The 119,007-nt window shown below is 34.0% G+C and overlaps 2 protein-coding genes across 2 annotated transcripts in view; both read right to left on the bottom strand.

Annotated features, from left to right (window-relative positions):
• LOC143246978 (uncharacterized) overlaps positions 1-28,833 on the bottom strand; it is a 136,852-nt gene extending 108,019 nt beyond the window's left edge. The window contains exon 1 of the mRNA XM_076494252.1: positions 28,565-28,833. The gene's annotated coding sequence lies outside the window, so the exon portion shown is untranslated. The remainder of the gene's footprint in view (positions 1-28,564) is intronic.
• Positions 28,834-42,983: 14,150 nt separating this feature from the next.
• On the bottom strand, positions 42,984-78,273 carry LOC143246976 (ubiquitin carboxyl-terminal hydrolase 2-like). The gene is made up of 12 exons (XM_076494247.1): positions 76,910-78,273; positions 56,469-56,558; positions 55,127-55,253; positions 53,371-53,482; positions 52,649-52,762; positions 50,499-50,563; positions 50,103-50,206; positions 48,682-48,759; positions 47,929-48,007; positions 47,124-47,231; positions 45,303-45,429; positions 42,984-44,216 (listed from the first exon to the last, which is right to left on the bottom strand). Exons 3-12 carry the CDS (start codon positions 55,146-55,148, stop codon positions 44,129-44,131), a joined length of 897 nt encoding a protein of 298 aa, XP_076350362.1. The 5' UTR covers positions 55,149-55,253; positions 56,469-56,558; positions 76,910-78,273; the 3' UTR covers positions 42,984-44,128.
• Between the last annotated feature and the right edge of the window lie 40,734 nt (positions 78,274-119,007).

Genomic DNA, 119,007 nt, shown 5'->3' with positions numbered 1-119,007 from the left:
GTCTCGTCTGTTAACACAAGGTGCAATTGGCACAACCTATGTAAACTTGCTGATAACATTCCGTCTCATGTATTAACACTAGTACAGTAACAACTAAAGTAAACTTGTAACATTCCGTCTCGTGTATTAACACTAGTACAGTAACAACTAAGTAAACTTGTAACATTCCGTCTCATGTATTAACACTAGTACAGTAACAATCTAAAAGGCGATTTCTGTCTCGCAGCGTATTCACACTAGTGCAGTAACAACTAAAAATTGTAACATTCCGTCTCATGTGATTAACACTGGTACAGTAACAGCTAAGTAAACTTGTAACACGTTCCGTCTCGTATGTATTAACACTAGTACAGTAACAACTAAGTAAACTTCTAACATTCCGTCTCATGTATTAACACTAGTACAGGTAACAACTAAGTAAACTTGTAACATTCCGTCTCATGTATTAACACTAGTACGGTAACAACTAAGTAAACTTGTAACATTCCGTCTCATGTAAACACTAGTACAGTAACAACTAAGTAAACTTCTAACATTCCGTCTTGTATGTATCTCAGTAACAACTATTAACACTAGGTACAGTAACAACTAAGTAAACTTGTAACATTCCGTCTCAGGTATTAACACTGGTACAGTAACAACTAAGTAAACTTGTAACATTCCGTCTCGTGTATTAACACTAGTACAGTAACAACTAAGTAACAACTAAGTATTAACACTGGTACAAACAACTAAGTAAACTTGTAACATTCCGTCTCAGTATTAACACTAGTACAGTAACAACTAAGTAAACTTGTAACATTCCGTCTCGGGTATTAACACTAGTACAGTAACAACTAAGTAAACTTGTAACATTCCGTCTCGTGGTATTAACACTGGTACAGTAACAACTAAGTAAACTTGTAACATTCCGTCTCAGGTATTAACACTGGTACAGTAACAACTAAGTAAACTTGTAACATTCCGTCTCATGTATTAACACTGGTACAGTAACAACTAAGTAAACTTGTAACATTCCGTCTCATGTATTAACACTGGTACAGTAACAACTAAGTAAACTTGTAACATTCCGTCTCAGGTATTAACACTGGTACAGTAACAACTAAGTAAACTTGTAAACATTCCGTCTCAGGTATTAACACTAGGTACAGTAACAACTAAGTAAACTTGTAACATTCCGTCTCATGTATTAACACTAGTACAGTAACAACTAAGTAAACTTGTAACATTCTCGTCTCAGTGTATTAACACTAGTACAGTAACAACTAAGTAAACTTGTAACATTCCGTCTCATGTATTAACACTGGTACAGTAACAACTAAGTAAACTTGTAACATTCCGTCTCGTGTATTAACACTAGTACAGTAACAACTAAGTAAACTTGTAACATTCCGTCTCGTGTAAACACTTACAGTAACAACTAAGTAAACTTCAACATTCCGTCTCGGTATTAACACTAGTACAGTAACAACTAAGTAACATTCCGTCTCATGTATTAACACTTGTAACATTCCGTCTCGTAAACTTAACACTGGTATAACAACACTGGTACAGTAACAACTAATTTAACACTGGTGCAGGTAACAACTAAGTGAAGCTTGTAACATTCCGTCTCGTTTATTAACACTGGTACGGTAACAACTAAGTAAACTTCTAACATTCCGTCTCATGTATTAACACTAGTACAGTAACAACTAATAACAACTAAGCTTGTAACATTCCGTCTCATGTATTAACACTAGTACAGTAACAACTAAGTAAACTTGTAACATTCCGTCTCGTGTATTAACACTGTCTCGTGTATTAACACTGGTAAACAACTAAGTAAACTTGTAACATTCCGTCTCGTATGTATTAACACTGGTACAGTAACAACTAAGTAAACTTGTAACATTCCGTCTCATGTGTTAACACTTGCAGTAACACTAAGTGAAGCTTCTAACATTCCGTCTCATTAAACACTGGTACGGTAACAGTAAGTAGGCTTGTAACATTCCGTCTCGTGTATTAACACTGGTACGGTAACAACTAAGTGAAACTTGTAACATTCCGTCTCGTGTGTATTAACACTGGTACGGTAACAACTAAGTAAACTTGTAACATTCCGTCTCGTATGTATTAACACTGGTACAGTAACAACTAAGTAAACTTGTAACATTCCGTCTCGTGTATTAACACTGGTACAGTAACAACTAAGTAAACTTGTAACATTCCGTCTCATGTATTAACACTATTACAGTAACAACTAAGTAAACTTGTAACATTCCGTCTCGTATATTAACACTGGTGCAGTAACAACTAAGTAAACTTGTAACATTCCGTCTCAGGTATTAACACTGGTACAGTAACAACTAAGTAAACTTGTAACATTCCGTCTCGTGTATTAACACTGGTACAGTAACAACTAAGTAAACTTGTAACATTCCGTCTCATGTATTAACACTGGTACAGTAACAACTAAGTAAACTTGTAACATTCCGTCTCATGTATTAACACTGGTACAGTAACAACTAAGTAAACTTGTAACATTCCGTCTCGGGTATTAACACTAGTACGGTAACAACTAAGTAAACTTGTAACATTCCGTCTCATGTATTAACACTAGTACAGTAACAACTAAGTAAACTTGTAACATTCCGTCTCGTGTATTAACACTAGTACAGTAACAACTAAGTAAACTTGTAACATTCCGTCTCATGTATTAACACTAGTACAGTAACACCTAAGTAAACTTGTAACATTCCCTCTGTGGTATTAACACTAGTACAGTAACAACTAAGTAAACTTGTAACATTCCGTCTCGGGTATTAACACTAGTACAGTAACAACTAAGTAAACTTGTAACATTCCGTCTCATGTATTAACACTAGTACAGTAACAACTAAGTAAACTTGTAACATTCCGTCTCATGTATTAACACTAGTACAGTAACAACTAAGTAAACTTGTAACATTCCGTCTCATGTATTAACACTAGTACAGTAACAACTAAGTAAACTTGTAACATTCCGTCTCATGTATTAACACTAGTACAGTAACAACTAAGTAAACTTGTAACATTCCGTCTCATGTATTAACACTAGTACAGTAACAACTAAGTAAACTTGTAACATTCCGTCTCAGGTATTAACACTAAGTACAGTAACAACTAAGTAAACTTCTAACATTCCGTCTCATGTATTAACACTAGTACAGTAACAACTAAGTAAACTTCTAACATTCCGTCTCGGGTATTAACACTGGTACTAACAACTAAGTAAACTTGTAACATTCCGTCTCATTTAACACTAGTACAGTAACAACTAAGTAAACTTGTAACATTCCGTCTCATGTATTAACACTAGTACAGTAACAACTAAGTAAACTTGTAACATTCCGTCTCATGTATTAACACTAGTACAGTAACAACTAAGTAAACATTCCGTCTCGTGTATTAACACTGGTACAGTAACAACTAAGTAAACTTGTAACATTCCGTCTCATGTATTAACACTAGTACAGTAACAACTAAGTAAACTTGTAACATTCCGTCTCAGGTATTAACACTAGTACAGTAACAACTAAGTAAACTTGTAACATTCCGTCTCATGTATTAACACTGGTACAGTAACAACTAAGTAAACTTGTAACATTCCGTCTCAGGTATTAACAATGGTACAGTAACAACTAAGTAAACTTGTAACATTCCGTCTCGTATTAACACTTACAGTAACAACTAAGTAAACTTGTAACATTCCGTCTCGTGTATTAACACTGGTACAGTAACAACTAAGTAAACTTGTAACATTCCGTCTCAGGTATTAACACTGGTTGTACAGTAACAACTAAGTAAACTTGTAACATTCCGTCTCGGGTATTAACACTGGTACAGTAACAACTAAGTAAACTTGTAACATTCCGTCTCGTGTATTAACACTGGTACAGTAACAACTAAGTAAACTTGTAACATTCCGTCTCGTGTATTAACACTGGTACAGTAACAACTAAGTAAACTTGTAACATTCCGTCTCGTGTAAACACTACTAACAACTAAGTAAACTTGTAACATTCCGTCTCATGTATTAACACTGGTACAGTAACAACTAAGTAAACTTGTAACATTCCGTCTCGTGTATTAACACTGGTACAGTAACAACTAAGTAAACTTGTAACATTCCGTCTCATGTATTAACACTGGTACAGTAACAACTAAGTAAACTTGTAACATTCCGTCTCATGTATTAACACTGGTACAGTAACAACTAAGTAAACTTGTAACATTCCGTCTCGTGTATTAACACTGGTACAGTAACAACTAAGTAAACTTGTAACATTCCGTCTCGTGTATTAACACTGGTACAGTAACAACTAAGTAAACTTGTAACATTCCGTCTCGTGTATTAACACTAGTACAGTAACAACTAAGTAAACTTGTAACATTCCGTCTCATGTATTAACACTAGTACAGTAACAACTAAGTAAACTTGTAACATTCCGTCTCATGTATTAACACTAGTACAGTAACAACTAAGTAAACTTGTAACATTCCGTCTCATGTATTAACACTAGTACAGTAACAACTAAGTAAACTTGTAACATTCCGTCTCATGTATTAACACTAGTACAGTAACAACTAAGTAAACTTGTAACATTCCGTCTCATGTATTAACACTAGTACAGTAACAACTAAGTAAAACTTGTAACATTCCGTCTCAGGTATTAACACTAGTACAGTAACAACTAAGTAAACTTGTAACATTCCGTCTCATGTATTAACACTAGTACAGTAACAACTAAGTAAACTTGTAACATTCCGTCTCGTATTAACACTGGTACAGTAACAACTAAGTAAACTTGTAACATTCCGTCTCAGGTATTAACAATGGTACAGTAACAACTAAGTAAACTTGTAACATTCCGTCTCAGGTATTAACACTAGTACAGTAACAACTAAGTAAACTTGTAACATTCCGTCTCAGTGTATTAACACTAGTACAGTAACAACTAAGTAAACTTGTAACATTCCGTCTCATGTATTAACACTAGTACAGTAACAACTAAGTAAACTTGTAACATTCCGTCTCATGTATTAACACTAGTACAGTAACAACTAAGTAAACTTGTAACATTCCGTCTCATGTATTAACACTAGTACAGTAACAACTAAATGAAACTAAACTTGTAACATTCCGTCTCAGGTATTAACACTGGTACAGTAACAACTAAGTAAACTTGTAACATTCCGTCTCTAAGTATTAACACTAGGTACACTAGTACAGTAACAACTAAGTAAACTTGTAACATTCCGTCTCGTGTATTAACACTGGTACAGTAACAACTAAGTAAACTTGTAACATTCCGTCTCATGTATTAACACTAGTACAGTAACAACTAAGTAAACTTGTAACATTCCGTCTCATGTATTAACACTAGTACAGTAACAACTAAGTAAACATTCTGTCTCGTGTATTAACACTAGTACAGTAACAACTAAGTAAACTTGTAACATTCCGTCTCGTGTATTAACACTGGTACAGTAACAACTAAGTAAACTTGTAACATTCCGTCTCGTGTATTAACACTGGTACAGTACAGTAACAACTAACAGTAAACTTGTAACATTCCGTCTCGTGTATTAACACTGGTACAGTAACAACTAAGTAAACTTGTAACATTCCGTCTCATGTATTAACACTGGTACAGTAACAACTAAGTAAACTTGTAACATTCCGTCTCGTGTATTAACACTGGTACAGTAACAACTAAGTAAACTTCCGTCTCGTAACATTCCGTCTCAACTAAGTAAACTTGTAACATTCCGTCGTTAACACTGGTACAGTAACAACTAAACATTCCGTCTCGTGTAAACTTGTAACATTCCGTCTCGTGTATTAACACTGGTACAGTAACAACTAAGTAAACTTGTAACATTCCGTCTCAGGTATTAACACTGGTACAGTAACAACTAAGTAAACTTGTAACATTCCGTCTCGTGTATTAACACTGGTACAGTAACAACTAAGTAAACTTGTAACATTCCGTCTCGTGTATTAACACTAGTACAGTAACAACTAAGTAAACTTGTAACATTCCGTCTCGTGTATTAACACTGGTACAGTAACAACTAAGTAAACTTGTAACATTCCGTCTCATGTATTAACACTGGTACAGTAACAACTAAGTAAACTTGTAACATTCCGTCTCATGTATTAACACTGGTACAGTAACAACTAAGTAAACTTGTAACATTCCGTCTCGGGTATTAACACTGGTACAGTAACAACTAAGTAAACTTGTAACATTCCGTCTCGTATGTATTAACACTAGTACAGTAACAACTAAGTAAACTTGTAACATTCCGTCTCATGTATTAACACTAGTACAGTAACAACTAAGTAAACTTGTAACATTCCGTCTCGTGTATTAACACTAGTACAGTAACAACTAAGTAAACTTGTAACATTCCGTCTCGTGTATTAACACTGGTACAGTAACAACTAAGTAAACTTGTAACATTCCGTCTCATGTATTAACACTGGTACAGTAACAACTAAGTAAACTTGTAACATTCCGTCTCAGGTATTAACACTAGTACAGTAACAACTAAGTCTTGTAACATTCCGTCTCGTGTATTAACACTAGTACAGTAACAACTAAGTAAACTTGTAACATTCCGTCTCATGTATTAACACTAGTACAGTAACAACTAAGTAAACTTGTAACATTCCGTCTCATGTATTAACACTGGTACAGTAACAACTAAGTAAACTTGTAACATTCCGTCTCGTGTATTAACACTGGTACAGTAACAACTAAGTAAACTTGTAACATTCCGTCTCATGTATTAACACTGGTACAGTAACAACTAAGTAAACTTGTAACATTCCGTCTCGGGTATTAACACTGGTACAGTAACAACTAAGTAAACTTGTAACATTCCGTCTCGGGTATTAACACTAGTACAGTAACAACTAAGTAAACTTGTAACATTCCGTCTCGTGTATTAACACTGGTACAGTAACAACTAAGTAAACTTGTAACATTCCGTCTCATGTATTAACACTGGTACAGTAACAACTAAGTAAACTTGTAACATTCCGTCTCATGTATTAACACTGGTACAGTAACAACTAAGTAAACTTGTAACATTCCGTCTCGGGTATTAACACTAGGTACAGTAACAACTAAGTAAACTTGTAACATTCCGTCTCATGTATTAACACTGGTACAGTAACAACTAAGTAAACTTGTAACATTCCGTCTCGGGTATTAACACTGGTACAGTAACAACTAAGTGAAACTTGTAACATTCCGTCTCGTGTATTAACACTGGTACAGTAACAACTAAGTAAACTTGTAACATTCCGTCTCATGTATTAACACTGGTACAGTAACAACTAAGTAAACTTGTAACATTCCGTCTCGTGTAAACACTGGTACAGTAACAACTAAGTAAACTTGTAACATTCCGTCTCGGGTATTAACACTGGTACAGTAACAACTAAGTAAACTTGTAACATTCCGTCTCGTATGTATTAACACTAGTACAGTAACAACTAAGTAAACTTGTAACATTCATTCCGTCTCATGTATTAACACTGGTACAGTAACAACTAAGTAAACTCATTCCGTCTCGTGTATTAACACTAGTACAGTAACAACTAAGTAAACTTGTAACATTCCGTCTCGGGTATTAACACTAGTACAGTAACAACTAAGTAAAGCTTGTAACATTCCGTCTCATTCCGTGTATTAACACTGGTACAGTAACAACTAAGTAAACTTGTAACATTCCGTCTCGTGTATTAACACTAGTACAGTAACAACTAAGTAAACTTGTAACATTCCGTCTCAGGTATTAACACTGGTACAGTAACAACTAAGTAAACTTGTAACATTCCGTCTCGTATTAACACTAGTACAGTAACAACTAAGTAAACTTGTAACATTCCGTCTCATGTATTAACACTAGTACAGTAACAACTAAGTAAACTTGTAACATTCCGTCTCGTGTATTAACACTAAGTAAACTTGTAACATTCCGTCTCAGTAACACTGGTAAGTAACAACTAAGTAAACTTGTAACATTCCGTCTCGGGTATTAACACTAGTACAGTAACAACTAAGTAAACTTCCATTCCGTCTCGGTATTAACACTGGTACAGTAACAACTAAGTAAACTTGTAACATTCCGTCTCGTGTATTAACACTGGTACAGTAACAACTAAGTAAACTTGTAACATTCCGTCTCGTGTATTAACACTGGTACAGTAACAACTAAGTGAAACTTGTAACATTCCGTCTCGTGTATTAACACTGGTACAGTAACAACTAAGTAAACTTGTAACATTCCGTCTCGTATTAACACTGGTACAGTAACAAACAACACTGGTACAGTAACAACTAAGTAAACTTGTAACATTCCGTCTCATGTATTAACACTGGTACAGTAACAACTAAGTAAACTTGTAACATTCCGTCTCATGTATTAACACTAGTACAGTAACAACTAAGTAAACTTGTAACATTCCGTCTCATGTATTAACACTGGTACAGTAACAACTAAGTAAACTTGTAACATTCCGTCTCATGTATTAACACTGGTACAGTAACAACTAAGTAAACTTGTAACATTCCGTCTCATGTATTAACACTGGTACAGTAACAACTAAGTAAACTTGTAACATTCCGTCTCAGGTATTAACACTGGTACAGTAACAACTAAGTAAACTTGTAACATTCCGTCTCGGGTATTAACACTAGTACAGTAACAACTAAGTAAACTTGTAACATTCCGTCTCGGGTATTAACACTAGGTACAGTAACAACTAAGTAAACTTGTAACATTCCGTCTCATGTATTAACACTGGTACAGTAACAACTAAGTAAACTTGTAACATTCCGTCTCATGTATATTAACACTAGTACAGTAACAACTAAGTAAACTTGTAACATTCCGTCTCAGGTATTAACACTGGTACAGTAACAACTAAGTAAACTTGTAACATTCCGTCTCATGTATTAACACTAGTACAGTAACAACTAAGTAAACTTGTAACATTCCGTCTCAGGTATTAACAATGGTACAGTAACAACTAAGTAAACTTGTAACATTCCGTCTCATGTATTAACACTGGTACAGGTAACAACTAAGTAAACTTGTAACATTCCGTCTCATGTATTAACACTAGTACAGTAACAACTAAGTAAACTTGTAACATTCCGTCTCAGGTATTAACACTAGTACAGTAACAACTAAGTAAACTTGTAACATTCCGTCTCAGGTATTAACACTGGTACAGTAACAACTAAGTAAACTTGTAACATTCCGTCTCAGGTATTAACACTGGTACAGTAACAACTAAGTAAACTTGTAACATTCCGTCTCATGTATTAACACTAGTACAGTAACAACTAAGTAAACTTGTAACATTCCGTCTCATGTATTAACACTAGTACAGTAACAACTAAGTAAACTTGTAACATTCCGTCTCATGTATTAACACTGGTACAGTAACAACTAAGTAAACTTGTAACATTCCGTCTCGTGTATTAACACTAGTACAGTAACAACTAAGTAAACTTGTAACATTCCGTCTCGGGTATTAACACTAGTACAGTAACAACTAAGTAAACTTGTAACATTCCGTCTCGTGTATTAACACTGGTACAGTAACAACTAAGTAAAGCTTGTAACATTCCGTCTCATGTATTAACACTAGTACAGTAACAACTAAGTAAACTTGTAACATTCCGTCTCAGGTATTAACACTAGTACAGTAACAACTAAGTAAACTTGTAACATTCCGTCTCAGGTATTAACACTGGTACAGTAACAACTAAGTAAACTTGTAACATTCCGTCTCAGGTATTAACACTAGTACAGTAACAACTAAGTAAACATTGTTTCCGTAACATTCCGTCTCATTCCGTATTAACACTGGTACAGTAACAACTAAGTAAACTTGTAACATTCCGTCTCATGTATTAACACTAGTACAGTAACAACTAAGTAAACTTGTAACATTCCGTCTCATGTATTAACACTAGTACAGTAACAACTAAGTAAACTTGTAACATTCCGTCTCATGTATTAACACTAGTACAGTAACAACTAAGTAAACTTGTAACATTCCGTCTCGTGTATTAACACTAGTACAGTAACAACTAAGTAAACTTGTAACATTCCGTCTCATGTATTAACACTAGTAAGTAACAACTAAGTAAACTTGTAACATTCCGTCTCATGTATTAACACTAGTACAGTAACAACTAAGTAAACTTGTAACATTCCGTCTCAGGTATTAACACTGGTACAGTAACAACTAAGTAAACTTGTAACATTCCGTCTCAGGTATTAACACTAGTACAGTAACAACTAAGTAAACTTGTAACATTCCGTCTCATGTATTAACACTAGTACAGTAACAACTAAGTAAACTTGTAACATTCCGTCTCAGGTATTAACACTAGTACAGTAACAACTAAGTAAACTTGTAACATTCCGTCTCAGGTATTAACACTAGTACAGTAACAACTAAGTAAACTTGTAACATTCCGTCTCAGGTATTAACACTGGTACAGTAACAACTAAGTAAACTTGTAACATTCCGTCTCAGGTATTAACACTAGTACAGTAACAACTAAGTAAACTTCTAACATTCCGTCTCATGTATTAACACTAGTACAGTAACAACTAAGTAAACTTGTAACATTCCGTCTCATGTATTAACACTAGTACAGTAACAACTAAGTAAACTTGTAACATTCCGTCTCAGGTATTAACACTAGTACAGTAACAACTAAGTAAACTTGTAACATTCCGTCTCAGGTATTAACACTAGTACAGTAACAACTAAGTAAACTTGTAACATTCCGTCTCATGTATTAACACTAGTACAGTAACAACTAAGTAAACTTGTAACATTCCGTCTCATGTATTAACACTGGTACAGTAACAACTAAGTAAACTTGTAACATTCCGTCTCATGTATTAACACTGGTACAGTAACAACTAAGTAAACTTGTAACATTCCGTCTCGTGTATTAACACTGGTACAGTAACAACTAAGTAAACTTGTAACATTCCGTCTCAGGTATTAACACTAGTACAGTAACAACTAAGTAAACTTGTAACATTCCGTCTCATGTATTAACACTAGTACAGTAACAACTAAGTAAACTTGTAACATTCCGTCTCATGTATTAACACTAGTACAGTAACAACTAAGTAAACTTGTAACATTCCGTCTCATGTATTAACACTGGTACAGTAACAACTAAGTAAACTTGTAACATTCCGTCTCATGTATTAACACTGGTACAGTAACAACTAAGTAAACTTGTAACATTCCGTCTCGTGTATTAACACTGGTACAGTAACAACTAAGTAAACTTGTAACATTCCGTCTCATGTGTATTAACACTGGTACAGTAACAACTAAGTAAACTTGTAACATTCCGTCTCGGGTATTAACACTGGTACAGTAACAACTAAGTAAACTTGTAACATTCCGTCTCATGTATTAACACTGGTACAGTAACAACTAAGTAAACTTGTAACATTCCGTCTCGTGTATTAACACTGGTACAGTAACAACTAAGTAAACTTGTAACATTCCGTCTCATGTATTAACACTAGTACAGTAACAACTAAGTAAACTTGTAACATTCCGTCTCGTGTATTAACACTGGTACAGTAACAACTAAGTAAACTTGTAACATTCCGTCTCATGTATTAACACTAGTACAGTAACAACTAAGTAAACTTCTAACATTCCGTCTCATGTATTAACACTAGTACAGTAACAACTAAGTAAACATTCCGTCTCATGTATTAACACTAGTACAGTAACAACTAAGTAAACTTGTAACATTCCGTCTCATGTATTAACACTAGTACAGTAACAACTAAGTAAACTTGTAACATTCCGTCTCATGTATTAACACTAGTACAGTAACAACTAAGTAAACTTGTAACATTCCGTCTCATGTATTAACACTAGTACAGTAACAACTAAGTAAACTTGTAACATTCCGTCTCATGTATTAACACTAGGTACAGTAACAACTAAGTAAACTTGTAACATTCCGTCTCAGGTATTAACACTAGTACAGTAACAACTAAGTAAACTTGTAACATTCCGTCTCATGTATTAACACTGGTACAGTAACAACTAAGTAAACTTGTAACATTCCGTCTCATGTATTAACACTGGTACAGTAACAACTAAGTAAACTTGTAACATTCCGTCTCATGTATTAACACTAGTACAGTAACAACTAAGTAAACTTGTAACATTCCGTCTCAGGTATTAACACTAGTACAGTAACAACTAAGTAAACTTGTAACATTCCGTCTCGTGTATTAACACTGGTACAGTAACAACTAAGTAAACTTGTAACATTCCGTCTCATGTATTAACACTGGTACAGTAACAACTAAGTAAACTTGTAACATTCCGTCTCATGTATTAACACTAGTACAGTAACAACTAAGTAAACTTGTAACATTCCGTCTCATGTATTAACACTAGTACAGTAACAACTAAGTAAACTTGTAACATTCCGTCTCATGTATTAACACTAGTACAGTAACAACTAAGTAAACTTGTAACATTCCGTCTCAGGTATTAACACTAGTACAGTAACAACTAAGTAAACTTGTAACATTCCGTCTCATGTATTAACACTAGTACAGTAACAACTAAGTAAACTTGTAACATTCCGTCTCATGTATTAACACTAGTACAGTAACAACTAAGTAAACTTGTAACATTCCGTCTCATGTATTAACACTGGTACAGTAACAACTAAGTAAACTTGTAACATTCCGTCTCATGTATTAACACTAGTACAGTAACAACTAAGTAAACTTGTAACATTCCGTCTCATGTATTAACACTAGTACAGTAACAACTAAGTAAACTTGTAACATTCCGTCTCATGTATTAACACTAGTACAGTAACAACTAAGTAAACTTGTAACATTCCGTCTCATGTATTAACACTAAGTACAGTAACAACTAAGTAAACTTGTAACATTCCGTCTCATGTATTAACACTAAGTACAGTAACAACTAAGTAAACTTCTAACATTCCGTCTCATGTATTAACACTAGTACAGTAACAACTAAGTAAACTTGTAACATTCCGTCTCATGTATTAACACTAGTACAGTAACAACTAAGTAAACTTGTAACATTCCGTCTCTGGTATTAACACTAGTACAGTAACAACTAAGTAAACTTGTAACATTCCGTCTCATGTATTAACACTAGGTACAGTAACAACTAAGTAAACTTGTAACATTCCGTCTCATGTATTAACACTAGTACAGTAACAACTAAGTAAACTTGTAACATTCCGTCTCAGGTATTAACACTAGTACAGTAACAACTAAGTAAACTTGTAACATTCCGTCTCATGTATTAACACTAGTACAGTAACAACTAAGTAAACTTGTAACATTCCGTCTCATGTATTAACACTGGTACAGTAACAACTAAGTAAACTTGTAACATTCCGTCTCAGGTATTAACACTGGTACAGTAACAACTAAGTAAACTTGTAACATTCCGTCTCATGTATTAACACTAGTACAGTAACAACTAAGTAAACTTGTAACATTCCGTCTCAGGTATTAACACTAGTACAGTAACAACTAAGTAAACTTGTAACATTCCGTCTCATGTATTAACACTAGTACAGTAACAACTAAGTAAACTTGTAACATTCCGTCTCTGGTATTAACACTACTACAGTAACAACTAAGTAAACTTGTAACATTCCGTCTCGTGTATTAACACTAGTACAGTAACAACTAAGTAAACTTGTAACATTCCGTCTCAGGTATTAACACCAGTACAGTAAGAACTAAGTAAACATTCCGTCTCATGTATTAACACTAATACAGTAACATCTAAGTAAACATTCCGTCTCATGTATTAACACTAGTACAGTAACAACTAAGTAAAATTGTAACATTCCGTCTCATGTATTAACACTAGTACAGTAACAACTAAGTAAACATTCCGTCTCATGTATTAACACTAGTACAGTAACAACTAAGTAAACTTGTAACATTCCGTCTCATGTATTAACACTAGTACAGTAACAACTAAGTAAACTTGTAACATTCCGTCTCATGTATTAACACTAGTACAGTAACAACTAAGTAAACTTGTAACATTCCGTCTCATGTATTAACACTAGTACAGTAACAACTAAGTAAACTTCTAACATTCCGTCTCATGTATTAACACTAGTACAGTAACAACTAAGTAAACTTGTAACATTCCGTCTCAGGTATTAACACTAGTACAGTAACAACTAAGTAAACTTGTAACATTCCGTCTCGGGTATTAACACTAGTACAGTAACAACTAAGTAAACTTGTAACATTCCGTCTCATGTATTAACACTAGTACAGTAACAACTAAGTAAACTTCTAACATTCCGTCTCATGTATTAACACTAGTACAGTAACAACAAAGTAAACTTCTAACATTCCGTCTCATGTATTAACACTAGTACATTAACAACTAAGTAAACTTCTAACATTCCGTCTCAGGTATTAACACTAGTACAGTAACAACTAAGTAAACTTCTAACATTCCGTCTCATGTATTAACACTAGTACAGTAACAACTAAGTAAACTTGTAACATTCCGTCTCAGGTATTAACACTAGTACAGTAACAACTAAGTAAACTTTTAACATACTGTCTTATGTATTAACACTAGTACAGTAACAAGTAATAAAACTTCTAACTTTCCGTCTCATGTATTAACACTAGTACAGTAACAACTAAGTTAACTTGTAACATTCCGTCTCAGGTATTAACACTACTACAGCAACAACTAAGTAAACATGTAACATTCCGTCTCTGGTATTAAGACTAGTACAGTAACAACTAAGTAAACTTGTAACATTCTGTCTGAGGTATTAACACTAGAACAGTAACAACCAAGTAAACTTGTAACATTCCGTCTCATGTATTAACAGTAGTACAGTAACAATTAAGTAAACTTCTAACATTCAGTCTCCTGTATTAACACTAGTACAGTAACAACAAAGTAAACTTTTAACATTCCCACTCATGTATTAACACTAGTACAGTAACAACTAAGTAAACTTTTAACATTCCGTCTTATGTATAAACAGTAGTACAGTAACAACTAAGTAAACTTCTAACATTCCGTCTCATGTATTAACACTAGTACAGTAACAACTAAGTAAACATTCCGTCTCATGTATTAACACAAGTACAGTAACAACTAAGTAAACATTCCGTCTCATGTATTAACACAAGTACAGTAACAACTATGTAAACTTGTAACATTCCGTCTCAGGTATTAACATTAGTACAGTAACAACTAAGTAAACTTGTAACATTCTTTCTTATGTATTAACACTTGTACAGTAACAACTAAGTATACTTGTAACATTCTGTGTCAGGTATTAACACTAGTACAGTAACAACTAAGTAAACATTCCGTCTCATGTATTAACACTGGTACAGTAACAACTATGTAAACATTCCTTCTCATGTATTAACACTATTACAGTAACAACTAAGTAAACATTCCGTCTCCTGTATTAACACTAGTACAGTAACAACTAAGTAAACTTTCCGTCTCCTGTATTAACACTAGTACAGTAACAACTAATTAAACATTCCGTCTCATGTATTAACACTAGTACAGTAACAACTAAGTAACTTCTAAAATTTCGTCTTATGTATTAACACTAGTACAGTAACAACTAAGTAAACTTCTAACATTCCGTCTCCTGTATTAACACTAGTACAGTAATAACTAAGTAAACTTCTAACATTCCGTCTTATGTATTAACACTAGTACAGTAACAACTAAGTAAACTTGTAACATTCCGTCTCAGGTATTAACACTAGTACAGTAACAACTAAGTAAACTTGTAACATTCCGTCTTATGTATTAACACTAGTACAGTAACAACTAAGTAAGCTTGTAACATTCCGTCTCAGGTATTATCACTAGAACAGTAACAACTAAGTAAACTTGTAACATTCCGTCTCAGGTATTAACACTACTACAGCAACAACTAAGTAAACATGTAACATTCCGTCTCTGGTATTAACACTAGTACAGTAACAACTAAGTAAACTTGTAACATTCTGTCTGAGGTATTAACACTAGTACAGTAACAACTAAGTAAACTTCTAACATTCCGTCTCCTGTATTAACACTAGTACAGTAACAACTAAGTAAACTTCTAACATTCCGTCTCATGTATTAACACTAGTACAGTAACAACTAAGTAAACTTGTAACATTCCGTCTCAGGTATTAACACTAGTACAGTAACAACTAAGTAAACTTGTAACATTCTGTCTGAGGTATTAACACTAGAACAGTAACAACCAAGTAAACTTGTAACATTCCGTCTCATGTATTAACAGTAGTACAGTAACAACTAAGTAAACATTCCCTCTCATGTATTAACACTAGTACAGCAACAACTAAGTAAACATTTCGTCTCATGTATTAACACTAGTACAGTAACAACTAAGTAAACTTGTAACATTCTGTCTCATGTATTAACACTAGTACAGTAACAACTAAGTAAACATTCCGTCTCATGTATTAACAGTAGTACAGTAACAACTAAGTAAACATTCCCTCTCATGTATTAACACTAGTACAGCAACAACTAAGTAAACATTCCGTCTCATGTATTAACACTAGTACAGTAACAACTAAGTAACTTCTAAAATTTCGTCTTATGTATTAACACTAGTACAGTAACAACTAAGTAAACTTGTAACATTCCGTCTCAGGTATTAACACTAGTACAGTAACAACTAAGTAAACTTGTAACATTCCGTCTCATTTATTAACACTAGTACAGTAACAACTAAGTAAACTTGTAACATTTTTTCTTATGTATTAACACTTGTACAGTAACAACTAAGTATACTTGTAACATTCTGTCTCAGGTATTAACACTAGTACAGTAACAACTAAGTAAACATTCCGTCTCCTGTATTAACACTAGTACAGTAACAACTAAGTAAACTTCTAACATTCTGTCTCATGTATTAACACTAGTACAGTAACAACTAAGTAAACTTGTAACATTCCGTCTCATGTATTTACACTAGTACAGTAACAAATAAGTAAACTTGTAACATTCTGTCTGAGGTATTAACACTAGAACAGTAACAACCAAGTAAACTTGTAACATTCCGTCTCATGTATTAACACTAGTACAGTAACAACTAAGTAAACATTCCGTCTCATGTATTAACAGTAGTACAGTAACAACTAAGTAAACATTCCCTCTCATGTATTAACACTAGTACAGCAACAACTAAGTAAACATTCCGTCTCATGTATTAACACTAGTACAGTAACAACAAAGTAAACATTCCGTCTCATGTATTAACACTATTACAGTAAGAACTAAGTAAACATTCCGTGTCATATATTAACGCTAGTACAGTAACAACTAAGTAAACATTCCGTCTCATGTATTAACACTAGTACAGTAACAACTAAGTAAACTTGTAACATTACGTCTCATGTATTTACACTAGTACAGTAACAACTAAGTAAACTTGTAACATTCCGTCTCATGTATTAACACTAGTTCAGTAACAACTAAGTAAACTTCTAACATTCCGTCTTATGTATTAACACTAGTACAGTAACAACTAAGTAAACTTCTAACATTCCGTCTCAGGTATTAACACTACTACAGTAACAACTAAGTAAACTTGTAACATTCCGTCTCAGGTATTAACACTAGTACAGTAATAACTAAGTAAACCTCTAACATTCTGTCTCATGTATTAACACTAGTACAGTGACAACTAAGTAAACTTCTAACATTCCGTCTTATGTATTAACACTAGTACAATAACAACTAATTAAACTTGTAACATTCCGTCTCATGTATTAACACTAGTACAGTAACAACTAAGTAAACTTGTAACATTCCGTCTCAGGTATTAACACTAGTACAGTAACAACTAAGTAAACTTCTAACATTCCGTCTTATGTATTAACACTAGTACAGTAACAACTAAGTAAACTTGTAACATTCCGTCTCAGGTATTAACTCTAGTACAGTAACAACTAAGTAAACTTCTAACATTCCGTCTTATGTATTATGATTAGTACAGTAAGAACTAAGTAAACTTCTAACTTTCCGTCTCATGTATTAACACTAGTACAGTAACAACTAAGTAAACATTCCGTCTCATGTATTAACACAAGTACAGTAACAATTAAGTGAACATTCCGTCTCAGGTATTAACACTAGTACAGTAACAACTAAGTGAACTTGTAACATTCCGTCTCATGTATTAACACTAGTAAAGTAACAACTAAGTAAACATTCCGTCTCATGTATTAACACTGGTACAGTAACAACTAAGTAAACATTCCTTCTCATGTATTAACACTATTACAGTAACAACTAAGTAAACATTCCGTGTCATGTATTAACGCTAATACAGTAACAACTAAATAAACATTCCGTCTCATGTATTAACGCTAGTACAGTAACAACTAAGTAAACTTCTAACATTTCGTCTCATGTATTAACACTAGTTCAGAAACAACTAAGTAAACTTGTAACATTTCTTCTCAGGTATTAACACTAGTACAGTAACAACTAAGTAAACATTCCGTCCTATGTATTAACACTATTACAGTAACAACTAAGTAAACATTACGTGTCATGTATTAACACTAGTACAGTAACAACTAAATAAACTTCTAACATTCCGTTTCATGTATTAACACTAGTACAGTAACAACTAAGTAAACATTCCGTCTCGTGTATTAACACTAGTACAGTAACAACTAAGTAAACTTGTAACATTCCGTCTCAGGTATTAACACTAGTACAGTAACAACTAAGTAAACTTCTAACATTCTGTCTTATGTATTAACACTAGTACAGTAACAACTAAGTAAACTTCTAACATTCCGTCTCATGTATTAACACTAGTACAGTAACAACTAAGTAAACTTGTAACATTTCTTCTCAGGTATTAACACTAGTACAGTAACAACTAAGTAAACATTCCGTCCCATGTATTAACACTATTACAGTAACAACTAAGTAAACTTCTAACATTCCGTCTCATGTATTAACACTAGTACAGTAACAACTAAGTAAACTTGTAACATTCCGTCTCAGGTATTAACACTAGTAGAGTAACAACTAAGTAAACTTCTAACATTCTGTCTCATGTATTAACACTAGTATAGTAACAACTAAGTAAACTTGTAACATTCTGTCTGAGGTATTAACACTAGTACAGTAACAACTAAGTACACTTGTAACATTCCGTCTCATGTATTAACACTAGTACAGTAACAACTAAGTAAACTTGTAACATTCTGTCATAGGTATTAACACTAGTACAGTAACAACTAAGTAAACTTGTAACATTCCGTCTCATGTATTAACACTAGTACAGTAACAATTAAGTAATCTTCTAATATTCCTTACCTGAGATAGTTATAACGTTTAATATTGTGATTGTGCAGTAACTTTGTTTAAGTAAATAAACGAGATATCTTTTTATACGCGGAAAAATTAAATATTTTTATTTCACCCCTAGCGTTCCGGTTTGACACTAAAGCTCGAATATTAACATGATAGAATAATAATTTTTACATTATTTGTTTGTTTTTGTATTTGTTGTTAAGTGCAAAACTGTGTGTTTTCTTTTTGTAACTTTGTTTAAGTAAATAAACGAGATATATTTTTATACGCGGAAAAATTAAATATTTTTATTTCACCCCTTGCGTTCCGGTTTGACACTAAAGCTCGAATATTAACATGATAGAATAATAATTTTTACATTATTTGTTTGTTTTTGTATTTGTTGTTAAGTGCAAAACTGTGTGTTTTCTTTTTGTAAAGCCACATCGGGCTATCTACTGAGCCCAGTGAGGGGAATCGAACCCCTGATTTTGACGTTGTAAATCCGTAGACATATCGCTGTACTAGCGGGAGCAAAGTACAATACTACTCAACACTACGCTGTTATCGAAACCCGATGTTTCGAATTATAAACTCTTTGATTTACCATTGATCCACTGAGAGACAACGTTATTTTTTTCCCAAACCTTTAACCTTAAGATTACTACATTACGGTCCTCTAGTGACACAGTGGTTAAACTGAGAGCTTGTAATGACACACATTTAATTTTAATACATGCGGTGGACAGAAAACGTTTTGTAGCTTTGTTACCTGATGCCTTTGAATCAGTTATGTCCACGTGCTCTAAAATACAGAATATTGAAGGACATCTTAGGATATTAATTTTTAATAAGTTTCCTTTAAAAAATTAAATGGAATTTTCAGCAAAAACACGATAAAATTTAGGGACCGTATGAAGTAAATACAGAACGACATCAATGAAGCCTGGACATAATCCTTTAACAAAATAAAACTAAATATAGTTCGTAATATGGAACTGGCAGGGTTGACTGCTAGTCACTTTATAAAAAAGAAGACATTAGTCTATTCTAAGGTGGGTTCGGCAACGTCAGATGGCGCTCTACTTATAATTTGAGGGTCGCGGATTCGAATCCCTGTCACACCAAACATGCTCGTCCTCTCAACCATGGGAGCGTTTTCATTGATAAAAGAGTAGCCCAAGAGTTGGCGGTGGGTGGTGATGACTGGGTGCCTTTACTCTAATCTTACACTGCTGGGCCCGGCAATGGCCAGGTGGGTTAAGGCGTTTGACTCGTAATCCGAGGGTCGTGGGTTCGAATTCCCGCCGCACCAACATGCTAGTCCTTTCAGCCGTGGGGTCGTTATAAAGTTATGGTCAATCCCACTATTCGTTGGTAAAAGAGTAGCCCAATAGTTGGCGGTGGGTGGTGATGACTATCTGCCTTGCCTAAAGTCTTATACTGCTAAATTAGGGACGGTTAGCGCAGATAACCGTCGAGTAGCTTTGCGCGAAATTCCAAAAAAACAAAGAACAAACCAAACTTACACTGCTACATTAGGGAAAACTAGCGTGGAAGCCCTCGTATAGCTTTTCGCGAAATTCGAAAAACAAACAAACAACCTATTCTTAGCTGTACAAAGTTTGGAGTACGTAATATTAAAATGAGCCGGAATATTCACATTAGCAAGATACACAAAATCAATGCCTAAGTTGAACGGAATGTATCAGTACTACATCGTTTAATCGATTGGCTGTACGTACTGTTGGTAGTTTGATACTATCGTAAAGTAGTTGATTTTGGGAAGAGTATGTAACAAACGTTTCTGACTAAATTTATACATACAGACAGATTATAAACATATGTTTAGATCAGAGATCCAGAATTGATAGATGGTGATGACCCTTGTGGTTAATGATTTTAGAAGATATGGATCAACTTGGGGTAACAGGACTATTAAAAAATGCAACAAGTCGTACATCATAGTAAAACAAAGTGCGGTGTCGTGCAACATAATATAATCTAATGAACAAAAGCCGCCCACGTGGCCTCAGACAACACGAGTTCCATTTACACAAGCTGTTTCCACAATAAATCCAGGAAAGGCAGGCCCAATATAAAACTGTTTGAATGGTACGTAGCTGGAAAAAATGAAACATATGATGTTCGATGTGGCTAAAGTGTGTGTTGATAACTGTAATTGTCTACCAGTCGATTAATAAATTAAACTTCCAAAAGTGGTCCACGAGAATTCGCAAAACGTTTTTTAAATTGATTCATAATAATTGACGAATAATATGCTAGGGCAAAATAGGGCATTAGGAGAATGGACACAAAGGTCAAAGTTTACTTTCAGACCGGTAACAACCTACATTACACCATGTTGTTATTGTGGCTTTTTTCTCAAAAATCATCCAACGTAAATGACTCATTTGTTTACGTCTGGCATTACGCAAGTTTTCTACAATGTATGAGTGTTATGATTTTAATTTTATCTGTGTTTTTTCTTGCATGCTCAGCTGGACTGTAATATTTACCTAGGCCTAATATGTAATATAATAATATTGCCACTAAATTCCTTAAGGAACATAGAGCCGCATACGCTGCGGTTTCTGTAACAGGTCGGTATTTTTTTTTAAATAAGTAGGTTGTTAGCCTACTGCACAACCCCCAATCTGGAGGACGATTTCTCAGCCCACCGAGGGTAATCGAACCCCTAATTTTAGTGTTGTAAATCCGGAGACATACCGCTGTACTAACGGTGGGCTTACCTAGGCCTAATCAAGACTTATTTCTGAAGTCTCTGTAAACAATGGGTTTTACTTAATGCATAAGTCTTATTATGGCAAAAAGGGAGGAACCTAGTTAAAGTAATGATGTAGTTATTTTATTAAGAAACAGTATCTTCTGAATAAAACAGAATTTTAGTTCCAAGGTTTCAGAGCATTCATTTGTGTCGAGACGTTATGCAATGCCTCGTCGTCTGAAGAATTCAAACTCTGACGTAATGAACAGTATTATATATTAAGAGGATTCTGATTTATACCTACTGCTGGGATTCCCACGTGGCGACCAGCACCAGAAGTTCATAAAATAAAGTTAATTTAGGCTTAGTATGATTTATCTACTGTAGATAGGGTTAACTAAAAATTCCGACAGGCGGCGTAAGGAGTAACAGCAATTATTTTGTTAACATTCAAGTTTCTCCATATCCTGATTGTGTCTTATGAACAAATAGACCAGTTGTATGATTTTAACAGCACTAACTTTATGTTTTTTGTCATAGCTGTTGAGAAACAAAGAGTAAATATAAACCACAACAACCTCAACGCTATAAAACAATATTTTCTCTCTTTTGTTCGTAGCAGTAGGTCTTGAGCAAAGTGAAAGTAATCTGATTAGGCGTGACCTAATTTTGAGTGTACTAAACAATTCATTTTGCGACTTTTATGGCAAACACCCGACCCAAACGAAAGAAGTTCAAACCAACTACGATCAGAAAAAAAACAAAGAATTGGCGGTGGGTGCTGTTGATTATCCGACTTTCTCGACTTTGTGCAAATATTCTGAAACAAACACTGTTACGTAAATTTCTTATGCACTGTTGACATTGTTGTTTGTATGTTTGTTTTTCTATATACCAGTAAAACCTGTCTAAGTCGTAAACTCCATGGGGGGAGGACCTGTACAAGCCGAAAATATCAACATTTTGTCGCATTATCTTAAGATTTCTCTTATAAAACGCCCTCTACATGATGGAACCTGCGTAGCTCGGACGGAAAACTATCTTTCACATATCTCATCCACCAAAAAGTAGGATTAGAACCTGAGTAAGGCGGAAAAATGCTATTGATTAAATATTAATTTATTTAATTAATAATTTGTTTAAATATTAATAAATTCTCAGACATTTTGATACAGTAAGTATTAAATATATCGTGTTTTTTTCTGCCGTCATAATTTTTACAGTTAAATTAGATTCATGATTTGTAGAAATATTTGTCTTTTAAGTGTAAAATGTTACTATTTAAATAATTCTCACGAAAAAGATAAATTCCTATCTTTCCGAATTTTAAAATTGAGGGAAAATTTATCATGGGTAATAAGTAAAAGTGAAAATCCGCGCTGTTTTAAAAATGTAAGGAAGAATCAGCTTCCTGTGGAACGGAAAGTGAATAATAAAACATGGATGACAAGTGTTATATTAGAGGAATTTTTGAACAAATTAAACAAAAGAATGGAACAAGAAAATAGGAATACTAACGATCGTATGAACGTGTACTTTAATCGTGGTGTAAGGTATGTCAGTTCAGACATAATGGTTACACAGATCAGTACAATTACATAAAGAAAACACAAAGACTTACACTTTCCGTATAATCGCTGTGATGACGAGAAAACCCACTTGTAGAGAAAAATATATACGTAAAAACGGCTGATATGGACAGAGGAATCACTACGTAGAGGAGCGAACAACGTTTCGACCTTCTTCGGTCATCCGTAAGGTTCACAAAGAAAGAAAGAGGTAACTGACCGATAGCTGACCACATGCTTGAAGGGGTTGTGTAACTGAGTGTAGAAATGTATATATATTCAAACATCTAAGCACGCCCTCTACCGAAATAAGTCGAAACGTTGTTTTTTCGTCATCACGGATTATTATTTCATCACGGCGATTGTACGAGAAATGTAAGTCTTTGAGTTTCTTCATGTAATTGTACTTATCTATGTAACCGTGTGAACTGACATACTTTACACTACTATTAACAGTACACGATTGTACAATCGTTAAGAAACTGAGAAAATAGTGAAATTCTACTTTTCCTAAATAATGCAACTTGTTAACCAAAAGTTCAACTTTCAAATGTTTGTTTACTCTTTCTACCTTCATGTACAACATCAGTTCTACAGGCACTAGAAAATGGAATTATACTGTGCGATTCCGCCTTAGGCAGGTTTTACACATAATACTGTATAACACATGGTCAGGTCTTGTTCAATTTCAATATCACCTCTCGAATTTTCACACACATGCAAGTTTAATTAAAACTTGCAAAGCCTCTCGTGTCTTAAATCGGTAAGCCTAGTTTTGCACTTCATTCATAAATATGATATACCAAGCTTAATGTAACAACGTCAGCGCTTTGGCCATAAATCTGGTATACCTAGATTCATGTAACACCATGTTAAACCTTTGACCATGGATCTCATATATTAGATTGATATTATCCAGTGAGCAATTCAAACATGGATCGGGTATCCCTAAGTTAATATTACCCAGTGCCTAGTTCGACCATGGACATGGTATTTCTAGGTTAGTATAACTAAGGCAGCTCTTTCATTATGATTCTGATATACATTGATTCACATAACCAAGGATCGAACCTCTATATGTTGCCCAGTATGCGCCACACTTTCAGCTGTGAAGGCGTTAAAATGTGACGATTAATCCCACTATTTGTTGGTAAAAGAGTAGCCCAAGAGTTATCGGTGGGTGGTGATGACTAGCTGCCTTCCCTCTAGTCTTACACTGCTAAGTTAGGAACGGCTAACGCAGATAGCCCTCGAGTAGCTTTGCGCGTAATTCATTAACGAACAAACTTACATACGTAATTACGTAATTTATGTTAAAACCAACCTACAAGACTGGCAAGGGTTATTAGTTTTGCTCATTTGTAAGTCAGTGGTCAGTTGTTCTGGGTTCTATTCCGGTAACGGAAGTTATAGAACCGGAAGAAAATTAGTTTGAGTTGTCGACTGTCTTCCATGGAAGTACTGGGAGAATAAAACACTTGTTTAACGTGTGAGAGGTTCGATCCCGAATGGGGAAGGTGCACTGAGTTAGACTGTTATTTTGTTCGCATAAATATCGCAGTAAGCAGTTCTATCCAGTTATGAGTCCTGCATGTTCATAACCTGTGAAGTTTGTTCTTATGTCCCTCCTATTGAAAAACTTAATTATTTCTAAGCTATATATTTGATATAATCAACGCTTAGTTCCAGCTTAAGCAGTGTAAGACTAGAGGGAAGGCAGCTAGTCATCACCACCCACCGCCAACTCTAGGGCTACTCTTTTTATCAACGAATAGTGGGATTGACTGATACATTATAACGCTCCCACGGCTGAAAGGGCGAGCATGTTTGGCGCGACGGGGATTCGAACCCGTGACCCTCAGATTACGAGTCGCACGCCTTAACACGCTTGGCCATGCCGGGCCTTATTTAAAGTGCAATTATAGGCATGATTCAAAACGTGTTGTGAGTTATAAAGCATTCCTCTGTGACGTTTCTTTCTAAGATTTTGACTGATTTTGCAATATTATTTATGTTATTGAAGAATAAAAACATTGTATCGCAAATTGTAACCATTTACACTATATATATATGATCTACATGGGCCTGGCATGGCCAAGCGCGTAAGGCGTGCGACTCGTAATCCGAGGGTCGCGTGTTCGCGCCCGCGTCGCGCCAAACATGCTCGCCCTCCCAGCCGTGGGGGCGTTATAATGTTACGGTCAATCCCACTATTCGTTGGTAAAAGAATAGCCCAAGAGTTGGCGGTGGGTGGTGATGACTAGCTGCCTTTCCTCTAGTCTTACACTGCTAAATTAGGGACGGCTAGCGCAGATAGCCCTCGAGTAGCTTTGTGCGAAATTCAAAAACAAACAAACTATTTCAAATGAATTGAAAAAAAAAGACAAAATCGATTTTTCTAATTTTCTTGAAGACTGACAACAAACAAAAGAACCAAATATATCGAAGTGCCTTGTCTAACCGCGTTTCATATCAATGTTGAAGTTTTATTGTAAATAAAACGTGTCTTATTTGGCGGGTACCCGCTTTTCATACTTTTAGAATGACTGGAGAAAAACAGTTAAAAAATCTATAATCTTCAATTGAAACTGGAAAATTTCCCATGCTAATCTAATAAGCATGGGAATAATAATAATATTAATAATCTAATAATCCGTACTTGTTTGGGCAAGAAACAAAAATGAAGACCAAATACGTCATCGCGTGCTTGAGTTACTACACGTTTCGTTCGTTTCTTCAAAGTAGTAGGTAATTGCAGTACTGGATTTTTATATGACCGTATGTGGTCATACGGTATTACCACAATTGTGAAACAGATTTGGATTAAGGAAAAAAGCCAAAAGAGTCGAGTGTCAGTTCAAGTAGGGCTATTATTAATTCAAAATGTAAAAATTATAGTGCTGTGTTATCTAAATCATTAATAACTTAAGTAATCCGTTTAAGCCCAAAATATAAAAATCAGTGAGCTGTATATCTCATGGAAGATTTGGTGTTCCTTGATTGTTTAGTTATAATTTCACGTAAAGCTACTCGAGGGCTATCTGTGCTAGCCGTCCCTAATTTAGGGTTAAGGTGTTCGATTCGTAATCCGAGGGTCGCGGGGTTCGAATCTCCGTCGCACCAAACATGCACGCCCTATCAGCCGTGGGGGCGTTATAATGTGACGGTCAATCCCAGTATTCTTTGGTAAAAGAGTAGACAAATATTTGTTTGTGGGTGGTGATCACTAGTTGCCTTCCCTCTAGTCCAGTGGCCCTTAGCCTGGGGGTCGTGACCTCCTGAGGGGTCGTTTGGAGTTTCTCGGGGTCACGGAAGGTTTGGAAATTATTGGGGAAATCACGGAGCAGTTCGTAGTTTTTGTGACAAGTGCCTGTAACTACCCACCAATGAGAAACACGCTGAAGTGCGGCACGTGAACCACGTTGAGATGCTTGTTGAGAAACCACCTGTCTAATTTTGAGTAAAGATTTTCATATATTACAACGTTTTGAATTACCTAAATGTTTTAATTATATAATATTAATACATCGAACTTAAAATTTAAATATCAAAGTTTCAATTGTATTTAGTATATTTTCTCATTATATAATATATCAACCCTCACACTGATTGAATCAGTTGGTTTCGTATGATGTTCAGTAATTCCATGGATTTTGTATTTGTTTAGCACTTGTAGCATCTCTCAAGGTCATTTATTTGTAACATTTTCAATAAATTAGGATCTTTGTATAGTTTTGTTTTATTCTATCTTTACGCAAAGTTCACCATTACAAAAATTATTATAGGGATCACGGTAAATACCCTGGAGAGTCTCAGGGGGTAAGACGAAGAAAAGGGTTAAGAACCACTGCTCTAGTCTTACACTGCTAAATTAGGGACGGCTAGCGCAGATAGCTCTCGTGTCGCTTTGGGCGAAATTCAAAACCAAACCATCTAAATGCTACGTCAAACATCACCTATCAGAATCACAATGAAGTGTATATGTGCCTGATTTTAACACTTTTATTTACGTATTGTTCTCCACGGTCGCTAACAAGTCGAGCTAATGTTTGTTGAAACTTGGAATTTGGTTATACACGTTTGCTGGTTATACACACCGGCCTCATGCCCCACTGACCAGTAATTAGACATTTCCTTTCCCTCTGCTTCATTTTATGGTTTGGTTTCAGAATTTCAAGTTTAAAACTCACTTATTTTAAAGCAGTTTTTTTAAATCGAGCCCCAGGGGCAGGGTACAGGCGTTTCGTTAGAGCCCGTCATTACCGTTTTGAACATTGCAACGTTACGCGACATCAGTCGGGCGTGAGTGTGAATCCCGTGGCGGAACTTGGAAATATCAGCGAGAGGGGGGGGGGGATGGGGCGCGAGGGGAAAGGGAATACACAGCTGTACAGATACGAGCCAGCAGGTACATTCGGCCATTAGCAATAAGCTTTTCTGTAGTTTCCGATCAAGTATTTTCACAAGTTTACGACTCAGTAACACAGAACGTTAAAAAAAAAACAACAAAGCGGGACACAATAATAATGTTGCTATAGGCCAACATTAAACGTACAGTAACTAGTAAAGATTTCTCACTTTACTCAGTTGGCACAATTTCAAGTTACGTTATGGTATATATGTGCATGTATATCATAATTATATCAACTGCTATGTTTAAGCAATTATATCATACAGCAAAAATCACTAGAATATCTCCAAAACAAACGTTAGGGTAAAGTCAACACATAATGTGACATCCGGTGTTTATTTGCGATATTTGAGGAGGTGATAACAGAGATATAAGGTATAACTTCCAAATGTACTCACCCCTCCGTCAAGAGCCATGCTGCATTGAGTCGTCTCATTACTAACACCGGAGAGCCTCGTTCTGAATCTAACCTTGAATAATGGAGACTCTGCTTGTTCCAATGCAGACGCCTCGCCAGCTGGAATGCGAAAACTTAGCTGCCAAACAGGTTTGGTGTTGTACGTGGCGTATTATGTGGTGAAGAAAGGGAAAGTAGTGAGACGTAATTATATTGTTCCTCTGATCAAATCAGTTTTCCTATGAAGTGAAAATCCAGTTTTCAGTACGTATAGTTTTATTGTAAATGCGTACGTACTTTGTGGTTTTGAAAGCTCTGTTTTTGCAGTCCGTTTCATGACGAAAAAATAAACAATATGTATTTCAGTCCTCGTCCAGTTCCGTGAAAGGAAAAAAAAAAGAGAAAAATTTTCGTTTTTTAAAAGAAAATAAGACTTAAGGGGTGTGCTAAAATGCAAAGACTTAAATTTTCAATTTTAGTAAATATTTTGGTTTTTGTAGCTTTCGTTGGGATTCTTATTCGATTAAAAGACGACTGCTTTGCTTCTAAAGAAAATTATAGAAAAAGAAACTTTATGGACGCGGCCCTCTGGAAGAGCTCTGGCTTTCAGAGTTAGTGAGAAGTGATTCGTGTTCGCTTGATGTCGCATGTCTTCGGACTTACAACGCTAAAATCCGGATTGCTATTCCCCTCGGTGGACACAGCAGATAACGTGAAGCGATTTTGTTATAAGAAAGACACGCACATCACAAAATATTCCCATCAGACTAGGCTATGGATGTGTTAAAGAAGTTAGAGTCAATCCCTTATCGTAGCTAACTTTATCGCTTTATATTTCGGAAAAAATCTTTATATATTTTCTCTTTCTTTTTTTTTTTTTCATTATTTAACAAGATAAACCAGTTTTCAATGACATTACCAAACACTGTTTTTTACTTGTTTCACCGTGTGATTTTAACGTAATATTTTTTTATTCTTTTTTGTTTTACAGCTCTGTCAACAACGCCAGGATTAATAAATATTTCTACTGCTATGTAATTAATTAACAATAACTCATCGTTAGTATCATCATGTTTACAACATAATTTGAGTTTCCTGTCCACATAAGAGTGAAATACAGAAACTTGCTAAAGCAGTGGCGTAGCTAGGGGAGGCAAGGGGGTACATCTGTCCCCGGGCGCAGCATCGGAGGGGCGCAAAATTGATGTTACATAAATAGGAATTACGGCTTACATTTTGTCACGAGGGGGTGCGAAAACTGACTTTGTCCCCTGGCGTTGAAAACTCGAGCTACGTCCCGGGCGTTGAAAACCCGAGCTACGTCACTGTTCTAAAGTTAATACGACAAAACCTTTGAAGTAGCGGAACTGTTTTACATACAAGTGTTCGGTATATAAAGTTATTTTGTGAACTTAAGCGTAAAACTTCTGTTAAACTGAATGTAGCCTGTGACAAACATCGTTGAATAACTAAATTGATTTGTTATTGTTAGGTAAACGTGACATATTTTTTTTTTACCAAACAATAACAGATCAACTTAATTTAAAAAAAAAAAAACAACAACAAACGACTCTATAATGTGTTACGAGACCATGAATCGTAGAGTATCGTAGTGACTTTTCCTTAGAGTACAACTATTGTAAATTACCTCGTACATTTTTTGTTACGAATTGTAATTTTGGCACTCAACTTATAAGCTGAGAGTCGCGGGAACGAATCCCCCTCACTCCAAACATGCTTGTCCTTTCAGTCGTGAGGGCGTTATAATTTCAATCCCACTATTCGTGTGTGAAAGAGTTGTGCAAGACTTTGCTGTGGGTAGTGGTGACTGGCTGCCTTCCCTCTAGTCTTACAGTGTTAAATTAGGGATGGCTACCACAGTTATATCTCGTTAGATTTGCGCGAAATTAAAAAAAAACAACACAAAACAAATTGAAATTTAGATTTAAAAGTTAAAATAAAGGTCGATAAATATCCAATTTATGATCCTTGTCAACAAGATTGAGAGACACTTTTTATTTTTAATGTAACTATATTTTATATACAAACAACAACACAACTTACATTATTACATGATTTATACACAAAAGTCTCGCAAACAGTATTTACTTTTCTATCTGGTCTGGAACTTCCTCTATCTTATCGAGGGTTCCCTATAAGCGAATTAATTTCGAGTTGATGTAGACACAATTCACTTAACGGGAAGCTAGCTAGTTCTGGTTCATCACTCTTCGATAATCACACGTCGAGTTATTCACCGCTAAAGTTATACAGTGTCTTCGTAAAAATACTGATGTCCGATGTGAATTCACTGAAGTTAAATCGTTTACAATGTTCGAAATTTATAAACGTTGTTGATCATATATCTGAAGTTCCCAATTAATAAGTGTCTTTTGGTACATCCCGTTGGTTACTTTGTAGGACATAGGAGAGTTTCAAGAAAGTTCAGCCTGCACAACAATACAGACGATACACTAGTGTTTACATACGCAGGTATATTTTTTTAATTCTTAAACACGAGAATCTTCTACGGTTTTACTGAATAGGCGGGAATTTTGCAACAGAGATTTAACAGTGTAAGATGTGTATATTTTAAAATATAACTTTAACTAATGTAATAAAATATACATATGAGACTAAGCCTATCCCATTTTTATTCAGGTATAAGTAGTAATTATTTTTAAAACTCAAAGGATAAATAATATCCAGGGATCAGGGAATCAGTTGTTATTCTTTTTAAGTAATAATCCAACACCGTAATATGGAATCTTCCTTTATAAATAGGGTAACTTTCCTCCACAGGCCGTAAACAGCTAACCAGTCTAATAGAATCTATCACATACTCTTTTCGTTATCAAGACTTTAAACCACAAAACATTCCACATCTCGGACGTGGGTATAAAAGCAGGGAACTTTGTGATACGAGGCTCTTTACGTCTTTTCAATTCTTATAAAGGAGAGGATATTTTCACAATGTTTTTTATTTTGATCCTTCGGAGAGTATATGAAATGAATCTATGGACAGTGAAGAGCTGACGCCCGCTTGCTTTATTTTGTATACTAAATAATAGGCCCTGTTCTAGAATCATTAGGTTGAACTTTATAAACATGTGTTTTAGGCCATTTCAATCCACACCAACTTGTTGGGATCCTGGTGGAGTTCGCTTAAAGTTATCCTATTATTATTATTCATAAGATTGCTATCGTAGCTGTACATCCGCCTTATGTAAATTGTCAGCCCCATCACAATGGTGTTACATTGTTTTCTTATAAGGTATTAGATTACCTTATCTTTGACTGCAGCCACATGTAATGTAACGTTGCTCTCAAAGTGACTTATCTTTCATTTGGAGTGTGGATTATTAGAGTGCACACACTTATAGTGATTCTGTCGGATTCCATGTTGTGTCTCTGCTGCTCTGTGGTAAATCACACCAGTTAAAAAGCTGTGGTAAATGAATATATATGTTTTGTTATAGTTTCATGTACATGCCTCTGCTCTTTCAATTAGCTGACTCTTTCATGCTATGTTTAATTAACTTTGTTAATAAGTAATACCACCGTTAATTAGTTGTTAATAAGTTTCTCTAAACGTTCTTGGACCAGATTAGAGAATCACCTATCCAGTAAAGTTTGTTTGTTTGTTTGTTTGGGAATTTCGCACAAAGCTACTCGAGGGCTATCTGTGCTAGCCGTCCCTAATTTAGCAGTGTAAGACTAGAGGGAAGGCAGCTAGTCATCACCACCCACCGCCAACTTTTGGGCTACTCTTTTACCAACGAATAGTGGGATTGACCGTAACATTATACACCCCCACGGCTGGGAGGGCGAGCATGTTTAGCGCGACGCGGGCGCGAACCCGCGACCCTCGGATTACGAGTCGCACGCCTTACGTGCTAGGCCATGCCGGGCCCATCCAGTAAAGACACTGTCTTTTGTCGTGTTTAACTTTGATAATGTTTGTGTTAAAAAAAATATATATATATGGTTTCACTGCATTCTACATTGTGTCTAGTCTCTTTTAGAAACTCGGTGAAATTCGGAGAATTTGTATTTCGCTCCATTATGTATTTCCTGATCGAATCTGCTGTTATTCTCCGGAATATATTTTGTTGATATTAGAGGGGTGATTTTAGAGTACTTAACAGTGCCATACCGTTACGTGTATTAAGGTAGTGTCTTCATTATTACACATTACAAGCAAACACTCAATTTTCTGTAACCAACACGAAACAACAACTTTTAACCACGTCTCTATTTGGAATAACATAAACGGCGTAACAACGAATTAAGGATATTTTAGGATAACTGATCCAGAAACTCTATCTATTTAACAAATTCTAAGATCAACAGTTTTTCCCTTTTTCCTGGCTACACGAGAAATTGAGTTTCGATGTCTCTGCTTGGTGATTCATTTCAAACAGATAGACATCAGTCAGTACGACTTACCTCGTTGTACGATACATTGTGTTCCAGATTTAATACAAGCAGCAATTTCTATACTAAACTCACTTGGTCAGTTTTGGGGAATCAGTTAATGAATAAGTTAAGATTTTAATCTAATGAATAACTATTTAACTTATCTATTTAGTGCTCGAATCGTCTTAACTTTATAACAAGGGTAAGTAAATAAATAGAATGGATTCCATCTCTCCAGTGGAAAAATGTTTATATATATAAAGAAAAATTGGTTAAAATATCTTTCTCTCACGAAAACATTCTATACGAAATTCTATACGAGCTCATAGCTATTTTGTAACGGTGAACCAATAATCTCTTCTCTTGTCCATGTTAAAATGTAAAAACCTTAGGAGACAAGCTCTTACATCACAACGTTATGTGCTAAGTGACTTATGGCTCAGCGGTAGTTGTCAAGGGTTATTTATATAATATTAAAGACCAAATGTTGTTACTCACAGCTCAAATGGTTTGTTGTGTAGTTTTGCGCTTCGCGAAAACTATGATATCACTTGTTTTTGTTTCGGGCCTTGACATAGCCTGGTGGTTAGGGCGCTCTACTCAAAATATGAGAGCCACCGCTTCGAATCCTCATCAAACCAAACATGCTCGCCCTTTCAGTCGTGGTGACGTAATAATGTTGCGGTCAATTCCACTATTCGTTAGTAAAAGGAGTAGCCAAAAAGTTGGCGGTGGGTGGTGATGAATAGCTGCCTTCTCTCTAGCTTTACATTACTAAATTATGGACGGCTAGCGCAGGTAGCTCTTGTGTAGTTTTACGAGAAATTAAACAAACAAACAAACTCCTTCTGTACTCCGCTTACCAGGTGCTTGTGAGACAACAGTTAGTGTACGGACTTACAACACTAAAATCATAGGTTCGATTTCTCTCGGCAAATATCTCGAAGTGGCTTTGCTATAAAACACGCACACGTGCGCTCACCCAGTAGGGAAAAGATGGCTTTTACTATTTTTTTTACTTATTGTTTGTCGAATATTATATCTGTTATCAAATTGCACTTTGTTATGTGATGCGTGTGTTTAGAACTGTTCACAACCATAAGAGCAGTGACAATATACCATTTAGAACAGCTGGGGCAGTACCTCAGATTTGGCGAAACGTGTAGTCCTGTGTACAGATTCGTGTAGTGCCTTTCTTCTACCATGTAGATATTGTTGCTGCAACTGGTATATTTGCTGTAAGAAGTGGAGGCCTAGGTTGAACTTGGGATCATGCTTATAGAATTTCAGGTACTAAAACATTCAAGGTTGGAAACTTCCTAAAGCTTGGTTTTTAAATTTCTATTTCTTTTATTTATGTCCTGGCTTTTGTTATGCTCAATTATAGGCAAATCAGCATTTGATATGGCAGCTAACTTTATATATTGTAATGATAATAAACATAGCTTGTAACTAGCTGATATGGCTCATGATGATTTACTGTAGCTATTGACTATTTGACCACATTAGTTTGAGATGTAAAATGTTAAGCTGCAGCTGGCGATTGTCATGGAGATTTGTTTGAGATTGTAGTGAGCATTTAGAGTTTTTGTGTAACTGAATTCTCTATATAATGCATAGCTATGGGTAACTATATGCTTAAACTAAGTGCATAAATCAAAGTTTATCAATGGAAAAGCCTTTCGAATAAAACATATATTCCTAAAACATCGCTTTAAAAACTTCGTGTCTCTTAAAGTAATTATTCTACGAATGTGTGTAATAGAATTTAATGTTATGTGTAATGATTTTTTCTCTTACTGTACTTCGTACATAATATAGGGTTTGACATCCTAAAGACATCAATTGTATAGTGTACAAAGCACTGAATATTTACGTTACATTCATCTAACTTTCATCTATTAGTGGCTGTAATTTCTGTTTCACTCTGTACTTAAGAAAGCTAACTTATTATTATGATGTTATTTAATAAATTGTCTTTTCAATACTGTACCCTATTAAGTATCCTACAAAAGGTTTGGGTGCAATATACCAAGCTGTTTTTATTGTAGATTGACAAGAGAATAGTAATGATGAAAATTGCAAAAGGGCCATTTTGAGTGAAGTTTCTTTCCTTTGTAAGGTTCGTATGGCACACAGTGTATTAATGGCGTGTTAGATAAAGACTCCTCGTATAATTTTGTTCGAAATTATTGGTTTGTTTTGAATTTCGCGCAAAGCTACGCAAGGGCTATCTGCGCTAATCGTCCCTAATTTAGTAGTGTAAGACGAGAGAGAAGGCAGCTAGTCATCATCACCCACCGCCAACTCTTGGGCTACTCTTTTACCAACGAATAGTGGGATTGACCGTCAGATTATAACGCTTCCACAACTGAAAGAGCGGCATGTTTGGTGTGATGAGGATTCGAACCCGCGACTCTCGAATTACGAGTCGAGTGCCTTAACCATCTGGCCGTGCCGGGGCATCGTTCGAACTGAATACAGAAGTTGAGACACTGTAAGAAATATTTGTTTTATGCTAGAGAAGATTAGAGAAGATTTGAAAAATAAAATGAAACTATTACGTTAAAACTCTCGCGCCAAATTACCCGATAATTGAGAGAAAAAACTAAAACGTGAACCGAAAATGGCGACGTGCTGTTAGAGCACTGTAATGTGTCAAATTACAGTTTAGTTGTGAAGAATGTTTACCTCCTCCTAAATAATGTCCTTCGTTTTGATTATGTTACGTAAACATGCACACTTAATTCAATAAATGTGTAAAAGTAACAGGAATACGAAAAACATAACAAAACAGTTGGCTTATTCATAAGTGGTGTCTTGTAATATTACAAAACTGTAATAAAACAAAAACAAACAAAAACTCTTCATCAGGTAGTATAAACCGTGTTACATGGAGAAGAAGGTTTATAATATTAACCGTGTTACATGGATGGAAAGGCTTATTGGGTTTATTCAGTTGTGTTTGTTTGTTTTTGAATTTCGCACAAAGCTACTCGAGGGCTATCTGTGCTAGCCGTCCCTAATTTAGCAGTGTAAGACTAGAGGGAAGGCAGCTAGTCATCACTACACACCGCCAACTCTTGGGCTACTCTTTTACCAACGAATAGTGGGATTGACTGTCACATTATAACGCCCCCACGGCTGGGAGGGCGAGCATGTTTGGCGCGACGCGGGTGCGAACCCGCGACCCTCGGATTACGAGTCGCCGCCTTAACGCGCTTGGCCTATTCAGTTGTGAGGCCCATACATTAAAATTTCATTCATAAAAAGATACTCAGGTATATTACTTGTTTTATTTTCTGTTTCAATGAAGCTCTGTTTTTAAATATTGTGCCCACGGTGGATATCTGACCCTATTTCTGTTTGATCTTGATTTGAGGTGACATTGGAAGGTCAGGTACAATCTTGACCTCTTCCTCTCACGCTCGTGCGTGTTGTTAGTAATCTTATGATTGGGTGCTCTCAAATGTTGAACCCAACGTAAAAAAGGTGTTGCTTTGATAAATGGTTATTTCTGTGAATTTAAAACCCATAGCGGAACCCATTTGTTTTCTAACATTGATCGTTTGTACTGGAATACACCAGCTGTATATAGTACACATGTTCCAACGTTTCTTATATTGTTGGCTTCTGTGTGTTTACATAAATACCCTTTATCGGACCATAATTTTATAACGTATAATCTTTCATACTTACTCCTAAACCCCTAGAGGAGCTTCTATAAAGTAAATTATTGTGACCAGTGGTAATAGGATTTAATACACTGTTGCCATTTAAGGAAGTCGCGGACCACCTCCAGTTCATAGACCGCTGGTGGAAACTGGTTTCTAACGCGCAGGAATTTGGAACAAATATAATTTCTTTCCCTTTCCGGATTTTTTAAAACTTCAAACAAAACAATATTTTTTTCTTCTAATTTTACAGATCGTTTAGTTTATTTCCATCAGTTTAAATTTTTTTTTTTAAATTTATCATGTCTAAAGTGGGCTTACCGTAAGCCAACTCTACTAAGTAAACGAACTGAATTACGTAATGTTCTAACCCAAAACACTGCAGTCTATATTGGGGTGTATCATCGGTGAATTCGGTCGCTGTTAGAGGTATTCGAACGTCAAAACTACTTTTCCAGTTAATAACTGTTCACTTTTTAGAATTAAAACAAACGTTATTTGAATATTAGTATATATTTTCAGTCCAGAAGAACAGACTGGAACCGCTGTTTTTCTTCTGGTTTTTTTAAAAACTTTTTTATGTAGGAGGAAATTGGAATTCTGGATTCGATCTCGGTGCTGGACACAGTGTAAGAGGCCCCGGCATGGCCAAGCGTGTTAAGGCGTTCGACTCATAATCCGAGGGTTGCGGGTTCGAATCCCGGTCGTACCAAACATGCTCACCCTCCCAGCCGTGGGGCGTTATAATGTTACGGTCAATCCCACTATTCGTTGGTGAAAGAGTAGCCCAAGAGTTGGCGGTGGGTGGTGATGACTACCTGCCTTCCCTCTAGCCTTACACTGCTAAATTAGGGACGGCTAGCGCAGATAGCCCTCGAGTAGCTTCGCGCGAAATTCAAAACAAACAAACAAACAGTGTAAGATGGCCCTATTGTTCAGCTCTGTTTGCTTTCGTTCAATTTCTTCTCTAATTTTGAAACGACAGACTAAAAGCGAGACGGCTTCCAGTAAATGGCACCCACCTCCGAACCTTGTATGACTCTTTATCTAACCGAACAGTAGAATCTGACTGTCACCATTACAACACACTCTCGACCCTACAGTGCTGAGTGTGTTCCGGTATCACAGCAACAGGACAGAAACATTGAATTTACAGGTCCGGCATTGTTATGAGGTGAAACTCCCTAACAATTGGCTTGATTACGAAAACTGAAGCCTACCAGTGGTAAACCTATGAGGGTTATCAAGCTAAAACTCGAGTTTCGATATCTTTGGAAGGCAACACAGATTGCCCGTTGCGTAGCTTTGCGCTCAACAACCCAATACCTATCTCTTCACATCGCATAGCTTTAAAACTATAATTCCAATGATTTATTGTTATTAATTAAATATAGCTCTTTAGTTAAAGTTTCCATTCAAAGATGTTACAAAATCGAAATCATTGTTTATATACACGTGAGCATGTATTTTCTGCACTAGTTAGGCTTAGGTTAATTGTTTAAAACCTTGCTGATTAATTTAAAAATTTTCCCCCTCTGTTAAGACGTCATCTTTAAGTTAATTTAACATTAATAATTTGAGCTGTGTTCCATAGTAAATAATCACTGGGTTCAACTAGCTATGATACAAACAATTAATGCGCATTATGGCATAGTTACACTTAGTGACGTAACGTAAAGAGACAGACAAATACAGTGTCTTTATATCAGTTAGAATAAGATATCATTGCATGATATATCTTCATATAACGTATGAAAAAACTGTCAGTGCACAGAAAAAACAGTTTTAAACTCGCAAAAGAAGCCAGGAACTACGTTTTAAGGTCAATAACTCCTCAACACCAGGTGGCGTTAGTGAAGCGACAGCGTACTCAATTTCTTGTTGTTGTTGCATTTAAAATTCGTTCTCTGCATGTAAGTAAATGTTTAAAACACTGAATGAGATACAACTATTATTCCAATCCTTAATCCACGAACTATTTTATATACCATTCACTTCCGGGGGGGTCCACATGGTGTAGCATACTGAGTAATTTCATATTTTTTGTCAGTTGGCATACCCAACGTAAATAACAGAACAAAATAGTTTGTATAAAGTTACTATTTCACTGTCCATTTTACATACAGAACCCCAGCTAGTGAAATTAACTGTTAAGATTTACGTTTTAGGGTTAATATGGTGAACCAGATATACGTTATTACGATGAATACTGGTCCGGCATGGCCAAGTGGGTTAAGGTGTTCGACTCGTAATCTATGGGCTACGGGTTCAAATCCCCATCGCACCAAACATGCTGGCCCTTTCAGCTATGGAGGCGTTATAATTTTACAGTCAATCCCACTATTCGTTGGTAAAAAGAGTAGCCAAAGACTTGGCGGTAGGTAGTGACGACTAGCTGCCTTCTCTCTAGTCTTACACTACTAAATTAGGGACGGCTAGTGCAGATAGCCCTCGAGTAGCTTTGTGCGAAATTCAAAAACAAACAAACAATGATGAATACAATTCAAACACAATTAAAACGCCCTTGGACTCACTTTATATTTTGATTTGACTGTCAACTTAACAGTAATAGGAAAGGTTGAAACTTCGAGTTTTATATAGAATGAAACCGATCCTATATACGTGTTGGTTCATGAAGGCGATCATTTGCCCTCTTGCTTAACGTTTTTTATCTCCCAGTGTTAACGTCCTTACCATACGATCCCACCACGTTTAAAGCACTTGAAGCAATTTTATGACCTACAATTAAAACGGGCAGGATAAAGTCCATTGCAGCAAAAAAAAACCCAAAAAACACACACACAGAGAAAAACCATCAAAGGTGGCTTATTTCATTCATTAAAATAATCGTATCATTTCACTTAAGAGTCTAACAATCTGTAAGATTACCGATTTCGTAATTTCTGTTCTCTTATCGTGAGTGTTACACAGAAGAGTGTAGGCTGTGTGAAAAAAACGATTCTTCAACATTGGGTTTCAGTTCTTTATGTAGTGAATTATCAAAGATAAACCATGTACCTCACAAACGAAACGGCAGTCAGTTTTGCTAACGAAACTAGCTATTCCGAAGGTGATGACATTGAACAGTTTTGGTTTTTTTTGTAAAGCCTATCTGTTTCAGCTCAAAACTACACAGTGCGCAATATGGTCTCTGTCCGTTGCGCTGAACCACGAGGGGGAGAGAACGTTTTAAACGTGTTTTAACTTGGTTATTTTAGAGTAAAGCCAGGCCCAGCATGGCCAGGTGGTTAAGGCAGTCGACTCGTAATTCGACGGTCATGGGTTCGAATATCTGTCCCATCGCACTTACTAGAAACCGTTGGTTTGTGCTCAACTTAAAACAAATATAACACAAAAACCTTCGTTCCTTGACTCTATTTATATATTAACCAGTAAAGATGTAAGAAGTGTTATTTATTATGTCTGTATTATTCGAGTGTTGCAAATTTATGGTTATCTCTCTAACACTATCCTTCTTATGGGTAATTTATATCTCTCTAACGCTATCCTTCTTATGGGTAATTTATAACTCTCTAACACTTTCCTTCTTATGGGTAATTTATAATTCTCTAACACTATCCATCTTATGGGTAATTTATAACTCTCTAACACTATCCATCTTATGGGTAATTTATACGGCCGGCTTGAATGTAAAGCTGTCTGTTGAGTGAAAAGAAGACGACGTTTCGGCTTCTGTTCTGAGGCCTTCAGGACAGTTCTGAAGAAGGGCTCGGTTTGTTTGTGTTTGTTTGTCTTTCTTATAGCAAAGCCACATCAGGCTATCTGCTAAGCCCACCGAGGGAAATCGAACCCCTGATTTTAGCGTTGTAAATCTGTAGACTTACCGCTGTCTCAGCGGGGAACAGAAAGGCTCGGTATAGAAACCGAAACGTTGTCCTCTTTCGTTTGAACGACCAGTTACGGTCCATTAAAGTTGTCACGTTTACTTCGTCTTTTCTGTCTAAAGGTCCATTGAAACAAGGACATGGATTTTAAGAAACTTTGGATTCTGATGGTTGTTCCCTATCCCACCCACTCCTGAGTGCAGTGAAGAATTATCAGTCTTTCTGTTGTAGTTTCACTGACAATTTTCCCGCATAATTAACATTTCTCAATTCCTGTCTTTTATTTGTATGAGGCCCCGACATGGCCTGGTGGTTAAAGCACTTGACTCGTAATCCGAGGGACGCGGGTTCGAATCTTCGTCGCACGAAATATACTCGTCCTTTCAGCCGTGGGGGCCTAATAGTTGGCGGTAGGTGGTGATGACTAGCTGCTTTCCCTCTAGTCTTACACAACTATGTTGGGGATGGCCATCTCAGATAATCCTCGTGTAGTTTTGCGCAAAATTCGAAAAATAAAAACAAAACAGAGCAAAGCCACTTTAGGCTAGTTGCTATGTCCGCGGCAGGAAATCGAGTCTCGTTGTAAGTTTATAGATTTACTGCTGACTCATCGGGAAGGCAGGCGTTGTAACAAATTGTTACAAGGGGTCTTGTTCAAGATATATCGTAGCTGGCTTAAAACAAAGAGCAATACAACAAACTACACTCACGAATCAGAAAAAGGGCTCCATAGAAAAAATATGCTGCTGGGACAACGATCTGAAAAGTTGAAACTGGTTGGCAACTCCAGGGTGTGGTGAATAAAGAAACACATGTTGCAAAGGTCCTGATGTTCCGTCTGGTTAGATGTGAAGATATTTATTGATAAAAGAGACGAGTATTTGTTTGTTTTTAATTTCGCACAAAGCTACTCGAGGGCTATCTGCGCTAGCCGTCCCTAATTTAGCAGTGTAAGACTAGAGGGAAGGCAGGTAGTCATCACCACCCACCGCCTACTCTTGGGCTACTCTTTTACCAACGAATAGTGGGATTGAGCGAAAATTATAACGCTCCCACGGCTGGGAGGGCGAGCATGTTTGGCGCGACAGGGATGCGAACCCGCGACCCTCGGATTACGAGTCGCACGCCTTAACCCACCTGGCCATGTCGGACCCCAAGAACGAGTAAATTTCAACCGAGAAAAACTTCTGCCCCATATTACTTTCGCACCCCATTACATTCGCGGGTTCGAATCCCAGTGTGTAACTTTGTACTTAATTCAAAATAACAACAACAACAATTTCCCCAGTGTTACAGCGATATGTCTTACAAGTCTAGAAATCGGGCGTTCGACTTTCACTCTGAGTATCGCGGGTTTGAATCCTCGTCACACCAAACATGCTCGCCTTTGCAGGCGTGGGGTCATTACAGTATGTCGCTCTGTTTCACTACTCGTTGGTATAAAAAGTAAGTGATAACACCTAGCCGCTCTCTCTTTAGTCTTACATTGCTAAATATTAGGGCAAACAATTTCGTATAAAACTGAAGTTGCATATGAGTGGTATTGTTTGATTGGAGGACATTGTTGTCAGTACTAGGAGTGGCGTTATTTAATTGTAGGAAAATATAAAAATGAACAGGTCCTGAAGTCCATTAAATCTGGAGTGAAGAAGTTCGTTTACCTACACAGTGTAGCCTTTGTGTATATACAGGCGAGGAACTGTATCTCAGACTGTCAGAAATCGTTATATGCGATTTTACTGCTATCTATTGGTATTGTGTACAATGAACGGCAGCCATTCGGTCCGTTTTTTACCTCAGTCACCCAAAATTTAATTTGCATCCTAAATCGTCTAGAGATTGATATAAACCGGTGCAGTTTTAAACCTTATCTAGAGCAGATGGCCCTCGTGTAGCTTTGCGCGAAAATTCAAAAAAACATATATAGTTATATTCATATGCCAAATAAAAACTGAAATATTTGTTCACCTGTTTCATATGGTTGTGGCTAAGTCGTTCATTCACAAGACACTAAAATGACGTCACGTAAAACGTACGCACGTCGTGCAAGAATCACGAGATTTATACCATCTATAGGGTACAATACAGCATGACAAAAGCAAGAAATGAAAATAATTGTCACTCTTAATTTCTTTGGGTTTTATTTGCTCTTGAAACAGGGCACTGTCGTGAACTTGCAGAATTAGTGTTAAAACTGGTTAAGTTTACGCGTCAGATATCGATTCTGTCATCTGCTCCAGCCTAACACTAACTCGCCTTATGTAGTTACAGTTTGATAACGAAGAATGGTCGGTTTTTTATTTTATAAATTACACTGCGCAACAATTTTTTTTTAAGTTTTTGCTGATTGTGACAGGTACCTGGTGAGTATGCACAAATATAGTTTTGGTTTTGCTTCATCACGTAGGAACTCTGAGAAATAGACAGTTAACTGTTTACCGCCAATAACGTATTTAATTACGTTTATGTTTCTAATACGCTATTAAGTTCAACATAATTAAAAGTGTTTTGCTTTTGATTTTCGTTTGTATTTAATGTCCGGTGCATCACGTTACAGTGTCCAGCAGTAGTCAGCAAGCATTGACGGATTCCAACTGTCCAGATATCGTTTTTCCATTGTAGCAAAACTGAAGATTTCGATGAAACGGTACGTGATGGACAAACTTGGATGTGATTTTCGTGATCAGCAGTCAAAAATCTATAAGGAACACCTAACAGTGTTCAAGAAGCAAAAACTTTGTTGTACAGTGTTGTTGTCATGGCTTTTGGAACAGTTTCGTAAAGGTGGAAAAAAAAATCCTTTACAATTCTTTACCTTGTTACAGGTGAACCAATGTAAAGAACTCTCAATTGTTCTTGTTCTGATCAGTCATTCTTGTCGCATGTTGACAATGGATGGTAGGACAGCGTAAGTTACGGTTTTACGACTTTTTAGTCCGGGCTTCGATTCCTCGCGGAGAATACAGAAAATAGTCCAATATGGTCTGAGCGGAAGACGAAGAAATAGTGTGTGTGTGTGTGTGTGTTTTTCTTATAGCAAAGCCACATCGGGCTATCTGCTGAGCCCATCGAGGGGAATCGAACCCCTGATTTTAGCGTTGTAAGAGGCAGTTTTTAGTGGCTGTTTATACACTGCACGAACCAGTAATTTATAGCTATTAATTATTAACGTAGTTCTTATAATAAAACGTAACTCGTAGTTTCGTTTTACCAATCGTTTATTCCAATATATATATCAGTAACTTTTCATTGTTTGTTACATTGTTTCAGTGGATAAATAAACGCGACAAGTAGTTTTCATAATCTCCGAATAGTTCGTTTAAATGTAATAATTACAATTAAAAAGGTAGTAGATAAACCAGTTCTTTATATAAATTAATTTCCTCTCATGGAAATGGTGGAAAAGGAGAGTTGTAACAGAAAACGTTTCTGTAAATTATTAAGCTGAGATTTATTTAAATATATTTCAAAATTTTCTCCATCTTGTAACTAGAATCTCTCTATACGTTCTTGTACGGAGTTGTGTGTCAAACGTTCGCACGATCCGCGTGTTATGAATTCGAGTATCTTGTGTTCGAGAGTTTGGTATAAGCTAACCACGTGACCATGAATATGTGCTACAGTATTTCAGAGTCGTGAGCAGAGATTTGACAGTTTATAGAACAGAATATACGCGTTTGGTGAGATCACTTGAGTAGAAAGAACCTTGGAAACCCTGGAAAAAGAAAGACATTAATCATGAACATTAACATTTTACAAAAACAATACTAGTTGTAGCAAATAGAGGAACTTTTGAAAGTAAGAAACGTGTCTTGTAAATCTGAGCAAGTTTATCTCACACGAATTTAACTTTGTATGGGCGACATAAGGGTGGGGAGATCCTCCTTTGGGTTTCGTAACGCTTACTATCTTTTGACCTTTGCAGATTTAAGATCAGGGTATTATATTCTCACTTAGTGTTTACGAATCCCATAATAATCCACTAACGTGCAACGATCGTTTTTTCTTCTTGAGAGTTTGTATCCTCTGGCCCTTGCTCTAAGCACCCCCCACCCTAGCACCAAGATCTAAAATGACATCACCCCTGTTTAGAGGAACTGCGTTCAAGCTATAATACTAAAATTAATTTCACTTTGTCATCAGAAGAGAGAAAAACGAAACAGGTTGAGTTTAATTTTAAATATGTATTGAACATATGCGTTCAGGGCCTCAATTGTGTGATTATAACTTGCTGGAAACAATGCACGTGATTTATCTTATAGAAAACGAAATATTTTTAGCAGACGGAGGTCTCAAAAACTGACCAGAATCCATACAATACGGAGTTGTTTTGGATATTCGTAAAAGCTATTCAAGGGTCATATGTACTGGAACCTGAAACTAGAGGGATGGGCAAGTGTTTAACGCCCACCACCACCTCTTGGGTTACTGTAACCAACTAGTGGGTTCTTCTTTTCTTATAATATACCCACGATAGCGTAAAGAGTCGAGCGTACAATTCTTTCCCTGGTAAGAAGACATTAAACTTATACCCTCGGATCCTCAGCCCGAGACGTTAACCACTAAGGTTGGCTTAGCTGCAGCTTCCGTTTAAAATTTGTTATCGTTTTGTGGTTGATTAAAATTGTTTAAATGAGATTTAGATAAATGGAAAGACAAATAGATCGATGGCTGAATAAACAGAGACAAACAAACCGTTAAGTGTGGTTAAGTAACATTGAAGAAAGACAGGTGGCTGGACGGACAGAAAGATAGGTGTAGATCAAAGCAACATGATTTTGTCAATGTCTTATTAGCTCACCTGAGGTCGTTGAAGTGGTGCCACTCTTTGGTGGCAGGATGACGACACGTCGCTGTGTAGTGACCAGATTCATCAGATCCGCTGTGAAGAACTACAGCGTATAGAGTGTACACTGGAATCTTAGATCCTACAGAAAACAACTAGAGAGTTGATACACACAAAACCGTTAAGAAAACTGTTGCTATGAAATATCCTGTTTAGATTTGCAAGAAAAGAAACTAAAATATAACACATTTAAACACTCCAAAATATGGCGGGTTTTTCTGTTGTTGTTTTTTTATTGTAAGTCACTAAAATCGAAGCATGCACAGTTAAGGATAGAGTTAAACTTCGTTAGGCTTAGGGTATGTAGGGTTTCGGTTGATATGGCCCATTCAAACTTAGAGCTATGGTTGTATCATGAGAGTAACAGTCAGTCCCATTATTCGAATTAAAAGGTTACACAAGATACTGACGAGTGCTTGTCCGCCATTTGATTTATTGTTTAATATTAAGGACGACCGACCTGGTCGTGTAGTGCGCGTGCGTATAAGGTGCCAATGAAACAAATAACAGCATGTAAATATTTTACGCATTCTTTGTACCCCATATACACTACTCACAAACATTGAATGACAATGGGGTGTATATACTATTAGATTTGAAGAGATGAAACAGACGTTTAATAGTGACAGTATGTGGTTTTTTACGAATAGCGCAGGTAAGCAACACCACGTTAGTTGAAAAATTAGTTCAAGTGAGATTTCAAAATAAAAGAAAACAACAACAAAACACCAGTATTTGACTCCAAGAATTTAAAATACTTATGTTAAAGAAACTTCACAAAATGAATCTGTGGTGTTCAAGTCCTAATGTTTAGGACTTCTGTACATGTGTTCGTTTTACCGGACTTGTGTGCAGCACAATCCATTTCTGGATAATGGCAACTCCAAAATCCTGGACTATCGTAGGAAGAGATTTTTCACTCTTGTATCACATTTTCTGCGAAGTCCCACACACGTGCTCGATGGGATTTGGGTCCATTGTCTGTTCTTTCATCCAGAAAAAAAAAAAAAAACATCGCTGTTTGAGGACAGGAATCCTGCTGGCAGACGAACTGATTTTGGACAGAAAAACGTCAAGTCATTTACAACAGGATTTCATCCATGTAACATCCTGGTGTCAGGGATTCTTCATCCAACATACAGGTCTGTACGCACCCCTATCTGCAAATACCATCTCACATGTCCAGATATGGCCAGGTGGTTAGGGAGATCGACTTAAAATGTGAGAGTCGAGGGTTCGAATACCCGTTCCACCAAGTATGCTCGCCCTCTTTCATGGGGGGGGGGCGTTATTATGTCATGGTCAATCCAACTATTCGTTGGTAAAAGTAACCAAGAGCTGCTTTTCGCGAGAAATTAACGCTGGATAGCGCAAATATACCTCGTATAGGCTTGCGAGGAGTTCAAGCCCAACCAGTCCACGTTCACTTAAAACAAACTGAAACTTAATCTTTAATAAGGCTCATACCTCTACAGATTATTGGTAAGGTAGTCTGAGAATAATAAGGTAGAATAATTTTACCACTTCTTAATGAAAGTGAAAGGTCACGATTTTCAGACTACAATTTATTCATAAACTATTGTACTATAAAAACAAGTCTTACCATTTCCTGAGAAATAAGGTCGAAGGTCAAGATTTTCCAGACTACAATTTATTCCTAAACTATTGTACTAAAAAAAACAAGTCTTACCATTTCCCGAGGAATAAGGTCAAAGGTCAAGATTTTCCAGACTACAATTTATTCATAAGCTATTGTACTATAAAAACAAGTCTTACCATTTCCTGAGGAATAAGGTCGAAGGTCAAGATTCTCCAGTGGGTAATCTATTTCACTGTTCGGCAGCTTAGTGTAATCTCTGCCAGTTGAGTTGAAACGTTTTAAATCTTACGTACAAATTAAGGAATCTATAAAGCTTCCTATAAAATACTTTTATGTGGTCAAGCTATAATGTTTTGTTTTACCATAATAAAAATTAATCAGTGGTTTTGCAACCTGTAGGGACTATCTAAGAATGGCCTTCAAAATAAACTGATCCTTGGGCGGCAAAAATATTAAGATGGCTGAGAACATGTATAGATTAGTCTGGTTATTTTCGCAAATAAGCCACCGGGCGGAGCCACAGTGATACAGTATTCTAATAAACTGGTACACTAAAGCACTTTGGGCAAAATGTCCTAGGCAAGGCTCGAACCCAAGATCTGACTAACTGAGCCGGCTCGGCATGGCCAGATGGTTAATGTACTCGACTCGTACTCCGAGGGCCGTGAGTTCGAATCCCCGTCACACCAAAAATGCTCGCCCTTTCACCCGTGGGAGAGTTATAATGTTACGGTCAATCCCAATATTCGTTGGTGAAAGAGTAGCCCAAGAGTTGGCGGTGAGTGGTGATTACTAGTTGCCTTGCCTCTAGTCTTACACTGCTAAATTAGGGACAGCTAGCGCAGAGAGCCCTCGTGTGGCGTTGCGTGAAATTGAAACCAAAACTCACAGAGTAAGACGTGAACCTATAGGCCACACTGCCTCCAAAGTATTAAATAGTAAAACTGTGGGTTAACAATATAAATTAACCAAGAAGGATACGGAGAACAAGAACATTTGGAAACCTGTGGAGGGTAAGCCTTTTGGAACATCTTTGTCTTTGTCTACACCGGGAACAAACCTGCAATTTGTAGAATTAAAAAAGGAATTATTCTAACTAAATTCAAAGTAAGTAAGACGTAAGTTATCTTAATACCTTGTTAACGAATAGTTTAAAAATAATCAATCAATCCAATCACACTTAGTCTGAGGCTTCGTTGATGTCAATTGAAGAGTTGAGCGCCCCAATCCCAAACTCCAGCTGAACTTATGGCTTTAGTGTGGTGATTAGAAAACTGTCGAAGCAAGAACAAAGTTTCCTTTCGACTCGTGCTATTAATTGAATAGTCTTTATTGGCTTGTTGTTTATATAAAATTTAACTTAATATTTGTTTTCAGTCCAGTTTTTGGTGTCCAATTTGGGAAACACCGAATTAAATCTCAGTTCTGTACGTATACGTTGGTTATAAAGACTTTAAAGATTATAGATTTTAGTTTAAAACCTATGCTTACACTTAACCATAAACAAACCTAATAACTTCAAGAAATAAAATTTTAATTGCACAAGAGTTTTGTGAAATGCTACTCAAAATGGAAATAGTTATAAATATTGCCAAGTGATGGAGCTTGCAACCTTGAACAATACATCACACACACACCATTGACTTTTAATGAATGAAGTTATAATCTACCGCACTACAAGAGATTAATCAATCCAAAGTAACTTGTAACAGTCAAGTTATAAGAACCACTTACTGGTTTTTCATGTGCGTCTAGAATCTCTTCCTTCGTAAACAAAGTTAAACACTGTTGTAATGAAACTTTGACACTTCCCTGAGGAAAACAAAACAAGTGTTAATGACACTAAATTAAGAGTTTTAAGCCTGTTAGTAAAATTATATAAGTTACTGTTAATTCAATGTTAAAATAAAAACAGTATTTCAATGACAAATAAGCTGACAAATACAGATAACAACTATACCGTCAAAAGACATTATCAGTGTTAGGCCTATTATATTGTTTACATGTCAAAAGACATAATTACTGTTAGGCCTATTATACTGTTAACATGTCAAAAGACATTATTACTGTTAGGCCTATTATATTGTTAACGCTACATTCTTTTTATAATGTTTTTTGTTTTGTTTCTTCAAGTCAAAAATAGAATGTAATAGGGTTTTAATCACATTATGTTCGCCATGCCCCTTCACGACGACGCGTGCCGCTTAATCCAGAAGTTGTTATAGCGGCCGGGTCTAAAGACAAAATAGAAAGTTCTGTGTGATATAGTAATGTCACATTACAAATACATTTAACCGTAATTAACGATTTGTTTGTTTTTCACATATGGTACTTCATTTATATCTAATAATCTTAAATACTTCAGGTATCTAAAATTCACAAAGTTTTGTTTAAAAAGCAGTGGAAGTAAAAAGTTTGTTTGTTTGTTGTTTGTTTTTCAATTTCGCACAAAGCTACTCGAGGGCTATCTGTGCTAGCCATCCCTAATTTAGCAGTGTAAGACTAGAGGGAAGGCACCTAGTCATCACCACCCACCGCCAACTCTTGGGCTACTCTTTTACCAACGAATAGTGAGATTGATCGTTACATTATAACGCCCCCACGGCTGGGAGGGCGAGCATGTTTGGCGCGACAGGGATGCGAACCCGCGACCCGGGAAGTAAAAAAGGCTTGGGCGTTTGTTTGAAGTTAAGCACAAAGTTACACAATGGAGTATGTGCTTTGCCCACCGTGGATATCGAGACCTAGTTTCTAGGGTTGCAAGACCGTAGACAAACACTAGTTTGTTGTTTTTATTTATAACTTACGTTTTATACTTTATTTTTATTTTGGCCTGGCATGGTCAAGAGGATTAAGGCGTTCGACTCGTAATATGAGGGTCGCGGGTTCGAATCCCCGTCGCACCAAAAATGCTCGCCCTTTCAGCCGTGAGAGAGTCATAATGTTACGTTCAATCCCATTATTCGTTGGTAAAAGAGAAGCCCAAGAGTTGGCGGTGGGTGGTGACGACTAGCTGCCTTCCCTCTAGTCTTACACTACAAAATTAGGAACGGCTAACGCAGATAGCCCTCGAGTAGCTTTGTGCGAAATTCAAAACAAACAAACAAGCTTTACTTTGTTAAATAATTAAATATTTAGTATCAGTAGTATTATACCTTAGGAATAGATATGGACAAATCCCAAAATGGATCAAAGGTCACGGAACTATAGCCACATACGGTACACTTAAGCCTACTCCTAAGTTGACCAAGGAAGATATCTGAAATATAAATGATACATCTTTAGCTTCGTTTTCAATTATGCAGTGAAAACTATTCTAAATATCCGCTAGGTGGCTACGTGTAAAAAAGATGTACGTGAGTGTATTTGAACTATTTTTAATCTATTTCTTTGCTATTCCTTCAACTGAGATACAAGTTAACATTTAACTTACGTCAGCATACAGTTCATATATTTAAGTGTTCGTTTTATAAATTGTAAACGTCATTTTATATACAATTAATTTTCCCTAAAAATAATTCTTAATATTAAAACACTGGTTTTAAACGTACCTATTATTTTGCTATTTTCATTCCTTAAGTATCTCACGAAAGCCTTCGTAGATTTCTCATATTCGCTGTTAAAAAAAGGAAAAAAAATCACTTTTACTGATTGTCGATATCCCAAAGTTACTAAAACAATTTTGCGAAGCAAAATTTCAGTACGACTGAAATTAGAAAGTCTAGTTTATTAATTTAACAAAATTCAGTTATTTGAAATTTCAGAATATTGTTGAAACTCCCTCTGTCGCATTCTTTGAGAAAATCACGTTTATAATCAGCGCATTAATTTACTGATTCACGTTTATAATCAGCGCATTAATTTACTAATTCACGTTTATAATCAGCGCATTAATTTACAGATTCACGTTTATAATCAGAGCATTAATTTACAGATTCACGTTCATAATCAACGCATTAATTTACAGATTCACGTTCATAATCAGAGCATTAATTTACAGATTCACGTTTATAATCAGCGCATTAATTTACAGATTCACGTTTATAATCAGCGCATTAAGTTACAGATCGACGTTTATAATCAGCGCATTAATTTACAGATTCACGTTCATAATCAGCGCATTAATTTACAGACTCACATTTATACTCAGAGCATTAATTTACAGGTTCACGTTTATAATCTGCGCATTAATCTACAGATTCACGTTTATAATCAGCGCATTAATTTACAGATTCACGTTTATAATCAGCGCATTAATTTACAGATTCACGTTCATAATCAGCGCATTAATTTACAGATTCACGTTTATAATCAGCGCATTAATTTACGGATTCACGTTTATAATCATTATATTATCACAAGAATGTATTTTAACCCCTGCATTTGTTTTTTATGCCTACAAAAAATAGTTCGCAAGTTGCAAAAGATGCACCTGATTATAATTTACCATACGAGTTTATTAGGGGAATAATTTACCCATAAAAAAACCAGGAGCCCGTGGGTATGGGGATTTTTTTATTTAAAAAGAAAACTACCTAATTTATTTCCTTTATTATTTGAAATGGCATTAAAACATTTCTTATTGGTTAACAGCTTGTTAACCGTGTAAGCTACCAGCATAGAACGTAAATATAAATTAATACAAATATTAATGTCATTATTTAATATTCATAAAAATACAGTGGTTCCCGAATGGAATCATAAGAGAGTCTCTCAGACATTACGATTTTGTAAAAGTTAAATTAGATTTAATGGCAATCGGTTCAGCAGTTCGCTAGTTGTAAGACGATACACGGTCCTATCAAGTAAGGGTATATAAACAGATAATCGCAGTTTATCACGAAAAATATTTTTCCAGTTACATTTTATTTCTGTATTATGAGTGAAAAAAACAAATATTTTGGCACAGCGAAAGAAACTCTTCTGATATTTCATAAGCATAAAACTAAATAAAGTGTTATCTGTGCTCTGCTCAGATTTTCTGAGATACTGAAACAGATTTTCTAATGATACAAGTCAGCAGATGTACCACTAGGAAGGCCGCTAACGGTCATCATTAGAACTAGTGACCAGTTTTGTTTATTTCTAATAAGCGCCAAACATGATGCGTGGAGTTAAGGATAGTAATAAGTCACTTTACAAAGTGTCCTCAAGCGACACGAGGAAACTTTGATGTTTCCAGACTAGATTCAATGAAAATTGTGGCTAACGAATCAAACATCGAATTTTATTATTTTACCTTTAAAGAGAGCGTTCTTTCATCTCATTTGGATTTCCGAGAAAAATGATGGAACAGAATAACACGTGTGACCATTTAGAGCGTGACAGGTGTCACCAGTTTCGCGACAAAAAAAGTGACTTTTGGATTTTTCTAGTGAGACAAATTAAGCGACAACAGTGGTAGTTAGGGGTTGGAGTCACCAAGCAGCCAACAGTGTCAGTACAAATATTTTTTATTGTTTTTGTGAATACGTATAAGTGTATTATTTTGGAGTTTCCTTTCATTTGTAAAGATTTTCCAATCCTGTTTAGGTTGGAGTTGTATGGGGATGCCATACAGGTTTTGTTAAGCAACATCTGACATCGTTAGAACATCTGGAAAGTAACAGATGTTTAAGGCTTTCCTGCGTATTCATCTTTTGCGAAGTTAACAGTATCGCGTGTTGAGGTTGTATTTGAAGCCAGAGAGCATCCATCTTACCCGAGAGACTCGTCAATATCTTTTGTAATAGGAGGGAGTTTCGTTTTCACCCTGTTCACGTCTTCGTGTAGCCCGTGAAGTAAGTACCTCATAAACTCTTGAGCGTCTTGCTGGCTACTTAGAAAAAAGAGTGGACATCTACTTGGGTTTGAAGTTGAATTAACGTGAAAGACATGTACAATAACAAAAATCGAACATTCGGTAAGATAACCACAAGGTATATTATCTTTTAATATATTCTGTTTTCTAACATTTATGCTAAGTATGAATATTATTTTAATTTCGAACAAAGCTGTTAGAAGGAAGGCAGCTAGTCAGTATCATCCACCAACTCTAACAAATAGTGGGATTGATCACAGTATAACTCCTCAACGGGCTCAGAGGATGTTTGGTGATAGTACTCGAACCCACAATGGAAGATTACAAGTCCAATAATACTCTAACCAACAGAACACGTTAGGCTTAAGACAATATTGAAAATATTGTAACAGTTATATACAGAAGATAGGAGTGTCGGTGGATGATTCGGTTATATTTCCCAATAAACATTATTTTATCTGACATGAATAACAATACATGGTTAAAACAAGAAATAGCAACAGGTATACCTGTAGAAACCAACTTATAAACAAGATTATTCAGTAATATCAAATCTAAAAGTTTATTAAAAATAGATCCATTAAAAACTACATAATTAAACTATTTTAATTACGTTCACCGACCTGTTTCTAGGAAAATACGGTGTAAACTTCCTTATACAGCAATCGAAGTCTTCTAGTTTCGTCAGAATGTCAACGTTGACATCAGACATAAATTCGAGAAGTTTCGAGAAGGCTGTGGACAGATGAGGAAGTTAAAACATAGTTCAATTCTAGACTTGATCAAAATACTTAAGCCTACATTGAGAAGGGTATTGGTGATCTGAGACATGTTGAGATACGTTTTGAAGCTATACTTGTGTTTCCAGGATTAGCATCCGTTACAAAGGTTCGTGTTAAGTGTCAGAGAACTTGGATTACTGAGTAAGTTCTTAACAGTTTTGGGCCCGGCATGGCCAAGCGTGTTAAGACATTCAACTCATAATCTGAGGGTCGCGGGTTCGAATCCCAGTCGCACCAAACGTGCTCGTTCTTTCAGCCGTGGGGGGCGTTATAAAGAAAATCATTTATAAGCTTGCCTGTAGCTGCTTGCATCTCCAAACACAGATTCTCAAGGGTCTGAGAGCAAATTCAGGGAATCAGTCATCTCAGGGTACGTCATGTTCTGGCACTCAGAAGTTTTCTTGGCCTCATTTTTGCCTTTAGATTTCCATGTTACAACTATAATCCTGGGAATGTTAATCCTCGTGCAGTCAGACGTACAGTAGCTCTTCTCTTGGACTCAACGATCGGCGTACAAGTTCGAAATGACTTATCACTTTTACAGTCCAAATTATTTCCATATTTCGTCATCACGCCCGTTTTCCTGCAATCAGAGGTGTGTCCCGTGAGCTTTAGTAGGATGATGGGTGTATTACCGTGCATTTTACTATGGGCCCAGCATGGCTGAGCGTGTTACGGCGTTCCACTCGTAATCCGAGGGTCGTGGGTTCGAATCCCGGTCGCACTAAACGTGCTCGCCCTCCCAGCCGTGGGAGCGTTATAATGTGGCAGTAAATCCCATTATTCGTTGGTAAAAGAGTAGCCCAAGAGTTGGCGGTGGGTGGTGATGACTAGCTGCCTTCCCTCTTGTCTTACACTGCTAAATTAGGGACGGCTAGCACAGATAGCCCTCGAGTAGGTTTGTGCGAAATTAAACAAAACAAACAAACATTTCACTAGATGCTTTTCAACAACGACAGAAATATGGACTCAAGTTCAAAACTGTAATGGGTGAATAAGTTTATGTATACTTTTATTATTTAAAACCAAGCTTGAATAATACACACAACAGCTCTTGATTGGAAGCAAATAACGAAAGCCGAGGTAACTTTTTTTAGAACAAATTTAACCAGTAATCATAAAGAAAAACATAGTCAAGAATTCAGTAGTAAACAGTTCAATTAGCAAAACATTTTCAAGTTAGGCCTAGTCCTAAGGTAATGTAGGTTAATTCGTTCTCAATAATACCTAACTTCAAAGATAGATGTCAGCACCATACATGCATTTGACCAACCTACAAATTGTTTCACTTTCGATTCAAAATGGCGTCACGAAAAAAGTTACAAAATGAAGAAGCATTAGAGTTGTGTTGTAGCAGCTGAAATACTTGGCAGTCAACAAGTTAAAGAAAAAAATCTCTCGCGTATTTATTCTTACTGTAGCGAAGTTTGTCGATCAGACAAGAGTAGCCCAATAATCAACGGCGGGTGCAGTTGGTTTACTGCCTTTCCTTTTATTTGTTAGTTTAAAATTAGGGGCGGCTATGCGCAGGTAGCCCTTGTATAACTTTGCGCGGAATTCCGACGTAAACAATCAACCAATAGTCGGCCTTTCTCACCTTTTACTAGTTCACCTTTCATTCCACTGGTAGAAGTGTTGACGTCATCTTCGTAGTTGCCATGGAGAAGGTAATCTCGCAGTGGATCTGTGTAGTGTAAACACTGTACTACCGCATTTATGAAACACTGTTCGAAAAAAAAATGTAATATTTCATGTATATTGGATAAAGTTTACTATTTGGTTTGTCAAAAAAAAATATGTTCGTTTGTTCTTTTACAGAAAAGATTGCGAGGAAAAACACAACTAACACATTTACAGACTGCATTGTTTATACTGTAGTTTGTATATTATTTGTTTTTGAATTTCGCGCAAAGCTACTCGAGGGATATCTGTGCCAGCCGTCTCTAATTTAGTAGTGTAAGACCAGAGGGAAGACAGCTAGTCATCACCACCCACCTCCAACTCTTGGGCTACTCTTTTACCAACGAATAGTGGGATTGAGCGTCACATTATAACGCTCCCACGGCTGTAAGGGCGAACATGTTCGGCGCGATCGGGATTCGAACCTGCGGCCCTCGGATTACGAGTCGAACCCCTTAACCCACCTGGCTATGCCGGGACGTTGTATATTGTTTCGTTACTTTTTATGACAGTCACTCAGATGAAGGAAAAACCAGTTACTTTTAGTATTTTGTCATTATTCAACTTGTCGTTGGTTCAAATACCACCACCGAACATGCTCGGATTTTCGGTCGTTGGGGCTTTATAATGTTATGGGCAATCCCACTTTTCGTCAGTAACGAGTAGCCCAAGAGTTGGCGATGGGTGATAGTGACGTCCGTTCGTTTGTTTGTAATTAAGCACAAAGCTACACGATGCTCTGTCCACCAAGGGTATCGAAACCCAATTTCTGACATTGTAAGTCTACAGACATACTGTTGTTCCTCTTAGGGACGATACTGACTTACGATTTGCAACTCGTTGTCGCAAAACAGTAATCTACAATTTCGAGCCATGGGTGCGTTATGGGAGTGACGGTCAAATACAACTATTCAATTAAATTCTCCCCCAGTTGGCTCAGTGGTAAATCTGACGTCTTATTACAGTAAAATCCCGTTTTCGATACCCGCGGTGGGCACGGCACAAATAGCTTATTGTTTAGCTTTATTTAACAATAATTGAATCAATTTGAGTAGGCTAAGAGTCGGCGGTGGGTGCTTTTGACTAGGTGTGTTCCCTTAGTTTACCAATTTAAAATTAGGTACGATTGTGTAGATATTTCTTGTGTAGCTTTGCGCGAATATATAAAAAAACAACACACCAGAAAAACACTTAAGTTTTTATTATCGACAGAATGGACGAACACTACATACATCAACAACACTGAGTGTTAAACTTACCGTGTTTCCTAAGTTATTCAGACCAGATAATTTCCAAGTTGTTATACTGTCAACAGAAGAGTTGCTATCGTATCCACTGCTTGTTGAATCCTGTTTGCATCAGAATAATAGGAGAAGATAAAACTATTTAGAAATATGTACGGTCTCTCTCATTAAGAACATAAATTGTTTGTTTATTTGTAATGAAACACAAAGCTTTAAAATGGGCTATCTGTGTTCTGCGCACCACACGTATCGATACCCGATTTCTAGCGTTGTAAGCCCGCATACATTCCGCTGTGTCAGTGGGAAGTCGGCTATTTTGAAGTGTGGATCACAAGTTGTTTGTCTGTTTGTTTTTGAATTTCGCACAAAGCTACTCGAGGGCTATCTGTGCTAGCCGTCCCTAATTTTGCAGTGTAAGATTAGAGGGAAGGCAGCTAGTCATCACCACTCACCGCCAACTCTTGGGCTACTCTTTTACCAACGAATAGTGGGATTGACCGTCACATTATAACGCTCCCACGGCTGAAAGGGCGAGCACGTTTGGCGCGACGGGGATGTGAACCCGCGATCCTCGGATTACGAGTCGCACGCCTTAACGCGCTTGGCCATGCCGGGCCATGGATCACAAGTTGTAGTGGACAGATTAGGGTAATGTGCTCCAGCCTAAATAGTACAATACGTAACAACCTGGGTGTTGATTCAAAAGATGCAATATATAAATGAATGGGAGGTACAGAGGAAGTACAGTTTCTAACGAAGAGAATGGATCGTTCGTTATTCGTAGAACTGCAATAGAAGTGCCCTACTTTAGTTGGCACATTGTGATCTATATAGCTTTATTTCAAAATTCAACATTAACTTTTCATAATTTTAAACTAGATCTATCTTTAATTCATTGAACTAAAAGCCCACCCGCCCCTGTCTCAACACACAAACGACATAATTACATGTTCGTTAAAACAGTAAAGCGAACAATAATATTTTATTTATTTGTGAGTGTGTAAAAATATAACATGCGGTAATTCGTCAGTAATGTTTGTCGGCAGGACAGTTACTTTAATACGAATCGAATACTTTTCCAACAGCGTTTGTATTTATTAAATCAACAGGATCAAATAACTAATGAAAAGCTTCAGTTGTGTAATAATATATTTTGATTAATGTTAGTCGTTATACTTCTACAATAGATGACGCCACGTTTGCTTATATACTTTTAAACTAACAGTTACGATTAGGTGTAAGCTAAGTCATTGATCAACAACAATAGATGCCGCTTTATAACGAATTACAATATACTTGTATTTAAATACAATTATGTATGTAAGATTGTTAGAACTGTTAGAAAGAATAATAGATGTAGTATTATAACTATTCGGTAGCGTGTTGTGCAGCGAAAACGACTTCCAGGACACGCTGTGTGTTATTGACAGAAGTGATAGTTTAACGATTGTCTGCCTTCTTTCTTTTTATTTTCTTTGCATCAAAAGTACGAAAACAATTTGATTTAACTTTTATGTTTTCGACTAGATAGATCTTTATAAGGTACAATTAGGTGCCAACTTTGGCCTAAATATAAACCACATATACAAAGTAATTCAACAAGAATTGATCAAATTTGACGAACATATTTGCGTAAGTCTAAGCACGTGAGCTATCAGTCTAACATTTCCACTACAGCTTCACGTAATATTAAAGTGGATCGTTTAGTTTTGTTTTTTTTTGTCATTTGGATTAAATACGGCGAACACTTCAAGACAGATTTACTAAATGTTTTGAAATTGTACTAATTGAAGAGCGTTTAGCGTCACTGATATTACATTAAGCAATTCATATAAATAATAAAGCTCGACATGATTGTAACGATTGGACTGGGGCGATGACAAGAAACTGTTGATCTCAATTCCATGCCGTTACTATAGAAGAAGCTATTAACACTGTTTTAGAAAGGAAACTACCAACATATATTTTAAAGAATCTGGTTGGTTCTGTGAAGTAAAGGTGTGTTCAGAATAATAGGGCTACTATCGGATGTCACTTTCCAACTTGCTGAAGTTTGTTGGTGTGTATCGACAAAATATCTTGATACTTGATCAAAAACACCCTAGGTGTGGAAAAAATGCCACCATAGAAAGACTGAGCGTGAGACTTCGAGGTATGAAATGAAAATTGGCGATCAAACTTGTAGCTTCATTTATAGTGTTGATAAGAACTTAAGAGCAAATATTCATCAGTTAGTTAGTTTTACCCGCCATCATGCTTCACGTTCAACAAAAAACGCGCTCTAGCTAACTAATGAATGTTTATTTGCTGTATAATTATTATCAATGCTATAAATGTCACCACTACTCTGGCCGCTAATTTTTGTTTCATTACTTCTGTTTTGGAATTTCGCACAAAGCTACTCGAGGGCTATCTGGGCTAGCCGTTCCGAATTTAGCACTGTAAGACTAGAGGGAAGGTAGCTAGTCATCATCACCCATCGCCAACTCTTGGGATACTTTTTTACCAACGAATAGTGGGATTGACCTTTACATTATAACGCCCCCACCGGTGAAAGAGCAAGCATGTTTGGTGCAACGGGGATTCGAACCCGCGACCCCGGATTACAAGTCGAACGCATCATGCTGGGCCGTGTTACATTACTTTAAGTCGTACACTCAGTTGTTTCATGGCCCCACATTTTGTTCCACACCTAAGATATTTTTGATCAGATTATAAAAACAAGTGAACAGTATTTTAAATACCATTATATTTTTAGCACGTAAGCTTGCTAGGTTTGTTAGAACATTTGAAATCAGGGTATATATATATATACGTTAAATTTCTATTTATATGTCAAATTCCATCTCACGATTTTATTCAGTTTCTCGAGTGCCTAACGGTGAATTTGAAGAGTTGTAACCTTAGAAACCGGGCGTCGGTAACAGCAGAAACAGCACATGCGCAGCTCTGCACTTGACAACAAACAAACATATTTATCTCAATATTTTAAACCTTTTACCTCCATTTTCGAAACTTGGACTTGATATGTTGTTTTCGTGAGTCTTTGCAAGGAATCTTGAAAAACATCCAAGTTCTCATATGTATGATTTTTTAAAGTTCTACATACACGACAGACGTAATCTTAAGGTCAGTTATGGAATGTTACTCTAAATAACCGTATCCTTTAGTTCAGTTATTTAATAATACTTTAACTACCCGTAACCTTTAGGTCAATTATGTAATAATACTCTGAACACCCATGACTTTTAGGTCAGTTATGTAATAATACTCTAAACACCCGTGACTTTTAGGTCAGTTTTGTGATAATTTTCCCGATAATGAAGTTTCAGTTTACTTTTAAATCTCTGTTCTTTATCTAATATTTTGTTTCTGCTCTTGAGTTCACCTCGTGTTACTTGATAATAATTTGTGGTCAGTTATGCGAAATGTTAAAATTACTCAACAGGTACGTAACTTTTTAGGTCTCTAGCGCTACTGAATTGTAATGATTTATTTTAACATAATGTTAATAATAAAGTCGATGGAAATTAAGAAATTTCTATCATCTAACTACCATGGAAAAACGTTGGATATACAATCACATTGTTTGACCGAGTTCATGTTTATTTTCAGATATTACTCTCTTCAAGTATATTTTCTGATATTACTTTCTTCAAGTATATTTTCTCATATTACTCTCTCCAAGTATATTTTCTTATATTACTCTCTTTATGTTTATTTTCTTATATTACTCTCTTCAAGTATATTTTCCCATATTACTTTCTTCAAGTATATTTTCTGATATTACTCTCTTCAAGTATATTTTCTGATATTACTCTCTTCAAGTATATTTTCTGTTATTACTCTCTTCAAGTATATTTTCTGATAATATTGTCTCTTATATAAAACTTGTAAGTACAAAAATAACTTATCAGCAGTGTCTGAACTTCGTGAACAAAAGGTATCATCGATATGTTTTTCGTTTTCCTTTGAAACGTTAGGATCCGTCATGGCCAGGAGGGCGTTATAATGTGACGGTAAATCCCACTATTCGTTGGTAAAAAGAGTAGCCCAACACTTCACATTATAACGTCTGTTGTATTAGTCGAATGCACATAGTAGTTTTATGTGTGTTTTTTCTGGCTCTCTTTCTCTCGTTTCATTCCAGTCCAGTAGAGATCATGACCAGTGTTGCCTCTAATTGTTTCATACCACGGGCAGAATGGATATTTTCCTGTGCGCCAGCATCAAAGCAATGTGCGGATATGTACTTCCAGTTTTTTAGAGGGGGTATTTAGAAGACATAAACCCTGTTGGATCATTAGGATGTTTTACAGTGATACCAATTGGTTATTGGGCTTTAGGCCTATCAACCTCCATGGTCATTAAGGCCGTCAATGTCTTGAGAATCCTCATCATTACTGAGGATGTGCGTGGCAGTTGACTGTTTTTTGTGCGGCGGTGCAGCTTAGAGGAAACACTGGCCATGACTTCAAAATTTCAGCTAGTAATCTCTATACAACAGTGGTAGAAACGCCATCTATATTAGCAAATCGCTTGATAACAACGATTGCATTGTGAACGAGATTAGGTTGGAGAAGTGTAATTTTCATCAATTTCATTTACGCCATAACACACCAGAATTAAGCTAAGCAATTTTTAACAATGTGTTATTTATTTCTTAATCCATTTCAATACCATATTTTACTAATAATTGTTTTACTGAGTTTATGTGCCTGTTTATTAATCAAAAGAACTAGGAAATCCAGGAAATCTTGCTTCATGTTACTGGCGTGGGTCAATTTGACCGAGTATTATATTGTCTTAAACTACGATGTCCAAAGGGTCTAAAAATTTGGAATACATACTTGGAATCTAACTTCACGAAACTAGATAAACTAAATAACTTTTATAAATTCTTAAATATAACTAGATTAACTCGATCGTGACTTTTAGTTACAAGCTTATTTAAAACAGTACTAAGAACCTTTTTATTATTTCAATTTCACTCGTACAGATATTATTACAGTGATATTTTGAAATATTTTAACAGCCTTGAATTAAGTTGTCAAGGAAGGATGAACTCATTTGAGATCGCCACCTCTCGAGAAAATACTTCATTAATGATTCATCAATTTGGGGGGGATATTATGAAAATCAGACCTTTTTCTACTGAAACTTACTTGTACTAATATATTTGGTAATCCTTAGAAAATGACTCCATATGATCAAATAAACAACATTGTCTTAATATCGTATAGCATTAAACAATGATTAAGACCCAAAGGGAAAAAAAAACAAACAACTACAATTTAAGCTTTATTGTACATTCTACTTTTCCCAAAACAGTTGAGGCATTTGCTACGATCTCTAAAAATAAAAATTTGGTCCTCTGTGATTTTCGATTATTCTCAAGACAGAAGAAAAACTGAAAACTTTACATACGCAGTTATAACCGAATAGTTACAAAATATACATCTTAGAAATCAGAAACTACGACAAGCACTTTTTTCTTTAGCTGAAGGGATTTAAACTCAATGATTTTACACATGTGTTTTGACTAAAAGAATTTTGGCCAAACAAAAGACAAAATGTAAATACAATTTCCCTCGTACATTTTTTTGTGTTTTCGTATATTTCCATGGAGATGTTGCTGGCCTCTGAAGTTGTTTTTGATGTTGTTGTATTTAATTATCAGGAAACAGCCGCAGAGCGTAACAATTAACAATAAAAATGAATGGGTTAAAAATTATATTACTTTACAAAGAGAAGTTTTATGCGAGGTGAATGTTTTCTTTCAGAAAATATATTAAAAAAAATATTCAGTGTGTATTACGTGTCGGTTGTAGGACTTAGGCCTAGAACAGATGCAATTGATATGAGTTGTAAACAAAAAAGTTTACAAGAAAGCCGCTCATAAGATATATTGTATCTCGTTTTTGTTACAATCAAAAACTTAAACCTATGTCTACAAACTCTCAAATATCATTATCTTTACTTATCATCCTAATATCTCTCTGAACCTTCCTCCATCACCAAGCAAAGTTTCAATGTCCCAAAACCTTTTCAAAGAACATCGATTCCGCTCTTACAGTCGTGATTTAAATATTAAAAACATTTTGAAAACGAGTTCAATGGCCAACATCCACTTACGGCTCTAATTAAAAATTCTACGTTCATTGGTCAGTTTGCAAACATGATGCACGGTCCGGCATGGCCAGGTGATTAGGGCACTCGACACGCAATATGAAAATCGCGTATTCGAGTCCTCGTCACACTAAACATCTTCGCCCTTACAGCCGTGGGGGCTTTATGATGTTACGGTCAATCCCACTGTTCGTTAGTAAAAGAGTAGCCCAAGAGTTGGCGGTGGGTGGCGATGACTAGCTGCCTTCCCTCTAGTCTTACAGTACTAAATTAAATAACGCAGATAGCCCTTATGTAACTTTGCGCGAAATTCAAAAACAAACAATCTAGTAGTTTAAAATATTTTTTTAGGCTTCAAACCACAAGTTTTTTTTTCTGTTTTTCTTGTATCCCATCTCTTGTAAAAGCCATTTTTCATCACAGCAAACCTCATGAAGGGCTATTACCCAAAACACTATTTTTCGTATGTTTCAATACTTTTTTTTTTTTAATTTGGCAAATATTTCACGTCGTTTGATTTCATCTACGTTTTGTAATTTTTTCGTCCACGCAATTTTGTTTAACTGCCACACTTCAATACTGTATATCGCTGTTATTATTACTTTAAATATGATTTTTTTTCTCGCATTGTTGAAATCATGTTGTTTGACGTCATGTTACCCAAACGTTTATTATTTCCTACTTATCTGTCCTGGGTGGTGAAACTTGAGGTAGCTTTCGGTAAGTCGTAATGGTGACGCACGTTACACGTGGAAAGTTTAATCTACCACGTGGCTGTCTTTTGTTTAATTAATGTGTGCGAGTTTCTAAGAATGAGTTTTTCTATGTTATTTACTTTTCAAGAAAAAACGTGGCTGATTCGAGGGTGTTATCAGAGTGTAAAAATGTTTACAGAGTAAAGGTTATGTTTCATCAAAAATGTTTATCAGAAGTGAGACTGTTTGCTGTTCAGTACTTCATTGCACATCAGAACACACGAATCCCAATTACACTGCCTTACGAGTTTTGAAATTACAAAGGTAGGCCTAGTTAGGCTTAGTTTCGCAGCAAATAATTGCATGTTCTCACAATAGAGCAACAGTTGCAAAATATTATAGCCTGATTGGCACCGTATATAGTATTTTAAAGCTGTTACAACGAATGAACATCTTTGAAAAACTAAATAATTATTTTCTGGCTAATTTATAAAAAAAATTTTTTTGTCTCTTTCTTTTGTGGAACCTTCGTTGGGATTTTTAGTAATGGATATACTCGTGTATATTAACTGTTCTTTCGTTCTATGATTAACACTAATTTTAGATTTGCAGACACTTATACAGTCCTAAATGTAATAAACTTTTGTGTTCGAACGGTTGTAAGCAACATTTTTAACGTTTGCTGACTAAAGGAAGTTCCGGGTCGTAATTAAAACTTTAAGATCAACAAGTGTAAAAAGACAGGCTTAGAATACCGTGAAACTTCTAAAAGTCTGACATCATTGTTTTTAGTCAATTCAAAAATAGAACGTTTGATTTCTTTTTGGGTTTTTTTCAACCTGGTAGAGTGTATAGTTAGTTTTCGTTCCAGCTGGTAATTAGTTCGTCCATAACGTTTTAAGAACATTTGAACACTGTGGTAACTGGTAGGTTACGTTTACCAATGACGCTATAAGCGCTACATTGACTTAAAGAAATATAAACTTATTATTTACGTGGACTGTATTTAGAGTTATTGTCACGAATTATTTTAAAAGAGTCCACAAACAAAATAAACAACATTATATAGCGCACAGGCAAGAAAAAGTGTTTTGGATTATTTGGGCACTTTCCTATTTTTTTCTGGGAATTGTGAGCCCTACTTTACACTACTAAATTAGGGAGGGCTAGCGCAGATAGCCCTCATGTAGCTTTATGCGAAATTCAAACAAAATCAAACAAACTGTCACGTTTGTTGTTTGTTTGTTTTTTCGCGCGGATTGCTGGAAAGTGCGACAAATGATAAGGTAAAAATGGCACATTACCCTATTGTCTTGTTTTATTCAAGCTTGAAGTTTGAATAATCTACTGTAAACTATGCGTTTCTAATATAGAGGGCAGCACCCTCTGTAAACTTCGATAGGTTTACGTTTTCCCCTAATTGGAATTTACTAAAGAGTCGAAAAGATTAAGATAAAAATAATGAAACCACTGCTTGTTTTAACGGATCTGATATAGTGAGATGAAATTTTACGAATACGTGAAAATTAATTCACAGGCTTTATCGTCACGTAATATGTTTCTTTGTTTAAACAAAGTCTTTCAAACTCTCTCGGAAACTTATCGTTAACTCTAGGATATAGAGAAGGGATAAGTTATTCCAGTTACTACTGTGCATATGTGTAGAATTAATTCCAGAAAAAGAAAGATTCGAATATCATCATTATAAATACATGAAACAGGGATATTACCCGATTCCCTATTGTTGTTGGTAACAATGCCAACAGAGAACCAGGAAGTTGAAATCAATTAATGGAGAATATTAAAAAAAAAAAAATGCAGTTAACTCAGAATGTTGAAATGATTGTTAAAAATATTGTTTTGTTTTTAAATTATAATTTTTGATAACTAAACAAGTTTGTTCGTTTTTATAATTTCCCGCAAAAGTACACGAGGGCTATCTGCGCTAGCCGTCCCTAATTTAGCAGTGTAAGACTAGAGGGAAGGCAGCTAGTCATCACCACCCACCGCCAACTCCTGGGCTACTCTTTACCAACGAATATTGGGATTGACCGTCACATTATAACGCCCCCACGGCTGAAAAGGCGAGCATGTTTGGTACGACCGGGATTCGAATCCGCGACCCTCGGATTACGAGTCAAACGCCTCAACACACTTGGCCATGCTGGGCCATTTTGTTTTCTACTATATAATTTTATCTTATATTTACTGTTTAACTAATTATAAACTTTTCGAAATTTTCCTCAAATAGAACTACGAATCTGAAATTCAAATAATCAGTAGCGTATCAATAGTCCAGCTTGTTGTATGGAACGTAATACATTCTAAATATACACGCTTCTTTGTTATAATGTGACGGTCAATCCCACTATTCGTTGGTAAAAGAGTAGTCGAAGAGTTGGCGGTGGGTATTGAGGACTAGCTACCTTCCCTCTAGGCTTACACTGCTAAATTATGGACGGCTAGCGCAGACAGCCCTCGTGTAGTTTTGCGCGAATTTCAGAAACAAAAATTTCTTTAATGAGAAGTTGAGAAGCGAATGTCAAAATACATTTTCATCACGTGTGCTGAAACTTGAGAGTGTATTTGTAGCAAATATTGTATGTTTACTAATTCTTTAACAGTAAGTATTGGTATATTAGTAAAACAATTAGGCCTAGTTATTTAACAGTAATCACTGGTATATTGGTTAAACAAAAAGGCCTAGTTATTTAACAGTAATCATTGATATATTAGTAAAATAAATAGGCCTAGTTATTTAACAGTAATAATTGATATATTAGTAAAACAATTAGCTTTAATTTTTTAACAGTTATCATTATTATATTAGTAAAACAATTAGGCCTAATTCTTTAACAGTAACCATTGGTATATTTGTAAAACAATTAGGCCTAGTTACTTAACAATAATCATTAGTATATTAATAAAACAATTAGGCCTAGTTATTTAACAGTAATCATTGGTATATTAATAAAACAATTAGGCCTAGTTATTTAAATGTTTTGGAACTTTTCTGTTCGAAAGAAGGCAAAAATGAATAAATATAATAAGTGTACTTCTTTAAGACAATTATCAGATTTTGTTTATTCGTAATTAAGCACAAAGCTGTACAAAAGGCTATCTGTGCTCTTCTCAGCACAGGTATCGGTTTCTAGCATTGCAAGTCCACTGGAGGCCAATTCTAAGACTAATTTTCGGGAAAGATTCTCAAATGGAAGATGAACAAGTTTGGTTCTTAAAAGAAATAAATGATCCTTCATTAAAACAGTTAGATACGTTTGTTTGCGATTATAACAACCGGAGTATTTCGTTTGTTCAAGATCTTACTAGGAGTATTTTTGTCAGTGGTTTGTTTTGGGGAGCAGGGTGGATAAAGTTCTAAAGTAACTTCTGGCGTTGGGGAATTGGTTTTTGAACAAAGGTGACCTCTTAATGAGGAATAATGTTCTCGACATCAATTCAGTTGGATTTGAAAATCTTGTGAAGAGTTGGCATACAACCAATCCTTCTTGTATAAACGTCCAAAATAAACATTTTTCTCAGTATGTTAGACGAAGAAATATGGAAAGCTACATTGGGTCCACAACCCAACACTTACATCAAAGAATTAGTGTGAAGCATATACAAACGTAGTGTCGTTGGAGTATTACTGTTTTCACCTTTGATCCATGAATACAAACCTCGAGACGACCGTGCGAGGATATAGCCTTCGTGTAATTCTGCGCGAAATTCTGAAACAAAAGAAACTTACACTACGATTTGTGTACGTTATTTTCCTTCTGACTCGTGCAAAGAGCGTGTTTGTGTTTTTCTTATAACAAAGCCACATCGGGCTATCTGCTGAGCCCACCGAGGGGAATCGAACCCCTATTTTAGCTTTGTAAATCCGTTGACTTACCACTGTACTAGCGGGGGGCTCGTGCAAAGAGAGTTACGTGTATCAGAGAGGCATTGGATGTCTTCAACAAATAAAACTGGAATGAATATATGTATTATCTTAACGCGTACCGCATTTATATTATCTGATTGGTTGTGATGCTCGACTAGCAATCTAGGGGTTGGGGGTTCGAATCCCATCGTTGGTGAACAGTAGCCTAAACGATGGAAGGGGGGATGAGGTAGTGTTAATTAGTTGCCTTCCCTCTGTTTTCAAAGCCCCTCAGTGTCGCAGCTGTATGTCTGTTGACTTACAACGCTAGAAAACGGGTTTCGATACTTAATCTGAACAAACGCACAAACAAACAACTCTTTTCAAAATTAAGGACAGCTAGTGAATATAACCCACAAGTAGTTTCCCTCGAAATTCGACAAAAAACAAAGTATTATTTGATAAAAATGTTTTGATCCCGAATGTAACTCTATAATGAAAATTATGAAAAATTAATAATTATGAAAAATATAGGACTATAAGTCAGTTCAATATAGGACTATAACAAGTCAGTTCAATATAGGACTATAAGTCAGTTCCACCTCTGCAAACCATTGATTAGTGCATGTAATTGTATTTAAAAGAAAGTGAACGATTACATGCGTCAGAAAAACAGAAATGTAATTTGTAAAGTTACGTGACTGTAATTCAATCAAAACCATTACTACACCTCTCATTTTTCTGTATTTCTAGTTAACATATCAATCAATTTAGGAAAGGATAACCCGATTTGTACTTGACTCGTTATTCGAGGATCGCGGGTTCGAATCTCCCTCACACCAAACATGCTTGCCCTTTTAGCCGTGGGGGCGTTATAATGTTTCGATCAATCCCACTATTGGTTAGTAAAAGAGTAGTCCAAGAGTTGGTGGTGGGTGGTAATGACTATTTGCCTTGTCTCTAGTTTTGCACTGCTAAATTAGAGGCGGCTAGCGCAGATAGCCCTCGAGTAGCTTTGCACGAAATTAACAAAAACCAAACTAAACCCATTTTGTTGTTTTGTGATTAATTACAAAGAAACAAAAGTATCAAAGGAAAGAGGCAATGTATAGGTGAAGAGGTTAGGCTTTAATATGACTAATAATTTCGTCTTGATACAAAGGATCTATGCACTGAATTGTAGGCTTAACAGAAAGGCGTTTCATTGTGGTGTCATTCATGGTTTTCTATTCTAGGATTTAAAAGAAATAACCTGGGGATTCAGGACACCATCAAATCGAATCGGGAACACGGGTCCCCTGTGTCAGTACCTTGGTGATTATGGTCCTTGAACCGGAATCTTTGGCTTACAGACTGGGATTCAGTCATCGAACATGCTCACCCTTGTGTGTGTATGTCATAATGTGACGACTATTCCAATATTCATTGGTTAAAGAATAGTCCAAGAGTTAACGGTGGGTATTGTTAACCAGCTGCCTTCCCTCCGGTGTATCACTTCAAAATTAGAGTTGATTAGGACAGGTAATCCTTTGAGTGAAATTCAACGAGCAAAGAACCAAGTTGGATTTGGATGGAACCCTATGCAATAATATGAATAAGTGGAATCTATATCTTAACAAGTGCAGGACTTCACACAGGAATCTACATCTTTACCATTAAAGAAGCAAAAAACGGAAGCTTGTGAGAAATAGGACAGATATTCGTAAACATTATTTTTATTGTTTTATTTTTTTACACTTAAACTTTAAACGCCGAAAGATGGCGATGCAGTATAAAACAATATTTTTTTAAAATTTTTTATCAGAACGTATGCAATTTTCTTGATTAATAACGCAAATGATTGGCATTACGATTTTTAAAGTATGCACGCGCATGAAGACCCTAGAACTCTACAGGCCAAGGACAATGTCACGTCACACACACAAAACGGAAGTTATTATGATGATTTTGCCTTTTCTTAGATAACTTTGAACAAAGGAACGTGTTCAAAATGACTATTCCGAAAATGAGTACAAACGAAAGTGTGTACAAACCACGAAGCGTGTTACCTTGGCCCCAAGCGTACCATATAATTACGTTTCTCTAACTGCTGCCTCAAAATCATATAAATATTAGATTATATGTTATTTATTACAATAAACTAATTAAATATTCTTGTATGTTTATATGCAAAAACGGCTCGTTTGGGTTGAGAAAATATTTTACATAGAAGAGCGAACAACGTTTCGACCTTCTTCGGTCATCGTCAGGTTCACAAAGAAAATTTTCTCAACCCAAACGAGTCGTTTTTGCATATAAATTTCTCAACAAGTGGGTTTCTCGACATCACTGATTATTCTTGTATGTGTAATAAACATGGTTTTAATAATTAAAATTACACCAACACTTAAGCAACTTTAAAGCAATAACACAGAAAGTGTTAATTTGAATAAGTTGTTGGGGTTTTAAGCAAATTAATATGCGGTTTATAAATACAAGTTCATCAGCACAGGCAGTGACATCGTAGACTAAACATGTTGGATGAATTACCGAACACTCAGTGTTTGTTACATGTTACAGGTGTTATCTTACCCTGACATCACAACACTGAATGTCTGTAACATGTTACAAGTGTTATCTTACCCTCACATGACAGCACTGGATGTCTGAAACATGCTACAAGTGTTATCTTACCCTCACATGACAGCACTGGATGTCTGAAACATGCTACAAGTGTTATCGTACCCTGATATGACAACACTGGACGTCTGTAACATTTTACAAGTGTTATCTTACCCTAACATGACAACACTGGATGTCTGTAACATGTTACAAGTGTTATCGTACTCTGACATGACAACATTGGATGTTTGTAACATGTTACAAGTGTTATCTTACCCTAACATGACAACACTGGATGTCTGTAACATGCTACAAGTGTTATCGTACTCTGACATGACAACATTGGATGTTTGTAACATGTTACAAAGCTTATCTTACCACGATATGACAACATAGGGTGAGAACTAGTTTTGCCCCCATATAATATATAGAAGCATTTCTTGAGGCCACTGTTTCTAATGGCCTTAAACTATGTTTCAAGGTCTCCGATCTAAGCCTACGGGTACCTGGATTAAAAGCAGATAAATCATAAAAACAATGTAACAATTCCACTACGGTTCTGACATTCAGTACAACGTATTGTATTTCCGTAATGAGCTCTCGAACGTTCGCCTTCGGGGCCTATGTTTTTCTTGCCGTTCAGAGAAGCAAAATGTATTCTGTGGTTTTGCATAGTCCGATCATCAAATATGTAATATAAAGACGTCGACATGGTACAATAAACTTTATTTTAACATATAGGCAAAACAACGTTCATATTACACAATAAAGCTTTTAAAAATAGAAAAATAATTATATGTTCCGGGACCATCATAAACTGTTCGCGTATATTTTTACTTCTGAAGATGTGAGGGGAAGTCAGCGAAACGTGCAGTTGTTTTTAATTTATAAAAAACTGTACTGTGTAATGTAAACCTTTTCTAGCGAATATTTTAAAATATAGTTCAATCTTGTTGGAACGACATGTTATCACAATCCACTTATTACAAGTATTACTTATGCCTGGAGTGATTTGTTTTAAGTTTAGCGTTAAGCTTCGTAAGGCCTATCTGTGCTAGCCGTCCCTAATTTAGCTGTGTAAGACTAGAGGGAAGACAGCTAGTAAGCACCACCCACCGCCATCTCTTGTGCTATTCTTTTACCAACGAATTGTGGGATTGACTGTCACATTAAAACGTCCCCACGACTGAAAGGGCGAGCATGTTCGATGACGGAAATGCAAACCCCACTGGACCTGAGGACTATAGATATGGAACCACGATTAAAACAAATGGTCCCAATTTTTTGCTGTTGGTATTGCAAGCATTACGCTTCTCTAGGTGAAACGTGATAGCAAAGTTTCGTGACGTCGATATAAGTACGTATTGTGGTAAACGTACGAACAAAAATGTATTGAATATACAAATATTTCTGTAACGTATAAATGCCCAATTTTATGGCTGCAGAGTGTTTGCAAAGCATCAAAACGTAAGCCATATGATAACATTTGTTTCTTTGTTTGAAATTAGATCACCTAAGTGTTATCTTAAACGACTCTTTTTTTGATAAATTAACATTAGAACAAGTGTCTGAAACAGTTATTCGCCCTTCTGTTCGAAACAAAACATGCTCGCCCTTTCAGCCGTGGGGCGTTGTAATGTCAAGATCAATCCCACTATTCGTTGGTAAAAGAGTAGCCCAGGAGTTGGCGGTGGGTGGTGATGACTAGCTGCCTTCCCTCTAGTCTTACACTGCTAAATTAGGGACGGCTAGCGCAGATAGCCCTCGAGTAGCTTTGCGCGGAATTCAAAACAAACAAACTATTCGGCCCTCTAGCGACCGAAACAGAAAGTTTTGAAACCTTCAGACATCGCTTGTTGCGGTTGTCAAGATGATTACTTAACGAAACCTATTCCCCTTCAGTGGCACAGCAGCGTGTATTTAGACTTGCAACGCTAGAAACCGGGTTTTTATGCCCCAAAAGATTCAACCCAGTTCTGTACGTCTGTGATTATCTGTTGGGCAGAAATAATATTACCGTTCTATGGAGTTGACTTAACGCATTTTTTTTCCCTAAATTCTTGTTAAAGTTGTCAAAGGTTCTTCATGTACCTGCAGTGAACAAACAGCACAGTATCTCGCACGAATAACTTCAAAGCTTTTAACACGTGAGATTAACATCGCGTTAACGGTATTCAAGGAATTTCTATTTAAAGATTAAACTAACTATTTAACCGCTTCCTCGTAAAATACTTTTAGTGGTTTGTCCAGGTTAAGGACCTATATTTAAGTATGGACTTTATAAAGGACCCCATTAAGTTTCTTTAAGTCAACCATATAATACGAAGCCATATCGTTTCACATCTGGTCCTCATGTTTTCACATTTTTTAATCAGTCAACACCAAACTAGACACAGTGACACAAAATGAGATGGCCCGGCATGGTCAAACGTGTTAAGGCGTTGGACTCGTAATCCGAGGGTGGCGGGTTTGAATCCCGGTCGCACCAAACATGCTCCTCCTTTCAGCCGTGGGGCGTTATAATGTGACAGTCAGTCCCACTCTTCGTTGGTAAAAGAGTAGCCCAGGAGTTGGCGGTGGTGGTGATGACTAGCTGCCTTCCCTCTAGTCTTACACTACAAAATTAGGGACGGCTAGCGCAGATAGCCCTCGAGTAGCTTTGCCCGAAATTCAAAAAACAAACAAACTTGTCAAAATTACAACGTCTCTGCGTGTGTGTAACATATTACAAGTGTTACCTTATCCTGATAACATCTTTACGCGGTTTGTTTGTTTATTTTTGAATAAACATTTTGAATTTTAGCAGTATAAGACTATAGGGAAGGCAGCTAGTCATCACCACCCTACGCCAACTCTTGGCTACTCTTTACCAACGAATAGTGGGATTGACCACAACTTTATAACGCCCCCACGGCTAAAAGGTCGAGCATGTTTGATGCGACGGGATTCGAACCCGCGACCCTCAGATTACGAGTCGCACGCCTTAACCTACCTGGCCATACCAGGGCCTTTTAAGTATGGTCGTTAGTTTCGTCACCACGGTTATCGTGTCTTTGTACCATTGTACGTTGTTTAAATATAATTGTTATATTTACTACGATGTTTGAACCGGAATAACAAACATTAGGGCTATTGTTTATGGTGGTGGTTACAAAACAGTAATAAAAAATAATTAATTGGTTTGTTTTAGAAGTAAACACAAAACTACACAATGGACTATCTGTACTCTGCCCACCACGGGTATCGAAACCCGGTTATTAGCGGTGTCAGTCCGCAAACATGCCGCTGTGCCACAGTTTACAATTTATTACTGAACTCGTAGTTAATTTGTTTACAAATTAATAATATACTGAAACATTAATTATAGAAGAAGTTTCCTATAAAAAACGCATGATATTAAATCAGTGAAGGGAAGTGTATTCGAAACGTATACTTTACCTCATCCATTCTGTACTTTATTGTACTGTACCTTACTATTTTGTACCATATTTTTCCGAGGTCAGTAGGAGACGATTCTGTACTATATATACGTATTTAAAATTACCACAATCTACTAAACTCTATTATTTCATTTTATACTATGCAGTTAAAACGTTGTCTCTTGTTATTTATATTTAGTTAACAAGTGTGAAGTCCAAACTTCATCTAAATTCACTCTGCACCCATCTGTACGGATTATTTTAGAGCACCTGTGGATGTTACGCACGCCGTTTCATATTCGCTCTACAACCACAAACGGGTATAAACGTTGGTCAAAAGAACAAACTGAATATCTTTCTTTCACTGTTTGTTTCGATTGTGTTAAGCCTAAATTGTAATTACACATCACTTAACCGTGTCACACTGAAGTCCTGTATATCGTGGAGTGACTGACGTACGAGCTAGCTGATAAGAACTGTAGACACGCCACCTAGAGGTACATAAGACTAACTGTGGGATGTAGCTGACTTCCGACAGGTGTATAAATTTGTACACAGATACAATATTGCAATCACAGTAATAATTCCTGTTTGACATACATTAATTAAACTACAACATGATACTGTAAACTGTTCTAAGAGTTAACTCAGGTATATAGAACCATTTTTGCAGACATTTTCGAAGTGGGTTCACAGGGGGCCTAACCCATCTGATATAGTTATCGTCACCCTTCAAAATAAAAATAACGAAAAACAATTTTATGTTTCTGTATGTAAGATCAAAACAAAAGACCACGTATAAATTGATTGCATTATGTGCTGACTTATTTGACAAACCTAACTTTATGTGTTACATTACTGTATACTATGTAAATAATGCATTATATATTAGGTCCTGCATGGTCAGGTGTAAGGCGCTCAACTCGTAATCTGAGAATCGCGGGTTCGAATCCCCGTCACACCAAATATGCTCGCCCTTTCAGCCGCGGGGACGTTATTATGTGCAGTCAAGCCACCTAGAGCAAAAGAGTAGCCAAGAGTTGGCGATGACTAGCTGCTTTCCCTCTAATCTTACACCGCTAAATGAGGGACGGTTAGCGCAGATACCCCTCGTGTAGCCTTCGTACAAACAGTGTAACTTCAAGTAAAATACAAGTCATCAATTAAACATGGCTTTTTCCTCTGTGTAAGTAACAGTTTATAGAGACTAAACACATTTTTGAATTTCAAAGAATGCTTTTGGTTTCATAAAAACACTGTAGGATAGTTGAGGGAGTGGTTTGGTTTGTTTTGAATTTTGCGCGAAGCTACACGAAGGCTATCTGCGTTAGCCGTCCCTAATTGAGCAGCGTAAGACAAGAGGGATGGCAGCTAATCATCACCACCCACCGCCAACTTTCGGGCTACTCTTTTAACAAAGAATAGTGGGATTGATAGTTACATTATAACGCCTTCACTACTGAATGGACGAGCATGTTCGGTGCGACGGGGATTCGAACCCGCGACCCTTAGATTACGAGTCGAGTGCCTTATCCACCTGGCCATGCCGGGCTTTGAGGGGGTGGAGGGTAGTTTTGTGGCATGCAACATATGTTGTAACTATCATTTTATGACACTGCGTCTACAGAAAATGCGTATCATCGCGTTTTCAGAAATGCCAACACGAATAAACTTTAATGTAAGTAAAAAGGTGGGTTATTATTGTGTCAAGGACTAAAGGGCTAAAATTACTTTTAGACACCAATAACGAACTTTCCACCTGCACCATTGCCTATTTCGGATTATATGATGACAATGCTCGTTGTAGTCATCGTGGAAAAAAAACAAACAACAACAAACTCGTTACGTGAAAAACAAATTGTTTATTAAATAAGCGGAAATTACCCATTAGAATAACTTGTTTGCTTGTAGTGACGCACAAAGCTACACAATGGGCTATCTGTGCTTTGGCCACAACGGGTATCGGAGCCCGGTTTCTAGCTACTTGGAACCTGTCAGTTGGAACTTCTACTGATACTAGAGCTATTGAAATGGTTTAATTAGTTTTTACTTAAGCCTAATATATTATTTTTACATTTTACTATATTATTGGTTCAATTTTTCCTCAGTGTCACAATTACTTTATAACACTGGTGGTTCAGCGGTAGACTTTAGGGTAGCTCACAGAACAACTAACTATACGTTTAACAGTGAAACATACCTGTGTTTAAAAACACCTTGCTTAACACGTGTTTAGAGTTACTGATGAAAAGTGGGATTCTTCTAAACGTTAGTACAACACATGTTGATTAAAGTGTACATTGAACTTTCGAGATCAAAGAATTTTCGCAATACCAAATTTATTAATTATATCTGCTACTTTTGACTATATAATTAGGATAACTAAACTGTGGCCTATTACATATTTTCGTCACCTCTTTTATTCAGTTTATAGTTTTTTACTCTAAGTGATTACAAAGCACTGTCACACCAACAGTATGTTTGGTACGACCGGGATTCGAACCCGCGAACCTAGGATTACGAGTCGAACGCCTTAACACACTTGGCCATGAGGGAAAGCAGGTCATCACTAGCATGGCATCAGACACGTGTTCTCGAGCTGCTTTTGTATCACCAATTACATGGATTTGACCGTGATTCTTATAACGCATTATGGTTCCAAAGCAATGAGTGACGAACCATGAATCCTAAGATTTAGTAGTGAGTAATTGAGTTTCAACACAGGTGGTGGACAAACCAACTACCTGGAAAACAAAACACTTTCTCAGTGAATATGATAGCACTAGCACTGTTTTTACCTTGCTTGTTTACAATGGTTTCATTTTGAAAGTCCAAACATATCTCATTCATACAGTGAATATTATAACGCCCTTACTGCTGAAAGGGCGAGCATGTTCGGTGCGACGAGGATTCGAACCCGCAACCCTCAGATTACGAGTCGAGTGCCTTATTCACCTAGCCATGCCGGGTCTGTGCATCTGTAGGGAAAACAAAACCAAAACAGAATTGCTTGAAGTGCGTCTACGACCGAAATTTGCACATAAACGTATTTTCCTACATTGAGGTTATTGAACAATGTTGTACATAAACACATATATTTTACTCGAAGTTGCCGTTGTATAACCAGAACGCTACACATAGGAAACGTATTCAAGAGTACTTCAAATAATTAAACTCGTCATTATTGCTATGACCACTATTTTTGGAAAAAAAAAAAAAAAAAGTTAACTGTTCGTAGTTATTTTCTTTGAAGCAAAATACCAAAAATCTCATATGTAATTGTTACTAGAAGGATTATTTCTTTACTCTGGGATCGGAACACAAATTTATTTTTTTATAATATCAACTCCTCAGCGTGGCCCTCTAGTGGCACAGCAGTATATCTTTGGACTTAACAATGCTATAAGTCGGAATTCGATACCCGTGGTGGGCAGAGCATTGTGCTTAAATACAAACAAACAGTTCTCTACGTGATTAAAGTCGTTTGTTTTCGTTCGATTGCTGGTAATTACAGAGCTACATGTTGGGCTATCTGTGTCACTTGCCCACCACTGCTATCGAAATTCAATTTTTATCGCTATAAGTCCTCAAAAGTAGACGGCGAGCAGCTACAGGACAATAAAGTTAATAAGGAGGAATGAATCTCGGATTATAAACTACGAAATTTACCACTGAGCCACCTGGGAGTCACTCAGATGTATCGTAGACTCCAAACATTTTTTTCCAAACTTAAGAACTCCTTACCTCTGAAACTGAAGATTCCCTTTGAAACTCAGAGAAATCTGCATTGGGTCATCAAGTGATGAGGAAACTTTTGAATCTTCAGGCTTTTCCACATTATTCGGTTGGTACTGGTCAGTTGAAAAGGACCTTCTATGATCCATCTGGAGAAACAATTTCTTATTACCACCACCTATACTAGGACTAGAAAAAACCTTAACAAGGTATGAAGGGACCCACTTCTTCCGTAGTTCATCAGGGTTGCAGATTGTTCTTTGTGGTGTTCCCGTTTTAATTTCAAAGTCCTGGTCGTTTAGACGTCGAAACCCAGTGAGGACTGGAATACACGAATCAGTGGGAACATTTATACTGTCCTGCAGAGTTAGGAAGCTTAGCGAGTTACTGCCTTTTGTTTGTGTAGTGAGTCGCCCCACAAAGCTGTCTATTGTGTCTTTAAATATGGAATCTCTCGAACTTTGCTCTACTGTAGGAAGAGAGTCTGAACAAGGAAACGGCACGTTTTTGGAGTAACTTGGAAAAGGTGTAACGGTATCTTGTTGTGCACCATCAGAACTGCAACATTCTAAGTTCTGGAGAGACATAACATGCTGTTTCGAAACGTTTCGCTTGAAGCTTGTGAATGTGAAAACCGGCATCAGCGGCACCCGAACTTGGTCTTTTCAAACGGCATTATTTCCTTGCTGAGAACTTGTGTTGTGTTCTTCGGTTTTAACAATAGTTGTTCTACAATAAAATATTCCACTGCTGTTCCGTCTGGAACCAGGAGAGCAACGAACCAGCAATTTGTTAGTAGGGGCACTTCTGGTTGATGAGTTGTACCACACAGTTTCGACCACAAGTTTAATTTTTTCAGTTTGTAGATAAAATTGTCAACAATTGAGTCAATTCACAAGCGAAATTTCAAAATATGAGACATCTAAGAACGCCTGTTTTTAGATGGTTTAAAGTCGCGAAGTATTGATTTAGATACAAAAGAAACGAGCCACAAGAGACCGCAGTGCCACGATGTTTGATGTGCTTACTATTTGGATTATCGACGGCTTAAAACAGCTGTGAGCCTGATTTAGCTAGAACGAGGCAGTATTGTGACTGATGTAGCCCCAAAACTCTGTGACGTTGTTCGTTAATGCACTCACCTGCTGCAACCTGATTTCGTGATACCCGAACGCATGCGCGCAACGAAGCTCACGCAAGATGACCGTGCTGTCTGACGGAGAATATTGCACGTGTAAAATGTTCGTGTGAAAAGCTGTCTTTGACGAACGTTTCAACTAAATTCTATGCATAAACATACATAGAATATAATGCATAGCTAGCTAGACAAATACATACATATAATATAGAAACAACTAGGTAGATACATATAATGCATAAACAGCTATCTAAACAGATACATATAATAATACATAAACAGCTGGCTAATCAGGTACGTATAATACATAAACAGCTAGCTAGACAGATACATATAATAATACATAAAGAGTTGGTTAATCAGATATATGTACTGCATAAATAAACAGCTAGCCTGACAGATACATATAATAATACATAAACAGCTAGCTAGAGATATATAGATAATAATACATAAACAGCTGGCTAGTCAAGTACGTATAATACACAAACAGCTATCTAAACAGATACATATAATAATACATAAACAGCTGGCTAGTCAGGTACGTGTAAATAAACAAAAAGCTAGACAGATACTTGCAACTAGACAGACTCATATAATACATATATAAACAGCTAGCCAGATATAACATAAAAATATAAACAGATAACCACCAAACCATATAGATGCTGAATATTAAACAATTTGATATTGAGTATCTGCGTTCATTAATTTGTTATTTTTTTTAAGATTGGTAAAATGTTTGTGATTGAGATTCGTTAGAGGGAACTCAGTTTGTTTGTTTGTTTTGGAATTTCGCACAAAGCTACTCGAGGGCTATCTGTGCTACCCGTCCCTAATTTAACAGTGTAAGACTAGAGGGAAGGCAGGTAGTCATCACGACCCTCGGATTACGAGTCGCAGAGGGAACTCAGATTTGCTGAATGAATACTTGCTTTTAGTTAAAACCACACACGAACTTGAAGCAGTTATCATGGTGAAAGAGTAGCCCGAGAGTTGGCGGTGGGTGGTGATGACTTGTCAAACCAACGCAGCTAGTCAACAACATCCACCTTCACTCTTTAACCAATGAGTGGTGGGATTGGTTGGACGTTATAACACTCCCACAGCTGAAAGGGCGAGCACGTTTGTTGAAATGGATCGCTAGTAAAACGCCTGAACCACCACGTCACGCGAGGCCTTTGCAGTAATTTAGAAAGTCTTATAAATAGATCGAAACATTACACTAAAAGATTTTTGTTTTGTTTTTCAACGTTGGTTGGATTGTTTATTTATGCTAACTTCATTTTTTACCGTTAGGAGACAAACGTGTAAGAATTTCAAATTGAGAGAGTTGAAAACCCACTGGACGGGTATCAATAAATTTTGACAAAATTTATTGTTTTAATTACAGAGATATAGAATATGATGTGCTGATATAAGTAAACCTTATCAGAACGTTCTTGTCTTCACAGCAAACATTTTGTTATCTTATTGGGGTAGGGGTCGGGGAATTGGCTTGGTTTGTTTTGAGTTTTGCGCAAAGCTACACGAAGGCTATCTGCGCTAGCCATCCCTAATTTACCAGTGTAAGACTAGAGGGAAGGCAACTAACTAGTCATCACCACCCACCGCCAACTCTTGGGCTACTCTTTTACCAACAAATAGTGGGATTGATTGTCACATTATAACGCTCCCACGGCGAACATGTTTGGGGTGACGGGGTTGAATCCTCGACCCTCAGATTACGAGTCGATTGCCTTATCCACCTGACCATGCCGGACCGAGGGGGGTATACCATGATCTTTATCGTCAGAAATATGCAGTCACACTACTGTCAACTATCGACGTTTGTTGTAAAGTTTTTACTAATTAACCCTAAGTGCAGACAGCCCTTGTGTAGCTATGCGCGAACTTCAAAAACAAACAAAGCTGTAGAGATGATTTTTTATATTTTCAATAAATTGTCTAAAGTTATAAGATATTGAAGATTTTGCTTCTCAAGATGGCGTTTTGAAGCTAAAAACACCACAATCGTTTGTTGCTTTCCGCGTGAATAAGTTCACGTCACTTGTTGGTTGCGGATCAAATCTTATACTTCTTTTATGTGGCTTTTGGTATCTTGCTTTATTAAAAAGATGAACATGTTTGCACACCCTCAGGGTCCACTAGGTATAATAATAATAAGTTCACGTCACATGTTGATTGCGGATCAAATCTTATAAAATTTTATCTAGACGAATGAAATAAAAACTCGTTTCTAACGATAGATTTGAAATTGTGCTTCTAGTCTATGTCTTAAGATAAACATTAAAAACGTAATAAAGGTACGAACACTGAAAATAAAGAGATAATGTCATTTTGTTTGTATTGAATTTCGCACAAAGCTACTCGAGGGCTATCTGCGCTAGCCGTCCCTAATTGAGCAGTGTAAGATTAGAGGGAAGGCAGCTAGTGATCACTACCTACTGACAACTCCTGGGCTACTCTTTTACCAACTAATAGTGGGATTGACCGTCACATTATAACGCCCCCACGGCTGAAAGGAGGAGCATGTTTGGTGCGCCTGGGATTCAAACCCGCCACCCTCGGATTACGAGTCCAACGCCTTAACGCGCTTGACCATGCCGGGCCATCTCATTTTGTGTCACTGTGTCTAGTTTGGTGTTGACTGATTAAAAAAATGGGGAAACATATGAGGACCAGATGTGAAACGATACGGCTTCGTATTATATGGTTGACTTAAAGAAACTTAATTGGGTCCTTTATAAAGTCCATACTTAGATATAGGTCCTTAACCTGGACAAACCACTAAAAGTATTATACGAGGAAGCGGTTAAATAGTTAGGTTAATCTTTAAATAGAAATTCCTTGAATACCGTTAACGCGATGTTAATCTCACGTGTTAAAAGCTTTGAAATTATTCGTGCGAGATACTGTGCTGTTTGTTCACTGCAGGTACATGAAGAACCCGAACATAGTTCGTTATTTTTAGCATCTCTTAAAAGCTCTATTATTATTCAATGTTAAATAATATGCGACGTTAAACTTAACATTAGAGTGTTGGATTACAGAAGTACTGGTTTTTGATGGCACAAAAAAAAAAAAAAATGTAGAAACACTGATTGCGCTGCCCTAATTGTGTGACACATATTTGATGGTGATTGAACAAACTCTTTGATAATCTAGTATTGCGGTACAGAAGAACAGGTTATGGATAGAAGCGCAGCTATTGGAGACTTCTTCCTATCTAGAAACTACAGAATCATTGGCTAAAATTCACAAACTCTAACTGGAGTGTTTGTGTAAAAGAATGAAGAAACAATAAACACATATTAACGTCAAGCTCAGAATGAAGAGGTGGGTTAAACCCGTGAGGACGACAAAACCCACTTGTAGAGAAAAAATATATGTAAAAAAACGGCCGGTATGGATAGAGAAAACACTACGTAGAGGAGCGAACAACGTTTCGACCTTCTTCGCTCATCGTCAGTTTCACAAAGAAAGAAAGAGGTAACTGACCGATAGCTGACCACGTGTTTAAAGGCGGTTGTGTAATTAATTGTAGGAATGTAGAGGGCGTGCTAGATGTTTGATAATATTTATTGCTACACTCAGTTACATAACCGCCGTCAAACAGGTGGTCAGCTATCGGTCAGTTACCTCTTTCTTTTTCTGTGAACCTGACGATGACCGAAGAAGGTCGAAACGTTGTTCGCTCCTCTAAGTAGTGCTTTCTCTATCCATACCAGCCATTTTTACATACACAGTTTCGTGAAACATTTCCAGAACCGGAGTCGTTATTATACGGAGATCGAACCTGATTGACAACTATTAAGTTCCAGTTGTGTGTGTGTGTGTATGTGAGTGAAGGAAGCTGAAACAGAGTAATAAAAACAACCTAGCTGTTGGTGTTGTAAGTTCGTTAGCAAAACACTAGTTGCAACCGTTATTGCTGTGATTGTAAACTCGTAAAATCCTAGCTGCAATTGTTGTTGTTACATTCTGTGAGGGACAGAAATGGTGGATGGAATCAGCTGCCGTTGTGAATTAAAGAAACGTTCCGTTTCAAGCTAGGATTCTGTAGTAAGAATAATGTCTTGAAACTGGCCGTTGATTTCAAAATGATAAAACAACAAAATATCCATCCTTTTAAACGCCCTTAAATCTGAGATTCGATCCCTGCGGTGGACAGGCGTACCAGTAACAACATTTTAACTCCCAAAATTTCATTTGAGTTCCGCGCAAAGCTACAAGACGACTATCTGCGCCAGTCGCCCCAATTTGGAAGTATGAGACAAGAGGGAAGGTAGCTAGTCGTCACCATCCAGGTCCACTTCCTGGTCTGCTCTATTACCAACAAATGTTGGAGTTGACCGTCACGTTGTAACGCTCTCGTGGCTAAAAGGTCGAACATATTCGGTTGCTGGTATTCACACCCTCAACCGACGGATTGCGTGTCCAGCTTCCTAACCATCAGATCATGACACACCTTAATACCCTATGAAACAACAGTTTACAAAAACGATCATTATAAATAAATTGGCCCGGCATGGCCAGGTAGGTTAAGGCGTTCGCATCGTAATCTGAGAATCGCGGGTTCAAATCCCCGTCGCACCAAACATGCTCGCCCTTTCAGCCGTTGGGGCGTTATAATGTGCAGTCAATCCCACTATTTGTTCGTAAAAGAGTAGCTCAAGAGTTGGCGGTGGGTGGTGATAACTAGCTGCCTTCCCTCTAGTCTTACACTGCTAAATTAGGGACTACTAGCGCAGATAGCCCTCGTGTTGCTTTGCGCGAAATTCAAAAACAAACAAACAAACAATAAATGGATTATTTCAAACCAGTTTGTTTTAGTTCACGTAATTGTAACAAGATCGTTGAATATATTACGTTTTTTTGAGGTTAGCTCCTCTAATTGGAAGGAATGGTGGATTAGATAATAGTGATTATAGGGCCTGGCATGGCCTAGCGCGTTAAGGCGTGCGCTTCGTAATCTGAGGGTCGCGGGTTCGCGCCCGAGTCGCGCCAAACATGCTCGCCCTCCCAGCCGTGGGGGCGTTATAATGTGACGGTCAATCCCACTTTTCGTTGGTAAAAGAGTAGCCCAAGAGTTGGCGGTGGGTGGTGATGACTAGCTGCCTTCCCTCTAGTCTTACACTGCTAAATTAGGGACGGCTAGCACAGATAGCCCTCGAGTAGCTTTGTGCGAAATTCCAAAACAAACAAACAAACAAACAATAGTGATTATAACTCGGAAGCTTGTCATACTAAACTATACATACATATATATCGATGAATGCATTCGGGATGTTTATCATGAATACGGATTACTAGCCAAAACTCCAATCTTAGTTGTAATTAGCATCTTCGAAAGGTCACAAGGTTAATTTCAAATTCACGTCTTTACAATTTTTCCACAGACTTTTCACTGGGTGTATAGGAAGCTTCCAGGTCAAAGATGTAAAATTTTACTGGAGGGACGTGACATGAATGTGGCGGAAGGGGAGTTCTGTTGTTACACTTTCTACACCTACATTTATCAGTGTTGGTTTCGAGTTACGGCTCGAGGCTTGTGGATATTTTCGCCTACCAATTGTCAGTGTTGGTTTCGAGTTATGGTTAAAAGTTTGTGGATATTCAGCGACTGAGCTTTTGCGGTGTCGGACGGTTCTCTTTCGTAACAATAGCCCCTATTTTGCGATTTATCTTTGAATATGAACGTAAAACCCGTTGCTACCCTGAATTGTATACTATGGCAGTTAACACCTGTGCTCGTCTTCTTCGAGGTGCTATGCTATATTTTTTTGCCTCTTCTTTGATTAAGTAACAATCCCACGATATACAAATATTATTCCTCAGAGAGGACTGTGACGTAAGCGCTAGTCTCGAGGTTTTCCTAGGTGGCATTGCATTGTCCAATGGTTATCCATCGCGAACCGAGTATACAGACACTAAACATGACGTATCTGTAATAACAAAGCAAACATTTGATTTAAATAGTTACCCGTGCTGTTATCTGATAAGGGGAGTAGAACATCGGATCAGAAGGTATATGGTTGACTTCAATAAGTATAAGGTAATGACGTGCATCAAACCTACTAACAGTATAACAAGGAAGGGCTCCAGCATGGCCAGGTGGTTAAGGCGTTCGACTCGTAATCCTTTCACACCAAACATGCTCGTCCTGTCAGTCGATGTGATGTTATAATGTGACGGTCAATCCCACTATTCGTTGGTAAAAGAGTAGTCCAAGAGTTGGCGGTTGGTGGTGACGGCTAACAGCTTTCCCTCTAGTCTTACACTGCTAAATTAGGGACGACTAACGCAGATAACTCTCGTGTAGCTTTGTGTGAAATTTCAAAACTGAGTATCATAACCAAACCAGGAATCACGAGAATCCACAATTCTCTCACGTACTTCTGAAGGGAAATTTATGAAATTTATTAAGGTTATGAAACTTTAAAAAATTAAAATGTTATTATAATTCGTGTAAAGACGAAATATATCACTAATATTCTGATAGTTTGACCTATATATATATATATACAGGACTAATGCGGTCATAATGACTGAGGAGCTTGGAAAACTAAATTCATTGTTCTAATTACAGAGATATAGAATATGATGTGCTGATATAAGTAAACCTTATCAGAACGTTCTTGTCTTCACAGCAAACATTTCGTTATCTTATTGGGGTAGGGGTCGGGGAATTGGCTTGGTTTGTTTTGAGTTTTGCGCAAAGCTACACGAAGGCTATCTGCGCTAGCCATCCCTAATTTACCAGTGTAAGACTAGATGGAAGGCAACTAACTAGTCATCACTACCCACCGCCAACTCTTGGGCTACTCTTTTACCAACGAATAGTGGGATTGATTGTCACATTATAACGCCCCACGTCGAACATGTTTGGGGTGAATCCTCGACCCTCAGATTACGAGTCGATTGCCTTATCCACCTGACCATGCCGGACCGAGGGGGGAGTATACCATGATCTTTATCGTCAGAAATATGCAGTCACACTACTGTCAACTATCGACGTTTGTTGTAAAGTTTTTACTAATTAACCCTAAGTGCAGACAGCCCTTGTGTAGCTATGCGCGAACTTCAAAAACAAACAAAGCTGTAGAGATGATTTTTTATATTTTCAATAAATTGTCTAAAGTTATAAGATATTGAAGATTTTGCTTCTCAAGATGGCGTTTTGAAGCTAAAAAACACCACAATCGTTTGTTGCTTTCCGCGTGAATAAGTTCACTTCACTTGTTGGTTGCGGATCAAATCTTATACTTATTTTTATGTGGCTTTTGGTATCTTGCTTTATTAAAAGATGAACATGTTTGCACACCCTCAGGGTCCACTTAATATGTGTGCTAAATTTTACATTTCTAGGTCATTTTTCTTGGAGCTATGAGATTCAAACTTTTTTTCTATGTGTTTTTTCTTCCTTTCCATCATTAGAAAGATGCACGCATGCATGACGGTTTTCTGCGTTAGACGTTCTTAATATAGCAATGATGGTCCAGCAATGCTAATTGTTTGCGTACTTTTAATCAACGAATAATGATAATGAATATTGCATTACAACGGCTGAAAAGAGAAAGCATGTTCGATGACGCGGATTCGAACCTGTGTTCCGCAAATTTCAAATCGAATACAAGTAAACATGTAGAATTAACGTTGTGCCATTAGAATGGGGGGGGGGACTCCAGATCTTTATAAGAGTGAAATAAATTTGAAAAAACAGGAATGTAAATATTGCTTGATATAACAGTTTCTGTACATCTCCCGGCTGAGTTTGTTTGTTTTGAATTTCGCGCAAAGCTACTCGATGGCTATCTGCGCTAGCCGTCCCTAATTTAGCAGTGTAAGACTAGAGGGAAGGCAGCTAGTCACCACCACCCACCGCCAACTCTTGGGCTACTCTTTTACCAACGAATAGTGGGATTGACAGTCACATTATAACGCCCCCACGGCTGGGAAGATAATATCACATTAATGGATTTCTTAATGGCGAGAAATCCACTTGAAATAAAAATGTATCTCTGAACAGCTAGTATGGGTATTAACACTGTTATTGATAAGCAAAGAACAACGTTTTGAACTTCCTAGGTCATCTTCAGGTTAACAAAGAGCATTTGCAACTGACCACTGCTGGACACGTTTTAGGGACAAGGGAATAAAAAGAGTACCCTCTGTTGTGCATGACTATTAAAGGTCGGACCCTTAATTATAACCGTGTTAGATAACCCATAAAGAATTATACAATAAAAATGCACTTTATCTCATTACATTTATTATACTATTTGGTCACATGCTCACAGGTAACCTTGGTATAGTGAGTAACCAAAATTTACAATTGACAATAAATACAGGTTCAAACTTTGGGTAAGTTCAAAGGTTAATTGGTAATGCACAAAACAAGTTATTATCACATCACAAAAAATGAGTTCTGAATGATTCAAGTATTTTACACAGCAGATACGTCATCACTTAAACAGACACAAAATCAACAAACAATTTATAAACAGAATTGGTTTAATATAAAAGTGTAAAACTTTTAAGTAACAAGGTTTATAAACATATTAAAACTGATGCAGAAATTATAATAGATAAACACTTTTCAGATCTGGTATACATTTGGGTAAGTCAAACAGTGTTACACCTAAATAACTTTCAATTCACAAGGTACGTAAAACTGTATAAATACTACAAAACCAAGTAATTGTGAACCATAACAGGCAATGATTTGAAATACATCAAAGAGCATTTAAAGACATACAGTAGTGTTATTTAAAAAAGATAATTGTTGTACATCCATAAGTAATTATGTCTCAGGTAACAATAATTGAAACAGTAGAAACTTGTAATATCGGGAACCTCTACAGTAATCTTCCTATTGATAACATTAAAAACATCTTTAAATCTACAGTTTCAACGTTGTTTAACAATTGAGGCAAACTGCTATTTGTAACGAGAAATACAGAACTTTCTGTGACTCTGCTACTCAGGGTGGTTATCACTGTAACACGTTAAATTAATTGTTACAAGCCATACATACTGTAATTGATAATAAGTATGTACAATTTGGCCAACTTGTGTTTAATTAGAATATAAATTATTATATAAAAAAGTATGTACAATTTGGCCAACTTGTGTTTAATTAGAATATAAATTATTATATAAAAAAGTATGTACAATTTGGCCAACTTGTGTTTAATTAGAATATAAATTATTATATAAAAAAAGTATGTACAATTTGGCCAACTTGTGTTTAATTAGAATATAAATTATTATATAAAAAAGTATGTACAATTTGGCCAACTTGTGTTTAATTAGAATATAAATTATTATATAAAAAAGTATGTACAATTTGGCCAACTTGTGTTTAATTAGAATATAAATTATTATATAAAAAAGTATGTACAATTTGGCCAACTTGTGTTTAATTAGAATATAAATTATTATATAAAAAAGTATGTACAATTTGGCCAACTTGTGTTTAATTAGAATATAAATTTATTAACCAGATGTCACCCTAAAAAAAGGCTTTTTAACTGAAATAAAATCAAATTGACTGGATATCACACATTATAATTTACAAATTACAATAAAACAGACACTTTCACCAGCAGGGTCATAAACTTTTGTTTCCCAAGTACAAATATTCTAAAAAACTTGTATTAAGGTGTTCACTACTCTCAGGTGAGCAGATACAATAATTTGTACATAAACAAAAGGTTCTGTGTTTGGACCTGTTAAAATCATAAGACATTTTCATAATAGAGCAAATTAAAGTTAATTCAGGTCTGTTGAAAATTCAACAGTTTTGCTGAGAACTACAATGCTTGTGTCTTCACTCTTATTTCTTGTGATGTTGTTTGGGGTAAAAGTAAGCAGTTTTAGTTAATTTTGGTGCATATATTTATTATCACGTATGTTTAAACTTGTTTGTTGTATTTTGCCTCTTGTATTAATTTTATAAATGTTTTTTGTTCCCAGATGTTTATTTTATTTGGCTTTAGACAAGGTGTAAAGTTTATATTATTTCCTGCCACAGACCTCTGGATGTTTGTCACAGGGGTAACTTGAATAATTCTAACATATGAGTAGAGGCAGACAATTTATTAAGACTGGTGGTAAGTGTTTTTAGAGAAGGTATGCATTGCATTGGGTAAGTTGTTTTCTTCTAATATTTAGCTTTGTTATCTTATACAGGTCAGAATTGTTATATTATACAGGTCAGGTATTACATCCTTCTATTTATTTTCTATTGTCTTGTATCTTCGTAGGTTTTGGATTTTGTTTGTACAAGGAGAAAAATTATGTCTCCAACCTCACAAAATACTTGGTAATAATTAGCAAATTTAACAAATTACACAGTGGGGAGAATGTACTGAGCTTCTGTATTAAAGTATTTGTTAAAGTGAGACAAAAAAAACCATATTCCAAACAAAACGTAAATGAATCATTTTGGTAAGGATTTTGTTTTTGAATTTTGCACAAAGCTACTCGAGGGCTATCTGTGCTAGCCGTCCCTAATTTAGTAGTGTAAGACTAGAGGGAAGGCAGCTAGTCATCACCACCCACCGCCAACTCTTGGGCTACTCTTTTACCAATGAATAGTGGGATTGACCGTCACTATATAACGCCCCCACGGCTGGGAAGGCGAGCATGTGTGCCGCGATGCGGATGCGAACCCGTGACCCTCAGATTGCGAGTCGCCCGCGTTAACGCACTTGGCCATGCCGGGCCCAAAATAAAAAGCTTCTTTTACAGTTAGAACTAAAATGATACAGTAAGTAATATTCTGAAACATTTAAAATGTGATTAATATGACTAGTTTTATGGATACTTAAATAAAACATTTCTTGCTGTCAGAACAGTATATCCTCAGAAATCCTAGCCATGACACTACTTTTATCTTTATGACACTGATAGCGTTTACCTATAAAGAATGTAGGTGATGTTTATGTTACATTTATATTTTAAAATTAAGCTACACTAACTTGAATATTGGAAGCGTGTGTAGATAGGTTATTAAGATTTATTTTTTAGTTTAATATCACTTGTTTGGTGTTAATTGGGTAATTGTCGTCTACTGTGACAGTTTCTTGACTTTGGCCTCACAAGTAGTCAAAATAACGTGATAAAGTGAAAAGAAAGAAAACAATCCACTGAGGGTAACACTTAATTATACATGTGCTTTGCTGGTTTTAACATTCCACCTCAAGAACACGAGTTTCATTCAAACGTCCACCAATTTACATCTTAAAAACATCCCTCGGGATACTTGTAACTGTAATAATGTATTTCTATTCAAGGTTCTTAAGCCATCATTTCTTGTTGACTAATTTACATTCAGTTATATTGGGTATTGTGTTATCTTTCTGTATCTATACAGATATAATAGTACTGTCTGTTATATGTCCATGTAACTACTTATCTATATCAATATAATAGTATTGTCTGTTGTATGTCCATGTAACTACTTATCTATATAAATATAATAGTAATGTCTGTTGTATATCCATGTAACTACTTATCTATATAAATATAATAGTACTGTCTGTTGTATGTCCATATAACTACTTATCTATATAAATATAACAGTACTGTCTGTTGTATGTCCATGTAACTACTTATCTATATAAATATAACAGTACTGTCTGTTGTATGTCCATGTAACTACTTATCTATATAAATATAACAGTACTGTCTGTTGTATGTCCATGTAATTACTTATCTATATAAATATAATAGTACTGTCTGTTGTATGTCCATGTGACTACTTATCTATATAAATATAACAGTACTGTCTGTTGTATATCCATGTAACTACTTATCTATATAAATATAATAGTACTGTCTGTTGTATATCCATGTAACTACTTATCTATATAAATATAACAGTACTGTCTGTTGTATGTCCATGTAACTACTTATCTATATAAATATAATAGTACTGTCTGTTGTATGTCCATGTAACTACTTATGTATATAAATAATAGTACTGTCTGTTGTATGTCCATGTGACTACTTACCTATATAAATATAATAGTACTGTCTGTTGTATGTCCATGTGACTACTTATCTATATAAATATAACAGTACTGTCTGTTGTATGTCCATGTAACTACTTATCTATATAAATATAACAGTACTGTCTGTTGTATGTCCATGTAATTAGTTATCTATATAAAGATAATAGTACTGTCTGTTGTATGTCCATGTGACTACTTACCTTTATAAATATAATAGTACTGTCTGTTCTATGTCCATGTAACTACTTATGTATATAAATATAACAGTACTGTCTGTTGTATGTCCATGTAACTACTTATCTATATAAATATAATAGTACTGTCTGTTGTATGTCCATGTGACTACTTACCTCTATAAATATAACAGTACTGTCTGTTGTATGTCCATGTAACTACTTATCTATATAAATATAACAGTACTGTCTGTTGTATGTCCATATAACTACTTATCTATATAAATATAATAGTACTGTATGTTGTATGTCCATGTAACTACTTATCTATATAAATATAACAGTACTGTCTGTTGTATGTCCATGTAACTACTTATCTATATAAATATAACAGTAATGTCTGTTGTATGTCCATGTAACTACTTATCTATATAAATATAACAGTACTGTCTGTTGTATGTCCATGTAACTACTTATCTATATAAATATAACAGTACTGTCTGTTGTATGTCCATGTAACTACTTATCTATATAAATATAACAGTACTGTCTGTTGTATGTCCATGTGACTACTTATCTATATAAATATAACAGTACTGTCTGTTGTATGTCCATGTGACTACTTATCTATATAAATATAACAGTAGTGTCTGTTGTATGTCCATGTAACTACTTATCTATATAAATATAATAGTACTGTCTGTTGTATGTCCATGTAACTACTTATCTATATAAATATAACAGTACTGTCTGTTGTATGTCCATGTGACTACTTATCTATATAAATATAACAGTACTGTCTGTTGTATGTCCATGTAACTACTTATCTATATAAATATAATAGTACTGTCTGTTGTATGTCCATGTGACTACTTATCTATATAAATATAACAGTACTGTCTGTTGTATATCCATGTAACTACTTATCTATATAAATATAACAGTACTGTCTGTTGTATGTCCATGTAACTACTTATCTATATAAATATAACAGTACTGTCTGTTGTATGTCCATGTAACTACTTATCTATATAAATATAATAGTACTGTCTGTTGTATGTCCATGTAACTACTTATGTATATAAATATAATAGTACTGTCTGTTGTATGTCCATGTGACTACTTATCTATATAAATATAATAGTACTGTCTGTTGTATGTCCATGTGACTACTTATCTATATAAATATAACAGTACTGTCTGTTGTATGTCCATGTAACTACTTATCTATATAAATATAATAGTACTGTCTGTTGTATGTCCATGTGACTACTTATCTATATAAATATAATAGTACTGTCTGTTGTATGTCCATGTGACTACTTATGTATATAAATATAACAGTACTGTCTGTTGTATGTCCATGTAACTACTTATCTATATAAATATAACAGTACTGTCTGTTGTATGTCCATGTAACTACTTATCTATATAAATATAATAGTACTGTCTGTTGTATGTCCATGTGACTACTTATCTATATAAATATAACAGTACTGTCTGTTGTATGTCCATGTAACTACTTATCTATATAAATATAACAGTACTGTCTGTTGTATGTCCATGTAACTACTTATCTATATAAATATAATAGTACTGTCTGTTGTATGTCCATGTAACTACTTATCTATATAAATATAACAGTACTGTCTGTTGTATGTCCATGTAACTACTTATCTATATAAATATAACAGTACTGTCTGTTGTATGTCCATGTAACTACTTATCTATATAAATATAACAGTACTGTCTGTTGTATGTCCATGTAACTACTTATCTATATAAATATAACAGTACTGTCTGTTGTATGTCCATGTAACTACTTATCTATATAAATATAATAGTACTGTCTGTTGTATGTCCATGTGACTACTTATCTATATAAATATAACAGTACTGTCTGTTGTATGTCCATGTAACTACTTATCTATATAAATATAACAGTACTGTCTGTTGTATGTCCATGTAACTACTTATCTATATAAATATAATAGTACTGTCTGTTGTATGTCCATGTAACTACTTATCTATATAAATATAACAGTACTGTCTGTTGTATGTCCATGTAACTACTTATCTATATAAATATAATAGTACTGTCTGTTGTATGTCCATGTGACTACTTACCTATATAAATATAATAGTACTGTCTGTTGTATGTCCATGTGACTACTTATCTATATAAATATAACAGTACTGTCTGTTGTATGTCCATGTGACTACTTATCTATATAAATATAACAGTACTGTCTGTTGTATGTCCATGTGACTACTTATCTATATAAATATAACAGTACTGTCTGTTGTATGTCCATGTAACTACTTATCTATATAAATATAATAGTACTGTCTGTTGTATGTCCATGTAGCTACTTATCTATATAAATATAATAGTACTGTCTGTTGTATGTCCATGTGACTACTTATCTATATAAATATAATAGTACTGTCTGTTGTATGTCCATGTGACTACTTATCTATATAAATATAACAGTACTGTCTGTTGTATGTCCATGTAACTACTTATCTATATAAATATAACAGTACTGTCTGTTGTATGTCCATGTAACTACTTATCTATATAAATATAACAGTACTGTCTGTTGTATGTCCATGTAACTACTTATCTATATAAATATAATAGTACTGTCTGTTGTATGTCCATGTAACTACTTATCTATATAAATATAATAGTACTGTCCGTTGTTGTATGTCCATGTAACTACTTATCTATATAAATATAACAGTACTGTCTGTTGTATGTCCATGTAACTACTTATCTATATAAATATAATAGTACTGTCTGTTGTATGTCCATGTAACTACTTATCTATATAAATATAATAGTACTGTCTGTTGTATGTCCATGTGACTACTTACCTATATAAATATAATAGTACTGTCTGTTGTATGTCCATGTGACTACTTATCTATATAAATATAACAGTACTGTCTGTTGTATGTCCATGTAACTACTTATCTATATAAATATAACAGTACTGTCTGTTGTATGTCCATGTAACTACTTATCTATATAAATATAACAGTACTGTCTGTTGTATGTCCATGTAACTACTTACCTATATAAATATAATAGTACTGTCTGTTGTATGTCCATGTAACTACTTATCTATATAAATATAACAGTACTGTCTGTTGTATGTCCATGTAACTACTTATCTATATAAATATAACAGTACTGTCTGTTGTATGTCCATGTAACTACTTATCTATATAAATATAACAGTACTGTCTGTTGTATGTCCATGTAACTACTTATCTATATAAATATAACAGTACTGTCTGTTGTATGTCCATGTAACTACTTATCTATATAAATATAACAGTACTGTCTGTTGTATGTCCATGTGACTACTTATCTATATAAATATAACAGTACTGTCTGTTGTATGTCCATGTGACTACTTATCTATATAAATATAACAGTACTGTCTGTTGTATGTCCATGTGACTACTTATCTATATAAATATAACAGTACTGTCTGTTGTATGTCCATGTGACTACTTATCTATATAAATATAACAGTACTGTCTGTTGTATGTCCATGTAACTACTTATCTATATAAATATAACAGTACTGTCTGTTGTATGTCCATGTGACTACTTATCTATATAAATATAACAGTACTGTCTGTTGTATGTCCATGTAACTACTTATCTATATAAATATAACAGTACTGTCTGTTGTATGTCCATGTGACTACTTATCTATATAAATATAATAGTACTGTCTGTTGTATGTCCATGTGACTACTTATCTATATAAATATAACAGTACTGTCTGTTGTATGTCCATGTAACTACTTATCTATATAAATATAACAGTACTGTCTGTTGTATGTCCATGTAACTACTTATGTATATAAATATAAATATAAATATAATAGTACTGTGTGTTGTATGTCCAGGTGACTACTTATCTATATAAATATAATAATACTGTGTGTTGTATGACCATGTAACTACTTATCTATATAAATATAATAGTACTGTCTGTTGTATGTCCATGTAATTACTTATCTATATAAATATAATAGTACTGTCTGTTGTATGTCCATGTGACTACTTATCTATATAAATATAATAGTACTGTCTGTTGTATGTCCATGTGACTACTTATCTATATAAATATAATAGTACTGTCTGTTGTATGTCCATGTAACTACTTATCTATATAAATATAACAGTACTGTCTGTTGTATGTCCATGTAACTACTTATCTATATAAATATAATAGTACTGTCTGTTGTATGTCCATGTAACTACTTATCTATATAAATATAACAGTACTGTCTGTTGTATGTCCATGTAACTACTTATCTATATAAATATAACAGTACTGTCTATTGTATGTCCATGTAACTACTTATGTATATAAATATAATAGTACTGTCTGTTGTATGTCCATGTAACTACTTATGTATATAAATATAACAGTACTGTCTGTTGTATGTCCATGTGACTACTTACCTATATAAATATAACAGTACTGTCTGTTGTATGTCCATGTGACTACTTATCTATATAAATATAACAGTACTGTCTGTTGTATGTCCATGTGACAACTTATCTATATAAATATAACAGTAGTGTCTGTTGTATGTCCATGTGACTACTTATCTATATAAATATAACAGTACTGTCTGTTGTATGTCCATGTAACTACTTATCTATATAAATATAACAGTACTGTCTGTTGTATGTCCATGTAATTACTTACCTATATAAATATAATAGTACTGCCTGTTGTATGTCCATGTGACTACTTATCTATATAAATATAATAGTACTGTCTGTTGTATGTCCATGTAATTACTTATCTATATAAATATAACAGTACTGTCTGTTGTATGTCCATGTAACTACTTATCTATATAAATATAACAGTACTGTCTGTTGTATGTCCATGTAACTACTTATGTATATAAATATAATAGTACTGTCTGTTGTATGTCCATGTGACTACTTATCTATATAAATATAATAGCACTGTCTGTTGTATATCCATGTGACTACTTATCTATATAAATATAATAGTACTGTCTGTTGTATGTCCATGTAACTACTTATCTATATAAATATAACAGTACTGTCTGTTGTATGTCCATGTAACTACTTATCTATATAAATATAACAGTACTGTCTGTTGTATGTCCATGTAACTACTTATGTATATAAATATAATAATACTGTCTATTGTATGTCCATGTAACTACTTATCTATATAAATATAATAGTACTGTCTGTTGTATGTCCATGTAACTACTTATCTATATAAATATAACAGTACTGTCTGTTGTATGTCCATGTAACTACTTATCTATATAAATATAATAGTACTGTCTGTTGTATGTCCATGTAACTACTTATCTATATAAATATAACAGTACTGTCTGTTGTTTGTCTATGTAACTACTTATCTATATAAATATAATAGTACTGTCTGTTGTATGTCCATGTAACTACTTATCTATATAAATATATCAGTACTGTCTGTTGTATGTCCATGTGACTACTTATGCATATAAATATACTAGTACTGTCTGTTGTATGTCCATGTGACTACTTATCTATATAAATATAACAGTACTGTCTGTTGTATGTCCATGTAACTACTTATCTATATAAATATAATAGTACTGTCTGTTGTATGTCCATGTAACTACTTATCTATATAAATATAACAGTACTGTCTGTTGTATGTCCATGTAGCTACTTATGTATATAAATATAATAGTACTGTGTTGTATGTCCAGGTGACTACTTATCTATATAAATATAACAGTACTGTCTGTTGTATGTCCATGTGACTACTTATCTATATAAATATAATAGTACTGTCTGTTGTATGTCCATGTGACTACTTACCTCTATAAATATAACAGTACTGTCTGTTGTATGTCCATATAACTACTTATCTATATAAATATAACAGTACTGTCTGTTGTATGTCCATGTAATTACTTATCTATATAAATATAACAGTACTGTCTGTTGTATGTCCATGTAATTACTTATCTATATAAATATAACAGTACTGTCTGTTGTATGTCCATGTGACTACTTACCTATATAAATATAATAGTACTGTCCGTTCTATGTCCATGTAACTACTTACCTATATAAATATAATAGTACTGTCTGTTGTATGTCCATGTGACTACTTACCTATATAAATATAAAAGTACTGTCTGTTGTATGTCCATGTGACTACTTATCTATATAAATATAACAGTACTGTCTGTTGTATGTCCATGTAACTACTTATCTATATAAATATAAGAGTACTGTCTTTTGTATGTCCATGTAACTACTTTTCTCTATATAAATATAACAGTACTGTCTGTTGTATGTCCATGTAACTACTTATCTATATAAATATAATAGTACTGTCTGTTGTATGTCCATGTAACTACTTATCTATATAAATATAATAGTACTGTCTGTTGTATGTCCATGTAACTACTTATCTATATAAATATAATAGTACTGTCTGTTGTATGTCCATGTGACTACTTACCTATATAAATATAATAGTACTGTCTGTTGTATGTCCATGTGACTACTTATCTATATAAATATAACAGTACTGTCTGTTGTATGTCCATGTAACTACTTATCTATATAAATATAACAGTACTGTCTGTTGTATGTCCATGTAACTACTTATCTATATAAATATAACAGTACTGTCTGTTGTATGTCCATGTAACTACTTATCTATATAAATATAATAGTACTGTCTGTTGTATGTCCATGTGACTACTTATCTATATAAATATAATAGTACTGTCTGTTCTATGTCCATGTAACTACTTATCTATATAAATATAATAGTACTGTCTGTTGTATGTCCATGTAACTACTTATCTATATAAATATAATAGTACTGTCTGTTGTATGTCCATGTAACTACTTATCTATATAAATATAATAGTACTGTCTGTTGTATGTCCATGTGACTACTTACCTATATAAATATAAAAGTACTGTCTGTTGTATGTCCATGTGACTACTTATCTATATAAATATAACAGTACTGTCTGTTGTATGTCCATGTGACTACTTATCTATATAAATATAACAGTACTGTCTGTTGTATGTCCATGTAACTACTTATCTATATAAATATAACAGTACTGTCTGTTGTATGTCCATGTAACTACTTATCTATATAAATATAAACAGTACTGTCTGTTGTATGTCCATGTAACTACTTATCTATATAAATATAATAGTACTGTCTGTTGTATGTCCATGTGACTACTTATCTATATAAATATAAAACAGTACTGTCTGTTGTATGTCCATGTGACTACTTATCTATATAAATATAATAGTACTGTCTGTTGTATGTCCATGTAACTACTTATCTATATAAATATAATAGTACTGTCTGTTGTATGTCCATGTAACTACTTATCTATATAAATATAATAGTACTGTCTGTTGTATGTCCATGTAACTACTTATCTATATAAATATAATAGTACTGTCTGTTGTATGTCCATGTAACTACTTATCTATATAAATATAATAGTACCTGTCTGTTGTATGTCCATGTAACTACTTATCTATATAAATATAACAGTACTGTCTGTTGTATGTCCATGTAACTACTTATCTATATAAATATAATAGTACTGTCTGTTGTATGTCCATGTGACTACTTACCTATATAAATATAATAGTACTGTCTGTTGTATGTCCATGTAACTACTTATCTATATAAATATAACAGTACTGTCTGTTGTATGTCCATGTAACTACTTATCTATATAAATATAACAGTACTGTCTGTTGTATGTCCATGTAACTACTTATCTATATAAATATAACAGTACTGTCTGTTGTATGTCCATGTAACTACTTATCTATATAAATATAATAGTACTGTCTGTTGTATGTCCATGTAACTACTTATCTATATAAATATAATAGTACTGTCTGTTGTATGTCCATGTAACTACTTATCTATATAAATATAACAGTACTGTCTGTTGTATGTCCATGTAACTACTTATCTATATAAATATAACAGTACTGTCTGTTGTATGTCCATGTAACTACTTATCTATATAAATATAATAGTACTGTCTGTTGTATGTCCATGTAACTACTTATCTATATAAATATAACAGTACTGTCTGTTGTATGTCCATGTAACTACTTATCTATATAAATATAATAGTACTGTCTGTTGTATGTCCATGTAACTACTTATCTATATAAATATAACAGTACTGTCTGTTCATGTAACTACTTATCTATATAAATATAATAGTACTGTCTGTTGTATGTCCATGTAACTACTTATCTATATAAATATAATAGTACTGTCTGTTGTATGTCCATGTAACTACTTATCTATATAAATATAATAGTACTGTCTGTTGTATGTCCATGTAACTACTTATCTATATAAATATAATAGTACTGTCTGTTGTATGTCCATGTAACTACTTATCTATATAAATATAATAGTACTGTCTGTTGTATGTCCATGTAACTACTTATCTATATAAATATAATAGTACTGTCTGTTGTATGTCCATGTAACTACTTATCTATATAAATATAATAGTACTGTCTGTTGTATGTCCATGTAACTACTTATCTATATAAATATAATAGTACTGTCTGTTGTATGTCCATGTAACTACTTATCTATATAAATATAATAGTACTGTCTGTTGTATGTCCATGTAACTACTTATCTATATAAATATAATAGTACTGTCTGTTGTATGTCCATGTAACTACTTATCTATATAAATATAATAGTACTGTCTGTTGTATGTCCATGTAACTACTTATCTATATAAATATAATAGTACTGTCTGTTGTATGTCCATGTAACTACTTATCTATATAAATATAATAGTACTGTCTGTTGTATGTCCATGTAACTACTTATCTATATAAATATAATAGTACTGTCTGTTGTATGTCCATGTAACTACTTATCTATATAAATATAATAGTACTGTCTGTTGTATGTCCATGTAACTACTTATCTATATAAATATAATAGTACTGTCTGTTGTATGTCCATGTAACTACTTATCTATATAAATATAATAGTACTGTCTGTTGTATGTCCATGTAACTACTTATCTATATAAATATAATAGTACTGTCTGTTGTATGTCCATGTAACTACTTATCTATATAAATATAATAGTACTGTCTGTTGTATGTCCATGTAACTACTTATCTATATAAATATAATAGTACTGTCTGTTGTATGTCCATGTAACTACTTATCTATATAAATATAATAGTACTGTCTGTTGTATGTCCATGTAACTACTTATCTATATAAATATAATAGTACTGTCTGTTGTATGTCCATGTAACTACTTATCTATATAAATATAATAGTACTGTCTGTTGTATGTCCATGTAACTACTTATCTATATAAATATAATAGTACTGTCTGTTGTATGTCCATGTAACTACTTATCTATATAAATATAATAGTACTGTCTGTTGTATGTCCATGTAACTACTTATCTATATAAATATAATAGTACTGTCTGTTGTATGTCCATGTAACTACTTATCTATATAAATATAATAGTACTGTCTGTTGTATGTCCATGTAACTACTTATCTATATAAATATAATAGTACTGTCTGTTGTATGTCCATGTAACTACTTATCTATATAAATATAATAGTACTGTCTGTTGTATGTCCATGTAACTACTTATCTATATAAATATAATAGTACTGTCTGTTGTATGTCCATGTAACTACTTATCTATATAAATATAATAGTACTGTCTGTTGTATGTCCATGTAACTACTTATCTATATAAATATAATAGTACTGTCTGTTGTATGTCCATGTAACTACTTATCTATATAAATATAATAGTACTGTCTGTTGTATGTCCATGTAACTACTTATCTATATAAATATAATAGTACTGTCTGTTGTATGTCCATGTAACTACTTATCTATATAAATATAATAGTACTGTCTGTTGTATGTCCATGTAACTACTTATCTATATAAATATAATAGTACTGTCTGTTGTATGTCCATGTAACTACTTATCTATATAAATATAATAGTACTGTCTGTTGTATGTCCATGTAACTACTTATCTATATAAATATAATAGTACTGTCTGTTGTATGTCCATGTAACTACTTATCTATATAAATATAATAGTACTGTCTGTTGTATGTCCATGTAACTACTTATCTATATAAATATAATAGTACTGTCTGTTGTATGTCCATGTAACTACTTATCTATATAAATATAATAGTACTGTCTGTTGTATGTCCATGTAACTACTTATCTATATAAATATAATAGTACTGTCTGTTGTATGTCCATGTAACTACTTATCTATATAAATATAATAGTACTGTCTGTTGTATGTCCATGTAACTACTTATCTATATAAATATAATAGTACTGTCTGTTGTATGTCCATGTAACTACTTATCTATATAAATATAATAGTACTGTCTGTTGTATGTCCATGTAACTACTTATCTATATAAATATAATAGTACTGTCTGTTGTATGTCCATGTAACTACTTATCTATATAAATATAATAGTACTGTCTGTTGTATGTCCATGTAACTACTTATCTATATAAATATAATAGTACTGTCTGTTGTATGTCCATGTAACTACTTATCTATATAAATATAATAGTACTGTCTGTTGTATGTCCATGTAACTACTTATCTATATAAATATAATAGTACTGTCTGTTGTATGTCCATGTAACTATATAATAGTACTGTCTGTTGTATGTCCATGTAACTACTTATCTATATAAATATAATAGTACTGTCTGTTGTATGTCCATGTAACTACTTATCTATATAAATATAATAGTACTGTCTGTTGTATGTCCATGTAACTACTTATCTATATAAATATAATAGTACTGTCTGTTGTATGTCCATGTAACTACTTATCTATATAAATATAATAGTACTGTCTGTTGTATGTCCATGTAACTACTTATCTATATAAATATAATAGTACTGTCTGTTGTATGTCCATGTAACTACTTATCTATATAAATATAATAGTACTGTCTGTTGTATGTCCATGTAACTACTTATCTATATAAATATAATAGTACTGTCTGTTGTATGTCCATGTAACTACTTATCTATATAAATATAATAGTACTGTCTGTTGTATGTCCATGTAACTACTTATCTATATAAATATAATAGTACTGTCTGTTGTATGTCCATGTAACTACTTATCTATATAAATATAATAGTACTGTCTGTTGTATGTCCATGTAACTACTTATCTATATAAATATAATAGTACTGTCTGTTGTATGTCCATGTAACTACTTATCTATATAAATATAATAGTACTGTCTGTTGTATGTCCATGTAACTACTTATCTATATAAATATAATAGTACTGTCTGTTGTATGTCCATGTAACTACTTATCTATATAAATATAATAGTACTGTCTGTTGTATGTCCATGTAACTACTTATCTATATAAATATAATAGTACTGTCTGTTGTATGTCCATGTAACTACTTATCTATATAAATATAATAGTACTGTCTGTTGTATGTCCATGTAACTACTTATCTATATAAATATAATAGTACTGTCTGTTGTATGTCCATGTAACTACTTATCTATATAAATATAATAGTACTGTCTGTTGTATGTCCATGTAACTACTTATCTATATAAATATAATAGTACTGTCTGTTGTATGTCCATGTAACTACTTATCTATATAAATATAATAGTACTGTCTGTTGTATGTCCATGTAACTACTTATCTATATAAATATAATAGTACTGTCTGTTGTATGTCCATGTAACTACTTATCTATATAAATATAATAGTACTGTCTGTTGTATGTCCATGTAACTACTTATCTATATAAATATAATAGTACTGTCTGTTGTATGTCCATGTAACTACTTATCTATATAAATATAATAGTACTGTCTGTTGTATGTCCATGTAACTACTTATCTATATAAATATAATAGTACTGTCTGTTGTATGTCCATGTAACTACTTATCTATATAAATATAATAGTACTGTCTGTTGTATGTCCATGTAACTACTTATCTATATAAATATAATAGTACTGTCTGTTGTATGTCCATGTAACTACTTATCTATATAAATATAATAGTACTGTCTGTTGTATGTCCATGTAACTACTTATCTATATAAATATAATAGTACTGTCTGTTGTATGTCCATGTAACTACTTATCTATATAAATATAATAGTACTGTCTGTTGTATGTCCATGTAACTACTTATCTATATAAATATAATAGTACTGTCTGTTGTATGTCCATGTAACTACTTATCTATATAAATATAATAGTACTGTCTGTTGTATGTCCATGTAACTACTTATCTATATAAATATAATAGTACTGTCTGTTGTATGTCCATGTAACTACTTATCTATATAAATATAATAGTACTGTCTGTTGTATGTCCATGTAACTACTTATCTATATAAATATAATAGTACTGTCTGTTGTATGTCCATGTAACTACTTATCTATATAAATATAATAGTACTGTCTGTTGTATGTCCATGTAACTACTTATCTATATAAATATAATAGTACTGTCTGTTGTATGTCCATGTAACTACTTATCTATATAAATATAATAGTACTGTCTGTTGTATGTCCATGTAACTACTTATCTATATAAATATAATAGTACTGTCTGTTGTATGTCCATGTAACTACTTATCTATATAAATATAATAGTACTGTCTGTTGTATGTCCATGTAACTACTTATCTATATAAATATAATAGTACTGTCTGTTGTATGTCCATGTAACTACTTATCTATATAAATATAATAGTACTGTCTGTTGTATGTCCATGTAACTACTTATCTATATAAATATAATAGTACTGTCTGTTGTATGTCCATGTAACTACTTATCTATATAAATATAATAGTACTGTCTGTTGTATGTCCATGTAACTACTTATCTATATAAATATAATAGTACTGTCTGTTGTATGTCCATGTAACTACTTATCTATATAAATATAATAGTACTGTCTGTTGTATGTCCATGTAACTACTTATCTATATAAATATAATAGTACTGTCTGTTGTATGTCCATGTAACTACTTATCTATATAAATATAATAGTACTGTCTGTTGTATGTCCATGTAACTACTTATCTATATAAATATAATAGTACTGTCTGTTGTATGTCCATGTAACTACTTATCTATATAAATATAATAGTACTGTCTGTTGTATGTCCATGTAACTACTTATCTATATAAATATAATAGTACTGTCTGTTGTATGTCCATGTAACTACTTATCTATATAAATATAATAGTACTGTCTGTTGTATGTCCATGTAACTACTTATCTATATAAATATAATAGTACTGTCTGTTGTATGTCCATGTAACTACTTATCTATATAAATATAATAGTACTGTCTGTTGTATGTCCATGTAACTACTTATCTATATAAATATAATAGTACTGTCTGTTGTATGTCCATGTAACTACTTATCTATATAAATATAATAGTACTGTCTGTTGTATGTCCATGTAACTACTTATCTATATAAATATAATAGTACTGTCTGTTGTATGTCCATGTAACTACTTATCTATATAAATATAATAGTACTGTCTGTTGTATGTCCATGTAACTACTTATCTATATAAATATAATAGTACTGTCTGTTGTATGTCCATGTAACTACTTATCTATATAAATATAATAGTACTGTCTGTTGTATGTCCATGTAACTACTTATCTATATAAATATAATAGTACTGTCTGTTGTATGTCCATGTAACTACTTATCTATATAAATATAATAGTACTGTCTGTTGTATGTCCATGTAACTACTTATCTATATAAATATAATAGTACTGTCTGTTGTATGTCCATGTAACTACTTATCTATATAAATATAATAGTACTGTCTGTTGTATGTCCATGTAACTACTTATCTATATAAATATAATAGTACTGTCTGTTGTATGTCCATGTAACTACTTATCTATATAAATATAATAGTACTGTCTGTTGTATGTCCATGTAACTACTTATCTATATAAATATAATAGTACTGTCTGTTGTATGTCCATGTAACTACTTATCTATATAAATATAATAGTACTGTCTGTTGTATGTCCATGTAACTACTTATCTATATAAATATAATAGTACTGTCTGTTGTATGTCCATGTAACTACTTATCTATATAAATATAATAGTACTGTCTGTTGTATGTCCATGTAACTACTTATCTATATAAATATAATAGTACTGTCTGTTGTATGTCCATGTAACTACTTATCTATATAAATATAATAGTACTGTCTGTTGTATGTCCATGTAACTACTTATCTATATAAATATAATAGTACTGTCTGTTGTATGTCCATGTAACTACTTATCTATATAAATATAATAGTACTGTCTGTTGTATGTCCATGTAACTACTTATCTATATAAATATAATAGTACTGTCTGTTGTATGTCCATGTAACTACTTATCTATATAAATATAATAGTACTGTCTGTTGTATGTCCATGTAACTACTTATCTATATAAATATAATAGTACTGTCTGTTGTATGTCCATGTAACTACTTATCTATATAAATATAATAGTACTGTCTGTTGTATGTCCATGTAACTACTTATCTATATAAATATAATAGTACTGTCTGTTGTATGTCCATGTAACTACTTATCTATATAAATATAATAGTACTGTCTGTTGTATGTCCATGTAACTACTTATCTATATAAATATAATAGTACTGTCTGTTGTATGTCCATGTAACTACTTATCTATATAAATATAATAGTACTGTCTGTTGTATGTCCATGTAACTACTTATCTATATAAATATAATAGTACTGTCTGTTGTATGTCCATGTAACTACTTATCTATATAAATATAATAGTACTGTCTGTTGTATGTCCATGTAACTACTTATCTATATAAATATAATAGTACTGTCTGTTGTATGTCCATGTAACTACTTATCTATATAAATATAATAGTACTGTCTGTTGTATGTCCATGTAACTACTTATCTATATAAATATAATAGTACTGTCTGTTGTATGTCCATGTAACTACTTATCTATATAAATATAATAGTACTGTCTGTTGTATGTCCATGTAACTACTTATCTATATAAATATAATAGTACTGTCTGTTGTATGTCCATGTAACTACTTATCTATATAAATATAATAGTACTGTCTGTTGTATGTCCATGTAACTACTTATCTATATAAATATAATAGTACTGTCTGTTGTATGTCCATGTAACTACTTATCTATATAAATATAATAGTACTGTCTGTTGTATGTCCATGTAACTACTTATCTATATAAATATAATAGTACTGTCTGTTGTATGTCCATGTAACTACTTATCTATATAAATATAATAGTACTGTCTGTTGTATGTCCATGTAACTACTTATCTATATAAATATAATAGTACTGTCTGTTGTATGTCCATGTAACTACTTATCTATATAAATATAATAGTACTGTCTGTTGTATGTCCATGTAACTACTTATCTATATAAATATAATAGTACTGTCTGTTGTATGTCCATGTAACTACTTATCTATATAAATATAATAGTACTGTCTGTTGTATGTCCATGTAACTACTTATCTATATAAATATAATAGTACTGTCTGTTGTATGTCCATGTAACTACTTATCTATATAAATATAATAGTACTGTCTGTTGTATGTCCATGTAACTACTTATCTATATAAATATAATAGTACTGTCTGTTGTATGTCCATGTAACTACTTATCTATATAAATATAATAGTACTGTCTGTTGTATGTCCATGTAACTACTTATCTATATAAATATAATAGTACTGTCTGTTGTATGTCCATGTAACTACTTATCTATATAAATATAATAGTACTGTCTGTTGTATGTCCATGTAACTACTTATCTATATAAATATAATAGTACTGTCTGTTGTATGTCCATGTAACTACTTATCTATATAAATATAATAGTACTGTCTGTTGTATGTCCATGTAACTACTTATCTATATAAATATAATAGTACTGTCTGTTGTATGTCCATGTAACTACTTATCTATATAAATATAATAGTACTGTCTGTTGTATGTCCATGTAACTACTTATCTATATAAATATAATAGTACTGTCTGTTGTATGTCCATGTAACTACTTATCTATATAAATATAATAGTACTGTCTGTTGTATGTCCATGTAACTACTTATCTATATAAATATAATAGTACTGTCTGTTGTATGTCCATGTAACTACTTATCTATATAAATATAATAGTACTGTCTGTTGTATGTCCATGTAACTACTTATCTATATAAATATAATAGTACTGTCTGTTGTATGTCCATGTAACTACTTATCTATATAAATATAATAGTACTGTCTGTTGTATGTCCATGTAACTACTTATCTATATAAATATAATAGTACTGTCTGTTGTATGTCCATGTAACTACTTATCTATATAAATATAATAGTACTGTCTGTTGTATGTCCATGTAACTACTTATCTATATAAATATAATAGTACTGTCTGTTGTATGTCCATGTAACTACTTATCTATATAAATATAATAGTACTGTCTGTTGTATGTCCATGTAACTACTTATCTATATAAATATAATAGTACTGTCTGTTGTATGTCCATGTAACTACTTATCTATATAAATATAATAGTACTGTCTGTTGTATGTCCATGTAACTACTTATCTATATAAATATAATAGTACTGTCTGTTGTATGTCCATGTAACTACTTATCTATATAAATATAATAGTACTGTCTGTTGTATGTCCATGTAACTACTTATCTATATAAATATAATAGTACTGTCTGTTGTATGTCCATGTAACTACTTATCTATATAAATATAATAGTACTGTCTGTTGTATGTCCATGTAACTACTTATCTATATAAATATAATAGTACTGTCTGTTGTATGTCCATGTAACTACTTATCTATATAAATATAATAGTACTGTCTGTTGTATGTCCATGTAACTACTTATCTATATAAATATAATAGTACTGTCTGTTGTATGTCCATGTAACTACTTATCTATATAAATATAATAGTACTGTCTGTTGTATGTCCATGTAACTACTTATCTATATAAATATAATAGTACTGTCTGTTGTATGTCCATGTAACTACTTATCTATATAAATATAATAGTACTGTCTGTTGTATGTCCATGTAACTACTTATCTATATAAATATAATAGTACTGTCTGTTGTATGTCCATGTAACTACTTATCTATATAAATATAATAGTACTGTCTGTTGTATGTCCATGTAACTACTTATCTATATAAATATAATAGTACTGTCTGTTGTATGTCCATGTAACTACTTATCTATATAAATATAATAGTACTGTCTGTTGTATGTCCATGTAACTACTTATCTATATAAATATAATAGTACTGTCTGTTGTATGTCCATGTAACTACTTATCTATATAAATATAATAGTACTGTCTGTTGTATGTCCATGTAACTACTTATCTATATAAATATAATAGTACTGTCTGTTGTATGTCCATGTAACTACTTATCTATATAAATATAATAGTACTGTCTGTTGTATGTCCATGTAACTACTTATCTATATAAATATAATAGTACTGTCTGTTGTATGTCCATGTAACTACTTATCTATATAAATATAATAGTACTGTCTGTTGTATGTCCATGTAACTACTTATCTATATAAATATAATAGTACTGTCTGTTGTATGTCCATGTAACTACTTATCTATATAAATATAATAGTACTGTCTGTTGTATGTCCATGTAACTACTTATCTATATAAATATAATAGTACTGTCTGTTGTATGTCCATGTAACTACTTATCTATATAAATATAATAGTACTGTCTGTTGTATGTCCATGTAACTACTTATCTATATAAATATAATAGTACTGTCTGTTGTATGTCCATGTAACTACTTATCTATATAAATATAATAGTACTGTCTGTTGTATGTCCATGTAACTACTTATCTATATAAATATAATAGTACTGTCTGTTGTATGTCCATGTAACTACTTATCTATATAAATATAATAGTACTGTCTGTTGTATGTCCATGTAACTACTTATCTATATAAATATAATAGTACTGTCTGTTGTATGTCCATGTAACTACTTATCTATATAAATATAATAGTACTGTCTGTTGTATGTCCATGTAACTACTTATCTATATAAATATAATAGTACTGTCTGTTGTATGTCCATGTAACTACTTATCTATATAAATATAATAGTACTGTCTGTTGTATGTCCATGTAACTACTTATCTATATAAATATAATAGTACTGTCTGTTGTATGTCCATGTAACTACTTATCTATATAAATATAATAGTACTGTCTGTTGTATGTCCATGTAACTACTTATCTATATAAATATAATAGTACTGTCTGTTGTATGTCCATGTAACTACTTATCTATATAAATATAATAGTACTGTCTGTTGTATGTCCATGTAACTACTTATCTATATAAATATAATAGTACTGTCTGTTGTATGTCCATGTAACTACTTATCTATATAAATATAATAGTACTGTCTGTTGTATGTCCATGTAACTACTTATCTATATAAATATAATAGTACTGTCTGTTGTATGTCCATGTAACTACTTATCTATATAAATATAATAGTACTGTCTGTTGTATGTCCATGTAACTACTTATCTATATAAATATAATAGTACTGTCTGTTGTATGTCCATGTAACTACTTATCTATATAAATATAATAGTACTGTCTGTTGTATGTCCATGTAACTACTTATCTATATAAATATAATAGTACTGTCTGTTGTATGTCCATGTAACTACTTATCTATATAAATATAATAGTACTGTCTGTTGTATGTCCATGTAACTACTTATCTATATAAATATAATAGTACTGTCTGTTGTATGTCCATGTAACTACTTATCTATATAAATATAATAGTACTGTCTGTTGTATGTCCATGTAACTACTTATCTATATAAATATAATAGTACTGTCTGTTGTATGTCCATGTAACTACTTATCTATATAAATATAATAGTACTGTCTGTTGTATGTCCATGTAACTACTTATCTATATAAATATAATAGTACTGTCTGTTGTATGTCCATGTAACTACTTATCTATATAAATATAATAGTACTGTCTGTTGTATGTCCATGTAACTACTTATCTATATAAATATAATAGTACTGTCTGTTGTATGTCCATGTAACTACTTATCTATATATATAAATATAATAGTACTGTCTGTTGTATGTCCATGTAACTACTTATCTATATAAATATAATAGTACTGTCTGTTGTATGTCCATGTAACTACTTATCTATATAAATATAATAGTACTGTCTGTTGTATGTCCATGTAACTACTTATCTATATAAATATAATAGTACTGTCTGTTGTATGTCCATGTAACTACTTATCTATATAAATATAATAGTACTGTCTGTTGTATGTCCATGTAACTACTTATCTATATAAATATAATAGTACTGTCTGTTGTATGTCCATGTAACTACTTATCTATATAAATATAATAGTACTGTCTGTTGTATGTCCATGTAACTACTTATCTATATAAATATAATAGTACTGTCTGTTGTATGTCCATGTAACTACTTATCTATATAAATATAATAGTACTGTCTGTTGTATGTCCATGTAACTACTTATCTATATAAATATAATAGTACTGTCTGTTGTATGTCCATGTAACTACTTATCTATATAAATATAATAGTACTGTCTGTTGTATGTCCATGTAACTACTTATCTATATAAATATAATAGTACTGTCTGTTGTATGTCCATGTAACTACTTATCTATATAAATATAATAGTACTGTCTGTTGTATGTCCATGTAACTACTTATCTATATAAATATAATAGTACTGTCTGTTGTATGTCCATGTAACTACTTATCTATATAAATATAATAGTACTGTCTGTTGTATGTCCATGTAACTACTTATCTATATAAATATAATAGTACTGTCTGTTGTATGTCCATGTAACTACTTATCTATATAAATATAATAGTACTGTCTGTTGTATGTCCATGTAACTACTTATCTATATAAATATAATAGTACTGTCTGTTGTATGTCCATGTAACTACTTATCTATATAAATATAACAGTAGTACTGTCTGTTGTATGTCCATGTAACTACTTATCTATATAAATATAATAGTACTGTCTGTTGTATGTCCATGTAACTACTTATCTATATAAATATAATAGTACTGTCTGTTGTATGTCCATGTAACTACTTATCTATATAAATATAATAGTACTGTCTGTTGTATGTCCATGTAACTACTTATCTATATAAATATAATAGTACTGTCTGTTGTATGTCCATGTAACTACTTATCTATATAAATATAATAGTACTGTCTGTTGTATGTCCATGTAACTACTTATCTATATAAATATAATAGTACTGTCTGTTGTATGTCCATGTAACTACTTATCTATATAAATATAATAGTACTGTCTGTTGTATGTCCATGTAACTACTTATCTATATAAATATAATAGTACTGTCTGTTGTATGTCCATGTAACTACTTATCTATATAAATATAATAGTACTGTCTGTTGTATGTCCATGTAACTACTTATCTATATAAATATAATAGTACTGTCTGTTGTATGTCCATGTAACTACTTATCTATATAAATATAATAGTACTGTCTGTTGTATGTCCATGTAACTACTTATCTATATAAATATAATAGTACTGTCTGTTGTATGTCCATGTAACTACTTATCTATATAAATATAATAGTACTGTCTGTTGTATGTCCATGTAACTACTTATCTATATAAATATAATAGTACTGTCTGTTGTATGTCCATGTAACTACTTATCTATATAAATATAATAGTACTGTCTGTTGTATGTCCATGTAACTACTTATCTATATAAATATAATAGTACTGTCTGTTGTATGTCCATGTAACTACTTATCTATATAAATATAATAGTACTGTCTGTTGTATGTCCATGTAACTACTTATCTATATAAATATAATAGTACTGTCTGTTGTATGTCCATGTAACTACTTATCTATATAAATATAATAGTACTGTCTGTTGTATGTCCATGTAACTACTTATCTATATAAATATAATAGTACTGTCTGTTGTATGTCCATGTAACTACTTATCTATATAAATATAATAGTACTGTCTGTTGTATGTCCATGTAACTACTTATCTATATAAATATAATAGTACTGTCTGTTGTATGTCCATGTAACTACTTATCTATATAAATATAATAGTACTGTCTGTTGTATGTCCATGTAACTACTTATCTATATAAATATAATAGTACTGTCTGTTGTATGTCCATGTAACTACTTATCTATATAAATATAATAGTACTGTCTGTTGTATGTCCATGTAACTACTTATCTATATAAATATAATAGTACTGTCTGTTGTATGTCCATGTAACTACTTATCTATATAAATATAATAGTACTGTCTGTTGTATGTCCATGTAACTACTTATCTATATAAATATAATAGTACTGTCTGTTGTATGTCCATGTAACTACTTATCTATATAAATATAATAGTACTGTCTGTTGTATGTCCATGTAACTACTTATCTATATAAATATAATAGTACTGTCTGTTGTATGTCCATGTAACTACTTATCTATATAAATATAATAGTACTGTCTGTTGTATGTCCATGTAACTACTTATCTATATAAATATAATAGTACTGTCTGTTGTATGTCCATGTAACTACTTATCTATATAAATATAATAGTACTGTCTGTTGTATGTCCATGTAACTACTTATCTATATAAATATAATAGTACTGTCTGTTGTATGTCCATGTAACTACTTATCTATATAAATATAATAGTACTGTCTGTTGTATGTCCATGTAACTACTTATCTATATAAATATAATAGTACTGTCTGTTGTATGTCCATGTAACTACTTATCTATATAAATATAATAGTACTGTCTGTTGTATGTCCATGTAACTACTTATCTATATAAATATAATAGTACTGTCTGTTGTATGTCCATGTAACTACTTATCTATATAAATATAATAGTACTGTCTGTTGTATGTCCATGTAACTACTTATCTATATAAATATAATAGTACTGTCTGTTGTATGTCCATGTAACTACTACTTATCTATATAAATATAATAGTACTGTCTGTTGTATGTCCATGTAACTACTTATCTATATAAATATAATAGTACTGTCTGTTGTATGTCCATGTAACTACTTATCTATATAAATATAATAGTACTGTCTGTTGTATGTCCATGTAACTACTTATCTATATAAATATAATAGTACTGTCTGTTGTATGTCCATGTAACTACTTATCTATATAAATATAATAGTACTGTCTGTTGTATGTCCATGTAACTACTTATCTATATAAATATAATAGTACTGTCTGTTGTATGTCCATGTAACTACTTATCTATATAAATATAATAGTACTGTCTGTTGTATGTCCATGTAACTACTTATCTATATAAATATAATAGTACTGTCTGTTGTATGTCCATGTAACTACTTATCTATATAAATATAATAGTACTGTCTGTTGTATGTCCATGTAACTACTTATCTATATAAATATAATAGTACTGTCTGTTGTATGTCCATGTAACTACTTATCTATATAAATATAATAGTACTGTCTGTTGTATGTCCATGTAACTACTTATCTATATAAATATAATAGTACTGTCTGTTGTATGTCCATGTAACTACTTATCTATATAAATATAATAGTACTGTCTGTTGTATGTCCATGTAACTACTTATCTATATAAATATAAATAGTACTGTCTGTTGTATGTCCATGTAACTACTTATCTATATAAATATAATAGTACTGTCTGTTGTATGTCCATGTAACTACTTATCTATATAAATATAATAGTACTGTCTGTTGTATGTCCATGTAACTACTTATCTATATAAATATAACAGTACTGTCTGTTGTATGTCCATGTAACTACTTATCTATATAAATATAATAGTACTGTCTGTTGTATGTCCATGTAACTACTTATCTATATAAATATAATAGTACTGTCTGTTGTATGTCCATGTAACTACTTATCTATATAAATATAATAGTACTGTCTGTTGTATGTCCATGTAACTACTTATCTATATAAATATAATAGTACTGTCTGTTGTATGTCCATGTAACTACTTATCTATATAAATAATAGTACTGTCTGTTGTATGTCCATGTAACTACTTATCTATATAAATATAATAGTACTGTCTGTTGTATGTCCATGTAACTACTTATCTATATAAATATAATAGTACTGTCTGTTGTATGTCCATGTAACTACTTATCTATATAAATATAATAGTACTGTCTGTTGTATGTCCATGTAACTACTTATCTATATAAATATAATAGTACTGTCTGTTGTATGTCCATGTAACTACTTATCTATATAAATATAATAGTACTGTCTGTTGTATGTCCATGTAACTACTTATCTATATAAATATAATAGTACTGTCTGTTGTATGTCCATGTAACTACTTATCTATATAAATATAATAGTACTGTCTGTTGTATGTCCATGTAACTACTTATCTATATAAATATAATAGTACTGTCTGTTGTATGTCCATGTAACTACTTATCTATATAAATATAATAGTACTGTCTGTTGTATGTCCATGTAACTACTTATCTATATAAATATAATAGTACTGTCTGTTGTATGTCCATGTAACTACTTATCTATATAAATATAATAGTACTGTCTGTTGTATGTCCATGTAACTACTTTCTATATAAATATAATAGTACTGTCTGTTGTATGTCCATGTAACTACTTATCTATATAAATATAATAGTACTGTCTGTTGTATGTCCATGTAACTACTTATCTATATAAATATAATAGTACTGTCTGTTGTATGTCCATGTAACTACTTATCTATATAAATATAATAGTACTGTCTGTTGTATGTCCATGTAACTACTTATCTATATAAATATAATAGTACTGTCTGTTGTATGTCCATGTAACTACTTATCTATATAAATATAATAGTACTGTCTGTTGTATGTCCATGTAACTACTTATCTATATAAATATAATAGTACTGTCTGTTGTATGTCCATGTAACTACTTATCTATATAAATATAATAGTACTGTCTGTTGTATGTCCATGTAACTACTTATCTATATAAATATAATAGTACTGTCTGTTGTATGTCCATGTAACTACTTATCTATATAAATATAATAGTACTGTCTGTTGTATGTCCATGTAACTACTTATCTATATAAATATAATAGTACTGTCTGTTGTATGTCCATGTAACTACTTATCTATATAAATATAATAGTACTGTCTGTTGTATGTCCATGTAACTACTTATCTATATAAATATAATAGTACTGTCTGTTGTATGTCCATGTAACTACTTATCTATATAAATATAATAGTACTGTCTGTTGTATGTCCATGTAACTACTTATCTATATAAATATAATAGTACTGTCTGTTGTATGTCCATGTAACTACTTATCTATATAAATATAATAGTACTGTCTGTTGTATGTCCATGTAACTACTTATCTATATAAATATAATAGTACAGTGTCTGTTGTATGTCCATGTAACTACTTATCTATATAAATATAATAGTACTGTCTGTTGTATGTCCATGTAACTACTTATCTATATAAATATAATAGTACTGTCTGTTGTATGTCCATGTAACTACTTATCTATATAAATATAATAGTACTGTCTGTTGTATGTCCATGTAACTACTTATCTATATAAATATAATAGTACTGTCTGTTGTATGTCCATGTAACTACTTATCTATATAAATATAATAGTACTGTCTGTTGTATGTCCATGTAACTACTTATCTATATAAATATAATAGTACTGTCTGTTGTATGTCCATGTAACTACTTATCTATATAAATATAATAGTACTGTCTGTTGTATGTCCATGTAACTACTTATCTATATAAATATAATAGTACTGTCTGTTGTATGTCCATGTAACTACTTATCTATATAAATATAATAGTACTGTCTGTTGTATGTCCATGTAACTACTTATCTATATAAATATAATAGTACTGTCTGTTGTATGTCCATGTAACTACTTATCTATATAAATATAATAGTACTGTCTGTTGTATGTCCATGTAACTACTTATCTATATAAATATAATAGTACTGTCTGTTGTATGTCCATGTAACTACTTATCTATATAAATATAATAGTACTGTCTGTTGTATGTCCATGTAACTACTTATCTATATAAATATAATAGTACTGTCTGTTGTATGTCCATGTAACTACTTATCTATATAAATATAATAGTACTGTCTGTTGTATGTCCATGTAACTACTTATCTATATAAATATAATAGTACTGTCTGTTGTATGTCCATGTAACTACTTATCTATATAAATATAATAGTACTGTCTGTTGTATGTCCATGTAACTACTTATCTATATAAATATAATAGTACTGTCTGTTGTATGTCCATGTAACTACTTATCTATATAAATATAATAGTACTGTCTGTTGTATGTCCATGTAACTACTTATCTATATAAATATAATAGTACTGTCTGTTGTATGTCCATGTAACTACTTATCTATATAAATATAATAGTACTGTCTGTTGTATGTCCATGTAACTACTTATCTATATAAATATAATAGTACTGTCTGTTGTATGTCCATGTAACTACTTATCTATATAAATATAATAGTACTGTCTGTTGTATGTCCATGTAACTACTTATCTATATAAATATAATAGTACTGTCTGTTGTATGTCCATGTAACTACTTATCTATATAAATATAATAGTACTGTCTGTTGTATGTCCATGTAACTACTTATCTATATAAATATAATAGTACTGTCTGTTGTATGTCCATGTAACTACTTATCTATATAATATAATAGTACTGTCTGTTGTATGTCCATGTAACTACTTATCTATATAAATATAATAGTACTGTCTGTTGTATGTCCATGTAACTACTTATCTATATAAATATAATAGTACTGTCTGTTGTATGTCCATGTAACTACTTATCTATATAAATATAATAGTACTGTCTGTTGTATGTCCATGTAACTACTTATCTATATAAATATAATAGTACTGTCTGTTGTATGTCCATGTAACTACTTATCTATATAAATATAATAGTACTGTCTGTTGTATGTCCATGTAACTACTTATCTATATAAATATAATAGTACTGTCTGTTGTATGTCCATGTAACTACTTATCTATATAAATATAATAGTACTGTCTGTTGTATGTCCATGTAACTACTTATCTATATAAATATAATAGTACTGTCTGTTGTATGTCCATGTAACTACTTATCTATATAAATATAATAGTACTGTCTGTTGTATGTCCATGTAACTACTTATCTATATAAATATAATAGTACTGTCTGTTGTATGTCCATGTAACTACTTATCTATATAAATATAATAGTACTGTCTGTTGTATGTCCATGTAACTACTTATCTATATAAATATAATAGTACTGTCTGTTGTATGTCCATGTAACTACTTATCTATATAAATATAATAGTACTGTCTGTTGTATGTCCATGTAACTACTTATCTATATAAATATAATAGTACTGTCTGTTGTATGTCCATGTAACTACTTATCTATATAAATATAATAGTACTGTCTGTTGTATGTCCATGTAACTACTTATCTATATAAATATAATAGTACTGTCTGTTGTATGTCCATGTAACTACTTATCTATATAAATATAATAGTACTGTCTGTTGTATGTCCATGTAACTACTTATCTATATAAATATAATAGTACTGTCTGTTGTATGTCCATGTAACTACTTATCTATATAAATATAATAGTACTGTCTGTTGTATGTCCATGTAACTACTTATCTATATAAATATAATAGTACTGTCTGTTGTATGTCCATGTAACTACTTATCTATATAAATATAATAGTACTGTCTGTTGTATGTCCATGTAACTACTTATCTATATAAATATAATAGTACTGTCTGTTGTATGTCCATGTAACTACTTATCTATATAAATATAATAGTACTGTCTGTTGTATGTCCATGTAACTACTTATCTATATAAATATAATAGTACTGTCTGTTGTATGTCCATGTAACTACTTATCTATATAAATATAATAGTACTGTCTGTTGTATGTCCATGTAACTACTTATCTATATAAATATAATAGTACTGTCTGTTGTATGTCCATGTAACTACTTATCTATATAAATATAATAGTACTGTCTGTTGTATGTCCATGTAACTACTTATCTATATAAATATAATAGTACTGTCTGTTGTATGTCCATGTAACTACTTATCTATATAAATATAATAGTACTGTCTGTTGTATGTCCATGTAACTACTTATCTATATAAATATAATAGTACTGTCTGTTGTATGTCCATGTAACTACTTATCTATATAAATATAATAGTACTGTCTGTTGTATGTCCATGTAACTACTTATCTATATAAATATAATAGTACTGTCTGTTGTATGTCCATGTAACTACTTATCTATATAAATATAATAGTACTGTCTGTTGTATGTCCATGTAACTACTTATCTATATAAATATAATAGTACTGTCTGTTGTATGTCCATGTAACTACTTATCTATATAAATATAATAGTACTGTCTGTTGTATGTCCATGTAACTACTTATCTATATAAATATAATAGTACTGTCTGTTGTATGTCCATGTAACTACTTATCTATATAAATATAATAGTACTGTCTGTTGTATGTCCATGTAACTACTTATCTATATAAATATAATAGTACTGTCTGTTGTATGTCCATGTAACTACTTATCTATATAAATATAATAGTACTGTCTGTTGTATGTCCATGTAACTACTTATCTATATAAATATAATAGTACTGTCTGTTGTATGTCCATGTAACTACTTATCTATATAAATATAATAGTACTGTCTGTTGTATGTCCATGTAACTACTTATCTATATAAATATAATAGTACTGTCTGTTGTATGTCCATGTAACTACTTATCTATATAAATATAATAGTACTGTCTGTTGTATGTCCATGTAACTACTTATCTATATAAATATAATAGTACTGTCTGTTGTATGTCCATGTAACTACTTATCTATATAAATATAATAGTACTGTCTGTTGTATGTCCATGTAACTACTTATCTATATAAATATAATAGTACTGTCTGTTGTATGTCCATGTAACTACTTATCTATATAAATATAATAGTACTGTCTGTTGTATGTCCATGTAACTACTTATCTATATAAATATAATAGTACTGTCTGTTGTATGTCCATGTAACTACTTATCTATATAAATATAATAGTACTGTCTGTTGTATGTCCATGTAACTACTTATCTATATAAATATAATAGTACTGTCTGTTGTATGTCCATGTAACTACTTATCTATATAAATATAATAGTACTGTCTGTTGTATGTCCATGTAACTACTTATCTATATAAATATAATAGTACTGTCTGTTGTATGTCCATG

Source organism: Tachypleus tridentatus, chromosome 3, assembly GCF_004210375.1.
Source record: "Tachypleus tridentatus isolate NWPU-2018 chromosome 3, ASM421037v1, whole genome shotgun sequence".
NCBI classification, from domain to species: domain Eukaryota; kingdom Metazoa; phylum Arthropoda; class Merostomata; order Xiphosura; family Limulidae; genus Tachypleus; species Tachypleus tridentatus.
The sequence above is the reverse complement of the archived record's forward strand: the minus strand, read 5'-3'. Positions and strand labels throughout refer to the sequence as shown.

Coding starts and splice junctions, on each gene's coding strand:
- LOC143246976 (XM_076494247.1), bottom strand. CDS start 55,148: ATGAAAGGTGAACTAGTAAAAG. Junction 53,483..55,126: donor GAAAGGTGAACTAGTAAAAG/GTGAGAAAGGCC, acceptor ATCTGTCCACAG/CCTTCTCGAAACTTCTCGAA. Junction 45,430..47,123: donor ACCTTATTCCTCAGGAAATG/GTAAGACTTGTT, acceptor TGTTTTCTGTAG/GATCTAAGATTCCAGTGTAC.